This window comes from Nannospalax galili, unplaced genomic scaffold (genome assembly GCF_000622305.1).
Source record: "Nannospalax galili isolate Female #2095 unplaced genomic scaffold, S.galili_v1.0 scaffold371, whole genome shotgun sequence".
In the NCBI taxonomy this organism is placed as follows: domain Eukaryota; kingdom Metazoa; phylum Chordata; class Mammalia; order Rodentia; family Spalacidae; genus Nannospalax; species Nannospalax galili.
In genome coordinates this window covers 905,746-1,017,219 of record NW_008331606.1, presented here as the reverse complement: position 1 = coordinate 1,017,219, position 111,474 = coordinate 905,746, and the positions used below count along the sequence as shown (strand labels likewise).

Sequence of the window (111,474 nt, the reverse complement as noted above, 5' to 3'; positions counted from 1 at the left end):
AGAACCCCAACATATATATATATATATATATATATATATATATATATATATATATATCCTGTAGAGTTTAATTTGTGTCCTCAAATGTCCTTCAGCATGGATCAACCATGGGAGCCTGGTTAACGTATCCAAAGTCACATCCTTGAAAGAAACTGACTCTCTGCCTCCCAACAGTCATTGGTTGTCAGTAGTTCCTCAGGTTGGGGTTTCTTACCCATTTGCACACATCAATGCTGGTATTTTTTTTCTGGTTTGAGGTTGTCTGGAACTTGTCCATGCTGTCAATATTTCTATGAGTTCATATAAGTAACTGACTACCTGTCTGAAAAACCGTATTGCCTTGTGATTATCCACTACTTCTGACTCTTAGAACCTTTCCGCTCCCTCTACTGCAATGATCTCTGAACCCTGGGAGGCAGAAGTTTGATATAGGTGTCTGAGTCAGGGATAAACACCCTGCTGCCTCTTATTCTCTGCACGTTGGCTAGTTGTGAGTTTCTGTGTTAATCACCGCCTGCGGCATAAGAAAACTTTCTTCTGAGAATGGAGCACTGCACTAATCCTGCTAAGTCTCGAGGGGCATGCAGATCTGGGGTGGGCTTGTTTTATATTTTTTCTTAAATTTTTTTACATTTATTTGTGGGCTTGGGAAATGGCTCAGTGGTTAAGAGCACTGACTGCTCTTGCAGAGGACCCAGGTTTGGTTTCCAGTTCCCACATTGTGGCTAACAAGTTCCTGAAATTCCAGTTCCAGGGGATCCCAATACCCTCTTCTGACTGCTTTGGGCATTGCATGACATGGATGTGCTTACACACATGCAGGCAATACACTCATACATATAAAATAAAAATAATAGGCAGAGTGTGGTGGTGTATGCCTTTATTCCCAGCACTTGGGAGGCAAAGGCAGGTGAGTTCAAGGCCAGCCTGGTCTACATAGAGTTCCAGGCCAGCTAGGGCTGCAGGGAGACCCTGTTTCAAAAAGACCAAAATAAATAAATAAAATATTAAAAAATTTACATTTTTTTGTGTATGTGCACATGTGTGCATGTGCATTCATGCCACAGCATGCATGTGGAGGTCAAAGGATAACTTGTGAGAGTTGGCTCTCTCCTTTCACCATGTAGCCCTGGTGATCAGACTTAGGTTTAGAGTCATGAGATTTGACAATTGCCTTTATCCACTGAGCCATCTTACCAGCCCAACTGCTAATATTTTTTGTGTGTATGTGTGCATGTTCATGTGGATGCATGTGTATGTTTAGGTGTGCATGCCCATATGGGTATGAGGCCAACCTTCTGTGGCGTTCTTCAGATACTGTCCACTTGGTTTTTTAAGACGAAGTCTCTCACTGGTGTTGGGCTCACCTCCAGGCTAGGCTGCTGGCCAGTGAACCCAGTGATCTTCCTGTTTCCACTTCCTCAGCACTGGGATTACAAGTGTGTACCACTATGTCTGGCTTTTTTATGTGGGTTCTGGGGATTGACTTCAGGTCCTCATGCTTATAACACACTTTTACTGAATGAGCTTTACCATCCCTGCAATTATTATTATTATTTTTTGTCTTTTTGAGACAGAGTCTCCCTATAGCCCCAGCTGGCCTGGAACTCACTGTGTAGACTAGACTGGCCTTGATTTAACAGAGATCCACCTCCCTCTGCCTCCCAAGTACAAGGATTAAAGGCATGCACCACCATGCCCGGCTCCTGCAATTATTTTTTGAGATGAGGTCTTGCTATGTTCCCCAGGCTAGCTTGAACTCATGATCCTCTTGCCTCAGCCTACTGAGTAGCTAAGTAATATCTCTCTCTCTCTCTCTCTCTCTCTCTCTCTCTCTCTCTCTCTCGGTCTTTTTGAGACAGGGTATCCCTGTAGCCCCAGCTGGCCTGAACTCACTATGTAGGCCAGGCTGGCCTTGAACTCACAGAGATCCGCCTCCCTCTGCCCCCGAGTGCTGGGATTAAAGGCCTGTACCACCACACACTGGTTAGCAATCTCATTTTTTGAGACAGGGTCTCCCTGAAGCCCAAGGTGACCTGAAACTTGCTAGTGAACCAAGCTGTCTTTGATTTCACAGAGATCTACCTATCTCTCCCTCCTGAGTGCTGGAATTAAAGGTATGTGCCACCACACCCGGCCATCTCATTATTTTTTAATAGCTGTGTAGTGCTGTACAATAGTTAATGGACTTTCTGTTTAATGAATTTTGCAACTTCATACAATGCTATAGTGACTGCTTTTGAGCCTATATCTTCAAACATTTTTACTTTTTTTTCTAGGTAGAAGTAGGATTGTTGGATCAATGGCTAGGTAATATATAAATGTTAAGAAATACTGCCAGTGGGGCTGTAGAGATCGCTCAGTGGTTAAGAGCACTGGCTGTCCTTGAAGAAGACACAGTTTTGAATCCCAGCACCCACATGGCAGCTAACAACCACCCATAGCTCCAGTTCCGGGGGACCCAATGCCCTCTTCTGTCCTCCATGAGCACTGCACAACATGGATGTACTTACATGCATGGAGACAATACATTCATACACATAAAATAAAAATAAATAAATTAAAAAAATAAAAAAAATACTGCCAAATAATCCAACTAATTTTAAAACCAGTTTGCTCTTCTACCAACAGCATGTGAGAGGGTACAATCTTTCTATTTTAGGGATGGAACCCAGGGCTTCATTCATGCTAGGCATGTGCTCTAACGACTGAACTATATCCCAACTCTAGACGAGTACAACCTTTTGAGTCAAGCTTTCCTTAATTGGAGGCTCAGCTTTGTGTAGTTGAGAATTTGACTCTGCACTATTTAGCATTTATCTTTAATGACAGCATAGGTACTAGTATTTTCTCCCTTCGAATATTTTAAGTTCCCTGGAGGCCAGGATCATGCCTTACACCTCTTTGACATTTTCCACAGTTCTTAATTCACGCTGGGCAAACCATAGGTGCTCAATACATACCTGATGACTGACTGATAAACCAGTTTATATTTGTGGACTACACAATGTTTTGAGGTCAGCTCCTGGAATGAGAGGGCTGAGCACAGTCAGAGACTAGGGATGTGCCAAGTGAGTATCAGTTGCTTTCACTTGGACACGTTTAGACCCTAATCTGGGAAATTTATCTGTATAAAGAACCTAGCACAATTCCTGTCTCAGAGAAGTTCCTTAATAGAAGATTTCTATTTTGCTGTTGTGATTCTTGTTTAATGAGAGGGTAGTCCTAGGAACAGAGTTGAGGGCTCTAGAATAGCACCTAAAACCATTCTAGGTAAAGTCAGAAATCCACAGTACAGAGATGAAAGCAATTGGGAACCAGCAGAATCAGCCAGGGACAGAAGTGAAACAGGGTCTTGGAGGCTGGGGATGGTGGTGTAGGCTGTAATCCTGGTATTTGACAGGCTAAGGCAGGAGAATCAAAAGTTTGGGTCCAGCCTGTGTAAAAAAGAAAAACAAATGCCAGGCGTGGTGGTGCACACCTTTAATCCCAGCACTTGGGAGGCAGAGGCAGGTGGATCTTTGTGAGTTCGAGGCCAGCCTGGTCTACATAGTGAGTTCCAGGACAGCTGGAGCTACAAGGAGACCCTGTCTCAAAAAGACAAAAAAAAATAAATAAAGAAAACAAAACAAAACAACCCACAGAAACAGCAAGAAAAATGGGGGAAGCAGAGCTCAGTTTCTGGAACCTGAAATAGAGGCTCAACTGCATTATGGCGAAGACTTTCTCTGATACCTCAAGCAGTTTTTATTGGTTTTTTGTATGTTCGGCTTTCATGTGTGGGCATCTTAATGGTGCTGTTTACTCTCAGAGAAGAGCTAACAATCCAAGTGTAGAGCTGTGAACACAGAAGGTGCTTGATGAAAGCGTTCTGTTTCTCTCTTACCTGTTGAAACAGAGGTTATGACAGCAGTGTTGAGGGTTCATTGAGAAGATGGTTTTAAATAAAGAGCAACTGTTTGGCTAGAATAAGATTATTGGTCAAGCTTTTCCCAGTGAGAGTGAAGTGAGGGATATGGAAAACAAGTAACCAATCAGACAAGGATTAAATTCAGTGGTGAATTTAGAGGCGAGAACACATGATGGGACATGGATGACATGGAGTCTAAAAAGTGAAGAATGAGTCTCATTCTTCTTACCTCTCTAGCCCTACTTATCAGCATGGTTTCAAAGAAGGAGGTAGAAGATGGCAGTTGCATGGATATGACTCTAACATTCAGCATGGACTGTGCTGCTCTACATGCCAAACATTTAGTACACATTATTTCTAATGTCCTTTTATATCTCTGTGAAGAGGGTACAGTTGTCCCTTGCTATCCACAGGGGATTTGTTCTAGGACTCTCATAACTATGAAAGTCCATGGATGTTCAAATATTTCCTGTAGAATTAGTACTTACATATAGCCTATGGACTTCCTCCCACATACTTGAAATCGTCTCTAGATACATTACAATATTGAATACATTATAAATACCACGCAAATGTATTATATTGTGTTGTTTGGGGGAATAATGTCAGGAAAAAAATGTTTCTACATGTTCAGTAGAGGCACAATTTTTTCCTGAAATATTTTTTTTAAGCTGCAGTTCCTTGATTTGGAAGGACACCTGTATTAGCTTTACTTCACAGGTGAGAAAATTGGCTCAGAATGAATTCATTGCTCTCCAAGGGTTACCCCAGGTATTAAGTAGCAGAGCCAGAATTTGAGCCTAGGTCTGTTTGGCCATAACACTTAGGTTCTTTATACCTATGCTGCATACCATCTTTCCTCGGAGAAGCAGATCTTGCTTAGTAACTTTAGCTGGTCATGTGTGGGCAGGGCATTCCATGATTTGTTTACTCATCAATTCATTCTACAAATATATACTTTATTTATAGCCAGAGAGTAGGGAGAGGAATGTAAGTCAGGTAGGTGGAGTGAGAAGAGGAACATGTACGGGTTGTGTTTGAGGATTGAGGATAGAGAAAACAGAGAAGGGGGGCATTGAGGGCTCAAATGCAGGCTAGGGACTGATTTGATGTGCCTGTTTTGGGATATGGTACTGAATGGTCTCTAGAACAACATTGACAGGCAAAGTCCAATCCAGTGCCGGCATTTAAGAACCGAGTCCCTTCAACATGACTTTATACCTACACCTATCTACCTATCTACCTACCTACCCCCCCCACATGCACACACTTTATACCTACACCTACCTACCTACACACACACAGACACACACACACTTTATATTTACACCTACCTACCTACCTACACACACACACTTTATACCTACACCTACCTACCTACACACACACACACACATACACACACGCACACACTTTATACCTACACCTACCTACACAGACACACACACACACACACACACACTCACACACACACTTTATAGCTACACCTACCTACCTACACAAACACAGACTTTATACCTACACCTACATACCTACACACACACACTCATACACACACACATACACACACACACACACACACACACTCACACACACACTTTATAGCTACACCTACCTACCTACACAAACACAGACTTTATACCTACACCTACATACCTACACACACACACTCATACACACACACATACACACACACACACACACCATAAATATGGAGATGGAGAAAAAAAATCGAAAATCACAGCACAACAGAATATATGCCACTATATCACGAGCTATCTTATAAAACGGAATTCTTCACTTTGATTCTAGTGGTGTTTGCAGTGCTCATTGGATGATTATAACTTCCTTTCAAGAGAACCATTACTGATTTGGATGCATGCAGTAGAAAGTTTGTTAAAAATAGAAAAGGGAAGAAAAGAAAAGAAAAAGAGAACAAGAAAGGAAAAACCAATTTCAGTTTATAGTTTTATTAAGACTTTAAGTATTACATAAAATGTGTAGATATAATTGTGTATAAAGAAGCACTATGGAATATTTGTCCAAATAAAATTTTCTTAATTCTCTTTTAGTAGTGAGCCAAACTAATACCAAACTGCAATAAAACAAGTCTGACTAACAAAACCACTTAATCCCAGAGGGAATGTGACCCAGATCAGGGAGGGGCAGAGTTCAGGAATGTGTTGCCATGATATGTTCATTCCAGAACTTCCCAGGCTTCACCTGTACCTGAACTATGAACATGGTATGTTTGGGTACTGTGGTGGCTTCATCTTGATTGCTCCACATGTAGAAGAAAGGCAGCTGGGTTGACCATGCTTTTCCTAAGGGCATCTCACATACACAGGTTTGGGAATTCAGAGAGCTGATGGGGCCAAGATAAATTCCTCTTCCTTACATGCCAAATGTGTAACAACACCAACACCCTCCAGGATTCGAAGAGGGTGGAATTGGAGGCTATAATACTGATCATACACTTCATAAAGAATAAACCAATGATTATAATCAGAATGAGGGCTCGGGAACAATAGTAACTTTATAGACATATTTTCCACTACAAATTAATTAATATATCTTTATTGTAAGACAATTAGGTCATTATTTTTAAGTGCTTTAAAATTTTTGATTGAAAGGTGCATTCAACGTGTCAGATGTAATTATCATTATATAGATTTTTGTTTCATATTTTATGGGACCAAAGTACTATAAAGGAGACATAGTTCTTGTGGTCCTTCATTAAAATTATCACAATACTGCCTTTGGAAGAGCTTTGGCAGCTGTTTCTGTACTAATTCCAACTCCTATGACCCTAAAGAAACTTTGGTCAAGCTCAGGAAAACATAGGCTGGTACCATAAACACTCTGTCCCAACAGTGTGGCATGTAGAGAGAGGCCACTTGAATCATTCTTCATATTATTTGTAAGGCAGGAGCCAGCCATACTGGTGGAAACAGACCTAGTGTCATGTAATATTCACCCATCATATAATACTGTAATTCTCAACTATTTTCCCCGCTCCAGTCTCAAACATCTAAATGGTGTTACTCAGTACAATTGATAGCAATGACTCATAAGAGGAGGATTTCAGAGGAAAGAACCAATCTGGTTGATGGGTGAAAATACTGCCTTGGATGCCCTTCTGTAATTACCATAAGATCTCCAATTCTAACAGAAATTTACAACCTTTTCGGGAATCTTTATCTCATTATCTATCTGGAAGTATTTCCATTATCTCAGTGGAGTTTCTCTAACTCCGTTAATGTCAATTATTTGCTTTTGATATTGCAAAATGATGTTCTCAGCTATGGTTATTCTTTTCATTTTCCTTTTTATGTTTTCTTCCAAAGCCTTAGGGATTGCAGGTGGGGTCCCTGGCTCATGAATAGGACTTGGGAGGCAGAGGACTCGTATTTATGCTTATAAACAGTACGTGGTTGATTTAAGGCAAACAGCATCAGAGAGGTCCAGGGCAGACCTAATTCTGGGTGAGCATCCAGATCTGTAAGCTGATACTGCTTCAGCATCTCACGCTGTGTGTATGTGGGGGGAGGCGGCTCATCGCTCCTCCCCTGCCGGGTCCACACCACCCTTTGCCTCGGTGTTTGCGTGACTATATTAATAGAAGGAAACACTTCACAGACTGGTGCTCGGGCCCCAAGAAGAGGCTGGCGGCGGCGAACGGCTTGGCAGGTGGGCTTGTAGCAAGGAGCTGGGTGGGGGAGTGGGCGGAGTTATCCTGGAGTAGCGTTAGAAGTAGCCAGTGGCAGAACCCGGCAGGGGCGGTACGGACCCGAGCGCTGAGGCCTTTTAGCCAATGTGGGACGAGCAACTACTGGAGCGACCTGGTGACGTGAGGAGCGTTCCATTCCGCCAGCGGTGGGCGGTTGCCACAGCTGGTTTAGGGCCCCGATTATTGGGGCCCCTTGTCAGGAGGAGGCAGCCTGCTGTCAGGGAGGAGCAGTCGCTGACACCCTAGGCGGCCGACACGATCCGTTGAGGGGGGTGGCGGGACAGTGCACTTTCTGCCCTCAGCCGCGGCGGGAGTTTGCTCTCCCGCGTTCAGGTAACAGGGCGTGGGGGTGGGGGGTGGGGTCTCCTGGGCTCAGCTGTCTGGAGGGCTGCGTCCCCTTTCCGCTGCGCCGGCACCGGGGGACGTTGGCACCGCCCTTTTCAACTCGCCAGCTGCCGAGCCCCTGGCCCGGGGTGACTACACGTGGCGGGGCGTGTGTGTGTGTGTGTACGAGCGTGTGGCTGCGTGTGCGTGTGGAGGTGGCGCGCGTCCTAAGCAGCCTGGGGCGGTGGTCGGCTGCGTGGCGGAGGCAGGGCGGGCCTCCAGATGTCGCGCTCGCGGCCGGGCCCTGGACTCGGCCTCTGGCTCTGGGCTGCTGACTGGAGCGGTCACTGCTTTCCTATCACTGCTCTCCGACAGATTTTCATTCGTGTTCTCCTGGGCTGGGCTCGCTTTCCTGGTCTGTGTTCTCGCGCTGAGTCGGTTTCAGAGGAGGGGATTGTTTGCCAGGTTAGTTTTACACAAAGGAAGTGATCTCTGCACCTCTGGGCCCCCTTCCCCTTTTCAAAGCCGTACACCTTCTCATTTTGCTGCTCAGCTCTTCGTCCTCTTTTGGACCTTTGCCCTCTCCAGTCCGGAATGATCTCGGGTTGGTTGTTTCTTGCTCATCAGGCTTCCGCCTTATTCTTGCCAGCTTGGGATATGTGGTGCCAGTAAATAGAGGGCACAGCCCCACACCTGAGAGGAAGAGGGGATGACAGTGACTGGGAAAAGCTAGGCCTGGGAATTCATGAGATGCTGAGTAGAGATGGTACTCGTGAAATGTCCCAGAAAGCCCCCTTAGGACTTGTCTTAGCTGCTGCCACCGCCCCCCCGCCGCCTCCCCCAACCTCCCCAAGCATCGACCGCCAACCATTCCAGCATCTCTCCTGCTTATGATGTGGTTTGATTAAGAGTCCCGCAAATGGTAGGCTAGCCCAGCAAGACTGTTTCATTTGCAGACTCAGGAAGTTACAGAAGGTTTGATTAGGGGAAATCTGTTTTGTGTAAATACAACGTTTGCGAGTGTATGGAATGCCCAGTACCTCCTAGCCCTGCCAGAGGGCTCCCTGATGTGATTTATATTTTTGAAGCAAGAAGGTGCAGAAGTGGAACAGGAGGGAAGGGGTACCTAAGGACAAAACCTCCACTGTTATTCTTACAGACCTCTTAATGAAGACCAAAGAATATTGTGGTGTAGTGGAAAGTGCCCACGACTGGAAGTCAGTGGGTGTGTTTTTTTTTTTTTTTTGTCTCTGCTTTGTTGCTGTGTGGTTTTGAATATGTTATTTCCTGTCTCTGGCCTCAGTTTAATTATTTGTAAAGTAATTGAGATGACACTTATAGAATCCCTTCTACTTTCAAGGTTCTATGATTAATCAAGTCAGCATTACTTTGGAAACAGGGTTTATTATTGAAGAAGTACTAATAGCCCCCTTCTTTTTGGAGAATCATTTATTGCTTCCCCCTTTAGGGGCCAAATACAGATTAGAAATAAAATTTTCCCACTTCCCTATCCCCCCACTCCTTCAGGCAGTATTCCTCTGTTTCTGGGAAATAAGAATTCAATTGTATTTTCTATTCTTACCTCTTTTTTTTTTTTTATTTTTTTTTTTTTTTTTCTAGGTATAAATAGTGTATTTTTTGTTATTTTTGACCCTGGGAAATAAGAATTCAATTGTATTTTCTATTCTTACCTCTTTTTTTTTTATTTCCTTTTGCTTTTTCCTAGGGCTAAAAATTGGATTTTTGATGATGTTTGACCCCGTGGCAACAATAGAAGGCGACGTGATTTCAAAGCTAGGCTCAGCCTCTGTTTCTTCTCCTGTGTAGTCACCAAGCGTGTTTTGAACCGGGAACTCCAATCATGTCTGTGATGGTGGTAAGAAAGAAGGTGACACGGAAATGGGAGAAACTCCCAGGCAGGAACACCTTCTGCTGTGATGGCCGGGTCATGATGGCCCGGCAAAAGGGCATCTTCTACTTGACCCTCTTCCTCATCCTGGGGACATGTACACTCTTCTTTGCTTTTGAGTAAGTTTCCATTGAGTAGAGTTGCCTGATTATGGTTACTTTGGGCCCAAGGGATGAACCATCTTTCCTGGAAGTTTGTAGCTGATCCTTGTATGATTTTATTATTTTATTGAACAATGACTATAGGTTGTTTCATTTATTGAATTCAGTGCTCTTGTGGTTATAGCAGAATGTATACTTCCTAAAAAGACCAAGAACTTTGCACTAACAATGGGGTTATCTGTGAAAAAAAACGAGGGAGCCTGTGTTAATTATTCACCTCCTTTCATTGACAGGAGCTTAGTGACAAATTGCTTCTTGTCTGCCCCTCCCAAATCTGGGAGTAACCCTTATTGTTAAAACACCACTCAACAATATCCACTTAATCTGCTATTCTGGGTCCTATTTCTGTAAACCCTAGTTCTAATTTAGCTGTTAAGTTCAAAGCCAACTGAATTGGGAACTTGAAGATTGGTTCCAGAATCAGCTGTATCACAAAGGAACTGAGGGCATGCAATGTAGGTGCTTTTGGAAATTGAGTTGCTCTTTCCCACCTCAAAATCATTCAGTGTAGAGCTGGGCGTGGTGGCACACACATTTAATCCCAGCACTCGGGAGGCAGAGGCCAGTGGATTTCTGTGAGTTCAAGGCCAGCTCGGTCTACATAGCCAGTTCCAGAGCCACTGTTTGAAGTTTGTGTAGGTCACTGCTCTAGGGAGGTGGCCAGTTGGAGTCTAGTACTCTGTGGCATGACCGCTGGGTATGCTGAGAATGATTCTAAACTCTAGGGATGGGAACAGGGCTAATTGTTTTGGGATTAGTGTAGTAAGGAGGACCTTGAGGAAACATGAGGTGTACGTGTCTACTGAGGCCACACCTGATGCAAGCCTGCCATGGCTTGTGTTCATGGATGACTTGGAAATAGAGTTCCCGTGGAGGGGTGTGGCTGGCAGATGCCAAGGGGGCTTCTTGGCCAAATTGCATAGGTAATTAAAGTGAGCTTCAGTCCCTTGAGTCCCACTTTTGTCTTTCTCTAAGGGCTATAGGCTTTCCTTGTGCATCCCAGAGTGATTTGGGGACTGATTTGCTGGACTTTTTGATGAGTGTAACTTGCTTGAGTAACAGCCCAGGGAAGAGGGGTTCTAATTTATAGTAGGACTGATAAAGTAAGATCAGATAACTCTTTGCTAAAGGTCTTTTTGTTGCTGCCGTGGCCAACTTTATGGAGTTTTTCTGTGAAGTTGGGCAGGTTGCTGAAGGCTTGTTAGCTGTTTTCCATTCTGAGTTTTACAGCTCAGTGTGTGTGCGAGCTTGTGTGCATGCACCACGTGCTTGTGTGTGGTAGAAGTGAGCATGTGCAGTCAGGCAGGTTATGTATAACACTGAACAGTTTGTTTTCCTCCGGCTCGTCCTTCTTTCCTAGCTTTCCTTGCTTCAGTCCTGCTTTTCTTCTTGATGGAAGTGTAAAGTTGAGCTCTGCTGTAATTCTCCTTTTCCTTTGTGGCTTTTGTTCCCCCATCTCTGCAATGGAATGTTTATGATTGGAATTTTTCATGACAGAGACTTGTTTCTAGGATCTGAGGGAGTAGATCGTTCTGGGCCCAGGAAACCTCTGGTGTGGTCGGAGGAACATGGGCTTTGGAGCTATGGCTTTTGGGCTGTTTTTGTATCTGGGAGCCTTAGAGAGACTGTGACTTGGATCTGTTCCACTTAGGCTCCAGCAGGCCTTTGAAGAAAACTGCCCATGGGATGAAGCTTATAATTAGTCAACCTACTGTTTCACAGAGGCAGGTTAAGTTTTCTTCCAAGATGATTCTCCCTGCTCAAAATTATTTCTTGGGGTTTTCCTGCAGATATGAAGAGTGAGGTTGTTTGTAAACCTGCTCCAAGTTCCAGCTATCTGTTTGAAAGAGTAAATATTTCGAAAGTAAGGCTGGGGGAGGGGAAGGAGAAGGAAGTAAACGTGGTAGCTTAGGAGTGGAATGGGGAAGTGCGAATCTGACTAAAAAGAGAGGACTCTGGAGATGATTGCTTTTTAATGAAAATGGTGGAATCTGTGTTTGTGTTTGTGAATGTGTGTGTGTGTGTGTCTGTTCATCTGTCATATGTAGACACATAGATAATCTAAAGGGTGGCCTCTGTGTGCCTATCCAGTGACAGGCACAACAACATGCCTAAGAGGAATTAAACCTCCCTTTCTGTTTGACTAGTCTATAATTTGCTTTCAGCCAAATAGTGGAGGGTAGGTATGGGGGAACAGAGTAGAGGCTCCAATGTTCGTAATAAGACTTAATGAGACCTCAAGAAACCAGATGATCTAGCCTCCTGCCTTCAGGCAGGTGAGGGCACTTCATAGTACACTTGATCTTAGCCAAAAGGCTGAGAAATGATAGGCGAGGAGGGGATTTGAATAGACTAATTGTTGTCTATTTTCATTCTTAAATTGTCCACAGGTATAAATTCCACGTGTTCTGGCTGTTGCATTTTTGCCTTTCAGGAAGATAATTCAAATCTTGGGACACATCTGGATGCGCTTTTTATGTACTGAGTCTTACTTGCAGCAGGTGCTTAGGAACAAGTGAGAGTAGATTTATGACTGCGTTTGGCATAGCTGAAGGTCAGACAGATGACTTGAGAAGTCTGATCAGGCATGTGGGTGCCCCTTAAGGAAAAAGAGTGTTAGTACTAGTGCCAATCAATAGCCTTGTACTTTGAGATTTTGCCTTTACAACTCAAGAGTTTTTGAAGAAGAGATCTGTAATTCTCAGTGGACCAACCAAAGAGAAGATCTTTCACCTGGGAGCAGTGAGTTCCAAATTGTTAGAAGTGTTCCTGAAGAAGTTAGGAAGCCATCCCTCAGGGTTGCTGCCACAGACTGGAAATTCAGGATGTAGTCACTAAACCTCCCACAACTCTAAAATTCTGTATAACTCTGTGTCTGTCGGAGAAGGTCAAATATGCACAAAGGGAGAGTATAGATTACCAGTAAGTAGCTATATTTAAATATAGTTGTATTCATGGTAAATACATTTAAATGTAAAAGTAAAATTGTAAACTGCTTAAAGAAAAAGGATTTCCTAATTAATTCTGAGGGTGAGGTATTTAGGAAATGGGAGTGTGGATGCCAGTGTCAGCTTTTAGCACAAGGAACTGTATCTAAGGCTTTCTGCTCAAACCCAGTCCTGTTTATGTCAGGATACTATAGCTAAGCCACCCCAACAACCTGTGAGCTGTCCAGCTACTGAAAAACTATTGTATTTGGCTAAACTCAGCTTCCTCACAACATGAAAAGATCAAGCACACTGTCTTCTGGAATCAACTTCTTAGCTTTTACTTTAACTTTGTGACCAGACGTCTAGGGGGACCAAGGTCCCCAGACTTTTCGCCTAGCAAGAATGACTGTGTGACTCTTGACCCCTAAACAGAAGCAGCTTGTGGCTATGATTAGTGTTTATGCTCTCTGTGTGCTGTATATGGAGGAAATTGTATCAAGGCACTGTGAGACCAGTTTCTGTCAGACTGGGCCCCCTGGGTACTTTTGATGTGCATATTAGAAGAGAACTCACTGAATTGGATAAACTGGAAAAGAGCCTTCTAATACTGCTTAGTAATTGTCTCCTCTTGGCATATCCAGATTTACCTCCTCTTCAAGCTCTTTTAATTGTACACACCACTTATCGTACCAAATAATCATATAACATTTCTTACTTTTCTGAATTCTTTTGTTGTTGTTGTTTTGAGACAGGACCTCCCTGTGGCTCTAGCTGGCCTGGAGCTCGCTGTGTAGACCAGACTGGCCTCTATCTCAGAGATCTGTGTGCCTCTGCTTCCTCAGTGCTGGGATTAAAGGTGTGTGCCACCATGCCTGTTTTCTAAATTCATTTGAAAACATTTTAGCTGGGTGTGGTGGTGTACACCTTGATCCCACCACTTGGGAGGCAGAGGCAGGCAGATCTCTGTGAGTTGGAGGCCAGCATGGTCTACATAGCGAGTTCCAGGCCAGCTGGGGCTACAGGGACACCCTGTCTTAAAAAGACCCCCCAAAACCAAACAAACCATTTTTTGAGATGGGGGTCTCATATAGCTCAGTATGGCTTTGAGCTCATTATGTAGCTGAGGATGACCTTGAGCTCCTGATCCTCCTGCCTCAACCTCCTGAGCGCTGGAATTATAGGCCTATGCCACCGTGCCCAGCCTGGCTGATTTTTTTTCAATTCTATTGTGATTATACTTTTCATTTATCCTGCACAGCTAGAGGCAAACTCTTTCAGGGTCAGTTATTGCCTATGTTGGTAGCTCCCTGTAGTGACCTCCATTAGAGTAAGAGATCAGTAAATGTTGTCAAAATAATATATTCTGGATATACTTAGAATTCCAGTCTTGACTCACAGAATCATAGCATGGTAGAGCTTTAAAGGGCTCTGGAAACTCTGTCCTTTTGCGATTGAGGAAACTGGGTCCATAGAAGTGAGGTTACTTCATTGATATCTGTTGAGTGCTCATCTTTTGGCTATGAAATTGTGAAGACATTCAAATTGCTAAAGTTGTACATAGTGCCAAATGGTAGACCAGCATACTGTGGGTTCTTGAAAACTGGTGTGTGTGTGTGTGTGTGTGTGTGTGTGTGTGTGTATGTGTGTGTGTGTGTTACCTAGGTTATTTAGATCTCTCAAGCTCATGCTCCTAGGAAATAAAAGATTTTTTTGTGTGTGGAAAATTGATAGAATTCTGGCATGGCATTCTTATAGCTTTGCAGGAACAGGGCAGCCTATCTCTAAATGTGAACTTATAATGTAAGATGCTTTGTTAATTAATGAAGGATCAGTGCCTCTGTCACCACACCTAGGCCCAGGATGCCAGGATGAAAATGACTGGGATAAAAATTGAGCAGGTGTGCTCCTTACCTTTATACTCTGTAGGTGATCCTGATTCCCTAGAAAAGCAGATCTGACAATAGTTAACAGCTTTAAGGAAATATGGAATTACATAGGCCAAAGACACACTTTGACATGGGAGAATACTAGTTCCTTATATTTCATGTGGCCTAGGACTAGTTTGTACTTGGCCAAGCAAATGCCACTTTTAGAAAGATATCTTTGATATCAGACTATTATAGTTCTTAGCTAAACTTAGCACTTTTTTGAGAAAAGGTCTCATGTAGCCCTGGTTAACCTCAAACTCACTGTGTAGCTTAGGATAACCTTTAACTCTTGATTTTCCTGCTTCTACCTCCCAAGGCTGGGATTGTAGGCATGTGCCACCATGCCAGATTTTATGTAGTCCTGAGGATCAAACCTAAGGCGTCCTGCATGCACAATACTAAGTGAGCTACATCCCTAGCCTAAAGTTAACTCTTGATAAACTCCGAGGAGACATCCAGAATAGTTTCCTTTCTTTTAATAATTCTTTAAGGTTCTGTCATTCAGAATTCCTCTATGTTTTCACCCTCTCCACTATCTTTTGTAATAATGGCTTTTATACTGCCAATCTCCTTTAAAATAGATCTTTGTTTTTGACTCATCTAGATGAATCTATCCCCTCCCCTCCTTCCCTCCCTCTTTCCCGTTCTCTAAGACCTCAGGTGCTAAGCAAGAGCTCTGCTACTGAGCTATACTCCTACCCCAAGAGGATTGTAGTCTTTATTTTTTGAGATGGGGATCTCTCTGTAATGCCCAAATGACTTTGAACTCAAGTGATCCTCCTGCCTCAGCTTCCCAATTATCTGGGACATAGGTAAGAAAAAGAACAAGTCATTTGTTTGTATGTTTGTTTGGAATTCTCTAGGCAGCCCACTCTAGCCTTTAATCTTTGATCCTTTCCTTTCTAACTTCCTGTGTGCTGGAGGAATCACCTTACCAGTTTAGAATGAATCTTAAGTATGTGATCCTCTATTCTGGGAAAAGTGAGCACAAAGAACAGTAATGTTCCTCAGCATGCTGACAGGAGTTGAGATACTTACTGAGGGAGAGAAGAGACCTCCTAAGTTTTCCTCCTCAGAGACCCAGCATTGTGCTTAGAACAAAAGAGGCACCTTATGTCTCTTGCAAAAGCAGGAAGCTAGCTAATTCAGGGTAATTATGGAGATGTTTCTAAAATGGAGCAATGAGAAGACAGGAACCTTGTGATGATGATTAGATAGGCTAGTTAATGGAAGGCCTTGGAATACTGGTCTGTGGACTTTGAGGCTTAATATAGTTGCCAAGTTCTTTTTTTTTTTTTTTTTGAGACAAGATCTCCCTGTAACCCCAGCTGGCCTGGAACTTGCTATGTAGACCAGACTAGCCTTGAACTCATAGAGATCAACCTGCCTCTGCCTCCTGAGTGCTGGGATTTAAAGTGTGTTCTACCACACTGAGCTGTTACAAGTTTTTAAGTGGGGGGAGTATACTATGATTGAAGTTATAAAATTGTTATCATATGTAATATTGGGCAACTACTGAGTAGATTTTTTTATGTAGAGATTATGTACCACCTCAGGATTGAAAATACCTGTTTGGTTAATTTTTTTCCATTTCTAGTGAAGCAAAAGAGGGCTATTGTTATGCATTTTCCTCTGACCTTTATGTAGCACAATGTCTGGGGGTTTTATTTTCAATTATGTTTTTAGTGTTAAAGGAAACTTTTCCCTTTTCAGTAGACTCTATCATTAGAAGAACCTTGAAAACAGTGATATGGGTGGTGGTTCTACATGGTTCTCATGGTCTAGAGTGGTGTTAGTCTGTCTGGGGCTGCTATCACAAACCACTATAGACTGGGTGATTTGTTAACTGATTTAGTAACAGAAATGTATGTCTTACAATTCTAGAGGCTGGAAAGTCTTTGATCAAAGTTCTTGCAGAGTTGGGGTCTGGTGAGGACCTACTTCCTGGCTTAGAGGTGGCTGTCTTCTTGCTGTGTTCTCATATCATAGAATGGGCAAGGGGGCTTTCTTGAGTCTCTTTCATATGAGTCGTTAATCCCATTCATCAGGGTGGGGGCTTAGGTGATATAATCATCTGCCAAAGGCTCCACCCCCAACTCCAGATACTATCACGTTGGGGGTTAAGATTTCAACCTGAATTTTGTGGAGACAGTCTACACCAAGTAAATAACAACTAAGAAGACAACCATCCTTTCATATCTGGGAGAAATTAAAACATTGTTACTCCTATCATGTTGTACCAAAGGGCTTAGTTGGGCTCTGATCCTTAAGACCTTCTTGCTGTCCAAAGCACAGTTCTTCCTTAAAGTCATCCTTAATAGCTACTATTGGAGCAATTTCAACAGCTTCCAGCATCCCAAGAGAGCTCTTTTCTGACCACTTACAGTCCTGAGAGTCTGAATCACCATTCTAACACTTGATTATTGGTTTCATCTTATGCTTTAGCTGTTTCATATGTTAGTTATGTTTTCCCCCAACAAAATTAACTACTATTTCTCTTGTTTTTCATTTGTTAGACCAATAAATGCTTCTTGGCTTATTGATTGTACTGATAAAAGAACAAACAAAACATTAAAAATGTAGAAAGAAAGCTATTAGGGACTTAGAAGGAGAGTGTTATGTAGAACACCAATCCAATCTTCCAGTCTGAGACGTAGCTCTGATGTGGAATCTGTTTGGTCTCTTACCAGCTCCACTCATGAATCTCTTTTGAGTTTTTTCATGTGAATTGAAGTCTGTGTCATTACTATCATTCCTCCAATGAGCTAGCATGGTGGGGGTGGGGGAATGGGACATGATGCACCAGCCTAGCCTGGCACTGCTGGATACTGCTGTTCAGTACCATCATGTGGTTCATGGGAACATATGGGTGTCGAGTACTGTAGCCTAGCTATGGAAGCCTGAGGCCAGTTAAGACATTGGTAGATGATAGTTTAAAATGAAGGCTTAGTGGGGACATGGTTTATTTACACATAGAGAATGGGAACTTCTAACCCTTTGGAAGGAGGACGGCCTCCTGATACTTGGAAGAAACAAGAGACTTCTGTTTCCATGAGTGTATGGATATCATTATTGTAAGAAATGATATTGATGGAAAGTACAAGATAGTTTTAAAAACAATTAGCTTATGTTCATGGATGACAGATCCAACCTTTTTCTAAGACAAATTAGTGATGTTTGAGGTTACTCTGACTTTGGGGAATTACTAGTAAATATTTAATGTATCTTTTTTCCTGTTTAAGACAGACTCCTGGCTTATGGTGGTTATAGAATTAAACTAAGGTTAAAAAAACTTAAGTGGCAAATACAAACTATATTTATGGTGGACAACATGATGTTCTGATGTGTGAATGTATTGTGGAATGATTAAAATGGAGCTATTTTAACATGTGCATTATTTTATATACTTACCTTTTTGAGATGAGAACATTTAAAATCTACTTTCAGCAATTTTCAAGCATCCAATACATTGTTATTAACTACAGTTATTGTTATGTGCAGTGGATCTCTTGAATTTATCCTTACTTATTGAAATTATGTGTCCTTTGACCAATATATCCCCAATCTCCCTACATTAGGGGAACATTGTTTTTGATATGGGTTTCTCTGTGTTGCCTAGGGTGGTCTTGAACTTGTGAGCTCAAGTGGTCCTCCTGCCTCAGTCTCTTGAGTAGCTGGGAGTACAGGCATATACCACCAAGCTTTGCTTAGGAAGCTGTTTTTATTTAAATGTAAGTATAGAAGACATACAGTATAGGTTGTAGTTCACTGTAGTCCTAGTCTCTAGCTCTTGAAGTTTCTTCTTATTCAGAGTAGAAAGTCCTGGTGGGCCCACATCTGCCTTTCTAACCACACCCACTCACTAGACACAACTGGCTGCCAGTAGCCTCCTCTCTGGAGTGGAACAATACAATGAGTCTATTGTGTCCTTGTTGACATACAGAGTGGATTGTTTTAGCAGGTGCAGAATGTAGTCTGTGTGGAGACTACAGAGACCTTTATCCTTGATGGTGTAGCATAATTCAAATCTAAGCTGTCCTTTGTGTGGTCTACAGCAGGTGTTGGAACTGGACTTAGTTAAGCTTCAGTCCTTCTTTGCAGGGGCAGCATTGATTTTGATTTTTCCCTTTAGTGGTTGTTTTACTCGCTCTGTATCTTTCCCTTAAATAAAAAACAAAACAAAACAAAAACCAAAAACGGTTTTGGGGTTAATCAAATAGCTCTAATGTTTTAAGGCTTTTGATTGGAGACTATACTCAAGGCAGTAAGAGTCCTGGAGACATTGCTAAATTGTTTTCAAGAGCGATCTTATTGACCAGCAATGACTAGGAAGATGGCTGCTTTCTCGTAGTATGGTGATTGCACTTGACTTGTTCATGAAACTTGGCATCATGATTCTCCCGTGTCCTTTGGGTCTCTAGCAAGTGGTGGTGATTTTTGTTTCTGAATTTGCTTTTTGATAATGTGCTCCTTTGAAGGGAAGGAATGGAAAGGAAATATACAAATGTGTGTTATGCACAAACCTTAATTACCTTGAACTCAGTTGCCAGATCTTTCCGTTCTTGACTCCCTTGCCCCCATACCTTTCTTGGCTTTTAGAAGCAAGTAAATTGTTAAAAAAAAAAAAAGCAAGCTAAGACCACAAATTATATGGTTCAATACATGTGCTTACTTTCATCATGGTGCTTAGCCTAGTATCACAGCTGATTTGCATCCCCCCCACCTGCCCCCCACCCCCACCCCCCCTCGTGCAGTTGTGTGTGTGGCAGGGAGGCAGGGGAGCATCTCATGGGGGTTGTTCTCAAAGTGCAGCAAACACACAACCCAGGGTTAAACCTTTGCCCTGGATAGACTACAGTTTGCATACGTCCCATGCTGCTGAGGTAAGCTTTTTCCTCAGCTTACTTTCTCTGCTCTCCCTCTACTCCTTGCTCATCCACTTATAGTCTGCCTCCAGTGAGGATCTCTGTTTTCAAGGAGAACTGTGTCTCAGGAGGAAGAGGATAAAAATAGGTCAGTGATAATGTTTATCACATATTCCATTCATTTGGTTTGATGCTCAGTTCAGATCAACAAGTATTGATAGTTTTTTTTGTTCTCTTACCCGAGTGAAAATCTAGCAAATACAGAATCATGGTGATAATATTAATAGAGGTCATTTATTTGGAATCTACTAGGCATCAAGTGCCCTTCTAAGCACTTTATTTATACTACTGCATTTGATCTACATAGTGACCCCATGAAATACTGTTACTATCTTCCTTTTGCAGATAAGGAGACTGACACTGCCACCCAGTTGGGAGTTTGTAGAATCAGAATTTGAACCAAAGGTCCAGTAACACCAGTTTTTGGCTTTTATGGACTCAAGTTAGGGCGGGTGAAGCCAACATACTATGAATGAGCTATGAATGCCAGGGTCTGGCATTGAGGCTCACAGCAGGAGGGTAGGGACAGTGCTGCTTAGCATAGGCCTTTTGATGGAGGCAGAACTTCTTTAAGTCCTAAATTCTTCATCTATCCAGGTATAAGGGACCCTGCCTGGTAGCTTTGGTTGAAAATTGGATGACATAGGGCATTTAAAGTGGGATATGGTAAATTGTGGTTACCATGATGACAATGATGTATCTAAGACCTAAAAGATAAGTACATTTAGGATATTGAGAAGAAAAGAGGTGCATTATGAGGAAGGAGGGATGTGAACATGGTGTTAGGAAGGGGCACTAAGGAGTTGTGGTTTTCCTACGCCTTTACTGATGAGCACCCACTAACTGAGCTATTTGAGGAGACAAAAGGAACGGATGTTGCGGAGTCAATCAGCAGCCTGGAAGCTTTTTGCTGGTCTTGAAGCATGCTGAGATACCCTCTGTGTGACACTATGAGCCTGCTTCCTGATTGATCCTGTTTTTTCCCTCTTCATCAAGCTCAGTCCTAATGCCAGATGAGTGGATATGAAAAGCCCTGTACCTTCCTAGAGTGAAAGCACCCTGTAGTGCTTACAGACTCAGGCCTTTATGCTTCCCTGTCCTGACCAGGTGTGAACATGTCCTAAAGCAGACAGAATATCCCTAGAGGGCTGATAAGAGTCATAGTTTACCTTAGGAGTGAGGGAGTTCCCTTAAGATTATTTTTGCATGCCATAGGTGACGTCAAACAATTATGTATGTGTTGAGGTTGCACTATGTGTTAAGTGTTTGGAATATTCAGGAGAAGTAAACAGTGTGTTCTTTGTCCTGGCGATACCTCTGATTTTGTTATGGAGACCAGAGTGATTGACAGAGCTGTAACAAATGGAAACCTGTACAAGTGGTAAGTATGATTGAAAGGTTGAATTCTTCTTTCTTCAGGTGTCGCTACCTGGCTGTTCAACTGTCTCCTGCTATTCCTGTGTTTGCGGCCATGCTCTTTCTTTTCTCTATGGCCACACTGTTGAGGACCAGTTTCAGTGATCCTGGAGTGATTCCTCGGGCCCTACCAGATGAAGCAGCTTTCATAGAAATGGAGATAGGTGAGTCGTCCAACCAACTGGCATAGTGCTGTACCTTGTTGAGAAATGAAGTGGAATCATCAGAGTAGTTACAGAGTCACAGTCTACTAGTCTATCTTTTTCTTTGAAACCCTAAATGACTAGCCTGTGAATTTAGTAAGCCGGGTACGGCAAGCCTGTCAAACCACGTGCTTTGTTTTCCCTCCTGTTGGGTTGCATTGCAGAAAGGATTTGTTACCAAGATCTGACTGCACTGTTGCCAACAGGATGACTTTTCACTTTTTTGGAGGAGGCCACCACTGATTTGTGTGTTGATGAAAGCTGTAAACTGTGTCTCCATAACATATTCTTTTTTTTTGCATACACATACAACTTCAGGTATACATTTAAAGTTTCGTGTATCTTTTGAAGTACATTCATGGGTCCACCGACAGAGAATTCCTGCTTTAGGGGATCACACAAGGTGAGAAGGGGCAACCATGGTGCAGGAACCACTCATAATTCGAGGAGAGGAAAAGAAAACAATTGTAGGCTCAGTAGCACTGGGTAAGAACCTTTGGGGGGGCAGGGGAGATGGCTCAGTGGTAAAGAACACCGGCTGCTCTTACAGAAGACCTGGGTTTGGTTCCCAGTTCCCACATGGTAGCTAACAACTGTTCAGAACTCCAGTTCCAGAAGATTTGACACCCTCTTTTGATCTCCACGGGCACTGCATGACACAGGTGCATTTACACACATGCGGGCAGTACACTCATACACATAAAATAAAAATAATAAATAAAATATTTTAAAAAGAGCATCTTTGGGACAGAGACTGAACTGCAACACCACCAGGAGCCATGATGGATTTATGCATTGAAACAGAACATCCCAAGGCTAGAAAGGGGATATCTTGGGGGTTCATATTGTGAAAAAAAAGTCGATGATGCAAGTACTGGGAGCAAGTGGGAGCCCCACAGACCAGCAGCAGTGGCTGTGTAAGCAGATCTCAGTTTTGTTTCCCCAGGAGCTTGAGTCTGCATACATTCCAGGTAGGGTAGAGAAAAGTGACCCAGGACTTGTTTTATCACCTTCTTGCCCCTGGGATTAAACCCAGGCCCCTGGACATGCTAGATAAGTACTCTACTGCTGAGCTATATCACAAGCCCTGTGACCCAGAACTTGTAAAGCTAAGAACCTGTGTCAGTAGAGTGCCAACCTCTGGCCAGCCTTTAGTTCTTTGAAGCCACTCTGAAGGCTGCAATGCTTTTGTGTTTGTTTATTTGAGCAGTTTTCTCCTAGTTTCACATTTCTTTTTGGAATGGAGACATAGGGGTAGAACAGAGTGTAATTAGGAGCAAGCCAGAAGAAGGGTTGAGTACTATTTTTTCACTTTTTGGATTATTCTTCTATAGACTGCTTCCCATTCACATATGTAGAGCCTGAGGGTCAAGTCAGTACCTTAGCTTGTCTCCTGCATCTGCCAGCAGCTTGTCAAGAAGGATAGCTGTTTTCTGTCCTATCACTAGGCCAGGCTCAATTATTATATTATGATCTTTGCATTTAGCACATTGCTCTCCAGAGAATAATACATACCCGAGTTAAATGTTTATTTTTAAAATTCAGTTTATTTTTAATTGTGTGTATGTGTGTATGTTTCTGTGTGGGTATGTACACACATTTGTAGGTATTTGCAGAGTCCAGACAGGGTGTTGGATCTCCTGGAGTTGGAATTATAGGCAGCGGTGAACTGCCTGGCAAGGGATGCTGGGAACTGAACTCCAGTTCTCTGCAAGGGCGGTATGCTCTCCAATCCTAATAAGTATATTTATGTTAACAAGTTTCTTTCAGCTTCAGTTCAGCTCTGTATTGAATATAGAAGTTGTGTGAGCCCCTTGCCTCATAGTAGCTCCAGGGGAGATTGAACCATGACCTCTGAGCCCCGGGCACCCTACTGTAAAGCATATGTAAAGAATATTAAAGTGGCATGCTGGTTCTTACATCATTTGTTAATGAATAGCTAGCCCTGTCTTCTAAAGACTTGTGGCACACTATTATTGTTTGATTTCACAGCACCTACCTCACTCTGTAAAAAAAGAAAAATGTTCCATATAGCAGATATTTTTAAAATCAAAGTGAATTGAAAAAATATTCTGGTTTTAGAATTATACTGCGTGGCAAAGGTGCAACGAGCCAGGCACTCCCCTCTCAGATGCTGTGGATGGGCAGGCATGCAAATTCATACAGTCTGTCTGGGAAGCAGTTTGGTAATAAACAACATGGGACTTAAAGGTTCCTACCCTTTGGCCTAGTAATTAAAATTTCCCCAAGAGTGTAGCAAAGGGAAATAAGTAGACATTTAAAGCAAGTTATTGTAGAAGGATTTTTAGCATATTTTTGGTTTCCTTTTTTTCTCTTTAATATGAATGTAGCTATTTTAATGCTAACAACTTCAAAAATTATTCCTCAAACTTTAACATGCATTTGTTTCTCTTTCAGAGATTAATTTTAACTCGTGAATATATTCTTGGGGAAGGAGCAGACTGGGGTTGAGTGATGAAATGGGATTTAAGCTTTTGTCTATAAGATTTTAAGATTTTATATGCAATGTCATTTAAATAGTTTAAAAAAAGCCTTGAGAACTTGGGTCTGGTGGTGCACACCTTTAATTCCAGCACTTGAGAGGCAGAGCCAGGCAGATCTCTGGGAGTCCAAACAGCTTGGTTTGCATAGCGAGTTCCAGGCCAGCCAGCAATACATAGTGAGACCCTCTCTCAAAGGAAAAAAAACCAAACACAAAAAGCTGAAACATTTTAAGTATCTAATAATGTGGAATGTGGAATGTTGAAATAAATCAAAGTACATGAATATCATATACTATTGCTGATAATGATGTTTTAGAAAAAAAATTAACCATCATGGATAAGTGTTCACAGTATAATTTTAAATAAGTAATAATACGAAATTATATCTGTATGTGCTTAAAAATTTAAAATAGTGGACATTTATTTATCTGTTAAGAGGGTATTAAGAGAAATACATCAAAATGTATAGCTATCTATCTCCAAGGTAAGAGACTGCTAGTGATTTTTTATCTTTTCTTAAACTGTTTTGTCTATTTACAAAAATATTTTAATATTTTTATTTTATGTCTATGAGGGTTTTGCCTGCATGTATGTAAGTGCATCCATGTTGTGCAATGCCCGCAGAGGTCAGAAGAGTGTGTCAGATCCCCTGGAACTGGAGTTACAGATGGTTGTTAGCTGCCATGTGGGTGCTGGGAGTCGAACCTGGGACCTCTGCAAGAGCAGCCAGTGCTCTTAACCACTGAGCCATCTTTCCAGCCCCGTTTTTTCTTTTTTTTAAAAAAAGATTTTATTTTATTTTTAATTATGTTTGTCTATGTGTGGGTTTGTGCACATATCAGTGCAGGTGCCCCTGGGGGCCAGAGGAGGTTATTGGATCCCCTGGAGCTGGAGTTACAGACAGTTGTGAGCCACCTGAGAACTAAACTCAAGCTCTCTTTAAGAGCAATATAGAATCTTAAGCATGGATCTATCTTTCCAGTCCCATTGCCTATTTTAAAAATAGTATTACTTAGTTTTCACAGTTAATCCATGATAGATAATTTTAAATATAATATTTTTATTCTTTGAGAATTTCACACATGCATACAATGTATTTGGATCATATTTACCTCCTAGTTTTTGCCTATTTTTATAAGCATGTATTATTATTTTTTTTTTTTTGTCTTTTTGAGGAAGGGTCTTCCTGTAGCCCCAGCTGGCCTGGACCTCACCATGTAGACCAGGCTGGCCTTGAAATCACAGAGATCCACCTGCCTCTGCCTCCCAAGTGCTGGGATTAAAGGCGTGCACATGTATTATTTTTATTTTAAGTTATTCTAATTGTAAGCTTCTTAGCATACATTTCCATTTTGCAACCTATTATATTTTCCTATGCCATTATTCATTTGCCTGCATTATTTTAAATGAATGTACACCATTACATTTTGTGCATTTATCATAATTATATCTCTATGATGTCATAAAAATATCTCTCCCAGGGCTGGAGAGAGGGCCTCAGAGGTTAAGAGCACCGACTGGTTGCTCTTGCAGAGGACCCAGGTTGGGTTCGCAGCACCCACATGGCATCTAACAACTGGCTTTAACTCTGGTTCCAGGGAATCCAATGTCCCCTTCTGGCCTCTGCAGGATTGCACACACATGGGGCTCTTACATACATGCAAGCAAAACACCAATACTCATAAAATATAAGTAAAACAATTTACTTAACTCATCTCCTGTTGTGACATTGCAGTTCTTTTAATTTTTCTTATTTAAGGCTATTTTTAAAAATTCTTTTTATTACATTTGGGGGGGGTAGTGCATGATCCATGGTATGTGTGTGGAGGTGAGACGATAACTTGCAGGAGTCAGTTCTTTCTTTACACTGTGAGTCCTAGGAATCAAACTCAGGTCATCAGTCTTGGTAGCAAGTGCTTTAGCCCACTGAGCTGTCTCATTGGTCCCTAGTTTTTGTTTTTAAATAATTTTTTGTCTTTTTCTGAGGCAGGGTCTCCCTGTATCCCCAGCTGGCCTGGAACTCACTATGTAGACCAGGCTGGCCTTGAATTCATAGAGATCCACCTACCTCTGCCTCTCAAGTGCTGGGACTAAAGGTGTGCACCACGATGCCTGGTGTCTTTGCAATAATTTCTTAAAAATGTATTTTATTATTTTTATTTTATGTGTATGCATGTATTGCCCGCATGTAGGTAAGCGCACCCATGTCGTGCAATGCCCATGGAGGACAGAAGAGGCTGTCGGATGCCCTGGGACTGGAGTTACTGACAGTTGTTAGCTGCCATGTGGGTTCTGGGATTCGAACCTGGGTCTTCTGCAAGAACAACCAGTATTCTAAACTGCTGAGCCATCCCTCCAGCCCCAGCAATAATTTTTTAATTGTATATATTAATTGTATGTGGTACTGGGTTTCAGCAGGACATTTTCATATTAGTATATGATGTACTTTGAGCATATTCCTCCCCTCCATATTTTTTTGGTCTTTAATTAATTTTATGTATATGTTTTGCCTGCATTTATTTAAATGTACCATATGCATGCAATGCTCCCAGAGGCCAGAAGAGGGCATCAGATCCCTTGGAACTGGAGTTATAGATGGTTATTAGCAGCCATGCACATGCTGGGAGCTGAACCTGGGTCCTCTGCACGGGCAGCCAGTGATCTTTTTTTCTTTTTAACTTTTACAAAAACTTTACTGAGAATTTCATACATGCATATAAGGTGTTTTGATCAAATCCATGCCCACTCCCTCCCCTCCAACAGTCCCTCCTCTGAAGAGGTAACCCTAAAATCTTTTAAGGATTAGATAGAAGCTCCCAAATACTTTTGACATTTTTGACCTTTGGAACAGATATGTTGCTAACAGGCCCAAGGACATTTTGACTTTAGCCAAGAAACTGGCTACTTTTCTTTGGAGTCTTTTTACCCTAACTGCCTAGCCAATTCCTACCTCCTATTCTTATCACGCCATCCTCTGAAGGGGTTACCCAAATTGCCAATAGGGAATTGGCGCGCCAACTGCTCTGGGCAGCCAGTGATCTTAACTGCTGAGCCATCTCTTCAGCCTCACTTTTTTTTTTTGTTTTTTGTTTGTTTGTTTGGGTTTTTTGTTTTTGTTTTTGTTTTTTTTGAGACGGATCTCATGTAGCCCAGGCTAGTTTCTAACTTGCTATGTGGGTGAGGCTTTTTTGAATTCCTGATCCTACTGCCTCTACTTCTCAAGTGCTTTGATAATAGATATGAAAAGTGCATGACTGGCAGTTTTCACTATTAAAAGGGACTCTGTGACATACTCTTGCATAAACCATCTTTTGTAGTTCTCTTTGAATTTTACTAATCCCCTCATAGACGTATTACTAGATCATAGAGTATACACATTTCAAATTTTGGTAGCTGCTAACATGTTCACTGGTAAGATATGTTTGACCTTTTCTAGGTATACTAGGTATTCTTTTTTTTTTTTTTTGGTCTTTTTGAGACAGGGTCTCCTTGTATCCCCAGCTGGCCTGGAGCTCACTATGTAGACCAGGCTGGCCTTGAACTCACAGAGATCCCCCTGCCTCTGCCTCCCAAGTGCTGGGACTAAAGATGTGTGCCACCACACCCGGCGGCATTCTTTTTAATACTTGTTAATGTAATAGGCAGAAATAATACCTCTGTTTTAATTTTATATGATTATTAGTGAAGTTAGATGTTTTCATTTCATATTTTGGCCAATTTTCTTTCTGAGGTTTTTTCTTTCTTGTAATCAGTGCTTCCTCCCCCCCAAAAAATTCTTGAAGAAACACTTTGTCATATGTACATCACATAATTGTGTGGCACACAGTAGAATTTGAGGGGATACTGTTAAGTTGAACTTCTAGTCTGAAAGTACCTGGAAAAGGGGAATCTAAAGAGCTTTTCATGGCCTCCATTGCTTTTGGAGAAATGGTGAGACTTTGGACTCTAATAATGGCTAGTAGTGTGTTTAAAGTATTTTACTGATTTACAGAAGCTACCAATGGTGCAGTGCCTCAGGGCCAACGACCACCTCCTCGTATCAAGAACTTCCAGATAAACAACCAGATTGTGAAACTGAAATACTGTTATACATGCAAGATCTTCCGGCCTCCCCGGGCCTCCCATTGTAGCATCTGTGACAACTGTGTGGGTGAGTAAAACCAAGGGGATGTTGCCTGAAGGAAAGGCTGAGTTGAACCAAGGGATCAGAGTGGTCACTAGCTCTTGGGAAAAGTCAAGGGACGTGAGAAGATAGATTCAGATGGGAAAGAAGGTAGATTCAGATAGGACAGCAGCTCCTGAACAACAGATGTACTTAAGGAAATGTCTAAAAAAATCTCTTTGATAAATTAGGGACTATACCTGTTTTGGAAAACCCAGTGTTGCTCTATGGGATCCATGTCAGATGGGGCCTACCTTCCATGGGCTGGGGGGGGGGGGGGGGGGGGCATCATAATCCACTAGAGGGCAGTATTGTGGAAGGCCTATGCCTAAAGTAGCAGCATTCTTTACATTCTAACTGCATTCTAGCCACTGTTGAGTGCTTTCCCTTTCTTGCATTTAAGGCTCATAGCAATCCCCAGAAACCAGTGGTATCCCCATAAATAGTGAAGTGCCTTTGTGTAAGTTCATGTAATTGGCATGAGATGGTGCTCGAACAGGTTTGATGTCCAAGCCCTCATTTGTTTTTTATCTTTGCTACTGCTTCATGTGTAGGCGTGCAAAACACAGGGTCTGTGTTATCATCTGCATATGTGGCTTAGTTGTACATACTTACTGCTTTGTGCTGAACCCTGGGGGAGATCATGCACAGGCAATAAATTATTGATAGGCGTATATGTCACACTGCTATTATCACTGACATAATTCTAACATTCTGTATGCCATATACTACATCCAAGGACCTTGCTTTCATTTTACTAGCCAATTCTTTAGACAAAGCTTGGGGGAGCTATATCCTGCTTATATGGTCCAAACTGATATGTGGCTTAGATTTTATGACTGTTTTGCCTGAATGTAAGTACATCATGTGCGTACCTGGTGCCTGTCGAGAACAGAGAAGCCGTGGGATCCTCTGGAATTGGTGTTAGCTGCTATGTGGATGCTGGGAACTGAACCCAGGTCCTCTGGAAGAGGAGTAAGTACTCTTAACTACTGAGTCACTTCTCTAGTCTCTGGGATATACTACTTTTATATCTTTATTTTTTTGACAAGTACACAGCTCACTGTTCTTAAAAAAATATTACTTTCTCTTTTGTGTGTGTGTGTGTGTGTGTGTGTGTGTGTGTGTGTGTTGGTATACATGCATGTATGTGAGAGCCAGGAGACAACCTTATGTGTCATTTTTTAGGAATCATCACTTGTTTTTAAAGTAAGGGTCTCTCACTGTGACCTGGGACTCACCAAATAGGTTAGGCTGGCTGGCCAGTGAGCCCTGGGAATCCCAGCCTCTCCAGTGCTGGGATTATAAACATGTGCCCTCACTCCTGGCTTTTTAAAACTGGGTTCTGTGGATGCTTGCACAGCAGTAGTAAAATATAAATAAAATCCTATTTTATTATTTTATTTTATTTTATGTCTTTTTGAGACAGGGTCTCCCTGTAGCACCAGCTGGCCTGGAACTCACTATGGAAACCAGGCTGGCCTTGAGCTCATAAAGATCTGCTTGCCTCTGTCTCCTGGGTACTAAGATTAAAGGCATGTGCCACCATGCCCGGCATAAAACCCAGTTTTAAATTCACTCTGTTTTGCTATATTTTTCCAACTCCTTCATTTCTAAAATGGGGCCAAACATGACATAAGAGATTTTAAATTTCTAAATTAATTTTTATGTGGTACTGGAGGTTGAATCAGGGTCTCACATATGCTTGGCAAGTACTTTACCACTGGTTATATCTCTAGCTCTTAATTGTTAAAATTAATGTACAAAATAATGGGCTTCATTCTGACATTTTTCTATGTATATATCATTATGCTTTGCTCATATTTGCTCTTTACAGTTCTCACACCTCTTCATCTTCTTTGTCTACCCCAATTAGTCTCCCCTTTGATTTCATGTCACACACACGTACACATACACATACACATATACACACACCTGAATCTAGATTCTGCATGTGACTGAAAACATGTATTACTTATCTGAATATGTATGACTTATTTTGCTTAACATAATTATCTCTAGTTCCATCTGTTTTCCTGAAAATGACTTAATTTCGTCCTTCTTTAGCTAAATAAAATTCTATTGTATATGTATAACAGATTTTTTTTTCTTTTTAAAAAGATTTAATTTATTTTTATTTTATGTGTATGAGTATTTTGTCTGTACATATGCAAGTGTGTGCCTGGGGCTCACAGAGGCCAGAAGAAGGCATTGGGTCACCTAGAACTGGAGTTAAGGATGGTTGTTAGCTGCCATATGGGTGCTGAGAACTGAACCTGGTCCTTTGAAAGAGCAGTAAGTGCTCTTAACCGCTTAGCCATCTCTCCAGCCCCTACCATATTTTCTTTAGTTATCTATTGCTGGGCTTCTAGACTGGTTCTATTATTTTGGCTATTGTGCATACTGCAGTAGTAAGCATGGATGTGCAGGTATCTCTGTGCTATGCTGAATTAGATTCCTTTGGAGACAGAAATGGTATGGTATAGCTGAATAATATGGTAGTTTTTTTTTTTTCGTTTTCTGAGGAACCTGTACAGTGATTTCTGACTTCTTTAAATATAAGAGCTTTTTTTTTTTGTTGTTGTATGTTTGTTTTGATTTGTTTTGTTTTGGGTGGTGTGTGGACATGCTTGTGTGTATATGTGTGTGTGTGTGTGTGTGTGTGTGTGTACATGTACATATGCATGTTGAGTCCAGAGTTGGGCATTGAATGTCTTCCTCAATTGCTCGCCACCTTTTTTTAAAAAAAAATTATTTTTGTGTGTATGAGTGTATTGCCTGCATGTATGTAAAGTGCACTCATGCTGTGCAGTGCCTCTGGAGGTCAGTAGAGGGCACCAGATCTCCTGGAACTGAAGTTATGGACAGTTGTTAGCTGCCATGTGGGTGCTGGGATAACCGCTGAGCCATCTCTCCAGTCCTGAGCCATCTCTCCAGTCCTGGTCTCCACCTCTTAAACTTAATTTTAGTGTGTGTGTTTGGGTATATGATATGTGTGTTGGAGTGTGCATGCCACAAAGTGCATGTGGAAGTCAGAGGACAACTTTCATGTGCAGTTCTCTTTCTACCTTTTAAGTGGATCTTGGAGATTCAACTTTTGTCATCAGGCTTTCATGGCAAGCACTTTTATCTGCTGAACCATCTTGATGGTCACTCTCTACCTTATTTAATTTTATTTTTTAAAGATTTATATACTTAGAAAAAAAGAAACAATAAAACAAACAAACAAAAAAGATTTATATACTTGGGGCTGGAGAGTCAGCTCAACGATTAAGTATGCTGGCTGTTCTTGCAGAAGAATTGGGTTTGAATCCCAGCACCCACATGGCAGCTAACAACTGTCCATAACTCCAGTTCCAGGGTATCTGACACCCTCTTCTGTCCTCCGAGGGAATTGCATGACACAGGTGCACTTACATATATGCAGGCAATATACTCATGCACATAAAATTAAAGAAAAAGATTTATATACTTTTATGTGTATGAGTGTTTTGCCTGCATGTAGGTGTGTATATGCACCACATGTATGTCTGGTGTCCATGGAGGCCAGAAGAGGGCATAGGAGCCCCTGGATCTGGAGTTACAGACAGTTGAGATCCACCATATGGGTAGTGGGAGCTGAATCCAGGGCCTCCTCTAGGGCAGCTAGTACTTTTAACCCCCTGATTCATCTTTCTAGCCCCATCCACCTTGTTTTTTGAGGCAGAGTCTCTTTGAATTTAGAACTTGCAGATTCAGCTAGACTGGTCTGCCAATGAGCCCCAGGGATTCTCCTGTCTCTACTTTCCCAATGCTGGGGTTACAGGCATGGGTTGCCATGCTTAGTCTTTTATGTGGGTGCCAGGGATCTAAACTCAGGTCCTCATGCTTGCATGACAAGCACTTGACAATCTGAGCTATCTATCCAGCCTGATAAGATTTGAATATTGCTTTTTTTCCTTAAAATTAGACTCTGAGCTTTTTTTCCTACATTTTTTTTGTCTTTTTGAGACAGGGTCTCCCTTGTAACCCCAACTGGCCTGGAACTCACTATGTAGACCAGACTGGCCTTGAACTCACAGAGATCCACCTACCTCTGCTTCCCGAATGCTGGGACTAAAGGCATGTGCCACCACACCAGACATTTTTTCTACACCTTTAAATTTTTTTTCAAATGAATCATTTTAATGAGTACATAATCCATCATAAGGTTGTGTTCTAGTTTATTTAGTCACTCTTCTGACATTAGATGTTATTCCCTATTCAATTTTATTTATTATTATAACACTGAAATAAACATTATTGAGCTCAGCCAAGTGTGGTAGTATACACTTGTAATTCCAGCACTTGAGAGGCCAAAGTAGGAAGATTGTGAGTTCAAGGAAAGCCTAGGATACATGGTAAGACCCTGTTCAAAAAATATTATTAAGCTTGAAGCAGGTGGATAACTGTGAGATCAAAGCCAGCCTGGTCTACATAGTGAGTTCTGGGCTAGTTGGGGCTACAGGGAGACCGACGTTTCAAACAAACAAACAAACAAACAAACAAACACGCAAGCAAGCAAGCTAGGTAGCTAGCTAACTAACTAACTAACTAACTAACTAACTAACTAACTAACCTAACTAACTAGCTAACAATCTAACAAACACAAGGGCTAGAGAGATGACTCAGTGGTTAACAGTATTGACTGCTCTTACAGAGGACCCGGGTTTGGCTTCCAGGACCTACATGGCAGTTTACTATCATCTGTAACTCTGGATTAAGGGTATCTGATGCCCTCTTCTGGCTTCTGTGGTCATTGCATGACACAGGTCACATACATGTGGGCAAAACATCAAACACATAAAGCCAGTCAGTCAATCAATCAATCAGTCAATCAATCAATCAATCAGTATTATGGAACCTTGTTATATAAGTAGGAATATAAAATTGTGTATCCACTGTAGAGATCAGTTTGGTAGTTTCTCATCACTATATGAGCCAGCAGTTGTACTCCTGAGCATATACCCATATGTTTGCTTTGGCTATGATAGCAAACTACTATAGAATGTGTTCTTTGATTCAAAGAAATGTACATGTCTTACAGTTCTGGAGTCTGAGAAGTCCAAAATCTAGTTAACAATAGGGTCAGTTTTGGGTACAATATCTTTCTGTGGCTTGCAGATGGCTTCTTACTTGCTATGTCCTCAAATAGCTATTTTTTCTGTGTTTACACATTTTTTTATATTTTACTTATTATTTTTATTTTATGTATATGAGTGTTATGCCTGCATGTAGGTAAGTGCACACGTGTCGTGTAATGCCCACAGAGGACAGAAGAGGCTGTTGGATCCCCTGGAACTGGAATTATGGACAGTCGTTAGCTGCCATGTGGGTGCTGGGATTCAAACCTGGGTCTTCTGCAAGAACAGTCAGTGTTCTTAACTGCTGAGCCATCTGTCCAGCCCCCTGTGTTTACACATTCTTAGTGTCTCAACTTCTTAGGAGGACACAAATCCTATTGAATTAGGGCCCCACCCTTATGACCTCATTTAACAGCCATGGAGGTGAGGATTTCAACATATGGGTGGCCAGGGGTACATAATTCTGTGAACAGCAATAGCTAAAAGAATTTGAAAACAAGTATTCAAAACATGTGTCCATAGATGTTCATAGTATCATTAATCATAGCAGCTAAAATGTAGCAGCAACCCAAGTGCTTATCAACAGATGAATGAATAAACAAAGTGAGATATATTGATATATTGCAACAGTATTCAGTCATTAAAAAGAAGTATTAAGCTGGGCATGGTGGCACATGTCTTTAATCCCAGCACTCGGGAGGCAGAGACATGTGGATCTCTGTGAGTTCAAGGCAAACCTGATCTACATAGCTGAGTTCCAGGTCAACTGGGGCTACAGGGAGACCCTGTCTCAAAAAAAAAGTATTGATATGTGATAGCATAGATGAACCTTGAAAAGAAGCCAGACACATAAGGACAAATATTGTACAAATTGATTTATATGAAATGTCTAGAATAAGCAAAGTCATAGAGGTTAGAAATTGCCAGAGAATAGGGGATGGGAGAATGATTGTTTAATGAATACAGAATTTCTATTATGGTTATGAAAATAATTTGAAAACAGTGATGATGATTGTACAACATTATGAAAATGACTAATGTCCCTGAGCAACATACTTAAAATGGTTAAAATGGTAAATTTTATGTTATTTATTTTATCACAATAAAATTCTAATAAAACATTATTGAACTTAAAATGCTCTGCACACTTCTATTTCCTTATGAGAAGTTACTGATATGTACCAACAAATTGCTCTCTGGAATGACATTCTCAGTGTATTTAGAAGAGCCCATTTTACCATATTCTACCTGGTAGTGGCTATGATTATTTGTTTTCTTTCTTTTTTCTTTTTTGGCCTTTTTGAGATAGGGTCTTCCTGTAGCCTCACCTGACCTGGCACTTGCTATGTAGACCAGCATGGCCTTGATCCACCTGTGTCTGCCTCCTGAGTGCTGGTATTAAAGGTGTGTGCCACTATACCTGGCTTGGCTCTGTGTTCTTATTTTGAAAGGCAAAAATATTTTATTATTTTAATAGTATTTCACTGAATTATTAGTGATTTTGAAAAAAATTAATGTTATATGATGTCTGTTAGCTATTTTTACCTTATTTTATTTGTCTCTTTTTACCCTATTTTCTTTGCTGTTTATTTTAGGAGTATATTTTATTTTTATTTCCAAAGTTATTATAACTGAAAAATTTGTATATACTGAAAACTCTTCCCAGATCTACTCCCACCTTCCTACCCACCCAACTTCATGTCCACTTTTTTTTTAAAGACTATTGAGTACAATATGTGTTGCCCAAATACTCTTATTTGAAAAAGCAGTGTCTCTGCCCTTAACTGACAGAGCAACACAGCTCATTTGACCGCTCAGAGCCTTAGGTCCTCATCTGTAAAATGAGAGCATATCGTTTTGAATAACTTCCAGTGTAATTATAAAGAGCGAATGAGCTATCATAAAAACATTTTGGTAAAATAAAGAATGCCAACTGTGCTTTTTCTTTTTCTTTCTTTTTGCCCGCGCCCCTGTAGCTGGCGGTTAAAAGGGCCACCCGTAATGGGCAGGTGGCGCCAGTTATGCAGGAGCAATGTGCCCTGGCGCTGCAGCTGAACCCCTGGCGCCACGAGGAGGCGCGGCGGGAGCTCAGTAGCGCGTCTTTTTCTTTTTTCTTTTTTTCTTTCTTTTCTTTCTTTCCTTCTTTCTTTCTTTCTTTCTTTCTTTCTTTCTTTCTTTCTTTCTTTCTTTCTTTCTTTCTTTCCCTCCCTCCCTCCCTCTCTCTCTCTTTCTCTCTCTCTTTTTCTTTCTTTCTTTCTTTTTTTTTTTTTTGAGACGGTCTCACTATGCAGCCCTGCCCCACCAGCAACTCAGAGATCCACCTGCATCTGTCTCCTGAGTGCTGGGACTAAAGGCTTGCGATGCCATGCCCACTCAGCTCCCTAGATTCTTTGAATTAGGTGTTATATGGGAGGAGGGGCTGCTCTTGTTTGGAAATTTGACGTTCAACTCTCTCCCACAGAGCGCTTCGACCATCACTGTCCCTGGGTGGGAAATTGTGTCGGAAAGAGGAACTACCGCTACTTCTACCTCTTCATTCTCTCTCTCTCCCTCCTTACAATTTATGTCTTCGCTTTCAACATCGTCTATGTGGCTCTCAGTGAGTAAAGAGGGAAGCTTCTGTTGCTGGTGTGGGCGTGGGGCGGGGAAAGGCTTGAGGGTAGCTCAGGGAGCGACTGGGTTTCTCGTGGCACTTTTGTCATTAGGAAGGCACCTTGGGAACAGTCAGAAATGAGCACTATCTTCATCTCTTGAGCTACAAACCTCAGTTCATATCAGTAAATGTTTACTGAGTGTGCTGGCCTTCTTTCTGCCCCTCTGCTGGGGATGGGGATCATACTATTGATCTGTATCCGGAGTACTGGGTAATTCTGAGGTGACCCAAAAGGTTGGGTATATATATGCTTCTGAACAATCTCTTCTTCTGTCTTGTTAGATCTGCCTTTGTGCTAGGTGGTAGAAGGGGTTTTACAAGAGAAATATCGTTTAATATCTAGATCACAGTGCATTTGAGAGATGGAACATACACACCCATATGTGTGCATGTGTACACACAGAGAAGCTAAGGACAGGTGGGGTGTGGAGTTAAGCAAATGGTTTTGATCAAGATACCTTCATGGAAAGAGAGGAACTCTCAGCTGGATAGCACACAGGGAGGGGCATAGATGAGAAGATTTTTTTCAACTATTTCTTGTTTCTTTCATCTCTTACTATCCCACTGCATGTCTGTACTTGGGGTCTAGAAGAAGGGATGTGAGCCCAATGCTTGGCTTCTGCCCTGCTCCTGTCTAGTGCCTAGCCCTACTTTGGAGCATGTTGGGAATGTGAACTCAGTCACAGGATTGCCAGTTGAAGGAGAGACACTTTGCCCTTACCCCAGTGGGAGCTTCTCTCTTGTCAGAGTATAGTGTGGGACAGGGAACAGAGGGAGGGGAGTGGACACTAGGGGGCTTTTATAGTTTTGACTAAAGTCAATAACTTTTCTCTCTGCTCCTCCCAATTTCACAGAATCCTTGAAAATTGGCTTCCTGGAGACATTGAAAGAAACTCCTGGAACATATCCTCCCCTGGCAGTATGTCCCTGTGAAACCATCTTAAACTACTTTTCAGCATGTTTTCTCCCTTCAGCTCTCCCACCATCTAGTTTTCCAAACATCAGTGAACACCAAAGTCTAAAATTAAAAAGTGTAGTCCTAGTGTTAGCACCTGGAATGGAAAATGGTCAGGACTTAAAGAGAGGTTTGTCCCTTTCCTCCTTCTTGGCTGTCTCCCCCACTACCCCTGAGTCCTTCCGGGCTGAACCTTGACTCCCTTAGCTGTCTATCCTTTCACTTAGTACATTTTGTGCCATTACTGGAAAACCTGCACTCTTGTTTCAGTTAAGGTGTATTTTGTGCAGTAACTACATTTCTAAAAAGGAGATTTAAAGAGATTTGGATAAACTGTATCATTTCTTTTCCACTATTTTTTTCATTTATAGCTTTTTTTGGGTGGTATTTCCATTAGCAGTTATGGCCAACATTGTTTAGCCTGACACCTTTCTAAATGCCCCCTTCATAGAACCAATAGGCAAACACTACACTAGAGATGCCAGAGATTTATCCGGAGTGAATAAACAGAAACCCTATGACTTTCATAAAGGGTGTATCCAGTGAGTTTAGAATTAGTCTGTTTTTACATATGGGTGTTTAGTTTTTTGTGATATTTGTTCCAAGACATAATGATGGTGTGACTCGTCTCATGAATATGGACCAAGGCATCAAGTTCCCTGCTGTGATGTCTTCAACATTCCTTAACCTAACCTCACTGTTCTAGAAGTCCTCATTTGCTTCTTCACACTCTGGTCTGTTGTGGGACTGACTGGATTTCACACTTTCCTCGTGGCTCTCAACCAGACAACCAATGAAGACGTGAGTCAACTTTCTCTTTTACTCACTGTGTATTCTTCTCTAAAGACCATTCTCTTGTTACTTGTTATGGAACCAGATCCTGGAAAGTTGAGACAGGCCAAAACCTGGCTTGGGAGATTGTGAAATCAGTAATGTAGAAGAGAAGGCAGATAGTTTTGTTTGGAGCTGAGTGCCTATAGAGCATTAGGAAGAGGTTGAAAAGTTGAATAGGCACAAAGTCTTTTAAAAATTTTTTTTTGTTTATTTTTATTTGTTTATTTAGGTCTTTTTGTATTTATTTGTTTATTTATTTATTTTGGTATTTTTGAGACAGGGTCTCCCTGTAGCCCCAGCTGGCCTGGAATTCACTATGTAGACCAGGCTGGCCTCGAATTCACAGAGATCCACCTGCCTCTGCCCCCCGAGTGCTGAGGTTAAAGGCGTGTACTGCCGCGCCCAGCATCTTAACCATTTTAAATGTATAGTTCAGTGACATTTAGGACATTCATGTTGTTGTGCAACCATTGCCACCATCTACCCCTTGAATTTTCTCATCATCCCATGCTGCATGTATTTTCTTCAGCATAAGTTTTTAATGTAAGCCCTGGCTTTTATCCTGCAGATCAAAGGATCATGGACAGGAAAGAACCGTGTTCAGAATCCCTATAGCCATGGCAACATTGTGAAGAACTGCTGTGAAGTGCTTTGTGGCCCCTTGCCCCCCAGGTACTCGAGTGATTAAAATCCCCTGGAGGTCCTAGGATGAACCACTCAACTCTACCCTACTACCTGCTCTGAGGCATTCTTCTCAAAGAGCAGTACAAGTTTTTAACTGCTGAGCCATTTCTCCATTCCCCCATTTTTCTGACTGGAGCTTCGTGGTGTCAAATACATCTTCCTGAGAGTTGTCACATAGCACCATATCTACATGGACCAAAAACCTTGGGCTGGTTATTTCATTTTGTCCATGGTTAATGTGACACCCACTGGTTTGTGGAAGAAAAAAGAAAATGGTAGATGTGAACTAGGGTCAGGACAATTGCCAAAGGGCATGTACATAGCAAGGTTCAGTGGAATGAGCTGGTAGAAGGGTGAATGCCAAATTCTTGACTAACTCTCCTGTCTCTGTCAGTGTACTGGATCGAAGGGGTATTTTGCCATTGGAGGAAAGTGGAAGCCGACCTCCCAGTACTCAAGAGACCAGCAGCAGCCTCTTGCCACAGAGCCCAGTAAGTGTTGTAGACTTATGGCTGAGTCAGTGGATAGAGACCATGTCGGCTACCTGTATTACAGCTTAGAAATATAATTGTGCAATTTTATATCCTAACCTCCCCAGGTTCCCTGTCTCTGCTTCTGCCCTGATTACTGCCTTCAGCTCTTTGTGCCCTTGATGTGAATTAAGATTTATTCATGGGGTTGGGGATTTAGCTCAGTGTAGAGTGCTTGCCTAGCAAGCACAAGGCCCTGGGTTTGGTCCTCAGCTCTGAAAAAAAAAAAGGGCTACTCATTTCTTTGACATACATTGAGCTTATTTTGTGCCAGCCACTTTCCTGTGTGCTAGGGATGCACCAGTGAGCAAGGCAAATGATGTCCGTACCCTGAAGAATATTATCTGGTGAGGATGAGGGCCAAGAAAACGGACCATTGCTCAATGTATGAAAAGTAGCTCATGAGGAAAGCATAAAATATTATAGAAGCAGAACGGGCATGATGGCACAGGCTTTTAATCCCAGCACTTGGGAGGTGGAGGCAGAGGCAGGCTGATCTCTGTGAGAGCGAGTCCAGCCTGGGCTACATAGCTAGTTCCACGCCAGCTGGGGCTAAAGGGAAATCTTATCTCAAGCAAAGCAAAACAAAACAAAACCAACATACAATTCCCTAGTATAGTCACACTTATATGATTGTCACAATGAAAACATTTCATTATTCTTCCCCTTAAGCAACTACCCTTAGCAGTGTGGTCTGGCGACGGAAGCCAGGGCCTCACATATTCTCGGCAAGTACTCTGCCAGTGAGCTCTATGCCCAACTTAATTATTTTTATGTGTATGAGTGTTTTGCCTGCATGTGTGTAAGTGCACCATGTGCATGAAAATCTGCAGATATAAGAAGAAGGCATCAGATCCCCTGGAACTGGACAGTTGTTAGCTACCATGTGGGTGCTGGGAACCGAACCCAGGTCCTTTGGAAGAGCACTAAATGCTCGTAACCGCTGAACCATTTCTTCAGCCCCCTCTTGGCATAATTTTTTGGTCTTTTTGAGACAGTTGTAGCCCCAGCTGGCCTGGAACTTACTAGGTAGACCAGGCTGGTCGTAGTCTCACAGAGATCTGCCTGCCTCTGCCTCCCAAATGTTGGGATTAAAGGTGTGTGATTCCTCATCCGGCTTTTGGCATATTATTTATTTTTTGGTCTTTTTGAGACAGGGTCTCCCTGTAGCCCCAGCTGGCCTGGAACTTGCTGTGTAGACCAGGCTGGCCTCAAACTCACAGAGATTTGCCTCCCTCTGCCTCCCGAGTGCTGGGATTAAAGGCATGGGCCATCACATCTGACATTTGGCATATTATTGTTAACACTTATCTGTGTTATAATGTGGCAATATTTCATTCCTTTATATGACTGAATAATATCTTATCATACGGATATACCTTATTTTATCTATGCATTCACTAGTTGATATACATTAAGCTGTGTCCACCTTTTTATATTTATTTATTTATTTATTTTTTGGTCTTTTTGAGACAGGGTCTCCCTGTAGCCCCAGATGTCCTGGAACTCACTATGTAGACCAGGCTGGCATTGAACTCTCAGAGATCCGCCAGCCTCTGTCTCCCAAGTGCTGGGATTAAAGGTGTGCACCACCACGCCCGGCTATTTATTTTTTAATATTTTATTATTATTTTTATTTTATGTGTATGTGTGTATTGCCTGCATGCGTGTAAGTGCATCCATGTTGTGCATTGCTCACAGAGGTCAGAAGAGGGTATCAGATATCCTGGAACTGGAGTTTCAGATAGTTGTTAAGTGCCATTTGGGTACTGGGAATTGAACCCAGGGCCTCTGCAAGAGCAGTCAGTGCTCTTAACCACTGAGCCATCTCTCCAGCCCCCCACCTTTTTGTTTTTAAATTATTTATTTATTATTATTATGTGTGTATGGGGTGTGTGTGTATGTGTGTACGCATGCACATGTGCATGCCACATTGCATATGCAGAGGTCAGAGAACAACTTTCAAGAGTCTGTTCTTCTTCCACTTTGGGTTCCAGGGATTGAATTCAGGTCATCAGGCTTACTCATGAAGCACCTTTACCAGCCGAGTCATCTCACAGGCTCTGTTTCTACCTTTTGGTTATTATAAGCAGTGCTACTATGAGCATTTATGTGTAGACATGGCCATACCTTTTAATTATTCTTGGCTGTATGCCTGGGAATGAAATTCCTGGGTGATGCGATAACTCTATATAAATAAAACAATAACATCTTTTCAGACACTGCTGTGATGTTTTCCAAAGTGGTTGCACCATTTTTCTTCCCCACTAGCAATATCTGATGGGTTATCTGATCATTTTTATTTCAGCCTTGGTAGATGTGAGGTGTTATCTCGTTGTGGCTTTTATTTGCATTTCCCTGATGACTAATGATGTCATACATCTTTGCATGTAGGTATTGACCATTCTTCATTGGGGAAATGTTTATTCAAATCTTTTGTGTACATACATGTGTTCATGTGTGTGGAGGCCAGATGATCAATTTTAGTGTTGTTCCTCAAGTACTTTCCCACACCACTTTTTTTGAGATAGACTCTCTCCCTGGCCTCAAACTCGCCACATAGCCTAAGCTGGTTGCACAGTGAGCCATAACTACCCTGCTGATCCTGCCTCCTCAGTGCTGTGATTAGAAATGTGTGCAACCCCATCTGAGTTTTTTTCCCCTGGATTCTGAGGATCAAATTCAGGTCCTCATGTTTGCACAGCAAGCACTTTATCCACTGAGTCATCTCCCTAGCCCATATGTTCTAAGTTTTGATGTACTGCATTTTATTTCTTTTTCTTTTGTTGCTTCTGTTTTTGGGATCATATCTAAGTAACTGTTACCTAATCCAAGGTTGTGAAGATTTATACCTCTGTCTTTTGTAAGAGTTTCCTAGTTTCAGCTTTTACATTTATGTATTTGGTTCATTTTCAGCTAATTTTCATACATGGTGAGAGGTAGGAAGTACACTTATTCTTCTTCCTGTGGATAGGCAGTTGACTTTCTGCCATTTGCTGAAAAGACTGTTCCTTTTTCCATTGAATTATTTTGATACCTTTGTTGAAAATCGATTGACTGTAACTATGAGAGCTTCTTTCTAGACTCTCAATTATATTCTGTTGATCAATATGTCTGTTCTTATGCCTATACCACACTATCTTTGTACTTTAGCATTGACCTAAGTTTTGAAAACAGAACTATGAGTCCTTTGACTTAATTCCTCTTTTTCATGCTTATTTTGGCTCTTCTCAGTCCCTTAAAAATCCCAAATGAACATTAGGGTTGGCTTAAATTTTGTTAGTTTCTACAAAGAAACCAGCTGGAATTTTGATAAAGATTACATTGACTCTCTAGATTAATTTTTGGAATATTGTGATTCTAACACGATTTGGTTTTTTGAACCATTAATACAACTATCATTTGATGGAGATGTAGCTCAGTGGTAGAGTACTTGCAAAACACACTTAGAGGCACCAGATATGTCTCTCTGCTGCTCGTCTTCTCCCAAGTGGTGGTATAGTGGGTAATCAGCTCTCTGCCAGGTAGGAAGGGAGCTCTTACCTGAAAACATGGGCTGTCAGTTTTGTTTACTTTCATTTTCTTTGATTTCTTTCTACAACATGTTGGAGTTTTCAACATTAAGTTTTATAGTTCTTTTGTTACATATAGTTCTTTTTTACGCTAATGTAAATGAAATTGATTTCCTAATTTCATTTTTTGATTCTCATTGGATTCTATAGGAACACAATTACTGTTTGTATATTAATCTTATATTCTGAAACTTTAGCAAATATGTCCTAATTCTAATAGATTTTTAGATTTAGACTTTGTTTTAAAAGAGAATCCTCCTTTTATGAGTGTACTTTTTGTAAGATTATTCTCTCGCTCGCTCGCTCGCTCGCTCACACACGTGCTCTTTTTGCGACAGGGTCTCCCTGTAGCTCCAGCTGGCCTGGAATTTGCTATGTAGACCAGGATGGCCTCAAAGTCACAGAGATCTGCCAGCCTCGGCCTCCTGAGTGCTGAGATTAAAGGTGTGCGCCACCATGCCAAGAATAGCAAACTCATGTTTCTATATTGTTATCATTTTGAATAAAAATTTTTTGGTGAATCTGCTCTAAATCATAACAGTCTTGGTTGTATATGGGAGAGGATGTTATTTTAGAATCACTTATGAGACATTTTAAACCATATATATCATTTGATAACCCACTTTCTTAGGTTTGGAACCACCATTCTAATAAATTCTGTTAGGACTGAAACAGGCTCGAAAGCCATTGGGTCAGACCTTGTTAGATAAGCACACTATAATATTCTGTTGTGATGGGTGTGCATGCATACAATTATTTCTGGTTCCTGTTATTATTATCATAATAATGGAAATATCTATCCATAACGGCTAAGGATAGACCTCAAATAAGCTTCAAGTGATTCTGTTGAGATGATAGCCTGGCTTTAGGTCCGAGTTTGGTGACCGTGGCTGCACCTTTAGTGTCACTGTGGTTGAGGGCTTCAGATGTTGTGGATTATCTGCATTTGGATTTTGAGAGAGAGCTTTGGGTTGAATCTGATATCTTTCCCTTCTCAGGCCCCAACAGAACATATGAACTCTAATGAGATGCCGGAGGACACCAGCACTCCAGAAGAGATGCCACCTCCAGAGCCCCCAGAGCCACCACAGGAGGCAACTGAAGCTGAGAAGTAGCTGATCTGTGGAAGAGACTTTTGTTTGTGTTTAATTAGGGCTATGGGAGATTTCAGGGGAGAAGATAAACCTGAGACAGAGAGCAAATAAGCTGTCCCTTAGTTACTATTTTCCTTTGGTCTTTAGTCACCTAATTGAGCACTGGCATTTTCTTGCTGCAAACTTTTTTTAAAATTTCTAGACTCAAGGCAGTGACAGAAGATGCCAGTTACCTCTGGCAACTGGACAAATGGGTCTCTTGGGACGTGGCACTTGTTTTCCCTTGTCTCAGCCACAAGGTTTGCTTGGACTCCCCCTTCTCTTCCCTTCAGATCCCAGCTCTCCTGCTGGCAGTCATTGGTCTCATTCTGGGACTAAAGATTCTCAAGACTGGCTCAAGTTCTTTTCAGCTGCTGCATGTCCTGAGTCCAGAGGCAGTCACAGAGACCTCTGACCAGGGAATCCCAACTAGACTCTTAGCTCCTTCAGAATCAATGAGGAATGGAGAGTGTGGCTGAAGGATTCTCCTGGCTAAAAAAGTGCCAGTATTGCCAGCCAATCCTTTTAGGAATAGGGCAGGTACCTTCCACTTGTATTTATTCGTGTAGTTTCTCCTTTCTCCCCCATCCACTCTCTTAACATCTAAGCCCCACTCTAGATGATATATGTAAGTAGTCATAGTAGAGATAACAATTTACATTTCTCATAGATTCTCCAGAAACTTCAATGCCTGTGCTATTCTCAATAAGCATTGAGGAGATGCCAACAGCATAGCCCCTCACACTCTCTGTCTCATCTCCTCTCCTTCCTCATTAGCCCATTTTAATATTCTTCTTTTGACTCCTGCTCCCATTAGGAGCAGGAATGGCAGTAATAAAAGTCTGCACTTTGGTGGTTCCTTTTCCTCAGAGGAAGCCTGAGTGCTCACTTAAACACTACCCCCTCAGACTTCTTGTGTAAGGCCTCCAGAGGCCCTGAATGCACAAATGGGGAAACCAAGGCACAGAGAGGCTCTCCTCTCCTCTCCTCCCCTGCCCTCCCCTCCCCTCCTATCCCCTCCCTCCCCTCCTCTCTTCTCTTCTCTTCTCCTCTCCCTCTTCATCCCCACAAAAAAAGAGAAAAAGAAAAAAAGAGAAAAAATAAGGCTAAACAGTACTTCCATTAAGCCTCGGCTGAGAGAGGGAAAGCCCAAGCACTGCTGCCCTCCCGGGTATCCCACTCCAAGGCCTCAGCCCACCTCAGGCAATGGTAACCACACCAGGGGCTTCATCTAAGCCCCACTCTTCCAGCACTTCCACCAGCAGAGTCCCAGAGCCACTTCATCCTGGGGGTGGGCTGTGGCCCCCAGTCAGCTCTGCTCAGGACCTGCACTATTTCAGGGAAGAAGATTTATGTATTATATGTGGCTATATTTCCTAGAGCACCTGTGTTTTTCTCTTTCTAAGCCAGGGTCCTGTCTGGATGACTTACGGGGATGGGGAGGGGGTGTGAACCAGAACTCTTACTCTATTTGAAGGCAATTAAACTGTGTCTAATGCAAACTGCCTGCCTCCTCCTTCCCCCTCCATTTCAAGAACCACCATGGGGATGTGAATGTGTTTGTGTGTTGGGTGTGGGGGGGTGGGGGTTGGAAGGGGTTGCTTGTTACCCATATTTCCATTTTCCAGGGTATCCTTGGGTTGAAGAGACAGCTCTCAAATTCAACCTCTCCATTGATCTATATTTCATTCTAGGCCGAAGTTTATCTTATTCTGGACTATGAAGCAAGGACTTTCTGAGCAATATACAGTGTGAACAGATCAAAAGGATAGCAAGATTACATTTACTTAAGAGAACATGTTCCTTTTTAGGATGTTGTTTTTAAGTAGATGAGCGCTGTTAATTGCAAATAAGTCTTGGTTATTGAAGTAGGCTCACTAGGGCCTCCCCTTGGAGATATTTCATTAGTGATCTTTTACACGTGATAGCATGTATTTCTTTTCAAATGTCTATAATCAAGACTCCTATCTCACTTTTTCCAGTTAACGGAATTCGTGACATTTGGCTGCTCCCAGGTTTTTTTCTGTGTCTTTCTGTTTTGCTTGTTGTGGGATCTGAACTTAACATTCCTGGGGGAGAGAGAGTCATTGGGAGAGAGATTGACACAGATTCCTCTCCTATCTGCTTCTTGTTTCCCATTCTTTTTCTGGCTTTCTCAGTTAGATTTCACTTAGTTCAAAATAAGGGCAATCTTGGAGAATGTGGAAGTTAGGTCTTTTTGGGTTTTTTTTCCGTCAACAGCCCATCTCCTATTTTGGGCCAAGATGGCTTTCTTTCCTCTCTCGACTTACCTCAGCTACTCTCCTGCTCTCCCTTAGGCCAATCAGAAGAGCTTTCTCTTTCTGATGGGAAGGATTAACATGGAAATGTCTTATCTCCAGTGCAAAACGATTTTTTAAATCTGCTTCCTCACACTCTTTTGCCCACTTTCTCTTTCTTTATAAACGTTCTGTATTTAAGACCTTGGCCTGAAGACCTGTCCCATTCATACCATGTACCTGTTGGGACAGTCCCTAGTCTGAGCTCGGATCAGAGGAGAGACTGAAGAATTGATCTTTCCCTGGGGAAAGGGGCCTTATATTGTTTGATCTTTTCAGTGGCTGACACTCTCTCCAACTCTCCCCTTCCTCTTCATTCCTCACGATTCCTATGCACCCACCCCACTTCCCCAGGCCAGGATGGTTGGCACTGATCCAAAACCTCTGAGAACAGGAGAAATTTCTGTCGTTTTGGTTCTGGGGCCCTCCTGGCCCTAGCTGAGATCATCATTGCCCCTTTTGCACTTTTCCCCAGGAGTGGGGTTGGGTTAGAGGTGGGTTGTAATTCTATAGCCACTAAATTCCATTTTTCCCATCCTGACCGTCCTGCCCTTACCCCTGAGGCCTCCTGTCCTACTGACCAAATCTCTTTACCTTGTTGGGGGGAAAAGTATTTTGTTTTTAAATCTATTTTCTAACTTAAATGCAATTTAATATGTAAATCTCTGCACTTTTGTGTGAGCCTACAAATGTGTATGTGTTGGGAGTTTTTCACTCCCTGGTATTTCTTAATAAAGAAATCTTTCTTTTGGGGGGAAGCCAATTAATGAAGGAGACTTGAATGATTTTAGAAATACAGGGCTGTCTGTTTCTTTGTGCTTCTGCCTCATTTATTTACTTGTGCCTAATGTGAGTGATCAGCCTCTCCCCCACTTTTGACTCCTCCTTCCTTTGAGATGGCCCTCAACTTAGTGGGTCCAAGAGAGGAGTGCCTGTCCTATATCTGGTACCTCTGTGGGACCACTTGGATTGGCTCAAGTGGTAACCTAGCAACTTAGCCCCCTCTTGCTCCCTGTGGCCTGGCCCTGTTAGCCCCTTTCTTCCAGCTCAGTTCATTCTATGCTCCTGAGGTTGGGGCCAGACTAGAGAAAAATCACCAAGAGATCACTGTAAATTTTTTTTAAGATAATAATTTGTTCTTATGTTTTGTTGCTACTAAAGAAGAGCAGTGTTCCAAATAATTCAAAAGGCATTTGTGTCACTTTTGAGAATATACTTTCTAAGAATCCCTTGCTGTTCTTAGGCAACAGTTTTTAAAAATAGCCTCAAAGATTCAAACTCTGAATATCATTAGTTTTAAAGGATGCAAACCCAACATACAAGAATGAATCTTGGTGAATTTCATGTTTTGGATAACTATGAAAGGGGAATAGGAAGTATAACTATATAGCAGCAGAACTTTCAAATGCCCAATACATCATGAATATATGTGGGAAAATGGTTTAACAGCTGGTCCTGATAATTTCACAAATAAATACAAAATGATTTTTATAATATTAATATACACTGAGTTTCCAGGGATGCAGCAACTATGTAGAGTGGGGAAAGGAGGTGGTTTATTTTTTTCAGAAACTTACTATGAGTTATTCCTCTCACTATAGTGCCATTCATGGGTATTTAAGTTGCCAACACAACCTACTTGTATGAATCTACATTTATATTACATTCAAGAGTGATTCTGTAGATAATTGGGTATACCTTGTACTTTATTATGTGTTTTAGTACAATCATTCCAAGGTATTCTTATTAAAATACATGTTCTCATAAATAACTTCCTTTTAATTTTCCCCCTTATAATATAGCTAGTCCAGTTGGCCCTTTATATTCTTGAGTTCCACATCCACATCCACAGATTTATCTAACCTTGGATGAAAGATGTTTTTTAAAAGTTACATCTTAGGCCTAGAGAGGTGGCTCAGTGGTTAAGAACACTGAATGTTCTTGCAGAAGACCCAGGTTCAGATCCCAGCACCCACATGGCAGCTAACAACTGTCCATAACTCCAGTTCTAGGGGATCCGATGCCCTCTTCTGACCTCTAAGGGCATTGCATGACACGGGTGCACTTTCATACATGCAGGCATACATGCATACACTTAAAATAAAAATAATAAAATATTTTTTTAAAAAGTTACATCTTTCAGCATGTATAGACTGTGTGTGCCGTATTCCACAATGTAGTATAACAGCTATTCGCATAAGATTCACATTGTATTTGTCATTATAAATATACTAGAAATGACTATAAGTACACAGGGGTGGGTGTGTAAGGTCCTATGCAAATACTACATAATTTTATATGAAAATCTGTGGATTTGGGTATCTTTCCGTGCTGGGGGAGGCAATGAAATCAATAATCCATGGATATTGAAGAATGACTGTGCATAATACTGCTCTCCTTGGAGGTATAAATAGGCTATATTAACTCTGAAAATCGTTTCAGGGTGTCAAAGTTACATTATAACATACTGCATATAGCAAGGGAATGTTAGGGCTGCTAGGGTTGAGAAGCACTGGATCAGATTGTCTCAGAGGTTCCTTTCTAACTCAAAATATTTGGAAAGCTTAGAGAGAAACAATATTTCCCTCCCCTCATACTGTCAATGCACTTTTTAAAAATTATCCATACTTTATGGTTGAAATATGGGAAAATAAGACAATTTTGGTGCCTTTTTGAGACAGAATCTCCCTGTAGCCCCAGCTGGTCTGGAACTTGCTATATAGACCAGGCTGGCCTTGAACCCACAGAGATCTGCCGGCCTCTGCCTCCCAAGTGCTGAGATTAAAAGTGTGTGCCACCATGCCTGGCTGAGAAATTTTTTTTAAACTCATCACTAAGATGTAATAGGTGTAAGTGTTTTGGTGTGTTTCTCTCTCTCTCTCTCTCTCTCTTTCTCTCTCTTCCTTCTTTCCTCCCTCCTTCCCTCCTTTGTGTGTGTGTCTTTAAACACAATGTGTAGCCACCTAGAAATATAGTTTTTATTTGTTTTTGCAGTGCTGAGATTTAAACCCAGGGCCTTGCTAAGTAAGCTTTCTACCACTGAGGGCTACATTCCCAGCCCCAAATAATCATTTTTAAACCTGATTTTTTTAAACTCAGTACTTTCTATATCATTAGGAATTATTGGAAAATATTTCTTGGTAATATGTCTAAGGCCATTCCCCTAGTATCACATATTTAGGAGTTTCCAATTTTTCACCATTTTAAATAATGCCTTGATGAACTTCCTTATGTATGGGCATATCTGTGGTTACTTCCTTACATATTCCTAGAAGCAGAATTATTGAGTCAAAGAGAATGCTCTTTTGCACACTCTTTGCCAATTTGTCGTATGGAAAGGCTGTCCAGTTTGTGCTACCAGCAACGTACCTCAACCCATGTCATACAAACTTTTGATGCAGTAATTTGATAGTTGACAGCCTATATCTCAGTGTCTTGTAGTTTATTTTTGTTTGGTTAGTAGTGAGATTACACATTTTCTGTACCTCTCTTCTGTCTTATATTTAATGCTGTTTGTATTTCTTCTGTGAATTGTCTGTCAAGTCTTTTGTCTATTTTTCTTCTGGTATCAGATGGTTTTCTGATCAATCAATAAATTAGAGCTTAGAGCTCACACTCAGCCTTGGGCCAGGACATGAGTGACCTTTGATTTAGAAGCGGTTTTACAATTCCAAAATATGGAGTAGAGTTACTGCTTTGATGTTCCACGTTCCTTTGCTTTCTTGAAGTCCAACTTCCCACTGTTTTTTTCTGCCAGCTGCCCATCTGTTTGACTATCTTTCAATAGCTATTTGGCTGTTCGAAGTTGGATGAAAGAGTTAGAATTTGTGTCCAAATAAGACACATGACAATTATTTGTCATAAAATACAGGCTCTGTTGAACAACATAACTGAAAGGAGCCTATTGATCACATGGGCTATGTTGCTTGTTTGCGCTCTCATATTCATGATCTTCCTCCAAATTAAGTACAAGGACTTATGCAAAGTCACATAAAGAGTTATGGATAGAGCCAAGACCAGAAGATGTACTAACTTCGAGCCCAGAAAGCTTTCTAGTATAATCTTCTCCTTCTCTGTTAAGGTATTAACAGAAGGAGTTTAAATTACAGAAGGGGTTTAAATTACTACAAATGCCATTTTAATGCAATAAGCCTTTCATTTATCTCACATTCAATAAGCAATTTCTGAGTTTTGATCATGTGCTAGGGTTAACTTTAGGTGAAATTGCATTGTTGACCTCATTCTCCTTTAAGTATGTGGAGACACAGGAATGGATTTCGGATTATTTGCCATTTTGGGGGTTACAGTATTGACACTGTCTCCACTTTTAGGCACACAGAGGGCTGACCATATATAGCTGGGTTGTCATGGCACTGGTTATTTGGTTTTTTGTTTTAAACTGGTGGTGGGATTTCTTTAGCATAGAAAGTCAGGAAGTTGCCTTGCCAGTTCCCACAATCAAGTTGGCTCTGCCTTTGTAAGGGCTATTGCCCTGGGCTCATTCTGGCTTTCTGACGCTATCCCTAACTGGTCCCAGAGGCAATAGTATACAAATGCTATATTGGTCACTGTGAAGTTATAGGAAAAGGTGAAGCCTACATATCAAGTACTATAGAATTCTTTTATTTAGGTCCTTCCTGGAGGGAGGAGGAGTCTGGGCTGCATCCAGCGGGGAGGTAGTTCCTTCCCACTTGATTGTGTTGTTGGCTGAATAATACATAATGTGGCTACCGTTGTGTGAGAAGTGAAGGTAGGCTCTATTGTGAAAGAGAGCTGGGAGAACCACTTCTTTTCCCAGCTTGGAAACCTCATACCTCATCCTGAATTTCCTGAATTGCAAGGGGGGTGGTGCTGGGCCCTGCTGGGACCATAGTGATCAACATACATTTTTTCTGTTATGAAAAAACTATTTTGAGCTTTTATTTCAGTGTCCTTGGTCTCTATGGTCCAACTATAGCCTCTATTTCTATGAAAAGCCTCAGTGGGGAGCTCAATGAATGAGTGAGAAGTTGGAAGGTGACCAGCAGGGACTAGGGCCTCTGCCTCATCTTGGACCCACACTGCTATTGAGGTTGGGGGCAGGTGGGAGAGAGAATGTGTGAAGGTCTTTAGGGAGCTGAACTTACCTAAGCCTGAGGTGGTCTTAGGTAGGTAGTATTAGGAGACTGCAAGTGAAAATGGAGAGACTTCAGCTGGTATGTGCTGGTTCCTGGGAAGAAGGAAATGTGCCTGTCACTTGAAACTGGGTGGTAACTAGCCAGACTTGAACCCTTTCTTGAACTGGACCTTTAGCTTCTTCCTTCTTACAACCTGTGGAAGTCTAATGCTTAGGACCAATCATCTACAAACTGGGCAGGCCTCAGGGCTGCCCCCAAGCTCCTTTAGATGAGCCTTCTCTCCATCACCAACCTTCCTTGTCATCAGAACTGGAACCCTCAACTGACCCTTGAAACCCAACATGGGTTTCTCCTGGGTATTTGGGGGTATCAGCTTGTCTCTGGACCATGTCAGGTGAGAATATCAGTCTGTGGAAAAATATATATTGACATGGACTCTGGGCCTAGTTTTGAGATAAGTACTTTGGAAATTACCAAAGGTTAAATACCTGTTATTGGCACTGTACACCAATAACTTGATATTTATTATCTTGTTTAGTTCTATAAATGTAGTATTAGACTATTATTCCCATTTTACAGAAAAGCAGTGCACATATAGCATACCTGAAGTCATGTAAGTAGTGAGTAGTGGTGCCGGACCTTGAAAACTAACTCCAATGTCATTTTTCATCCTGTATTGACTAAGGGTCAAGGGGAAGATGGCCTTGAAGGGAGTGAAATGGAGGTGTCAGAGTGGTGCAAATTGGGATACTTAAGACACACTCTTCATTGCAAAGTACATATACTAGTATCATGGGGCTAGTACTGTTCTTTCTTCATATGGTATGAGAACTGAGACTTAAGGAAGTTGCGTGACTTCTTTAAATTAACCCAGTTAGTAAGTGGCATCTAAGACTTGAACTCAGATTGTCTCAAATTCACAAATGCCAGGTGTCACTTTATTTTTTAGAGTAAATTGTGCTTGATGTTCTCTGGCCCTGGATGGGCACATAGGCAGAAATCTTCCCTCTTAGGCTAACCTCTCCCCATCCTTTCAAGGAGAGATACAGTCTCTTGGTCCTCTGATACCCAGACTGAAGTGAGAGTGTAAGTTCTCTCATCTGTGAAGCATCAGGCTTTTGGGCCCCAGATTTCAGTTTGCTGAGCTTGGGGCACTATTCATCTGAAAGTCCAGGAAGGGAGATAAGAGATTCTGACAACCCTGCCTGGAAAAGGGGCTTTGGGCTGACCTGTATCCATGCTGAGGCCTGTTTTTCTTGCTCCTCACTCCCTGGTCTTTTGTCTGCATTTCCTTGGGGCCCCTCCTTACCTGCTCCTCCTGTGATCGTTGGGGCCCTTGTGTGGCTACCTCCTTGCAGCCTGTAATCAATCATGCTAGAGGCCAAAATGAGTCCCATAGCTATGAGACCATTCCCCAGGGCAACAGAGGATTTCAAGACGTCATTTTCTCAAGCATTCCTCTTTTTCTAGTAGTTCCTTCTTCAACTTAGAGCTAATAGCCATTACCCAGGGTTATGGTGTTGTTTGTAAATTTTTATTTTGTGATGCTGGGGATGGAGCCCAAGTCCTAAGGCATCCTAGACAAGAAGAGTTCTACCACTTTGCAACACCCCAGTCCTTATCCAGGGATTTTTAAAACGTTTAGGGATCCCGTGGGGCATATGATATATTTTTTTAAAACACTTTGGATATTAGTTACCTGCAGCCATTCTTTCCAGAAGCTTTTGCCCAGTATTGGAGGTTAGAACTTTGGGTACTATTCATTTGTTAATTTGGTTAATTATACTTTTATAATATATATAATACACATACATACATGCATATATGTATGTATGTGAGGTTTTTCGAGACAGGTTCTTGCTATATAGCTTGGGCTGGCCTGGAACTTGTTACGTAGCCCTCGATAGCCTTAAACTCAAGATCCTTCTGCCTTAGCCTCCCAAGTGCTGTACATTATTATGTCCTGTACATTACCATGTCCAGAAATTTAGCTTTATTTATAGTTGTTAGATACTTCTGAAATTCAAAAGAAACAAGAATGTGAATAGTGAAGATGTCACTACCTCAGGCTTACTTCATGCTCTTTGCAAGAACCACCTCCATCAACAATATGGCTAACCTTTCCAGGCTTTATTTTGTATGGTTTCCTTTCCTTAGCTCAACATACAATACTTGCCTTTATTAATATGACATAAACTTCTTTTACAACAATGCTAAACATTATATAATTTTTAAGATAAGAGTAGAGAAAATGATAAAGTTTCCCCAGGCCATTAAATAGTTTGCTACAACATTGTGTTTCTAGTGGCTGCATGGTGTTGTACGAACACACCAAAATCTACCTAATTGGCCATTTGTGTCATTTCTAATTTCTTACTACTACAGACACAACTATTGTGAATATATTTATCAATATATCTTTGTACACTTCTGTGGCTCTTTATATAGGACAAATCATGGAAGAAGAAAGGTTAAGTCAAAGGGTCAGATTTCTTCTGAACTGCCCAGAGCCTTTGAAAAGCTTGTTGATAGACTGATTGAGAAGCAGTGTGAGACAGTGATTAAGAACATGGGCTTGGAAATCAGGCAAATGTCTTGCTCTGTGACTTCCTAGTCACCATCTTCAACCTGTCTGAGCCTGTTGCCTGCTCAGTAAATTGGATGATGATGATGATGATGATGATGATGATGAAGGTACTTTTCTCAATATATAAAATAGCAATGACAGTAATTATTCAGTCCCTGTTGGGCTTTGAGGTTGTCAGGGCTCTTGTTTTTCATGTGAGAATAATGCTCACAGAATCCTGATGCCCACAGTCTTTATGAGCAGTAGGATGAGTAGAGCTAAGAAAGCTTGGAAGCAGAGTGGCCTCATACTTACTCTGGTGGCGTTCCTCACTCTAATAGGCCTCCTTAATGCAGGTAATGCTGTAGAAACCAAAATGAACCCCAGGGTCTTCATCACCGTGACACATCCTAGGAGATGGTGAAGCTTTGTTGTGTCTAAGATGGGGCCCAGAAGGAGGGGTTCAGAGGAAAAGCCCTGCAGATCCCAACTGTCCCACTTTTGTATGATGGGCAGCCCCCACCCACTGTAGACACTTTGCAAGGGTGAAGAACTTCATGAATTATTAATTGGAAGAGGGAAATATCTCCACTTTGGCCTGCTTGCAGACCCCAGGAAGGCCTGTGGCTATTGGCACCTCAACACTGTTCTCAGTAGGACTATTTGGAAGGAAAGGTGGAGTCAGCTGGAGTTTTTAGATGGAGCATTGGGTCAGCAAAGTCAAAGACATTGGGTATCCTTGGGGAGGGGAAAGCTGGCTCTGAAAGGACAATGCATGAAAAATTTTGCTGAGTTTGGCTTTAAAGAAGACCTTTCTGTCCCTTCCCCAACCCTCTCTTCATCAGAAAGATAACTGGAAACAGTAATTAAGTTCATTTTTATTTATTGCTACTAATTTGTCTCACCATGCCCCTCTATGTACATGGGACTCCTTCACCCAAACTAACTTTTATGAAAGTTCTTGGGAATAGGTCAGAAGTGTGCCTACTTACTAAGCAGGCAATCTTATGTATAGTGGGCACTGTTTGCCCTGTACAAGGAAGGGATGCTCTGGGAGATTCAGGGCACAGGCTTGCTTTTGCCACACCTTTTGGAGCTCAGGGCACTAAAACATTTAGCAGAGCAGTGTTGGGTTTAGTGCCCTCCAATGTCAAGCAAAAGGCTCCTTTTGCTTGTGAAGATCCACACAAATGGCCAAACTAGGACCCATACTTGCACCTGGCTTCCAAAAGGTAGCTATGTCATTGGAAGCCAGGTGTGATCATCTGCCATCAGCCTTGTGGGAAATCTCATTTGAAGGGGCCAAAGAACAGGTGGGTGCACTTATTTTTTTGAGGTATGGCCATTTTTCAAGCTGCGAAGAGTTGCAGCTCAATTTGAGGCACATGGGAAGGAATGAAATGAATGAGAAGGAGGAGCTATTTCATTTGAAAGTGGAGGCCCCTCCAGCCTCCTCAAGAAGCTCACTGGTGTCCTGGATGGTAGGTAGCAGGACAGCAGATATTTAAAGATGCAGAACATCAGAGCTGGCAGGGCCTTCAGTAACTGCCATTCTAATACCGACCAAGCCTAAACCAAAGAAAGGCAGGCATGTAGTTCAAGTCTCATAGCGACTTAGTGGTCAGACTTCTAAAACTTCAAGGAGGGTAGTGGGAATGGTACACACAGCTTCCCCCAAATCTTACTTAGGGAATACTGGATTCACCTATGCCCAACTGAGGTCCTTTGAAATGGCCAGCCTCCCTAGGGTTTTGAGACTGACCTGAAACACTAATTTGGTGTCCTTCTTAGAAGCAGTGCAACAATGGTGCGAGGGCAAGAAGGTTTAGGGGGCCTTGGTGGTGGTAGCCATGGCTAGGATCCTTGGTGCACCACTTGCTGTGGCCATGGTGGGAGAGTGCGTGGTACCAGGAAGGGTTGCGCTGTCAGTCACGGGTGGAGGGAAAGGGTCCAGTAGGTGAGATAAGCCTTTGGTCAGTCTCTCATCCACTCCAGTTGAGGCCGTAGTGCCCTGGCAGGGCCTTCAGCTGTAAGTTCCTCTGGGGAAGCAGGGCTAGATTCTGCATCAGTCGTCTGGGTCTGAGTCATTATGGGAGGCCACACCCATTCCTGCAGCCTCTGCAGCTAGGGCTCAGCCTCTCAGCCTCAGTCTGTGCCATCTCTACTTCAAGGCGCCCCTGCCAGGGAGAGACCCTGCAGCTGCTCCTCTGTGCCTGCCAGCTCTGCCTCATCACGACCGCTCTCCGAACCCTCGAAGCAGCCAGAGTCTCGTGGGATGTCCACCTTGGATTCCGACACTGTGTGCACCACTGGCTCCTGGCTGCTCTCAGCGCCCTCTTCTGCCTCCTCGCTACCAGCTGCTGGGGGTAAAAACAGAATGGAGGGATTGGGTCCTGAACAGGTTGGAGGTGGAGGTGGGAGTGAAGTAGGTGGTGTTTTCAGAAGCCCTGGGATCATGGACCTGGGGACGCTGGGAAATCTCCTGTTGGCAATGGACTCCCCTGGCTCCTCTCACCACCTCTGCACCTCTTCTCCCCACTTCTAGTATAGAAGCAGGAGGGAGTTGTGCCCAGGCCCAAGAGCTCAATCTCTCCAGCACTGAGCTAGAACCAGGCCACCTGGGCTTGAATTCTGGCTCCATTACACAGCTTCATGCAAATGCCTTGCCTTTGCTGGCTTTAGTTACCCATCTAATCCAAAAGGGAGTTAAGTCCGATCATTCCTCTGACTTTCCCTCAGATTTTCTTGGGTATATCAATTCAAGTGTGAAAAGTTCCTTCCTACCTACAACGGGGGCTGTGGGGCAGAATGTGATGAGAGTGCTGGGCCAAGGCAAGCCTTTGCTCCCTGGAATGCCAGTGAACACTTATTCTACAACCCCCTACACCACCCTCCACTCCGCCACTCACTATCATAGTCGAGCAGCAGCTCTGCAGCTGTGAGCAGTTTGGCCCTGTGCTGTGGGTCCATGATGTTCAGCTCATTGAGGTGTGTTTCCCGCAGCTCCTTGAAGTCCTCCAGTGTCTGGTAGCCATTAAGCAACAGTGTGGATGTGTGTTCCTGGGGGTAGAGGCAGGCCACCAAAACACTCTTGCTTATAAGCCACCTCTGCCTGGAACTTTCCCCCTACACATAGCTGTTGCCCCCTGGCCCCTATCCCAGGGACAAGTATGCCTTCCTTGCTCCCACATACTAGTGCAAGTCCAAGCTCAAACCTCCAGGCCAATGCGCTCCAGCAGCTCATGCAGAGTCTTGGGCTTTGGTCTCTTGCCCTTACTCTGTCGACGGTTGGGGCGCACAGGCCCCACAGCCTCCTCAGGCAGCACATCTACATAGATGAATTTGAAGGAGCCCAGCTTGCCATTGAGCAGGCCCAACCACGTGCCCACAGGTGGCTTTTCAATGATTTGGATCATATCTCCTTTCTGTGGGGGAAGAAGAGAAGAGGAAAGCAGGGGAGGAAACCATTGCCTTCTGTGGACACTGTCCTGCTTTTGCTCAGTTTATGGCTAAAGCCTGCCAGGCTCTGAAGGGGCCCAGATGCCAACCTTACCTGCAGTTTCAGTGAGTCGTGGTCATAGGGGCTGGGAGTGAAGTCAGTGTGGACTCGTGCTCGCCCACAGAAAGGCCCGGTGTACTGGGGAGCAGGTGGCTCCTCCATGAAGCTTCCAGAGCCTGGACTGGGACTGCAGAGCTCACTGCCTGCAGAGAGGAAGCCTGTCTTTACTCCAGGAAAGCTGGGGTAGATGGTGCCTAACAGGGGCTCTCTAGAGTCTCCCAAGGATACACACTGGGGACAGAAATCATACTCTAGGAAGCTTCACACTGCTGGAGTGATTTGGACCTGTCACCTCAGCCACTCAGGGGAAACATAGCTTCACCTCTAGGGACTCGGATAATGGTGGGGGACAGTTAATAGCTGGAGGGAAAATGGCTCACAGACTAAAGAATGGGTGGTCTGGAGAGTCTCTGGGCCAACACCTCACTGAACAGATGAGGATGTTGGAGTCCCGGAAGGCCAAGTGACCTGACCAAGGCCTCTCACTTGGCAACACTAGGTACACAGACTCCAGGTCCACTTATTCCCACTCCAGTGCTCCTTCCACCCAGGAGAATACACCTTGCAGTAAGACGAAATGTTCAGTAACAAGGTCCTATGGAAATGCAGGCATGCTTTTTTTCTGAGTAGGGCAAAATGATGGGCATTTTAAGTGGCTTTCAGTGGGGGACAGTTGAGGTGTCTGTAGAGCCAGAGAAAGAGTGGCAAAGTTGGGATGAGCCTGAGGGACTTCTCCAGGAAGGGTGCCTCTTGTCTAACCCCTGAACTTTTAGATGTTAAATAGTGCCATAAGCTGAATAAACTGAGATCTTGGGTCGAAGAGCATGACTCTTTAAAACTGAAAATTCTAACTGAACCCCAGGCTGAGATGTTACAGACATCCTTGGAAAGGTGAGGACAGGCTGATCCAAGAGGGTAATGAGGCTCTTCCTCTGCTTTGGGGCCTCTCTAGGTCTGGGACAGCAAGGCTCCTGCAAGGCAGATCTAAGCTCAAGACTGGGTCACCTGGCTTAACCTCTGAGCCTGTTTCCACATCAACAGAGTGGGGATAACAGTACAGCTTTAATGTGAAAAGGATAAGGAAAGTTCTAACATGTAGATGGAAAATATTCATTTCTCTTTCATCCTTGTGCCAGAGAGTCCCCAGTCTAGCCTAGTCCTTTCCTCCAGATTTGGCATGCATCCTCCCACCTCTTCTACTCACTTGTTGATGTCTGGCGGCTGAGCACTGGGAGTTCACGCTCCTCCTGCTCAGAAAAGGCCAGGGTCATCTTCTCAGGGCCAGGGCTGTCCAGGCTGCAGTCTGGAGATGTTGGTGAGGCTGAACCCTCCTCCAGCGTGTCTCCCTGTAGGGATGATGGCAGAAGCCTTGAGCAGCCTTGTTGGGGTGCACAGAGGTCAGTCCCCAGGACAGAGGAATTGGGTGTAGGCTTGGTTCAAACTACAGTTTTGTTACCTACGGGCTTGGTGACACTCGCTGAAGTTTCTTCTTTTGTAAAAATTAGAATGGCAGGCCTGGTTCTGCTAGGTCACAGAAAGAGATCCACCATGGTACGGAGGAACAAATGCTCAGAAGAGGCCAGAGTAGCTAAGCTTGGACTCAGGCCTCTTGCTATGGCCCAGGCAGACAGTGGTGCCTGGGAGCGAATTACTGTTGTCCACACACCTGTGTATCAGAGAGACCCCTACCATTTTGTTTAATCCTCACAGTAACACTGTAAGAAAAGTGGTATGGTTGGCCTGGTTTTAAGATAACTTTGAATAACTTTGAATAACTGTGGGAAACCACAACCAAGTCACCTAACTCCAGATCTCCTCCCAGTTCACTGCATCTCAGTATGGTGTTTAAAAGCGAGTTCTCCTTGAATAAAGGACTGGATGGTTTGCCAATTCCTGTGTTGTAAATACTGTCCATGATGGTCAACATTCGTATACCAATCACATATCCCTGGATGAGTTGTTACAAGAGATACCTAGGTTAGTTCCATTATATAGATAGTATAAACACACACAACAGCAACATGGATAAGAGTAAGCAGCAGAATTAGGAAATGATAAATTTTGAAGATTTATGGGATCCCTTTGTTTTCCATGGACTCTTATTTAATTTAAAGGTGTGTGGGGGGGGTGCATGCGTGCATGTGTATGTGTGTATGTGTGTGTATATGTGTGTGTATGTGTGTGTGTGTGTGTGTTTATTTGTGTTGGGGATCAAACCAAGGGCTTTGCACATGCCAGGCAAGCACTTTACCACTGATCACTGTCTTTCTAGAACTTGATTTCTAATAATGGTTGCATTTAACATCTGGCTTTCAAAATTCATGACAATATAGCCAACTGCTCTTACAAGCTAGTAGAGCTGACTCCAGCATATGAAACTCAAAGGAAGACTCCAGCATTTGAAACTCCTATAAGAACGTCAAGCACAAGCAGCCTCAGTGCGTGCTTAAAAGCTATTGGGCTGTGCCTGCCCCGCAGCTCACTGTGCCACCTTCCTCCCTGGGCTGAAGCTAGCCACCTCCAGTTTCTATACAGTCTCTGACTTAATAATGGTTTGACTTATAATTTATTTGACTTTCTTTTATAAATATCTATATTACTTTTTAAATATTTTATTATATTATTTTATTTTATGTGTATGCGTGTATTGCCTGCATGTAGGTAAGTGCACCCGTGTTGTGCAATGCCCACAGAGGACAGAAGAGGCTGTCAAATCCCCTGGAACTGGAGTTACGGACAGTTATTAGCTGCCATGTGGGTGCCGGGATTTGAACCTGGGTCTTCTGCAAGAACAGCCAGCTTTCTTAACCGCTGAGCCATCTCTCCAGCCCCAAATATCTATATTATTTCAAAATTCTTTGTGTATGTGTGTACACACACGCACATGCACGCATACATTAGTGAAGGCGCTCTCGGAATCCAGAAGGGACACTGGATGCCCTGGATCTGAAATTACAGGCTGTTGTGAGCTGTCCAACATGAGTGCTAGGAACTGAGTTCAGGTTATCTGCAAGAGCAGTACATGCTCTTAATGGCTGAGCCATCTCTTTAGATCTAAAATCTATTTGATTTTCTGATGGTTGCAAAAGCGATACTGTTGGATGGAAGTCACACTTTAAATTTTGAATTTGGATTTTTGCCCAGGCTGGCACTATGTAGTGTGATCTTCTCTGGTGATGCTGGGTAACAGCAGCGAGTCATAGCTCTCCATCAGTCACAAAGTTGTGAGGGGAAATAAGTGATACTTGACATGGTGCTGTGTTGCTAAGATCTGGTGTTCAGCAGGTTACGGGTTGTCCATACTCACTGTATCTTGAATTTATGATAGGTTTATCAGAATGTAACTTTATGGTAAAGTGAGGAGCATCTGTATTTTTTCTCTATATCCTCCTGGAATCAGGCCTTCCCAACCAATCCCAGGGGCTGGTTCCAAGCAAAGCTTTGAGGTAGACATATTTGTCTCAGGTGATGTCGTCTTCTTTTCTTCTGTCCCCATTCCCTGCCTGTCTTTACAGGAAGCTTCTGTTGCCTGGACTTTTATCTCTTCTCTGACCTAACCCTTTCCCACCCAGCCTTCTGCCCTCTCGGGATTTCTTGGCTGTGCCGTCCATGGCTGGTGGTGCCTCTCCCTCAGATGTGACCATCTGCTTGTGCTGAGCAGGGCCTTCACACCTAAGTAATGACCATCCAGATGGTCATGCTAACTTCTCTTTCAGAGCAGCCTCCTTGCCTACTCCCTGCCGCACTCCACCCTTGAATCTCAGGCCTCACCATTTCCTCTGACAGGGCCTTCACCATCATCTTGCCCATCTTCCTGTTCATGGTTCGGGAAATGACTGCCCTCCACTTCTTTCCCAACTTTTTGCCACTCTTCCCAGTATCCTCTGGGGTAAGGACACCTGAGTCATCTTCTGGAATCTGTGACAACAAAAGAAGAGGTCACTCTGGTGACCCTGGGTTGAATCCAGGTCTTGGTGTACAAAGAGGCCTTTGGGTCCCCGCAGAGGGTGGAGGGAGTGGGATTGAGAGCCCTTCCCACTTCCTTCAGCCCTAACTCAGTCCTCAGCCTTATTAATTTGTGACTAATTTGCTACTTAATGAGTAATTGCTACTTAATGGGAAATTATATAAGCTGAATGTTTGGGACCCAGAAATTTGGTACCTGGGAGAAGTGGACCTTCTGTGTTAAAGGAAGCTTTGCCCCAATAATCTTAATATCTCCTCTTTTCCCTCCATCTTGCCCACCCCAGCTTCGCTATCCAGTATACCCCAAAGAGTCTCCGAAACTTACATTATCATCCAGATTAAATTCTTTCTCGCTCACCACAGGGGAGCTGGGCTTGGATTTGGCAAAATCCTTGAAGCTGCTGGAGCGCTGAAGTGAGAGCTGAAAGAAACAGATGTGTTGTAAGCAGTGGTGCTCCCCAGGGGTGGGTGTGTTTCCCGCACACCCAGGCACATAGGCCTACATCAGGCTGGGCAGAGCCATATGTGCCCTGAGGTGAAGGACCAAGATGCTTTGGGAGATGTGTGGTTTCATCCCATGCTTCATCCTATTCCTAGCCACAGAACAAGCTCCTGACCTCAGGAACCTCTCACCTCAGTGAAGCCCCAGACTAGGCCTAAATTTCCACCAGTACCTGGTTTGTTTTCAGAACCCTGGCATGAAAGAATCGACGGGTCAGAGTCAATGTATTCTTTACACATGAAAATATCGTGGTAAGTTATTTGAGAGCAAATCCCTCCCAGAAGCATAACTGGCCTCCATACCCTGGGTGTACATCGAGTCAGGTTTGCTGTCACAGTGACTGGGCAAACATATCCAGGTCCACAGCCTATGGCATTTGTGTCCCAGGAAGATCAAGGCAATTCCACTAGAAGTTTGGCATAATGTGGTTTTCTGGAAAAACCACAGTTTAGGCTTACTTATAGAAAGGGGCTGGAGAAATGGCTCAGCAGTTAAGAGCACTTTTATTCTTCCAGAGGACTCAGGTTTAAATCCAACACCCATATGGCACCTAGAAAGCATCTGTAACTCCAGTTCCAGGAGATACAATGCTCTCTTCTGGCCTCTCTGGGTACTACACACATGTGGCACACTCCATGCAAGCGCTCATACACATAAAATATAAAGAAGAAAATATTTTTTAAAGGTGCCCTTAGATTTGGCACATAAATAATTGGAGCTAATTTAGTTAAAGAAAACCACCATTGGCTGAGCATAGTGGCACATGCCTTTAGTCCTATAATTTGGGCAGCAGAGGCCAACCTGGTTTACATATTGAGTTCCAGCCCAGCTGGGGTTACAGGGAGACTGTGTCTTAAAAAAACCAAAAACCAATCCAAGAGGAAAGTCACTCTTTTCTCTCTCTCTCTCTCTCTCTCTCTCTCTCTCTCTCTCTCTCTCTCTCTCTCTCTCTCCTGTCTTTTTTCAGACAGGGCCTCCCTGTAGCCCCAGCTGGTCTGGAACTCGCTATGTAGACAAGGCTGGCCTTGAATCCACAGAGATCCGCCTGCCTCTGCCTCCCGAGTGCTGGGATTAAAGACATGCACCACCACACCCTGCTCACTATTTTCTCTTTATTTACCTCAGCTTTTACCTTAACCACGAATGTGAAGAGCTGGCAACTGCCGACTTGGATGGAAGTGTTTGGACTTTCATGACCTGTTGTTTGGGTTGATGAGACGGCCATCAGGAAGTGCTCTTTAATTGTATACACATGCACATGCCAAGATATAGCCAGAAACTAGAGCAAGGCAGGTAAGGTTGGCAGGCCATAGGACTATGCTTGTATCATGATAAACAGTCAAGACCAGAAGACATACCACAGGAACCACAGTTCACAGATGGCCAGACAGATAGAGTGGGATAGACTGTAGACACTTGAGATAAGGACTTGAGGAACCAAAGCCCCAAACCCACACAAAGCTGAAGGTTTCACATCCTCCTTCCTACTAAATGGAGGTGTGTCCAATGGCGAAGCCCCCAGAGCATGGGGCAGTGTGACCTGCCCTCAACAAGCACAATTGGTTGTAACACCCAGGGACTGCAATATGGCAACCTAGTACTCTTCCTGAGTCTTGACTAAAGCTGATTCATCAATCAGGAGTCAATCAAGGTCACATATTCCTAGAGGTAGTTGACCAGAAACAAGGTCAACAGTTGGGCTAAGCAGACACCAGCTTCATCAGGCCCTCATAAGTGGGGTGCTTGGAGCCTCAGTTAGTATGCTTCTTCTGTGCTACCTTAGAGACCTGGAAAAGAGGGCTATGAGTAAGTGTAGAGGAATGTCTGACCATGGGATGACTGCCATGATTCCCATGCATCTCTTCCATCCTCTATTCTCAGGCCCCCCATTATTCTTTCCTCTTTTTCTCCCTTTCTTTCCCCTTTCTACCTTCCATTTGTTTCTTTCTCTTGTATGGTAGGATGCAGCTGCCTGGATGACTTCCCCCTCTTATTGCATGGAAAAGCGGGAACAGAGAGAGGGTGGGCACCAGGCTGGCTGGGACCCAAGGAGGGTGTAAGTCAAATTCACCACTCGGCTGCTATTTATTGGCTGATGGGGCCTATTGTAGCTTTCCCTCCACCACCCCTTAGCCTAGTCTGCAGTCCAGGAGGCTGAGAGTCGCCCATGAAACCCTAGGGACTGGGGAGTCTGGAAAGCAAGCAGAAGGGCAGGCGTGGGGCCGGAAGAAGGCTTTGTTAGGGAAGAGTAAACTCATTACTTGGCTGCTCTCTAATCGTAGCTCTTTCCCCAGGCCTTTTCCTGTCATTAATCTGCAGTCTGAGGACCCGGGGGGAGAGGACTTTGACTCCCAGGACCTTGTGAAGGCCCCTCTGTCCCAGCTTGAGTGCATAGCATGAGGGGACAACCCAAAAGGGTCATGGAGGTAGTCCTAGGGCTTTGACCCAGCTGACCACTCCTCAGTCCAAGAAGATGAATAAAAAAAGCACATGTTCTTTAGATGACCAAGCGAAAGAGTCAATTAGGGTGGCTTTTTACCAGGCCTTCCTCCAACTTCAGGAGCAGTCCCAAATATCCTGACTTTTGGTTACTTTGAGGTAACCCAGTCCACAGGTGCTGAAATTCTTAAACCCCCATTTTTTTGGTCTTTTTGAGTCAGGGTCTCTCTGTAGCCCCAGCTGGCCCAGAACTTGCTCTGTAGACCAGCCTGGCCTTGAACTCACAGATATCTGCCTGCTTCTGCCTCCCGACTGCTGGGATTAAAGGTGTGTGCCACCATGCCTGGCCCGAGCTCCCTCGGATGAAACTCATATCACCAGGCTTGGTGGCAAGCACCTTTTAATCTGTTGACCCAGCTCACAAGCCAACCCCCCCCTTTTTTTTTTTTTTTTTTTGCCTGTCCTCCCTTTGGGATGAGGACTGGCTGGAAGTCATGCATATAGGTGAGGAAGTACCATGTACTATTAGTCTCCTTTTCTAGTCTATGGGGAACTGGTGGGCCTCTAAGAAACACCTACACTTTGGGTATTGGATACTGCTAAGCCTAACTGTGGTGTATGTGTCCTCAGGTGACTTATTTAAACTTTCTGAACCTCACTTTCTTCTTTTCTGCCACTGACTAGTTGTGTTCATTACTAATTTCTCTATGCTGTTGTTTCCTCATTAGTAAAATGAAGAAAAAAATCTACTACATTGAGTAGCTGTAAGGGTGAATTGAGTAAGTCCTCATATAGCGCTTAGAATATTTCCTGGCACGTTCATCCTTCATTGGATGCTGGTTTACGATTAGCCTTTTGTACGACCCACCTGCAAACTTATTCTGCACATTTCCCCACTTAAAATGGGCTACACTTCTCTTTGTCAACTGTAGGAGAGAAATCTCCTTCCCCCATTTCCAATTTATCTGGAAACAACGCAAATGCCCACCAACTATAGAATGGACAACTTGTGTTAGAGTCATAGAAGAGAACTGTAACTAGCAATACAACTATCCCAACAATATTCTTTATCCCAACAATATGAATAAATGTCACCAATACACAGTTGAGCAAAAGAGGTCAGCTTCCTCAAAAGTATATGCCACATAATTCTACCTACACACCACACTTCAAAACAGAGGTAGAACTCATTTATGCTGTTGAAAGTCAGGAAAGTGGTGATTCTTGGGGAAGAGGGCATGTGTTGATAGGCAGGAGAGTGAGAGAAGCTTCTAGAATTTCAGAAATGGTTTCTTTCTTCATCTGAGTGCTGCCTACCTAGGGATGTCCATTTGATGGAAACACTGTATGGATATCATGCTCCGATAAAAAGTGTTTTCCACTTCAGTTTCAGAGGCAGCAGCCCTAGAGAAATCCTCCTCTGACCACCCTCATAGTTTCACAGTGCCCCAAGTGGAACTCCTTTCCTAGGTATTCCCTGAATTGCTTTCTAAGCTTCTTTGGGTCCTAGCCTGTGTATGTATGTGAAACCATCAGTTAAAGGTTAACCACTCCTCATATGCCTGGCACTCCGACAAGTTCTTCACATGTGCCAGCCTGCTCCAGCATCACCAGCCCCATATCAAATGTCTATCAGTGGAAGAAATGGAGATGAAGAGAAATAAATATTCCAGGCAGAGTCCCACAGGTGGTAGTGGAGCTGAAGAGCAGGCACTCTCACACCCAGGTCTGGAACACTAGAAGGACACACACGGGACTGCTTGTTCCACTCCTAGCTCACGCAGTCACCCCTACTCCAAGATAAAAATCACCGCATTGACTACAGTGCTGACTACAGGTGTTGTTTGATTGGAGTCACCAGGAGAGCAGGTAAGATCAATTGCAGAGGAAGTATTCAGAAAGGCTGTGTGGATGAGGCACATTTGAATAAGCTCAGACAGGAGATGGATATTTTTCCACGTGGGGCTAGGAAGCATTTGAACGAGAGTGAGAGCTAGGGGCAGTCAGAAAAGGTAATAGAAGGCCATTGCTAGCCATGCAAAGGAATGTGGGCATTATCCTTGGACAGTGAGGAGCCACAAGTTGAATATCATTTATCTGAAATAGTTAGAACCAAAAGCGTTTCACATTTCCAATTTTCTTCTTTGAGATAGGCTCTCCTGTACTCCAGACTGGCTTCTAACTTGCTAAGTAGCAGAGGATGATCTTGAACTTCTGATCCTTCTGCCTCCACCTCTGGAGTACTAGGATTACAAGGCTGTGTGCCACAAAACCTAGTTTATGTGGTACTGGGGATTGAACTCAGGGCTTTATGTATACTAGATAAGCATTCTACTAACTGACCTACTTCTTCAGCGCATCAGGTTTCTAAGAAGAAAAAAAACCACCTCCAATATTTGCATATATGTAATGGGATATCTTGGTAATGGGAGTCAAGTTGAAACATGAATTTCATTTATGTTTCATATACTTCTTATACACACAGCTTGAAGGTAATTTCATGTAACACTTATTGTGTGCTTATGCTTTCACTGTGACTTGTCACATGTGTTCAGGTATAGAATTTGCCACTTGTGGCATCATGTTGGCTTTTAAAAACCTTCAGAATTTAGAGCATTTCAGATTTTCAGAATGGGGATGCTCATCCTGTACTGAGAATTCAAAGCATGTGCTGTTGCGGGTGTCATGCTAGAAGTATGCTGTAGCAAGGAAGCCACATGAGGAGCAGTGATCCAGCATTAGGGAAGAGAGAGGAAGAGGCTGGATGGAGGCAGCAGCTAAGCACTTGAATGTGAGCCCAGTTTCCTTTCCAATTCCCTTGGTGGGAGGTCTGGAGGTGATGGAAAGTAGAGATGCAGTACAAAAGGGTCATCTTTGGGGGAGACGAGTCCAATTAAATCTCTGTCCACTTCCTACTCCCCGACACCATCGAAGTAAGAGCAAAAGGAACAAAGCGAGAATTTGATGGGCAGTTAAGGGATATATCCTCTGACTCTGGAGCCTCCCCAGTCCTTCAAGAGCCACAGAAGGTGCTACATTCTGACTCTATCATCTTTTTAAAAAATGTTTTATTTATTATTTTTATTTTATGTGTATTTGTGTATTATCTGCATGTGTGTAAGTGTACTCGCGTGTAATGCCCATGGAGTTCGGAAGAAGGTGCCAGATCCCCTGGAACCAGAGTTGATAGCCATCATGTGGGTGCTGGGAATTGAACCTGGGTCTTCTGTAAGAACAGAGTGCTTTCAATCACTGAGCCATTTCTCCAGCCCGACCTTACCATCTTAAAGGCCTACTCTCTCCTCTGTTCTGTTGACTGGTTGCTCAGTCCACAGCTGTCTGGGTCTACCCAAGAAAGCTCTCCTACTGGTGGACTAAGTCTTGTGCTTCTGAGATCAGTAGGCAGACAAGAGGGAAGGAGCTTCAGGAGGGAAGATTCTGAAGCTAGGCATCATGGCTTGGATCCCTTGGAGAGCACTAGCTGCAAGAGTGTCAGCAAATTTCAGTGGTCTGATTCTCAGGTGAGAAAAAGATAAAAGCAATACCTGTCTCTACTCTGCAAGGTTGTAATGAGAAGTCAGCAAGCTAAGTGATGACTAAGGCATGGCCCCTGATGAGCCTTCCCTCAACAGTGGCTCTCCATGTTGTTAAGTCTCGTTTCCTTTACTTCAGTGCTGAGACCATGGCTTACTCTTTGTGGTGTGCTCCCCATGTCTGCCCAACCCAAAGCAAGCACCCCCTTGTGGGCATGAACAAACATGCTACAGGGTGCTTTCACAACTATTTGTTCAGGTGATCCTTACCTCCCAGGATCAGCACTCACCGTCCTTTTCAGAGATGAGGAAACCGAGACCCACAGGAAGTCAATGAACTATCCAGGGTCCTACAGCAGGATTCCAATTCCACTTTCTTGTCACTTCCCTCACCCCTTTGCATGGCACATATTCCATTTGGCAGAATGAGGAGGCAAAGCAGGAGCAGGTGAGAGGGTTCTCCTGTCTTTGGGCCTTCCCTTCCACCACATTACCTCTGTCTCCAAAGGGAAGGAACTCACCCACGGTCATCTAGCATGCACAAATGCAGCTGGGCTACTGCCTCTGGGTCTCGGGAAAATGCCATGACTCCTGAAAACTTGGTTATGCTGAGGGCATTTTTACAGTATGGAACTTGGGGTGTGTGGGGGCAAGCTCATTTTGGCTCCCAGAGGCTGGCATGGGCTCTACAGGGGTGAGATACACTTTGTCTGAACTGCTATTCTCTAAAAGATGCAGACCACAGAGTCTTCTAGAAGAGGTCTGGAGGAAATTTCAGAGGTCAACCCACAAACACAGAATCTAAGTAATTAGAGACAAGAAAGAAGAGAGAGCTTCCTGGTTCTGAGTGCCTCAGGACACCTGTGCCTGAGGTAGCATAAGGTCCCAGTGTCAAAAAATGTCAGCTCTTTTTTAAATCCTTTCCTCCAGCTTGACTCCCCTGTGGTTTGGGGCCTACCAGTGTCTATAAAACAGTCTCTGTTTCCCACCCTCATGAGCCAGAGAGCAAGGGGAAGTGGCCTGGCTCTGAAGAGTGGCAGCCAATGGCAAGCCTTTCAGGCCTAGTTAAGGCGGGGGGTGACAGGGTCCCGTGTGAAGATTCATGACTCTCCCCTCCCCCACCAACCACCACTGCAACCTTAGAGAAGCAGCTGGGGTAGGAGAGTATACCCAAAAGTGGCAGTCACCCAGGACCTGAGAGATAGGACAGGATGTACACCCCAGTGCCCTGAGCCTGTCTCTCAGCTGTCTTGGCCTCTGCCTGGGAACTGTTCTCGTGACAAGGGGCCTTCCCCCAAAGTACACCTGACCTGAGCTCCAGGGAAAATTGGTAGAGCACAGTGAAGGTCTGTGAGCCCTTGATTGTGGCTTGGGCACTTGAATTTAGTCAGACCTGTTTTGGAACATTCCTGTCATCTGACTAGATGTGTGGACTAGACTAGCTGATTGACCAGGAGAATCTTACCATAAAATGATCTCTGCACATCAAACCAGAGAAACTTGGATACAACAGTCTTCAAGAATCTTCCAGTCTAGTTGCGTCAGCAGGAAGATCAATACCTCAGCGGTCTATGACAATTACCTTCCTTCCTGGCCATTGAAATCTCTCTCCCTCCCCCATGAAATTTTCCTCCTCAGCTTTCACACCTACTCACTGGCTCATAGCTTCATTTCTCATTTTTCACAAGCAAATTCTCCCTGCCCAGGAAGAATCTGTATAACCCCCATGAATTCTACTGTATTTTGGTGGGCATTTTTCCTGAGTCTAAAAAATCAGCAGAGGCCCCATCTCCAGAAGCCTAGGGAGTGACAGTAGATATGAGCCCAGTAGGCAGGAGCACAACTCTAGCCAAAAAGTAGGGAGCCTAGACCTACTTTGGCTTGGTAGGCCAGTGGGGCCCTTTGAATGAGATGGTTCCCAAGAGAAGACATTTGGGCAGAAGTGATATGGGGCCATGCTAGGGGAGACAGAATTAAGTACACTCTTTGGATTCAGCTTGAACATTGTACTTTATAGGCCGTAAACTGCCGTCTAAGGTTTTAACCCTTAATTTTAGTTCTTTAATCCCATCGTAGTATGGTTGCTTCTGTAACTCTAAACTTCTAAGGCTCTAACCCATATCTCTGTAACTCCAGAGTTTAAAAAGTGTCCTCTGTACTTTTATTCTAGCGACCGTTGAGGTCCTGTCTCTTTGTTTTCTGGGAGGGTGGCCCTCACCTACAATCTCAACATATGGCCTTGGTTCTTCCCACTTTGAAGAGTCCAGGAGGATTGGTGGAGAGTATGGCAGAAGACAGGAAGAAGTGAGTTCTCAAAGATACCCTCACCTTTTTCTTCTGAGTGGGCTCCTTCTCACTGGCATTGGATGGTTTGCGGCGCAACATCGTCCTCCGCTCTGGCTGTTGCTGTTCTCTCCTACGTGTTGAGATGCAGAGGGCTCTTGCTCAGCCTCACCAGCGCTGTCCGGAGGGTACGGCATGGACCGAACCTCCGACTGCCACTCTGACTGTTGCAGTGGCAACTTGGGGGTGCGGGCCATGGACACCCGGCGGCAGCAGCATACAGGAAACTTTGCCACGTGACCAACTCTTACAGCAATCGCAGCCCCTGCTGGCCTCTAGGGAGGAAGGAAGTCCCAGCTTTAGTCTCCAGAGATTCTGATGCAGACAGATCTTGAGTTGAACGATCAGAGAAAAGTCCCAACCATGTTGTCTCACGCCATTCATCGCTAGTCCTTTTGCTCTATGGCTTATTCAAGTCCTATACTCACTGACTGGAATTCAGAAACCAGGAGGTAGACAGTCTGCCTGCCTGTTGGATCAATGTGCCTGGTCACTTTGCATCTTCAGGAACATTGCTGTCGTTACTACCATTATTGTCAACCCCAATGGCCATCAGCCTCAATGACCATCACCACTGCTAACAACACTTGTGCCAACAGCTGTCACCAGAAAGCCACTGCCCCTACAACCATAACCTCTATAACCACCCATCCCTGCGATCATCCCCATTGCCATCAGTGCACGTTAGCTATCATCACTAAAGCTGTCACCTCCACAGACACTGCCATTCCTTCTATCATCTTACAGCTGTTGTGTTTACAGACACTATAGTCAATCATCCTCAATCCTACAACCTTCATTGTTTCCCTATAGCCATTACTTGTACAGACACCCTCCTGGCAATTATCCATATTTCCATCAGCACATATATGAGTGCCCCTCTCATCACTAGACTGTGTGCCTACACTCAACACCCTCCAGCTATCACAGAAACACCTATGACAAGCACAACTAAAATGCATTTTCAGGCAATGCTACACCACCAGCAGATGTTCCGTTCAATAGGCGTTTATCAAATGCCTACACACCATACTCATCTTGTGGATTAACTGTGGCAGATGCTGCTGTTGCTGCTGATGATGGTGATCATGATCATGATGATGAAGATTTGCAATACTAGGAGTCTAATCCATAGGTTATACATGCCACTATTGAGTACTTGTAGCAGATATATTTATTTTATTTTTTATTTATTTTATGTGTATGAGTGTATTGCCTGCATGTACGTAAGTGCACCCGTGTGGTGCAATACCCAAGGAAACTAGAAGAGAGCATCAGATCCCCTAGAACTGGAGTTACGGACAGTGCTTTTAAATGCTGAGTCAGCTCTTCAGCCCCTGTGGCAGCTATTTTAATGTTCTCAAATGCTTCTGTTTACTACAAAAAAACCTGGAATGCATCACACAATTTATTAAACACAAACAAAAAGAAATTTCAAGCAGGGTATGGTGGCCAATGCCTTTAATATCAGCACTTGGGAGACAGAGGCAGGCGGATCTCTGTGAGTTTGAGACCAGCCTGGTCTATTGAGTTCCAGGCCAGCTGGGGCTACAAGGGAGACCCTCTCTCAACCCCCCCACCCCCCCAAAAAACAACAAAAAAGAAATTTCATTTGTTTTTTTTTATAATTGGCTTTCATACTGTTTAGATGAATATCGTTTCCTGTTTTAAGCATCTATTACCCCGTCCATGCATCTTTTTTCTTCTTACAAAATTATACTGTACAGGAGGCAAATCATTGTTTTGAGGGATAGGGAGAGATGGGAAGGACAGATTACACTAAGGGTACATAGAACTCTTTGGAGGTGATAGGTATATTCACTATGTTGATTGTAGTGATAGTTTTATTAATGTGTTTAGATGTCAAAACTTATCAAACTCTGTATTTTAAAAATGCACAGTTTAGTGAAGTTCAATTATACCACAATAAAGCTATTTTAAAAAAATTTAATGTAAAAACAATCACATTTCACAAACTGCTGGTATCTGCTTTTCATGTAGAATACATTTATATTTTCTTGTGTGCAGAATTTTGCTTTATATTCCAGATTGGCCTGGACTTTATTACCCTCATGCTTCAGCTTCCTGAGTGTTGGGATTACCGGGCTATACCACTATGACTGGCTGAAAATTTGTTCTTTGTTTTGTTTTTTGAGACAGGGTCTCCCTGTAGCCCCAGCTAACCTGGAAATCACTGTGTAGACCAGGCTGGCCTCAATCTCTCAGAGATTTGCCTGCCTCTGCCTCTTGAGTAAGCTGAAATATTGAACTATATTCTTGTGTGTTTGTATGTGCATATGTGCTCACCTGTACATTCACATGTGGAGACCAGAAGTCAATTTCAGTGTCTTCTATTGGTCTCCACCTTATTTTTTGAGAGGAGGTCAGCTAGAGTAGTTGACCAGTGAGTTCTGGGATCTGCCTGTCTCTTCCCACCCTCAGTTTTTGAGTTACAGATGCATGCCACTGCATCTGGTTTTTATGTGGATGCTAGGGATCCAAATTCAGGTCTTCAGGCTTGCACAGCAACTACTTCACTCTGAGCCACCCCAGCCTGAACGATGTGAGGTTTTTTGTTTGTTTGTTTTTCATTTTATGTGTATGTGTGTGTTGTCTACATGTAGGTCAGTGCACCCGTGTCGTGAAATGCCCGCAGAGGTCAGAAGAGGCTGTCGGATCCCCTGGGACTGGAGTTTAAAGACAGTTGTTAGCTGCCATGTGGGTGCTGGGATTTGAACCTGGGTCTTCTGCAAGAACAACAAGTGTTTTTAGCCACTGAGCCATCTCTCCAGCCCAACAATGTGAGTTTTTAATGGTTGCTTAGTATCCTATCATGTAGACCACACAAAGATTCTCTTGGGTTGTCTGATTTACAAACAAAACAGAACAAAACAAAGAACACAACTATTTATCATAGCCAGGCCTGGTGGTGTATGCCTTTAATCTCAGCCCTTGGGAGGCAGAGGCAGGTAGATTTCTGTGAGTTCAATGGCAGACTGATCTACATAGTGAGTTCCAGGCCAGCTGGGGCTGCATAGTGAAACCTTGTCTAAACAAACAAGCAAACCCAAAATATCAGAAAAACCAACCAACCAACCAACCAAACAAACAAAAACTCCACCCCACCCCCAGCAAACTATTCATTGAATGTCCTAAAGGTAAATATTAAATCATATCCAAAAATTTGTTCTTCTGTTAAATGTCCAGAAGGGGAATTTTCTGGGATAAAAGAATTGCACTTTGGGGGCTGGAGAGATGGCTCAGTGGAAAGAGCACTGGCTGTTCTTACAGAGGAGTGGGTTCAGTTCCCAGGACCCATATGATGGTAACAACCATCCATAAATCCAGTTCCAGGGGATTTGAAGCCCTCTTCTGGCCTGTTCCAGAACTGCACACAAAGGTGCACTTATATACATATAGACAAAACACTCATGTACATAAAACAAAAATTATTTTAAAAGAATTGCACTTTTATTTTCTTCATTCATAGACGACTTTATTCTTAGAATGAAATATTCTTTGAAAAAGACAGAAGGTAACAAGTGAGACATAAACTCACGGAGTAACAAATGGGTGAATATCCATCTTCAATGAAGAGTCTTTCCTAGCTGGTTCATGCCCTGCCTGCATCTTTGATCCCTAACCACGTGGGACATCATAAAGAACTCTAAAGATGCACCTTTGCAAAACTTTCGATTCTGTGGTATTTATGAAATCCTCAGGTGGGCTGCCCCAGCTACCAAGATGTTCTCATGACTTCCTCTCCCCACCCTACCCCTATGCCTTTAGATCATCCATCTGTCCAGTGCAAGCTAAGGGAAGAAAGACAAAGCCCATCTCCCACAAGCTGAAATGCATTTCCTTTAGTCCTAGTCTAGTCAATTTGCCAGGCAGACTCATACAGAGATTCTGCGTTCTACATCCCTTCTTCTCTGGCCTGCGTTTTGCAGTCCGAAAGTCCCTCAGGCGCTGCTGAGGAGCATCTGCGTGTTGATTGGCTAAGGTTTTGCAGTTCTTGCAAGGGGCCTGGAAGCAAAGAAGGGGGCCGACCCATCGAGCCTTTGGGACTCAGCATGATCCGGGGCGAGAGATCGGCCTCTCCAAGTCTGGGATAGGGAATAAGGCTGCCTTGGTCGGGGACACCTGAGGCTTGCAAGGCCAGGATCACGAAGGTGGGTGCATGCTGTAGAACCTTCTGGGCCTGCGCAGCGGCTGCGGCCCAGTCTCAGACCCGAGCAGGATGTGCCCGCTTCCTGTTTGCCCAGCACAGGCAGCTAGCAGAGCTCACAAACTAACCGCAGAACCTTCAAAGGCCGCCAGAAAATCCGGGCGGGCACTGGGCTCCTGAGGCCTGGGAAAAGGGGCGAAGTGGGAGGTGAAGGCGTCCAGGACTGAGCGGAGCTCTGACCGACCCCGGGACAGAGGGAGCAAGTGTTCTCAGCCCCGCCCCTTCTCCTTTTCAGATCTGCAAAGGACTGGTGGGCAGCCCAGTCTCAGCTCAGTGGGGTCCCGCGTCTCCCTCAAGCAGACTTTCCTTCCTCCAGCCTTTCTCTTTCAGCAAATGATCCTGGCTGGAGTCCCAGTGGATCAAGCTCCAGTAGGCTAATAGGCCCTAAACACTTATTTAATAGGCTTTTGTAGCATTTTTGCATTTAATAAGTTCCGTTCTAGGTACACAGAGCCCTCAGCTAAAGAAGTGACCCGGTAAAATAATTCAGTGAGCAAGGCCACCTTAAACTTGATAATGGGCTGGCAGGCAGCACCCAGAGGCTTGCTTGTGTGGGCACAGCCTTGTGCTAGGCATTTGGAGGAGGCACCAAATAAGCAGATGGCAAGGTTCCTTGTACATGGGAGCTGCCATCCTAGGTGGGGTGGCAAGCTTTTGTTTGCCCAGCACTTGTTCTTTGTCAAGCATTGCATTAGACACTTCACAAGCGTTGTTTGATTCCACTACAACCCCCCAGAGTAGGAAGGAAGGGAATTTAAGCTGGAATAAATTACTGCAAAGGTGTGACCTAGAAGGAAGTATAGATAGCAGGCAGGAGAACCTTGATTTTGGCACAAGACTGCAGGGCATGGCGTGTGTGTGTGTGTGTGTGTGTGTGTGTGTGTGTGTGTGTGTTTAGCCTACTGATAGCAAGATGCATCTGAACCATCAGGGGATGGATGTAGGACAGCCAAAGACACCAAGGCCATTGTAGACTGCATTCACACAGAGCAAATCCTCACCAGTACATTTGGCAGAGACTCTCCTTTGGTAGATGATAGTGTCATATAGTGGGCAGGGGTGATCCAGACACATGCAACTGTATTTCTTGCTCCCCTGAATGGGTATGTCCCTGCTTGGATAAGAGTTTGGATACTGAAGGAATACCTATGTTTGGAAAAGCTTCCCCCCAAAGAGTCTTATTTTCACTTCCTACCTTCAACCCTCCCACATTCGAGCTGAAAATTATGCTGCACAAGTAACTTGGTGACATTACAACAAGCCGTGCACTCTTGTCATCCCCATTTTCCATGGAGGAAATCAAGGCACAGAAGGGATAAGTGACTTGCTCAAGACTGCACAGCTAGTAAGTGGTGGAAGCTGACTTCTAAATGCAGGGCAGGGCTTGGTCTGCGACCACACTATTAACCATTTAGTTAAGTGTCTTTGATGCAGAATTTCTGAAAGGGGAGATGAAAACATTGTGGGTCCTTCTGTCATAGCCTTCTCTCTGTGCTAGGGTGGGTGCAGGACTAGGTCCCATAGGGCCACCTTGAAGCAGGCTCAGAGGGGAGCGAACAGGATGAGGAGGACATCTGGAAGTCACACCATGTGTGCAACAGCTGCAGGAGCTAGGGCTGGTTAAATGGGAGTGACTTACAAGGAGGCTTTCGTCAGCATGTGAAGGAGTAAACACCTGTCAGATTTAGCCTAGAGAGTTGGGCGAGGGATTTGAAGCAAGTCAACTCCCAACAACTGTCATGTAGTGGGATGCATGTATTTGGCTGGGAATGATAGAGAATAGGAAAACAGGAGATTTGGATTCATTCCAAAGAAAAAAATTTGGATATTCAGCTGATAGTAATTCAGCTCTGGTAAGTGATGATCTAGTCTCTAGAAATATTCAAGCAGAAATTATATAGTCCCTTTAAAATATCTGGGAATTTCCAGGTGAAGCCCACCTTAGCAGTCTGGCTTGTTATCAAATTTCATGGTTTTCTTAGGCAGAGAATGAGTGCAGGAAGGGTAACTGCAGGCAGGAGCAGAAGAGGCAAGGGGGCTGGAGGCTCTTGCATCTTTGCCTCAGGCACATGCAAGATGTACACAGGGCTTTCAGCTTGTGGACACTGGGGAGCCCCTGAAGGGAAGACAGTCATCTCTGGAGCTATGCACTCATGATAAAAGCTTGACTTGAAAACAAAAACCACCTGCAGGCAGCTATGGCTATTACCCTCTGAAGAAGAGATTGAACTTTGGTGCTCAGAACAAAACATGCTCATGACTCATTGGAGGGCCATTCTATGCAGGACTGGGTGGGGCTGGGTTGCTCAGCCTAGGACTCTGTCCTGAGGTTACCAGGACAAAGGTGGATGAGTAGTGGGCTCTATAAACCTTGGGGACATTTGTCAAGGGCTCTAGAGGAGGAGCAGAACACCTCCCAGAAAAGGAGGCAAGTAGAACTGAATTCAAAGTGTCCTTGATAATATGTACCTCACTCTGTGTGCTGGGGTGTGTGTGTGTGTGTGTGTGTGTGTGTGTGTGTGTGTGTGTGGAGGTATACAACAATATGATAAAATTTAAAAACTTTACATATTTTAGCATATCTAAAAAGGCAAGAGAGAGAGAGAGAGAGACAGACAGACAGACAGACAGACAGGCAGACAGACAGACAGAGAGACAGAGAAATCAGGCTTACTACAGATCACCTGCACAAGCATGTTCTTTGCCCAGCGCCAGCTCATGGAAAATGCTGGGTTCCCATATCTGTTTCCTCTGGGTTCCCTTTGGTAGTCTTTTTCCTTACCAAAGCCAGAACAAACTTAGTGATCATTTTGGAGCCACTGCCTTCTCCCACAACATCACCTTGGCACCTACTTCCAGTTTCTTATACCCACTCTGAACCTCTGCCCCATATCTGCCCCTCTGGACTCATTTCTGGTGTGTCTCCACCTTGTCAAGTCAAGGTGCCTCTGTCCAAACTATTCTAGAACACATGTAGTATGACAAGCAAGAGGGCCTAAAGCTGCTTGGGACCTGCTAGAAGGGAAACCAGCTTTTCAGCTTCAGGGCCTTGCCACAGCCCACTGGGGCTTTCTCAACCATCCATCCTACAAGACCTAAGCTACTTGCTAAGTTCCTGTTTCACAGAGAAACACAGAAGTAAAGAGATAGTCGGGCCTCAGAGTGAGGGATGGCTGGGTGGGGGTTCAGGGAGTACCTCCCAGTCCCAGCTGTGATGAATCTTGGGGGGCAGGGATGGACAGAGAGGAAACAGTTGCTACTGAATCTTTCATATTTTTATTTTTCTGAGATGCAGAGTACCCAACTCTTAATTTGAGGAAGTGCTGGGTGAGTTGGTAAAATTCACTGCTGACATGGGTTAGCTGGTAAAGAGTAGCTAGTCCATCCCCTTCTGAAGTCCCAAGTCATGACCAGCTGGAGCAAGTTGGCTTGCAAATGAGGGAGGACTTAGTTATCACTTAGAAATAAACTATTTAAACTACTTGTGGGTATGCGTGTGTATGTAGCTGTCATTTTCCCCATGCCCTTTTCTGTTCTGAACAGGATTCAAAGCATCAAAAAAATGTAAATTGTGCATGTCTGTAACCTCAGTACTTGGGAAGCTGAGGCAGAAAGATTGTCATGAATTCAGGGTCAACCTAGACTACATAGTGAGCTACACAGTGAGTTAGAGGCCATCCTGGATTATATAGTGAGATCCTGTCTCAACAAACCAACCAACCAACCAAATGTGACTCAGAGCAGAGCTTGGTGATGTAGACTTGGTGGTAGTCTAAACTTCTAGCACTCAGGAGGCTGAGGCAGGAGGATAGAGCGTCTGAGGCCAACTTGAGGTTCATAGCAATGCACAAGTCTTAAAAAAAAAAGAAAGAAAAGAAAGATATCTCAGTACCTCCCTCACTCACAGATGCATGACATCAAACAGACCTCTTGGAGCTCCAGTTTTCTCATTACAGGCTACATAGGGATGGCAAAAGCACACACTGAAAGTGGAAGAGGAGTCACCAGCGAGCTGAAGGAGAATGCTGGGGACTTAATCCTTGCTCTGGTCCCAGTGGACTGTGTGACCTTGGGCATGCCCTTTTCTCTTTCTGGTAATGAAACTTCTATTCTGAACTGGGTATGGAATTTGCAGATTTAGGTGAAAAAAAGTGGAAATGTGGGCCCTTTAAAAACATATTACAACCAGGTATGGAGGCCCACACCTTTAATCCCAGCACTTGGGAAGCAGAGACAGGTGAATCTCTATGAATCTGAGTTCAGCCTGGTCTAAATAGTGAGTTCAAGGCCAGCCAGCACTGTGTAGTGAAACCCTGTCTCAAAAAACAAAACAAAAAATTTATAAACAAAGTGAAGGCAGGAGCTCCAGCAACAAGCAAGGCCAGCTTCCACTATAACGAGCTGGAGGCCACCCTGGGCTACATGAGACTCTGTTCAAAAAATAACAGGGGCTGGAGAGGTGGCTCATTAATTAAGAGCACTGGCTGCTCTTGCAGAGGACCTGGGTTCAATTCCCAGCACCCACATGGTGGCTAACAACTGTCTGTATCTCCAGTTCCAGGGATCCAACACCCTCTTCTGTCCTCCGCAGGCACTGCACGACACAGGTGCCCTGAACATACATGTAGGCAAAACACTCATACACATAAAATAAAAATAAAATAAATGACAATAATAAACAAGAAACACAACAAATGAACAAAAACTAAAAGAAAGGAAGGAAGAAAACTGTAAGACAGGCAGCAGGAAAGAGATTGTTAAACCCAGATGGAGTCCCCTCTGAGCACAAGTCCCTGAGGGAATGCCCAGGCCATCCACCCACAAAGCTGATCCTGAAAGTTCTTCAAGCACAGTTGTATGGGAAGCCCAGAAGGGCTGCTTGTCGCTGGAGCTCTGCTTTCTGTGACAAGTTCTGTAATATTTCCAAGGAAATTTGGGCTCTAGAGAGCATAGTTAGAAAAAGTCAATTTAGATGCTGGCACCAACGAGCTTTCTGGTTTTGTATTTGTGTATGTATGCATGTATAATTTGGGCCCCAAACCTTTCCCTCATCTACCTCTAAAAGTGAAGCAAGAGTTGAGCTTGTGCTGGGTGTATAACAGCATTATCATCTTTTGTCTGTGGAATTTCCTGGTTTACAGAATAATGCCACATCCGGGTCTTCTGGGTCTTTCTCTACAACTTCACCAGGAAGTCAGTATGGGTAGTTTACAGAAGGGATATCTGATGGCTACAGAGCTGAAGGGACTTGCCCAAGGCCTCACAGCTAGCACAACTAAAGCTAGAACCTCAGAAACCTAACTCCGAGGAATAGAGTCCTGTCCACATGGCCTGCTCCACAGTGACAAAACTGGTCAGGAGAAGTATGGCAAGGTCTATCTTCCAATGAAAAAACAGAGGACCAGGGCTCAAGAGGGAGGAATCTTCAATTCCTAATGATGTCACACAAGCACCTACATGGGTCAGTCCCACTGTGTGTGCCTCAGATGTCTCTGTGCCTAACCCACAGTGAAGCCCTTAAACGGGAACAGTTAGTGCCAGCCCTCCTCAGGTCCCAGGGGATGGCAGAGTGGGGCTGGCTGGAGCCCTTCTGCAGCCATGCATCTGGGGCACGATTCTTAATCTCAAGGCCACAGATGGGGGCAAGGGAAAGCTAAATTGTACAGAGGAGACTAGATGGAGTCCTCGGTTGTGGCCTGAAGAGAAGAAAGGTAAACACTGAGCTCCCTCGGGCATGAAAGGCTTGCAAATGGGTCTTGGTCAGTACCCATGACTGTGAGAGCCCTGCACAGATATAGGCCCTGGGTAGATGAGCCCTGGGAAGCAGGGTGGTGTGGAATGTGCTTTTCCTCAGCTGTGTGAGCCCCACAGAGCCTCAGTGTTCTCATCCAGAAAATCAGGAGAGTCACACCCATTTCCTTTATATCAGAGAGTGGGTTTTTGAGTCATCTGACTGCTATGAATTCTACTTTATTCATTGACTTGTTATAAAAAGTAACCGTGAGCAAGTTGGTTTCTCTCCAATCTCTAAAGGCCTCAGTTTCCTCACTTACTGAATGAGAAAAGCACCAGTGCCTTCTCATAGGTTGAGGGGATAATATGAAAAAAATGCATGCAAAGCTTTCTGCACAGCAGTACACAACACACAGTGATGGTGGTCATGAGGATGAGGACTTTGATCTTATTGGTAACTCAGTGGGGTAAGCAGGTGAGGGGGCAGGTGAGAAAGCAAATGATCCCTCAGACAGGTTCACCTGTCTCAGTGAGGGCAGGTAAGGGCTGAGGCATTTGGATGTCAACTTGGGTGGTGGTGACCATCATACATAACTGCATTTTTGCACACGTGTGTGTGTGTGTGTGTGTGTGTGTGTGTATGTGTGTGTGTGTCTGGAGGCAGGAGATTGATATTGGGATATTAATATCAGGAATCATCCTCTGGGGCTCTTCTACTTTATTCATTGAGTCAAGGTCTCCCAATCAAACCCAGAGCTCAACTATATCGCTAGTCTTGCAAGCCAGCTTGTTCTGGGGATCCAGTCTCCCGAATTATACAGGCGAACCCCCATGTCCACCTAATACTTAATGTGAATTTCTGGAGATCAGAACTCTGGTCCTCATGCTTGTGTAGCAAGCGCTTTAACTATCTTCCCAGATATCTCTCCAGCCCCCATGCATCATTTTACACAAATTAGGCCTTATTGACCCAACTCAGGAAACCTCTGGGCCTGGTGCTTAAACACCTGGTCCCTGAAGCCTTGGTTCTCACCTGCACTGTGCCCTCTTGAGACAAAGGTGCTAGCCCCAACTTTGTGAACCACACTTAACAAGTTCCCAAGCTGTGATGGCCCCATCTCTGTCCCCTTCACAAAGTCATAACACCCTTAGCACAGGGTGGAGGTGACTGGCTGGGCATAGAGCGCATGCACACGAGCACAAACAAGTACACGTGCACGCGCATGCACGCGCGCACACACACACACACACACAGGTAGGCGCATGCACATGCATGCACGCACACATGTTCACATGCACACTCTCAAGCTTACGTGTGTTTCCCTACGGAGGTTCGAAGAGCCTCACATCCCTGCCCCCATCTCAGCCTCTTCTCTTCCTCCTCTACCACAAAAGCCACAGGTACCAGCAGCCTACAGCAACACAGCAATAACAGATACAATGCAAAACCAGAGGAAGGTGTCTTTGCAAAAACTGTTTTAAGAATCTAGCAGGATGTGAGCCCAGGTGGCTAACGGCTGGCCAAGGGCAGGCCAGAGAAAACCCAATGGCAGTGGACCCAGCAAATGAGGCAGTGGCTGGGAAGTAGGCTAAGAGACTTGGCACGGAAGCTGCACTACTAGCTCATAATGGCCCCAGCATTTCTTAAGCCCTTTTCCTAACCCCATCTTCCAACTGAGTGCTGAGTATCCTCAGGCAAGACTCACCTTCTGTCTGAAGCCTAGTTTTCCTATCTATACAATGGGGAAACCAGACTCTTCCCACACAAGGTTAAGGGTTCTCCAAAGATTTGAGAGGCTTTGATTATGTTGTCATGGTAGCTGCACCTTGGGCTCTTAAAAGGATTCCTGAGACAGGGAGGTTCTTCATGTTCCAGAGCACATTCTCCCTCCTGCACAAAGTCCTATGCCTCAGTTCTTCGTGCTGTTGCTTTTCACAGGGCAGAACTGATGCACGTCCCTGACTAAGGTTTCCAGCTCCAGGCTCTCCCTGGCCCCCCACTCATCTTTTCTCCTCAATGTTAGGGTGGTCATCTATAACCAGAAGACTTAGGCACCTTCTCTCTACAGGTACAGCAGGCAGGCTGGAGGGAACCCTGTTTCTTCAAGGCCACAGGTTGTAGTCAGGAGGCCACTATGGGGCTGGGGGCAAGTAAAGGTGGTCAGAGACAGACTTAAGAAATTAGGAGCCCATGTGGATGGGAACAACTCTGGTCCTTTCTGACGTGTGGTGATAGGGTGGGGCTCTGTGTGGGCCATGAGGCCCAGTGAGTAGGGGCATTGCCCTATGAGTCTTTTATTTTGGGAGAGTGGTGGTCTCTCTGTAGCAGGCTACGTGGCTCTGCTATCCCAGGGCCTAGGGTTGGGAACCCAAGGTGAGGTTTCCAGGTCTAGGAGAATGAGGGCATATGCTGCCTGCGATCTGGTTCTGGAGGAAGCTGAAGACAATGATTTTAAGGTGATGGGTCACACAGGTTCTTGGGACATGAATGACACAGGGGAGAAGATCTGAGCAAGAGCAACTGAGTCTCACATCCAGGTAGGGGTCAGCAGGGGAGTTGGGAGCCTCTAGCTATTCCAGCTGAGGATGGCAAGAGTGGAGGCTACCCACATAGAGGTCAAGGATGTGCTAAGAGAGGCTCTGGCTGACAGGGGCTCTGTGTGCTTCTGCAGCCATGCAAACTCCTCCAGCAGCTGGCGACGCTGCAGCTCCGGGCCCACTGTTTCACGGATGGTCTGGTAGTAGTGATTCAGGTACTGGAGCTGCAAAGGCAAGAGGGCTTGTACTAAGCCACCAAAGATAAGGTCTTGGTACCCATCTTGTCCCCTACTATGGTACTCTTAACTGTACATTGGACCAGGGACCCAGCCACTATCAGGCTTCCGGTATTTTCTGGGGCTTTCCAGAAGCAGTGCTCTATGGTGGTTGCTTAATGTCATAGTGATGTTCATGGACAGGAGGTTGGTGGATTTCTGATCCAGGAGTAAAAGTAAGCAGGGTAGGTATCCCTATTTTACAAAAGAGGAGACCGAGGCCCAGAGTGGGGAAGGAATGGATTATCTTTCTGGGCCTTTTAGTGACAAATCTCAGAGACCCAGTTCCAGACTCCCCCTGAGTTCAATACCTGAGGTTGGGCAGGTTGGTCTAACTGGAAAGTCCTAGAAGCGTCAGGGTCTCTGACAAGCTACAGAAATATACCCCAGTGAGTACCTATGGTGTCACCATGTGAACCCTCCTGGTGAAGGTCAAAAGAAGGTCTTGGGCTGGGGGGGAGTAGAAATGGGAAAGGCTTAGGGTAGTAGGAAGGCAGTCATTCATAGGCTGACAGGTAGGCAATATTGAGTGACGTTTTACCTGTTCTGGAGATAGCAGGCTGACATCGATGAGGTTTCGGTCATAGGGCACAAAGGATACTATTTTAAAAGTCAGGTAGGTCCCTGGATACTGAAAGGCCAAAGAGAAGGTAAGAAAGCAGGAAAGTGAGGGAGGCTGAGGAACTGGTTGAAGAGAGCAAAGGAGCACTCTACTTAAGAGCCAGGGATGCAGGGAACTGATCCTTGCCAACTCTGGATGCTCTAGCTAGGCCTGAATCTTCCAGAGTTCCTTTTTTTGGCCACTCCTCTGGCTACTACTTACCAGCCCACCTTGTCGCTTCCTTCCTAATTCCTGAAATTTAGACTAGACTTACACCTACTTCTTAAGCATATGAGGAGTATACTAGGTATTTGGGTTGCAAGGACTACCTCCAACACCTACTGGAGGCAGAATCTCTAGGGCAGGCCTTCCGAACTTACATTTAAATAATTTAGAAATAAGTTATGAGACCTCTCTCTCTCTCATTCTCCCCCCCAACCCCTTTCTGACACTGTCTCATGTAGCCCAGGCTGTCCTTGAACTCACTATGTACATAAGGGAATCCAGGGCTACAATCACGCAACATCCCCAGCCTGATCTATGTGTTTCTTCGGTGATTCATCTATCTCTAGATACAAGTAAATAGGTGAAGAAAAAAACCTCCCATAATTTCTATCTCCCAGAGTGATCCTGTATGTTTATGTTTAGGAAACGGAAATACCACAAAGTGGAAGGTCTACTCCCTGCCAGGTTTCCTTCTTGAAAATATTTCAGGCACACAAAGTGTATATACCTATATATGTATATAATTTTAAAAGTTGAACAAAGTGGTTCCTACCATACACACTTTTTGTACCTTCCTCTCCTCTTATTAGTAACCTATGGGAATGCTAGCACAGCGTAGACCTCATTCTTTTTAAGGGCTGTGTAAGAGTCCAAAGTATGAGGACTCATGGTTTACTTAATCACTCATGGATTTTTGGATTGATTGTAACTTTTTATTATTACTATCAATGGTACAAATCAATAGCACTGTAGAAAGTCAAAATAACACTCTAGAAACATCTTGATGAACTTTTGGAGCTATATCATAATGATAGATATCTGGTGGAGAGACAGCTGAGACAAAGGCACAGGAACTTTAGTAGGTATTTTGATAGGTATCATCAGACTGCTCTCCAGAATGCGCCAATGCGTACTTCTTCCCATAGTGTGAGAGCGTTTATTATGGCGCATACGCACCATCATGGGGTATTGTTTAATTCTTACTAATCTGATAAGTGACCCATGATAGTCTATTGCTTTTTTTGATTTATGTATGTTTAAAAATGGAGGCGTGTGTCTTTTCACATGCACTGCTTTATGTTGATTTTAGGGAACGACCTTTTCTTTTCCTTTGCCCGTTTTCCCCCCATCTTACCCAATTTTGATTTTGTAAGAGTTTGACTTGTAATAGTTCACAGTAAAATTAAGGCTAATTAAGGTTTCTTTGTTGTATGTTCTACACTTGAAACAGATCTTTTGATTTTGCTTTTTCATGCAGACATTTTTTTCTATTTGGTTATGGACCTTTTTCTTCATGGCTTCTGGGTCTTTTATAGGAAGGTCCTTTTCTACTTGGGATTATAAATGAATCCATATGGGCTTTCTTGTAGGCTTTTAATGATTTTATTATTCATCATAAAACTTTTGTTCATCTGGTAGTAGGAGGGAGGAGTCATGAAAAGGTTACGGGGTGCATAGATGCGCTCAAGTACATGATACGCATGTACAAAAACGTAATGACTGTATGATACCAAACCCCTTGATCCATGTGGAACTCTATTTGGTGTAATAGTGATTTTTTAAAATCTCTCTGCAATGACTAGCCATTCATTATCCTGCCCATTTGTTGAATGATTTCTCTCTTCCCTACAGCAACTTTATTGGAAGTGGATTTCCCATGTTTATGTGAATTAGAGGGTTTGCTTGTGGACTATTCTGCCTCATTATTCCTGCTGTCTATGTCATCTCCACTGCTACCCTGGTTTTGTTAGGATAGTTTGTATGAACATCTGATAATGCTAGTTTACCTTATTGCTCTTCTAGCTTTCAATCTTTTAACCTACTACTTAGCTACTTTGCATGTTTATTTTCGCAAATAAACTTTACTGTCACTTGGCGAAGTTTCAAAAGGATCCACTTAACAGTGAAATTGAGGTTGTCTTGAATTTACAGATTAATTTAAGGAGAATGACATCTTCATCATAGCAAGGCTTCTTCCCAGAGAGCACCATTTACTTAAATCTTTTTTATGTCCCTTAGCAGAGTGCTTCTCTGTGCAAGTCTTTTAAAGTTTATATCTAGGTATTTCATCTTGTTGGTTGCTATAATATCAAATCTTTATTTCTAACAAGCTCCCCTGGTGATTATTTGCTTCCCAGATGATTCTACCATGTAGCTTGAGAAACTGATTTACAGAATTCCTAAGGATCTGAGTAAGACTCCAAAAAAGTCCATGCTTGCACATCAAATGCCTTTCCTCTTTAGCCTTCCTCGCTGCCATTCATTCCAGTGTCACAACCATACTATTCACATGTCTAGCCTATGGAGTTTTACCTTGGTCTTTTTGTTGTTGTTGTTGTTTTTGAGACAGGGTCTCCCTATAGCCCCAATGGACCTGGAACTCACTATGTAGAACAGGCTGGCCTCAAACTCACAGAGATCCACCTGCCTCTGCCTCCCCAGTGGTGGGATTAAAGGCGTGCGCCACCACATCCAGCTTACCTTGGTCTTTGCTTCCACCACAAGGGCCACATCTTCAAGACGGATTCCAAATTCTCCATCCTGGTAGTAGCCAGGTTCTGAGAGACATACAAAAAGATGTTGAAAACATTAAGCAATGGTGGTGGTGATGGTGGTGGTGGTGACCCACAGCCAGGCTTCGTATACCAATGAACAAGTAATTGCAGGGCCTGGCTGCCTGGGGCTATTGGCTCTGTGAGATGTCAAGTTTGCCAGGCCTCAGATCCCCTCTGGCATGATTTAGCTTCACTCTCCCTCCCTTATAGCCTATTGTTCTGTTACCCCAGCATTTGATCGGCAACTTCACAGTCTGGATGTACACCTGCAAACCAGCTCACAGGGATAAAAAGAAAGTATGAAAAGCCAGGCATGGTGGCACATGTTTGTACTCTCGGCCCTGGAGAGGTGGAGGCAGAAGGATCAGGAGGTCAAGGCCAGCTTTGGCTATATAGAGTTCAAAGGGAATCTAGGCTGCATGTGATGGTCTCAAAAAACCAAAACAGGGCACCGGAGAGATAGTTCACTGGTTAAGAGCACTGGCTGCTCTTGTAGAGGACCTGGGTTTGATTCCCAGCACTTACATGGCAGCTAACAACCATCTATAACTCCAGTTCCAGGACCAATGACCTCTGCAGGGCATTGTACAATATGGGTGCACCTACCTGCAGGTGATACACATATACACATAAAAATAAAAAATTTAAAAATCCCCCAAAAATAGCAGAAAGAGAGGATATGGGTACAGGGAGGTTGGGTTAAGCCATTTGGGGTTGGAGTTGGGGGAGAGTGCAATGGTAGAGCTTGACTAAACCTGTGCTCAGCATGTGCTGAAAAGATGGGTACACCTGACTGTACTCTCAGATAACTCCACACTGGGATGGGGTGGTGGGGTAGAGGGGCACAAGAGCCATACCAATGGAAGTGAACATGCCCTTGACCATGGCAATGTTGTTATACTGGAATCCCACTGGCCCTGGAAAGGAAGATACATAAGCATGGTGTCAGCTCTCTATCTTACCAGCTTGGAAGCGAGCAGGTTCTAGGAGAGAACAGGTAACTGGAAGGACAGTCCCTAGGCATCTCTAGAAGTGAGCTAGCACTCACCAGATAGGCTTTGGCTTTTATCTCTCTGGGGTCTATGCTGCTTGTCATAGGTCTTTGTTCTCTCTCTGGAATACCAGCTGTGAGCATTCCTCACCTAGCCCATGGAGTATCACTTCCCACAATCTGGGTGACCTTGGGTAGATCATGTATCATGGTAGGTTGGTAATCTCCATGCCTGTGTAAGGCTGTGTCTCATAAGAAGGTATCAGACAAGGGAGAACTTGAGCAGGGGCTCAGAAGATACTTACACTCATGTACACAGAGGAAATTGCCAATGCCATGTCCTGTTCCATGACCATAATTGAGCCCAACCTCCCACAGGGCTCTGCGGGCAAAAGCGTCCATTATTCTCCCTGGAGGGGAAAAGGGATTGCTCCTGCTCAGTTGGCTGGACCCAGACTGTTCTCCTTGGCTCTTCATGCTCAACTGCCAGGGTTGTATCTGAGGACAGGGGCTCTTGCGAGGACACTGGGGTAGGACAGAGTCCTCTGATGGATGAAGTCAGTGAGTAGCTCTCTGGCTAGCCCAGACCCCCACTATCTCCAGCACTCTACATATTGGACACAGTATCTGGACTATTGATTCTACTGAAATTTCTCCCCACTAGTTAAGGCTTAGCATTTTCACCATGACTTCTTCCAAGTATCTTCCATGACTTCTGCAGCCCATATTGGCTTCCCCTACATTAGGAGGCAGGGGACCTGGATGCAAGGCCTGACTTCCCACTAACCCTCTGCAGCACCTTGGGTAAATCAATCTCTCTCTCTCTCTCTCTCTCTCTCTCTCTCTCTCTCTCTCTCTGGCAGATTTTCTCATAAACGTGAGGAAAGGGAATGTCCCACTAGCCTCCCAGGGTGGCAATCTGAGTCTTATAAAATCAGAGCCTAAGCTTCTGAAACCCACCTGATGTAAAAGCAGGAAAGACAAGTCTGGATAGATCTATGCTTCCCATTAACACGCGTGTATATGCTTCCTGGTGGAGAAAGAGGCAAAGGTGATGTGGAAAATAGGAGGAGGAACCAGGGAGTTTCTGGCTGCTTGGCCTAGAAGCAAACAGGAGTAGAGGCTCAGACCCAGGGTATCGGGAGACACACTCTCATGTGTGGTCACTCAGGTTTTGAAAGATGGATGGCCATAGGAAGCTGGGAGGAAGGTGTCCCCAGAGCTGGGGTTGGCGCCATATAGTTGTCTTTGGAAACTCCATGGGCCATTACCATGTGCTGAGGACATGATTGTAGAGGGACTATACAGAGTGGCAGGCAGAGTCCCTGGCTGGAATCCTCTTTTACATCTCTGTACCTCAGTTTCTTCATCTGTAATGAGATACTAACAGTGCCTATTTCCTAAGGTTGTAGGATAAGGTAGACTGACACTGAACACAAGGCAGAGAGCAAATACTCAGGCAAAGTTAAACCTGTTTCTCCTCTGCCCCTGATTATAGTTCAGGTAGGCCATCAACTTCCTATGTCGCCAAGGTTGGCCTTGAACAGATGATTCTCCTGCCTCCACCTCCCCAGTGTGTGCCCCCATGCCGTGGCACCTTCCTCTACCTATTTTTTCTTTTTTGGTCTTTTTGAGACAGGTTCTCCCCGTAGCCCTAGCTGGCCTGGAACTCACTATGTAGACCAGGCTGGCCTTAAACTCACAGAGATCTGCCTGTCTACCTGCCTCTGCCTCTTTTTTTTTTTTTTTTTGTCTTCTTGAGACAGGGTCTCCCTGTAGCCCCAGCTGTCCTGGAACTCACTATGTAGACCACGCTTGCCTCGAACTCACAAAGATCCGCCTGCCTCTGCCTCCTAAGTGCTGGGATTAAAGGCGTGTGCTACCATGCCAGGCCCCACTCCTCTAGTTTTCGTAAGACCTGAAGTTTGGGTTAGGCCTGATCATGTGGTAGGTGAGGCTTCCTGTTGGGGTAGGGAAGCGGGCAGTGGTAGCCTGTTTTGGTCACTGCTGGTGGCCATGTGGTCACTGCCCTTCTACACACACCTGCACAGGCTTGCCATCTGGTGCTCTGAGGAAGCAGACTCCTCAACTTGCTAAACCATGAGCTCCTGGAGGCCTGCATAGGGCCTCGCTCTCTGTTTCTAGCCCAATGTCTGACTCATAGCCTGCTGGCTGAGTACATAAAAGCAGCTTTCTGTCCCGCCCTTCGTCAGCCAGTGTCCCAGCTCCATCCTAGCTGAGCAGCTCTCCTTCCCTGTTTTCTAAGCAGCTGGAGCTCCTTCACACCTCTGCGATGCCCTTTGCCATTTTCCTCCACTAGGAATACCTTTCTCTCCTTTGTGCAAAGCACAGGCTGGAGACATGGATGGCACAGAAGAAATGTCTGTATACTCACAGACTGAAATGACATGAGGATAGGCCTGGCCTGAGGCTTACTGGTAGCTTGAACTTGCTCTCACTTTCCTGGCAATTACTTCTGTGACTTTGGGCAAACTATGTAACCTCTCTGGTCCTTACCTTAGTTTTACCCTTTCAAATGAAAGGACTCTTGGTGAAGGGACTCTTGGAGGAGCTGCAGGGGGGAATTTACGGTCCAGTACTTACCTTTTGGAAGGCAGTGGGGGTACCCCAGTGGACTGTTCTGGTAATGTCTGTGGTCCCGTCCCTGTAAAGAAGGGAAACCAATACATCCCTCTCTGCTGAACACTTGGGAGGAAGGGCCGGGGCCATGTCCTTCCTGTGCATTTTCTACTGTTTGTTTCTACTGGGGTTCAGGTGACAGGGCTGGGATCGGGCCAGGTGGAAAGCAAAAGGAAGATGGAGAGCCAGGCATGGTGGTGCAGGCCTCTAAATCCCAGCACTCAGGAGGCTCAGGCAAAAAGATTGTGAAAGCAAGGGCTACATTGTGAGATTGAAGAGAAGAGGAGAGGAGGGGAGGGGAGGGGAGGGGATGGAAGGAAGGGAAAGGAGGAGGGAAAATGGAGATAGTGATCACTGTAATTGTGCCTTAAGCATCCATGCACCAAAAGGGCCCAGCGGAGCTCTCAAGGCAAGAGCCATTATGTTCTTGGACAAATGTGGTACTCCCACATATACTCCTCCCCCATCCTACTCATTTTGGCAATTTTGTAGCTCTGGGTGTCCTTAAGTCAGTCTAGACTTAAAAGCAAGGCTTCTTCATGGTTTCCTAGGAGACTGCAAGGAATTGCTTCTTTTTTGTTGTTTTAAGATGGGGAGACCAAGGTTCAGAGAGGTGGCATTACCCTAACACTCCCATGGTCACAGTTATTTACCATCCATAGGACACTTCTTCATGTCCTATGGAGACATGGAGGCCGGCAGAGCAGGCTTCCTTATAGATGAGGACACAGAACCCATGACGCTGTGAAGTCTCCCTCTTTAAGGCTTGATAAAGTCATCCAGGAGTTGGAGAACAGGACACATTCTGACTGCATGGTGCTCTCCATTACTAGTATGGCTCTGGCTCAGTGATTTACTCAGAGTTCCAGTAAGGTGAAGTTCTCTCAGAGCCAGCAGGTCTGACTCCCAATCAGTCGCTATAAGTGGTTCCCCTCCACATGCTGAGCTGGTCCCTGAGCACACAACGTTCACCAGGGAGGCACAGAGAAAGGGTTCCAGTGCTCTAGGGTTCCTTGGGAGTAGGTCATGGGGTGTGGGGAGCTTCTTTCTTAGGGGAGAAGAGGAAGTGAGGTGACTATTTCCCTGCCTCACCCTCCTCTGAGCATGCCCCAACTCAACACACCCCCACAAATTCACTTCCTCTTTGCGGCCATCTCAAGTACACACAGCATCAAACTGGTGATAAGTACAGTCTGCTAAGCTGAGCACAAGGCATTCTGGCTTCCCCGTGAGCTGTGCTAGGAAGAAATGAACAGCCTGTGTCTTTAGCACATTCACCCTTTCCCCAGGAAAAAGGCTGGGAAAGCTGCTGAAGCACGCCTAGCTCCTCGCTCTCAGTTCAGCACAACTGTGAGTGATTAGCCACACATCTGGAAGGACTACAGTTAGCATGGCTGTCACATCCAAGTGTTTAGGTTGTGTACTGTACAGAAGAAACACATCTAAATGGTTGTGTCTCTCATCTGCCCTCATCTCCAACCTGACATGGTCAGTCATCTTGCCATAGGGAAAGAGGGTGGCTGAGACATACACATGGCTTTGAGGACATGTAGGCCATGTACCGGGCTTGCATGAGTGGGTGAGATTATGGGTATGTATGTTTGTGCAGCCAGACAGAGCTGTTGTAATAATTTGCAGACTTAAATTACTTGAGCCAGGGGAGTCTTTTCCTAATTTTCACACAGGTGCTGCGTGGGTGCCACCATTATTCCGATACACTGTGGAGGGACCCCACAATGCGAACATGTGATGGCTACCCAGGGCTTCTTCAGCACAGGTCCCTGCTCTCTCAGATGAAGAAGGCCCATGGTCCAGGAAAGGACAGCTTCAGCCTGCTTTTAGAAGCCACAGGATGTGTGAGCTAATAGCTGAGACAGTTCAGGATGGGGTGTACCTACCAGTACTGTCCCCCAGAATCCACCAGGTACATCTCATCTGAGGACAGCTTACGGTGCAGCTCCTTGGTTGGGCTGGGAAGGAGAGTAAACACTGAGAGGGAAGAATCTGAACCCTGCGCTGGGCACACAGGGTAGGCGTGTGGGTGGGCACTGAGGAGAAACAGAGAATCTCCCTCCTGGCTTGCTGGGGCCAGCCTTCCAGGCTCTCTGCTCTGGGGAAATCACAATCTCCCAAAGGACCCTTGGAAAGCACTTAGCTCCTGCTGCAGCTGCTGCCCTCATCACACTTCTGTTTATCCATTTGGCCACATAAGACCTTGTTCCTCAAGGAGGGGAGTGAAGAGAGTTTCAGAGGCCATGCTACTTAGGTAAAGAGAACAGACCCACAGAGGCCAAGAGACTTGTGGGAGGCCCCACGGAAAAACAGGGAGGAGCTGGGCCTGGACTGTCTGTCCCTAACTTCCTGATGCATCTACGAGGGCCCCAATGAGCCAGGGCACAGGAAGGAAAGGGACTTTAAGGGTAGGGCTGGAGGGCAAGATTTTACATGAATGAGGAATACCTACTTTGCCACTCTCTAGCTTTTGTTGGCAAGGCTTGGGAGGCACCAGGGGAGTTCTGAGACATGCCACATCTTTCTTTGGAGGGACATCTGACCCTTTCCTGTCATGCCAACCTGATGCATCTGGTCAACTTGGCCATCTGAATTTTATCAGGCAGGCCTATAGCATTTTGTTTTTTGTGGGGCCAAGCATCTGGCTAACTTGTATTTGGGACTTACTGTGGGGTTGGTAGAAGCAGAGTGAGCAGGTTTTTGTCTGTGCGGTCTCATGAACTTAAAAAAAAATTAGCTAACATAGAGTTTGGCATGGCATTCATGCCTTGTAATCCCAGTACTTGGGAAGCCAAGGCAGGAGAATCACAATTTCCTGGCCAGTCTGAGTTCCAAAGCAAAGCCTTATCTTAAGCGAGGTATGCTGGTGCACACCTATAATCCTAGGACTTAGGAGGTTGAGGCAGGAGGATCAAGAGATCAGGTCCAGTCTTGGCTACATAGTAAGTTTGAGGCTAGCCTGGGCTACATGAGACTCTGTCTCAAAAAAAGAGAACTGTCTTGAAATAAATAGAAAACATAAATAACACAGAAAGTCAAATAAAATCTTCTAATCGCATCTGTGCTTCTCTTGCAGACCTCAGCACCCAAACACAAAGTCCCAGCCTCTTGGGGGAAAAAAGCCCACTCAGGCTGGAGGCTGGAGAGATGACTCAGTGGTTATAAACACTGACTGCTCGTAACCATGGTTGGGTTCCCAGCACCCATATGGCAGCTAAAAACCACCTGAAATTCCAGCTCTAGGGAATCTGACTCCCTCTTCTGGCCTTCACCGGCATTGCATGCATCGGTGTGCTTACATGCTGGCAACCCGCATACAGATAAAGAGATTCCCAACTGCAGGTGACCACCTCCCCTAACAATGCAAAAGCCTCAAATCCTAAATGTGGACTCAAAGTTCAGAGTATTCTCTTCCCACTTTATTCTCTGTGAACCTACAAACAGATCCCCTGCCCACAAGAACTCTAGAAAATTCTTTATCATGAAGTACCTGTAATGAGCCAGGGCAGCATTCAGGCCACTAGCAGAGATGGTTTCAAAACTGGGTCCAGAAGAGAAGTCTTCTTTACTAGACAGGGCAGGGCAAGGAATAGCCAGTGAATGGTCAAGGGACTAAGCTCTGCCTAGAGATAGCTCAACAGAACAAATGAAAGCCCAACTGCCTTCACCACAGTCTCACTCCATTTGCCTCGCACAGCCCTACCTGGTTCCACTTACCTCAGCTTTGCCCTGTCGTTCAATAGAGCTCACTCAAGAACAGTGAACGTTAGACTGTGGACACCGATTCTTCCCCCTCTGCCTCCATTTTACAGGTAGAAGGGAAGAAAGGTAGTTCTCCATGGGCTACATCCTGCACCTGAACCCTAGACTATACCACAAACCTACCGAAACTCTCAAGTGGTCCAAGGGGCCCACTGGCCTGAGCCAGCCTCTCCCAGTGTGAGCGAGCTGTATCTGAGGAAGACGCTAGGGGGTGCTGTTGAGCTGCCGTCGCTTTCAGCAGGGCTGGGGAATGTCTTCCAACACCCCCTGAGTGGCTCCTAGACCACCCAAGAACCTGTCAATTCCATTTCCAAAACAAGCAGGGCTCTTTCTTCCTCTGAAGGGGACTAATTACTCCTCACTTCCCCACCCCCACACCGAAAGATAGTCCTGTACCTTCGGAACTCATTCAGGAGCTCTGCCCCAGAAAACTCGTCCACCGTGCCCAAAGGCACGTTCTTCTCCAGCCAGACTAAGTACCGGATCACAGCCACAGCATCCCGCACCTGGAGCAGGAAGCAAGCAGGGGCTGAGGTAGGCCAGAGTGGCAGCCTCCTCACTTAGGGAAGATCAGATGGCTGCCCTGGGATTGAGCACTCTAAAATCAGGAGGGTCTGCCTGGCTATTGGATATAAAGGATTTTCGTTAATGTTTATATCTGATCATAGTGTGGTCATGTTTTTAAAAGCATTTTTAATTTAGAAATACTTAAATGTTGACAGCAGAAATGGTATGTGGGATTTGCTTTAAAATAATTCACGAGGGCTGGAAAGAAGGCTCAGCAGTTGCAGAGGACTGGGGTTCAGTTCCCAGCACCCACATGGCAGCTAACAACTGTCTGTAACTCCAGTTCCAGGGGATCCTACGCCCTCTTCTGGTCTCCATGGGCATTGCATGCAAGTGGTGCATTTAAATTCATCTAGGCAAGACACTCATACACACAAAATAAAAATAAATAAAAACTGAAAATAAAATAAAATAGTCCACCAGAAAGGGGTGGAAGTGGAGGTCATGCATTGGGGGTTATAGATGAAACACTGGCCATGACTTGATGATTACTCAAACTGGGTAATGGGGACATAGGGAATCTTAGGGTAATTTTCTCTACAGCAGTGTATGTTAAAAAAATTCCCTAAGAATGGACAGGAGACCCCAACCTTAGTCAAGGAACTATAGGCAGCCAATCAATTCTTGGTGAGGGAGAGTTGGTCTTCTTTAAGGGCGTGATGCTAGATAGCACGAACAGGCTCCAGTGGATGAACACACACCACACCGAGGGACATTTGGGTACACTAAAGTTGACCAGATAGGTTTTTAAGGTATATGACAGAATGCATGAAATCCAGCGGGCAGGCTATGGGGGTGGGCTAAGATAGGGGAAGGGTGTCTAAATATTAAGATGTATTGTATGAAATGCACAAAAATTCAATAAAATATTCATTTAAAAAATAAGGTGGAACGACATCAAGGAACACACATACACACACACACACACACACACACACACACACACACACACAATTTCTCCAAAAAAAATTCTTTCAAAATGAAGTCTGTTATCCTAATGTTAACAAAAATATTCTAAAAAGTAAGCCATCCTTTGCCAGGCGAGGAAATCATTATAGCTAATATATATTTAACCTAGGTGGTGCTCAAAGTAATATATATCACCATATATAAACAGATATTAGTATTGATATTTGGTGTGTGTTCCCTGCTTTCACCAAGGGTCTTCCTCAGGTGCCTCTGGAAGGATTTCTTGCCATCCCATCAGACAGAGCTCCCAAAAGTGCATGGAGGCCCTCTGCCTGGACTTACATGGCTGGCCTTCAGGAGGGCCTGCTCCTTGCTGTTCTTCACAGCCTTGATTTCCATCACTGGGGAGTAGCTGCTTTTCACAAGTTTCTCCTGTTGGGAGCAGGGAGCAAAAGGAGGACTTGAAACACCGTCCAGGGAACAGCAGTGTTTATAAAGGACAAGGAGGAAGTCCTAGCTGAGGTGAGACTGTATGACTTGCTGTTGTCACAGCCATGCCCTCTCTTTGGGTGCTCTCTGGCTGTGTGTGTCTTTCCTAATCTTCCACATGCAGCTGAGCCCTCCCTCCTGCATTCCAGGAAGGCTTCCTTGATGAACATTGTCCTGATACCTGCAATTTGGCATGACTCAGAGCTTCCATGGCTCTTGTGATGGTATAAGGTTCTTATATGTATAATGATTAGTATTCCCTGAGTGCCAACTATACCAGTCACTGGACTTTGGGGTACTATTTCTTTGAAATTTCACAGCAACTCTTATTTTATTTTATTCATTTGAAATAGGACATCTTTGTAGCCCCAGCTGGCCTGGAACTTGCTATATAGACCAAGTTGGCCTTGATCTCAGAGAGATCCTCCTGCCTCTGGGATTAAAGATGTGTTCAACTATACCCAGCTCTAATGCTATTTTAAAAAACAGAGATCTAGGGCCTGAGAGATGTCTCAGCAGTTAAGAGCATTGTTTGCTCTTGCAGAAGACCCTGGTTCCGTTCCCAGCACCCACATGGCAGCTAACAATCATCCATAACTCTAGTTCCAGAGGATCCAACATTTTCTGGCTTCTGTGCGTATTGCACGAACATGGATGCACTTACATATATGCACACATAACACTCATACACATAAAAATAAATAATAAATAAAGAATTTAGAAAATAGAGTTCTATAGTGGCTGAGCCACTCACCTGTTACTGTATGGTCAGTTAGTAAAAGAGCCGGAATCAGTATCAGGTTTGGCTGACTCTAAAGCCTCTGCTAGCCTCTGGTTGTATTCTTTCTAGCCTCCTTAAAAAACTGTGCTGGCTCTGTGGACAGACCTCCTCCTCTGTCGTGTCTTAGTGAGGCATAGAAGGGAACATGCTGCACATGTGCTGACTAATCAACTGGCTGAATGGATAAGGAATCTCATTTTAAGTTGATACTTGGTGTACCTGGAGCAGGGGCAGGTCAGGGACTGGCAAACCCACCTTGGGTATCACTTCATAGAGTCCATAGGTGGTATAGCTGAGCCCAATCCAGATCTTCACATTGCCCGAGGCATAGGCTTGCACACTGTCACGGACTTGGCTGTAGTCTTCGAGTTGTACACACAATGGGCCTGTGCAGTTTGTATTCAAGTACTGCAGCGTCTCAGGGCTAAAGCGGCTCTTGTTTACAAACAACCTAGGTGGAGAAGGAAGTCCCAGAAGGTCCTGATTATCTTCTAAGAACAACACAAAGATGCCCACACAGTTCTTTTGTTCTAAAGGTCACAGAAAACCAGCATAGAGAGTCAAGGGACCAGATTTGGGTCCACTGGGACCAGAGTGAAGAGGTCAGGAACAGCCAATGGGAGGTCTCCTAGAGAAGTCTGCTATAGTGGGTACCCAAACTCATGAGCAGCCTGAAGGCTGAATACTGAGGTGGAGTCAGTGGTGAAGGATAGTGTGGAAGTTGGAGGAAATTCACAACAACAAACCAAGGACAAGCTGTACCTGATGGAACAGTTCGTGAGCAGCGTGTAGGAGTAGAAGAAGGGGTTGTAGGGGATGTCACTGCTGCGAAGGTTGAAGAGCCCTGGGAAAAGAATCGTGAGACTCTTTAAGACTGTTTTGCATGGAGGGCAGGCATTTTGGACTCTTTTGACCAACATTTTTCTTTGGCCTCAAGAGTCCTGGCTGCAGCTTATGGAATCTGCCTTTGAATAGTTCTCAATCTTCTTTCACATGCTGAAGAGAGCTATGAATTTCTCCCTTACAAAAATGTAAATAGGTAACATTCAGGACACAGTATCAGTAGGTCTCCAGAATGTTTGAAGCCCTGCTTTAGAGATCGGGCAGAAAGCCCTCAGACGTGGGGAAAGAGTGAGGTCACTCTGGGTGTCAAAGCTGTGAATGTGAGTGGCCTGGGATGGTGGCCAGGCCTGCTGGAGGTGTTTGTTGACCCTCTTCCCCTTAAGGAGACAGAAGCACTCTGCTGCTGTGGACTATCCATTCCTCTAGTGGCCTGTGGGCTAGTCCTATTTGCTTGTTGCTCCCTGGCTTCTTAAGTCTGCAGCCCCAAGCTGCTGTTCTCTTCCCCCTCTGAATTTCCACAGGCTATGGCTATAAGACCTCATAGCAACTGGTGGATATATGGTTGTTTGAGGATAGACTCCGTGCTACAGGGCCCAGGAGGCTTGGAGGGGAGCCACAGGACCTATCCATGTCCATAATCCCTACTCACAGGCTGTCTCATCAAGTGCTGACAGAAGGAGACCTGTTGGAGCCATGGTATGGTTCTGCATGTAGCTTCGGATGACAGATACTTTTTCCCGCCAAGTGCTCCCTAGAAGGAAAGGAACCCAAAGGAAATGTGAGTGACAAACCTTGTCTTTGGCATGGGGTTCCTGGGAATCTCCCTGAGTGTAATAGTTTTCCTTTATGTCTGGTGCTGTGGGTGGAACCCAGGACCATGCATGTGCTCTACCACGGAACTACCCCAGCTCTCCATGTTTCAAAAAGCAGCAGAACTCTATTTTCAAACAAACTCTGACTTCTGTGGTCATTAATGATATGGACCCTGGACCCAGACAGGGCTTCTAATCTAGCTTTCCCATTACTAGCTGGGTGTGACCTTGGGCAAATTACTAGATGCCTGTGTCAGATTTTGCATATCTGTAAGAGGAGGATGGGTTATAATAGTAGTATCTACCTCAATAGGTTTGCTACATGACTCAAATGGATTAACAGTTATAAAGCACATGGAACAGTATATGTAGAGGTGTCTGAGTACTTTCTAAGTCTCATGTTGCTTTTTTTTTTTTTTGAGACAGGGTCTCTTTGAGGTAGCCCCTGGCTGACCTCAAACTCACAGAGATTCACCTGCCTCTGCCTCCCAAGTGCTGGGATTAAAGGTGCATACTACCATGCCTGGAGCATGCCTGGCCTGGGGGGGGGGAGTTACCAATAAGCATAGAGAAAGAGCAGAAGTGCTGCTCTAGAAGGATAAAGGGAAAAGGCTGTGGGCATATTCAACTCTCCCCTGTTGTAACTCAAGTAATTAATTAATAATTCACAGACTCTGGGCTAAGCACTTTGTGTGCATTGTTTTAATTATTATATGTCCCATTTTACAGATAACGAAACTGAGGCTCAGAGAGGTAAAGTGAGTTACTCGGAATTTCATAGCTAAAGAAGGGGAGCTGGAATTTGAACCCATATCTGTGTGATGACCTAGCCCACACTTCTAAATTGTATGGATGCTGTACTCTCTTAGTAACATTGTATCTGGTACTGTCCTTTCTAAGATGCATGTATCTGCATGTATCTAAGATGCATGTCCTTTCTAAGATGCTGTACTCTCTTAGTAACATTGTGTCTGGTACTGTCTTTTCTAAGATGCATGTATCTGGGTTCCAGGACTTCAGCTTTTATTTCTATCCCTGCCTCCTCTGAGGCATATAAAGGGTTTCTCTCTAGGCAGGACCAAGAACTTTTTTGTCAAAATGACATAAGTATTAAGACTCCTACTTGGGCCCAGATACAAAGAACAATAATAATCAAATGCCGTTAACAAACTGTATGCCAACAAGTAAAACTAAATCAACTAAAACCAAAGATTTGAATATGATATACATTTTAGGTTTATTTTATTATTATTAAAGATCTAATGTAAAATGTATCTTTTTAGCCTATGTAAAGTACATGATTCTGTTGGCTTTAAGTATATCACGGTGTTGTGCAACCATCCCCAGTACCTAATCCTCATCCTCAAATGTTTTCAACATCCCAAAAGGAAACCTTGTCCCCATTAAGATGTCACACCCTGTTCCCTCTTTTTTCACTAATCTACTTGCCGTCTCTGTGAATTTGCCAAAGCTGGGAGTTCCATATAAATGGAATCATATATAGTCTTCTTTCACTGGCTCCTTTTAACTTAAAAAATTATGGTTTTTGTTTTGTTTTGTTTTGTTTGAGACAGGGTCTCACTATGCAGCTCTGGCTGGTCTGGAACTCAGAGATCTACCTGCCCCTGCCTCCTAAATGCTCAGATTAAAGACATGTGCCACCACCTGATTTAGTAGCTCATGCCTGTAATCCCAGTACTTGGGAGGCTGCTGCAGGGGGATCACCATAAATTTGAGGCTAGCTTGGGCAAATAGTGAGTTCCGGGTCAGCCTGGGCCACAGAGTAAAACTATGCCTCAAAAATAAAAGAGGGCCGGGTGTGGTGGCACATGCCTTTAATCCCAGCACTCAGGAGGCAGAAGCAGGTGGATCTCTGTGAGTTTGAGGCTAGCCTGGTCTACATAGTGAATTCCAGGCAAGCTAGGGCTACAAGGAGACCCTGTCTCAAAAAGATAAACAAAACAAAACAACACAAGTACCCAGGTTTAATTTACAGCACCCACATGGCAGCTAACAACCATCTTTAACTCCAATTCCAGGGGGTCTGATGCCCTTTTCTGACCTCTGTGGGCATTGCACATGTACATAAAAACACATGTACATAAAAATAAATAAATAAATAAATAAATAAATAAATAAATAACCCAAACCTCCCAAACCCTCAGCAACATAACATAAAACTCACAAAAACACAGGTTTGTGAATATAATACATTTTAAGAAAACAAAATCACACTTAAATGGTCTGATGTTTGAGTAGCCAACTTTCCATGTTCTTTCCTTTATCCCTGCCCCTGCACCCCAGCTTTAAAACCTGCACATGGCTGGAGAGGAAGAATCTCTGTTATCTAGGCTTCTTGAAACTGAACTCTGTTCTTGGGCTTCCACGGCTTTTCCTTGAAAACTAGTGATGCCTCAGCATCCCCTAGCTTATGGGAAATGACAAAATCCATGTGAATTCTGTCCCAATTCCTGGTAGATTGTTCCCTTTTATCCCCACCTTTTCCTGGGACAAATATGACATTTGTAATCTGTATAAGATGAGTGGTATTTATGATCAAATACTTGTAGATAGCAAGTTTCTTTAAAAACTATGTCAAGGGGGCTGGAGAGATGGCTCAGTGGTTAAGAACACTGACTGTTCTTGCAGAAGACCTGGGTTCAAATCCCAGCATCCACATGACAGCTAACAACTGTCCATAACTCCAGTTCCAGGGGATCCAACAGCTTCTTCTGTCTTCCTTGGGCATTGCATGACACGGGTGCACTTACCTACATGCAGGCAATACACACATACACATAAAATAAAAATAATAAATAAAATATTAAAAAACTATGTCAAGGTACGTAAAGAATGATTCTGCAAGTTACATAGGAACAGATAAAGAAAATTGGATACAATTTCTACTTCTTTCATCATAACCACAATTTTGAAATTTCCCTGTTTTCTTGATTCTTTTCTAAGCCAGAAACAATACAAGAATTTGCGTGTGGAAAAAGATTGCTCAATGTGACAAGGAACCCAACTGCATTGGCTCATTCAAATTTGTAGGGAGATAGGGGTGGTTAGTGACCAAGACCCTGATTCATAATCAGTACCCTAGCTCCAGGCAGGACTTAGTTACTACTTACAAGAAACATACTGCATACGGATCTTTTGCAATGGATTTAGATAATCCCAATGAGGTCATGGTTAAAGACATTAGAATTTCCTGGGTCAGTTAACCTTCTTGTTGTGGTCCAGTCAAAACCTGAACCTTTTTCTGTGCCATGGACCAACACTGAACTTCTTTACTTCTTCTGTCAAAGTCAGTCATCTCCCAAATCTAAATTCCTCACTACGGTAAAGAGTCAAATGACTCAGTACACATCAGTCTGCACTGCCAAACAACTCTTAAGGCTTAAGTTTTTTTTTAAGTTTAAATTTTATGTGTTTTACATGTGTTTATGTAAGTGCATGAAGTTCGTGCACTGCTGTCAGAGGCCAGATGAGGGCGGTGGATTCTCCCCTGGAACGGGGGTTAGAGATGGTTGTGAGCCAGCATGTATGGGTGCAGAGAATGGAACCCGGGTCCTCTTCGAGAGCACCAAGTGCTCTTAAATGCTGAACAATCTCTTCAGTTTCTAGAAAGCTTTAAAAAAAAAAAAAACCAAAACCTTTCTTTGACTCTCTTGTTCCCTTTCTTTCTGCTGTAACCCCTGTCTTTAAATCCTAATACTGCTTATTTCAGTATTTTCTAAACATAGTCTGAGCACCTTTGGACTCTGTGAGCAGAGGGGAGGACAAAACTCTACACTTTAACCAAGCATTTCAGGTGACTCGGGGACATGGTAAGTTTTATGAACAATTACATTTGTACTTTGGTTAGTAACATTTTCAGGAAAAAAGAAAAGCGGCACTGAGTCCCCATGTTGGTAGGGACCCCTGACGGCACGAGTTGGGAAGAATGGGGTTACAAAATCACCTGTGAATGCTTCCGGGAGGGCATAAATAGGTGGACTTAGCACTGGGGGCCTCTCTGACCCCCATGCCAGGTCTACAAGGTTGTCTGTAATGGATACCAGGTGTCTGTTGGAGTCTTGGAATGTCCTATCATAATCCTCCCAGGAATCTGCAGAGACAGGAATGAGTCATTTGCCCCTTGCCCAGTTACACCTCAGGGAAAACCAATCCAGGCAAAATTAGTTCTGCAACCCTGCCTTTGCTTGGCTTCTGCAGCTGGAGCTGCCCAAAGCCTGCCCCAGGAGTCTGGCCTTTGCCTGTCTGAAATGAGTACCTTTGCCTTACAGTGTGTCTCTCATCTACCTCTTTCTGCTTTCCAAGTCTAATTGTCCTGAGCCCATCTCAGTCAGTGCTGCACTGCCAAGTGGCTAATCTTGTCTATTCCCACCCCCCTTTGTACTAAGAATTGAACCCAGGACCTTGTGGATATTAAGCAAGCATTCTACCACTGAACTGCATCCCTGGCTCTAATCTAGTCTTTTTATTTTTAATTTATTATTGTTATTTTATGCTGTGTGTGTTGTACCTGCATGTATGTAAGTGCACCACGGCCGTGCAATGCCTATGGAGGCCAGAAAAGGACATTGAATTCCTTGGAACTGGAGTTATAAACAGTTGTCAGCCACCATGTGGGTACTAGGAATCGAACCCAGATCCACTGTAAGAGCAGTCAGTGCTCTTAAATGCTGAAATAGCTCTCTAGCCCTAATCTGGCATTTTTAAAGTGCCAGTGATTGGGGTGGTCTCTCTGTACCACTAAGCATTTTCAATAGGAAGCAATGTCACCATTCAGAGGAATGGTGATGGTCATTGAATAGGTCAACAAGGAAAGTAGTTTGGAAGTAGAAGCCTTTCAGTGTGTCTTTATGAAGAGCCTATCTTTGATAGCATGGGCTGGCTGGCCAGCTGCCTAGGGCCCCGGAAATCAGGGAGCTGTATTCCCCAGGACCCTGTTTTGCTCAAAGCCCCCCCCCCCTTTTTAAACACTTTTGACCCTTCTAAGCTACCTCCAGAAAAGTTTTCCAAGTGATTTCAAGTACCATAATAGAGTGCCAGGACCCAGAGGATGGTTCTGGGGTCAAGGATATCTAGGACTATTTATCCACTGAATCTTAATGAAGCCTTAATTCTAAGTCTTCTGGGTAGGCTTTCTGTACTCATGACCTTTTCAAAAGTTTGTATTCATTCTTTTAACATATTTTCATTACACAATCCATGAATATATCTTTGTTGCAAAATATTTCTGCAACCACAGCTTCAAAATTCTCTATGGTCACATTGCCCTATATCTAAGCAAGTATGTTTGTTTACTCCCAGAAGACTGAGCCACCTTCATTGTAAGAGAAGAACATACCAACAGAGAAGAGGAAGGGGTCAAAGCCCACACGTCCTCCAGCAGGGATTTCAGTAAGGATCCAGGTGGCAACGGAAACAGCATCAGCTGAAAGATAGGAAGGAGCCGGGCGTGGTGACGCACACCTTTGGTCCCAGCACTTGGGAGGCAGAGGCAGGTGGGTCTCTGGGAGTTCAAAAGCAGTCTGGTCTACATAGTGAGTTCCAGGTCAGCTGGGGCTACAGGGAGACCCTGTCTTATAAAGAGCGAGCGAGAGAGAGAGAGAGAGAGAGAGAGAGAGAGAGAGAGAGAGAGAGATATTCCTCTCCAGGACCAGTCTCACACCCAGACAGACATTTGTCTGTGATAGTTCTATCACATGTGTTCTTTATGTCAGCTTCAAAGGTCAGAGATGGATTCATATTACCTGAGCTTTCCACAGAGGCTGGAGTATAGCCACTCATCTATATTTCCCCGAGCTTTCCACAGAGGCTGGAGTATAGCCACTCATCTATATTTCCCCAAACCTAATTTGGGGTCCGGGGCTGGGGGACCAAATCCATGTAGACCTTCTACCTTCCCTATGGAGCTCCCAGTTGCAGTCCATCTGCCGCTCAGCCTGAGTCCAGTAGCGACTGTCAGTCCAGACAGCTGCTTTCCCCAGGGTCACCACAGCAGTACCTGCACAGAGTAGAGACGTCTGAGGTGAGGGTGAAGATGAAAGTGAGGAATGCGACTTTGTAGGTGATGTGTAATATAGTACTGGCTCTGTGCATGTCACAGGGGTCTCTAGACTAAGCTTATCCCCCCACTGGAAGGAAGAGGGGTAGGAGATGTTGAGGACAGTCTTGCAGGCAGTCAATAAACAGAGCTCCCTGGACCACACATCTGTGCTTTATGCTGTAGGTCTCTATGGAGGGCCTTTCAAACTTTTAGCAGGAAAAGAATGCTCTTGGCTTCTGCCAGTCTAAAAGAGCTAAAGCTGCCTGTGGGTGTTCTAAGGAAAGATAAGACTCAGTGACAAGACTTGAGGGCTGATAAGGACATTAAACTAGAGGCATATCTGAGGATTGGTGGGAAAACAAATCCAACAACTGTGGCAGTGAGAATTAGGGCTCACAATGAGGGAGGCATAGTACCTTGAAGCTCAGGAGGAATGTGAGAGGATCAACAAAGAAAGCTGTCTTTCATTTAAGGGAACAGGATCGGGGTGGGAGGCCCCTTCAGAAACCTAGACATCATTAAGAGCTTCTGTGTTTATGTCTCATTTGGCCATGCAAAGTGATGTTGTCTGTAAAAAGATCTGCAAAGTAAAACTTTATCCCCAAATGAGCCAGCATGTGAAGGGAAGAGCAGGTCGATAGAGTGGAAATAGCAATTATCTCAGAAACCAAGCTTAGAAGACTTCGCTAGGCCTGGCTGTGGCAGAGGCGGTGAGTATGGGAAGGAAGCCAGGAGGGCCAGCTGCCTCATTTCTGTAAAGACGTGTAGCCAGTGGGGTATGAGGTATTTGACCTATGAAACATGCTGGTTTCATGGGAGCTGGGGAGACAAGGGTGAACACCAGCCTGAGGTGCTGCTAAGGACCCTGCCATGCCAGGTCCTCTGTGACCACCTCAGGTGTACCAGCAGAAGCAATGAGGGTAGGTAAAAGGCTGTTACCTGTAGTTCCCGTGAAGCCTGAAATCCATGCACGCCTCTCATCATGTTTGCTAATGTATTCACTCTAGGAAATCGACAACACTATCATTAGCTTTCTTCATGGAGTCAGGTGCCACGTGGAAGGCCCCAATTACAGTCCAGGTTTGTTTTTTTTTCTGTCTTGCCACAGTGGGCACCTCTTCCAGGAAGCCCTTTGAAACTCCCCCAGTCTGCTATCTTGATTTCCTTTGAAATACTGTATTTCTTAGCATCTAAAGCCTGCAATCTAGCACTAGACTTGGGGTTGTATTAGATTATTCTGCAAAATTTCACACCATGATCAGAGTGCAAATTCCATGTAGTCTAGGGTCATGCCTTTTGGTATTTCCCTCTAACTATCACCTCTTCCTCCTTACTCTATCAAACTATACTGTATACTTCATCAATAACTTCTGCACAGGGCTATATACATTTTATAATATATTATGTAATATATAATTATATAATATACACTACTGGCCAGTTGGACCTCCATATTCATGGATTCTGTATCTATAGCTTCCATCCACCTTGGGTCAAAAATACAGGGAAAACTGGGTCTGTATTGAATATGTACACATGTTTTTATTGTCATTATTCCCTAGGCAAAACCATATGGCAACCATTTACATAGATTTGCATTGTATTAGGTGTTACAAGCTATCTAGAGATGATTTAAAGCATGTGGAAGGATAGGTATATTATGTGCAAATACCATGTCATTTTATATAAGGGACTTGACTAGTTATTCTTTTGGACTGTGGGAACCAAGGGATGACTGTGTGTTGGTCCTCATAATCCTTGAAGACATATCATTATTATTTTGCTTAAAGACGTTCAGATACATATCTAAGGTTCTTTTTTTTTTAATATCTAAGGTTCTTAAGCATCTCCAGCAGGTGGGAAATTAACTTAAGCAAGTCCATTAACACTGAAAATGCCTTTTCTTCCAGCTGGGCTGCTGTGGGGAGGCTGGATGGGGTGGAAGCAGAGCCACAGGTGGGAAAATGTGGACTGTCTAGGTGGAATTGCTATTTGAGGGAAAATAGTTTTTAAACAGACCACCTTGTTTGCTGTCTGTCCTCTCCCTCAGCCTATCCCCAAACTTGTATAGTCTAGCACTCTTGGTCATCACAGTGCTCCATCCAGCATGTTCTGAAAAGACCCGGACCAGAAGGGAGCTTAGAGTTCTTCCTGGCCCATTCCCAGCCTCTATTCTGGTCACTTACAGCAGGGAATCCCCTAAACATTCTTTCTAGTTCTACTACCTGGGAATTTATCAGAGTCTATTCTGAAGTTGTTTTAATTTGTTTTACACTTATTTGTGTGTATGTGTGTGCATGCATGTGTGCATGCAAGCGTGTGTGTGTGTGTATGTATGTATGTGTGTATGTGTGTGTAGATTAGAAGACAACTTGTGGGAGTTGGTTCTCTCCTTCCACCATGTGAGTTCTAGGAATCGAACTCAGATCATCAGGCTTGGTAGCAAGCACCCTTATCCATTGAGCCATCTTACTGGTCCCTAAAGTTGTTTTATAGTATCATTTCTTGAGGTCAAGGCAATTTGGTCATGCCTTTCCTCTCTTGTAAAGGAATATGTTCTCTCAGTTGCTCTTAAACCACTGCGTATGAGCTCTCCATTTTCATCCCTTTGATCATCAAATGTTTTCTCTGTCTTCAGCTTCTGAGTCTTACCAGTCTCTTGTTTTTGACCTATGCTTAGAGGCTAGCCCCAGGTAGGTGAGAGGGTGAGGGAGATAGAGCTGGTCCTTACCATGTGTGCATCTGTGTCTGGAATGATATAGGCAGAGAGATTCCAGTTCTGTATTTGCTGGCGGAGGGCTGCAAGCCGTAGTGTTGTATTGACTGCAGTGACTGGCAGATGCTGACAGAATGACAAACAGATACCAAACACACTCATTGGTCAGAGAAAATGATGCTTAGGACTTGCCTTTAGGGGAGCATCCAGCTTCTCTTAAGAGTGAGCTTAGGAGTATTTAAGCTTTTTGGGACCCAGGAGAGGTGGGGTGGCTGCTGGTATTATTGTTGGCCTAAATTAAGATGTCTGTACTGAATGGAGATGGAGGTGCTATAGAGCTTCGAGAAAGACTGTGTGTGACAATCAAGGGACCTGAATGCCCCCTGAGTTTATGGGTGAGAACTATAGGGATCTCAGCTCTCGTCCTGGACCAGGATGTGGGAAAGCTCCTTTGGGGATATCTTGGGCATTCAGTTGCTAGATTTAGCAATGAAAGTACAGGGTACTGACCTGGTCATGTTTGACTTTCAAATAAATAAAGAACAATATTTTAATATAAGTATTTTCCATGCACCATTTGGAGCACATTTTAACACTAAACTTTTAGTTACCTGCAATTCAAATGTCGTGTAGTTTTTTATGGCACCTCTACCTTGGGTGTGTTTCTACTAATTACCCATTGGTTCTGGGTAGCAGAGAAGAATGAATGAAGACCCTAGTAGTTTGTGCCCTTTCCCAGAATGACTGTCCCCCAGCCAGACATTTTTATAAAGGGTCTTTTAACTTTCTACTGAATACTATGGGTTTCATTGTTGCTGTTGTTGCTGTTGTTTGCTTTGCCTTATACTCTACAAGAAAACCAGGTTGCTTTTAATATGAAAGTGATGTGGCTTGCCCATCCATCTGCTGGCCCTAGAGGTCCTGTGAAGTTGCCATTGCTTATGTTTATCTTGTGGCTTAGAGTACTACAGCTTGCCCACCTCCTCACACTTTTGGGCCCACCCCTGCCCTGGAGATCTTTACTCACTCTGGTTGTGGGAACAACCACTCTGGTATCCAGCTGGGATGCTGGCCACCTTCTTCCCTTTGGATCCAATCTGCCAGGCCTTCTGATTTTCATACTGTAAGCCTCACTCTCTTGCCGTTCACCTGGCTCTTCTAGCCCACTGACTTCTGCCCTCCTCCGTCTGTGCTTCCCTCTTCACAGTTTCCTTCTAGAATTGTTGTTTTTATTCCTTCCATCTTTCTCCTTGCCTTTCTCTAGCCTCTGGTAAAGGCCTGCTGGGGGGTCTCCCTGCCCACCCACCTTCTCTTCCCTCCACTTGGGTGTTTCCCAGCCCCAGACCAGAGAAGGCGTACACAACAAGCTATGAAAATGAGGGGGCTCAGGGGTCGAGTGCCCATAGTGGGTGTGTTAGACATTTGAGCCTCTGCTGTTGGACTTTAATAAAAAAACAGGGGCCCAAGAGTGCAGAAATTGGGAGAAAGCCTGTAAGGGGAGAGGTTAACAACTGAGCCAATAGAGGATGGAAAGGGTGACAGGGTGTCTGGGGTATAGAGGGTTAAGACCTCACCGGAGGGTTGGTTGAACAGTTTCTCACATCCTCTCTTCCAAGGAAACCAGGGTTTGGGTAACTCCAGACACTTGCTAGGAAATGGGAGAAAAGTCTAGGGTTATTTGGGGACCAGAGAGCTTTCAGAATGAAGGGACATCTTCCCTCAGCCCACAGGGCCTGCATCCTTTGGAATATACCATGCTGGTGAAATCTACTTAAGGATAAAAATAATCACATTTCATGGGAAATCAGGCTACATTGGATGGCACCCTGGGTCACAATCAAAGAAAGCAGTTTCATTGACAAGTGATTGCTACTTTTGGATGGGTTTCAGTGCTCATTATATCATTTTTTTCTTCTAATCTAATTGGGTCTTTTCAGGGTCTAGTGAAGTGGAAAAGTTGTGTGTAAATTAAATTTTTGTAATCAAATTTTCTTTGAAATGCTCTAGAGGATCTTGCTAAATAATCACCTCCACCTTCATTTTAGCCTTCTTTAAATCTAATTCTCTATATATTAGGTTCACTTAAATTCAAGGCTCACTTGTACCATTTCCTACAGTCTAAATCTCTGCTTATCATTTGAGGAGCATTTTAAATATAAGACAACAATCCTAGTCCGACATCATCACCTGGTGGGGAAAGGTGGCTTAGCATTTAAAGAGTTCCTACTGTGTGCCAAATATGGAATCCAACAATTTACAGCTGGTATGATGGTAGACACCTGTAACACTAGCACTTGGGAGGTGGAGGAAGGAGGATCAGGAATTCAAGGTAAACTGGCTACAGAGTAAGTATGGAGTGGGCCTGGAATAAATGAGACCCTGTCTCAAAAAACAACACAGAACAAAAAAGACAAGTTCAGCAATGTAAGTGTTGCTGTCATGTGCCACATGACACCACTGAGGCCTACAGTTACATGTACAGCAATGACCCTGTAATATTATATAGTTTAAAGACATTATAGCCATCTCAGTTTTTAAAGTACATTCCAGGTATTTGTACAAAGACTTGGCCTAAAGGTATATTTCCCATCATTAAGTGACTACAACTATATCTCATCTGATATTCATGACAACCCTTTCATATATGTATGATGATTCGCTTCCTACAATGGAGGAAGCCAAGGTCCAAGTAAGTTTGGTAATTCAGGTTTTGTCACAATGAATCAGTGGTTGGATGGGGATTTGAACCCAGAACCCAGGCCATCTAAATATAAATGAGGGAGTGCGGTGATGGTGGTATAGCTTGGTGGTAGAGCACTTGCATGGTGCAAAAAGAATCTTGGTTTTAATTTTCACTCACCACTACCAAAGTAATAGGGGTGCCCTATCCATCTTTTTATTAGGTTAACCAAAGGAGGTGGTACTCAAAAGTGGGCTGCTAGAAAGGGGGTAGAGTGTATGGAGATCTAGTTTCCAATTTAGGCTCTGCACCAAATTTGATGTGATCCTTAGAAAGCAACCTAATATTCATTAAGCAAATGTTTCCTAAGTACCTTCTATGTGCTGGGCACGGGGCTAAGTCCTCTCAGTTTTGGGCCTGTGTAAAAAGAGGGGGCTGGACTACAGACCTTTCCTGCCCTGAAAATTCAATGATGTCTGACAGTATTTGCTTCTATCACCTGATTTTTAGAGGGCAGACATTCCTAGAGGGCCGTGGGGGACTGGGTACAGGAAGATATCACACTTTAACCTTTGGAGTGGTTTGATCTACAGATGCAAGGAAGGTAGCTGAGCTGTAACACCATGAATGCCCTGTCTAGAGGTCTTGGCCTCATAAACTCAAGGCGGAATGAAGCCCATACTGTTACTCTAAGAACATGAGCACCCACTTCTGTAGGGAGAGCTGCCTGGCAAAATGGCAGGGCCAAGGTGCCAACAGAGGAAGCAGGATCTAGCCAAGCCATATTCCTCTGGACACTGGGATCTGACATTCTCTGTGTTTTCTGGCACAGGGCTCGTACTGAAGATGTACTCAGAAACTGGATGCTGAATTAAGGAACAGGTCCTGCTGACATAGAGCAAAGGGAAGGGAGGCTTCCCTAAGACTAGGAGTGGGGGTGGAAGGCTGAACTGCATATCTAGTTCAAAACAAACAGCATCTTACAAGCCACATAACATTCCTTCCTTGAGCTCTCTTCTTGGCAACACCTCAGCATTGACCTTCAGTATCAGTCCTGTCCTCTTCCGGCCTTTATTACCCAGTCTTTGCAAGAATTCTGCTACTAGAACCTTCAACCTTCCTTTCTGATCACCTTTGAGAGCTGAATCAGATTCCTTATACCCCACCCTTGATAGCTGATCTCCATGGCCTGCCTTTGGCAAGAATCTTGTTAAATCTTTGGGCGTGGGCAGAGACAGGCAGATCTCTGTGAGTTCAAGGCCAGTCTGATCTACATAGCAAGCTCCAGGCAAACCAATGAGACCCTGTCTCAAAGAAACAAAACAAAACAAACAAACAAAAAACCCCAAACAAACAAACAAACAAACAAAAAAACCAACAGAAAAAAATCCTGAATCCTGGGGGCTGGAGAGATGTCTCAGCAGCACTGGCTGTTCTTGTAGAGGAACGAATTCAGTTCCTAGCCTCCAACTGGTGGCTGACAACCTTCCCTAACTCCAGTTCCCAGGGGATCCATTCCAATGCTCTCTTCTGACCTCCGTGGGTATTACACAACAAGTACTCTTACATACATGCAGGTAAAACTCTCATGCACATAAAATAAAGATTTAAAAAGTCCTGTTAAGTCAGTTTTAGCAAGAATTCTCCAACTCTGAAGCCTTGAGGATTTCTCTTAGTAACTTTCAGGATATCAAATTCCCCAGTCCTCACAGGTTATAAATCCCGAGAGCTCTGTGCTGTGTGCCATACTTGTCTCCCCTTCTGCGAGGCCCTAATGCAGTCCTCTTGAAGACAATCTTCCTTTCCATCCCAGTGAGTACTACAATAATTTTGTCATGGAATGGAAAGGTGCCAAGCCAGATTTGATCCAAGTCATGAAGACCCTTCAGGGGTCTTTTGTTAGGGTTCCAAATAGCAGCAGCTTCCCCCCTCCCCAACAGGGACCTACAGACTTTGGAACCCAAAAAAGGAAGCTTAGCTGATAAGCACCTTGACCTTTGAGGTCAAGAAGAACAAACTCTGCTGAGAAGCAGCCTGCCTTTCCTCTGACCTCCAAAGATAAGATAAGCAGATTTCCTCTTATCTTAAGAGGGAAAAAGCAAACACTTCCAGACCCTAATCCTACCTGTTTTCCCCTTCCTTCTTTCTTCC

At 44.0% G+C, this 111,474-nt stretch overlaps 3 protein-coding genes and 1 non-coding gene across 6 annotated transcripts in view; 1 reads left to right on the top strand and 3 right to left on the bottom strand.

Annotated features, from left to right (window-relative positions):
• Window positions 1-7,744: 7,744 nt before the first annotated feature.
• On the top strand, window positions 7,745-46,695 carry Zdhhc9 (zinc finger DHHC-type containing 9). 2 transcript variants are annotated; one of them, XM_008826712.3, is made up of 11 exons: window positions 7,745-7,973; window positions 8,340-8,429; window positions 9,691-9,992; window positions 21,237-21,397; window positions 27,932-28,090; window positions 35,666-35,803; window positions 36,712-36,760; window positions 37,511-37,613; window positions 38,215-38,318; window positions 38,725-38,821; window positions 43,431-46,695. In XM_008826712.3, the coding sequence occupies exons 3-11, from the start codon at window positions 9,826-9,828 to the stop codon at window positions 43,545-43,547; spliced, it is 1,095 nt and encodes a 364-aa protein (XP_008824934.1). In that variant the 5' UTR covers window positions 7,745-7,973; window positions 8,340-8,429; window positions 9,691-9,825; the 3' UTR covers window positions 43,548-46,695. The 2 variants fall into 2 exon arrangements, with proteins under 2 accessions (XP_008824934.1, XP_017652009.1); XM_017796520.2 differs by lacking the exon at window positions 8,340-8,429.
• On the bottom strand, window positions 35,173-35,302 carry LOC115069198. Its single transcript, XR_003848479.1, has one exon. It is a non-coding gene; the product is annotated as a small nucleolar RNA SNORA76 (small nucleolar RNA).
• A 7,762-nt stretch (window positions 46,696-54,457) lies between the features above and the next one.
• On the bottom strand, window positions 54,458-70,242 carry Sash3 (SAM and SH3 domain containing 3). Of its 2 annotated transcripts, none has more exons than XM_008826710.3 (8): window positions 69,894-70,242; window positions 61,417-61,512; window positions 60,897-61,043; window positions 58,330-58,471; window positions 57,120-57,268; window positions 56,782-56,991; window positions 56,476-56,626; window positions 54,458-55,926 (listed from the first exon to the last, which is right to left on the bottom strand). In XM_008826710.3, exons 1-8 carry the CDS (start codon window positions 69,948-69,950, stop codon window positions 55,733-55,735), a joined length of 1,146 nt encoding a protein of 381 aa, XP_008824932.1. In that variant the 5' UTR covers window positions 69,951-70,242; the 3' UTR covers window positions 54,458-55,732. The 2 variants fall into 2 exon arrangements, with proteins under 2 accessions (XP_008824932.1, XP_008824933.1); XM_008826711.3 differs by having other exon boundaries at window positions 54,458-55,923.
• Window positions 70,243-80,570: 10,328 nt separating this feature from the next.
• The window catches only part of Xpnpep2 (X-prolyl aminopeptidase 2), a 36,255-nt gene continuing 5,351 nt past the window's right edge, over window positions 80,571-111,474 (bottom strand). Inside the window, exons 2-21 of the mRNA XM_008826709.3 lie at window positions 108,218-108,291; window positions 106,659-106,769; window positions 104,867-104,930; window positions 103,781-103,885; window positions 103,226-103,312; window positions 101,834-101,980; window positions 97,707-97,808; window positions 96,977-97,058; window positions 96,470-96,665; window positions 95,287-95,376; window positions 93,865-93,974; window positions 93,197-93,274; window positions 91,593-91,664; window positions 89,659-89,719; window positions 88,015-88,084; window positions 87,360-87,464; window positions 86,921-86,980; window positions 85,990-86,066; window positions 83,224-83,313; window positions 80,571-82,631 (exon numbers count right to left, since the gene is read on the bottom strand). Coding sequence (XP_008824931.1) covers window positions 82,437-82,631; window positions 83,224-83,313; window positions 85,990-86,066; window positions 86,921-86,980; window positions 87,360-87,464; window positions 88,015-88,084; window positions 89,659-89,719; window positions 91,593-91,664; window positions 93,197-93,274; window positions 93,865-93,974; window positions 95,287-95,376; window positions 96,470-96,665; window positions 96,977-97,058; window positions 97,707-97,808; window positions 101,834-101,980; window positions 103,226-103,312; window positions 103,781-103,885; window positions 104,867-104,930; window positions 106,659-106,769; window positions 108,218-108,291 — 1,976 coding nt within the window. The 3' untranslated portion in view covers window positions 80,571-82,436. The remainder of the gene's footprint in view (window positions 82,632-83,223; window positions 83,314-85,989; window positions 86,067-86,920; window positions 86,981-87,359; window positions 87,465-88,014; window positions 88,085-89,658; window positions 89,720-91,592; window positions 91,665-93,196; window positions 93,275-93,864; window positions 93,975-95,286; window positions 95,377-96,469; window positions 96,666-96,976; window positions 97,059-97,706; window positions 97,809-101,833; window positions 101,981-103,225; window positions 103,313-103,780; window positions 103,886-104,866; window positions 104,931-106,658; window positions 106,770-108,217; window positions 108,292-111,474) is intronic.

What these genes read in the sequence shown, in the direction of transcription:
- Zdhhc9 (XM_017796520.2), top strand. Translation starts at nt 9,826, where the DNA reads ATGTCTGTGATGGTGGTAAGAAAGAAGGTGACACGGAAATGGGAGAAA. An exon ending in ACACTCTTCTTTGCTTTTGA is followed by an intron (nt 9,993 to 21,236) that starts GTAAGTTTCCAT and finishes TTCTTTCTTCAG; the next exon opens with GTGTCGCTACCTGGCTGTTC. An exon ending in TTGAAAGAAACTCCTGGAAC is followed by an intron (nt 36,761 to 37,510) that starts ATATCCTCCCCT and finishes ACCTAACCTCAC; the next exon opens with TGTTCTAGAAGTCCTCATTT.
- Sash3 (XM_008826710.3), bottom strand. Translation starts at nt 69,950, where the DNA reads ATGTTGCGCCGCAAACCATCCAATGCCAGTGAGAAGGAGCCCACTCAG. An exon ending in AGGCCCTGTCAGAGGAAATG is followed by an intron (nt 58,472 to 60,896) that starts GTGAGGCCTGAG and finishes TCATCCCTACAG; the next exon opens with GGAGACACGCTGGAGGAGGG. An exon ending in CAGCCGCCAGACATCAACAA is followed by an intron (nt 57,269 to 58,329) that starts GTGAGTAGAAGA and finishes TCCTCTCTGCAG; the next exon opens with GCAGTGAGCTCTGCAGTCCC.